The sequence below is a fragment of the Peromyscus eremicus genome, chromosome 12, assembly GCF_949786415.1.
Source record: "Peromyscus eremicus chromosome 12, PerEre_H2_v1, whole genome shotgun sequence".
Classification (NCBI taxonomy): domain Eukaryota; kingdom Metazoa; phylum Chordata; class Mammalia; order Rodentia; family Cricetidae; genus Peromyscus; species Peromyscus eremicus.
This window is the reverse complement of record NC_081428.1, coordinates 62,136,331-62,280,509: the sequence shown is the minus strand read 5'-3', so window position 1 is coordinate 62,280,509 and position 144,179 is coordinate 62,136,331. Positions and strand designations below refer to the sequence as shown.

General features: G+C 43.9%; 4 protein-coding genes across 5 annotated transcripts in view; 1 reads left to right on the top strand and 3 right to left on the bottom strand.

Annotated features, from left to right (window-relative positions):
- Senp5 (SUMO specific peptidase 5) overlaps positions 1 to 1,331 on the bottom strand; it is a 43,340-nt gene extending 42,009 nt beyond the window's left edge. The window contains exon 1 of the mRNA XM_059277506.1: positions 1,145 to 1,331. The gene's annotated coding sequence lies outside the window, so the exon portion shown is untranslated. The remainder of the gene's footprint in view (positions 1 to 1,144) is intronic.
- Positions 1,332 to 28,035: 26,704 nt separating this feature from the next.
- On the bottom strand, positions 28,036 to 95,641 carry Pak2 (p21 (RAC1) activated kinase 2). Of its 2 annotated transcripts, none has more exons than XM_059277700.1 (15): positions 95,418 to 95,641; positions 69,125 to 69,332; positions 57,176 to 57,276; positions 55,048 to 55,195; positions 54,151 to 54,182; positions 53,131 to 53,238; positions 51,027 to 51,159; positions 47,685 to 47,748; positions 45,841 to 45,889; positions 44,749 to 44,861; positions 41,774 to 41,891; positions 37,807 to 37,906; positions 35,031 to 35,227; positions 32,495 to 32,632; positions 28,036 to 30,624 (listed from the first exon to the last, which is right to left on the bottom strand). In XM_059277700.1, exons 2-15 carry the CDS (start codon positions 69,309 to 69,311, stop codon positions 30,538 to 30,540), a joined length of 1,575 nt encoding a protein of 524 aa, XP_059133683.1. In that variant the 5' UTR covers positions 69,312 to 69,332; positions 95,418 to 95,641; the 3' UTR covers positions 28,036 to 30,537. The 2 variants fall into 2 exon arrangements, with proteins under 2 accessions (XP_059133683.1, XP_059133684.1); XM_059277701.1 differs by lacking the exon at positions 95,418 to 95,641 and adding an exon at positions 94,958 to 95,061.
- A 9,465-nt stretch (positions 95,642 to 105,106) lies between these two features.
- On the bottom strand, positions 105,107 to 120,509 carry Pigx (phosphatidylinositol glycan anchor biosynthesis class X). The gene is made up of 7 exons (XM_059277025.1): positions 120,471 to 120,509; positions 119,844 to 120,300; positions 118,985 to 119,048; positions 114,511 to 114,652; positions 111,120 to 111,333; positions 108,352 to 108,452; positions 105,107 to 105,329 (listed from the first exon to the last, which is right to left on the bottom strand). The coding sequence occupies exons 1-7, from the start codon at positions 120,507 to 120,509 to the stop codon at positions 105,186 to 105,188; spliced, it is 1,161 nt and encodes a 386-aa protein (XP_059133008.1). The 3' UTR covers positions 105,107 to 105,185.
- Cep19 (centrosomal protein 19) lies at positions 120,216 to 130,297 on the top strand. Its single transcript, XM_059277181.1, has 4 exons — positions 120,216 to 120,472; positions 124,389 to 124,466; positions 125,682 to 125,845; positions 129,079 to 130,297. The coding sequence occupies exons 3-4, from the start codon at positions 125,716 to 125,718 to the stop codon at positions 129,438 to 129,440; spliced, it is 492 nt and encodes a 163-aa protein (XP_059133164.1). The 5' UTR covers positions 120,216 to 120,472; positions 124,389 to 124,466; positions 125,682 to 125,715; the 3' UTR covers positions 129,441 to 130,297.
- The last annotated feature ends 13,882 nt before the right edge of the window (positions 130,298 to 144,179 follow it).

The window sequence follows — 144,179 nt, the reverse complement described above, 5'->3', positions numbered from 1 at the left end:
AATATAAAAGATGGTGAGGTGGCAGAAATGAGAGCAAAAGAGAGAAGATGTACAAACTGGGCTTGTAATCCCAACATTAGGGAGGCTGAGACAGGGGGACCACTGCAAGTTCAAGGCCAGCATAATCCACACAGCAAACTGCTTCCCAGCCTGAGCTACACACGAAATGTTTTAGGAGCAGAGTATCGACAATTTGAGATATAGGTGCAAAGACCTCCTAAATGGGACAAAACATCAATCAATCATCTCCCGGGCCTTTTCTAAAGGCCTAGCGCACAAATGTGACAGAAACTTATGAGTTATCCTTCTAATACCAGTGTTTTATCGACAAGCACAAGGCATCTGAGTGACTAGGTTTCTTGGATGCTGCACACTCAAAGCACAGATTGCAGTTAAGTTCCAACCACACAAGATTCTGGTATCTCTCCTGGCACCCTTCTCGATACTAAGCTTATTCTGGACAAAAGGCAAAAGCATAATTAGGAATGTACCATGTGTCCTGAATATTCTTTAACGGCGTTTTAACCAGAGCCTTAAAATTTTTCATTCAATTATTCCAACTAATTTGTATAGGTATAAGAACATGCCTATGTTCAGGTGGTGAATTAAAAACAATACCAAATGGCAGGCGAGCGCTTCAATTCAGCTTCTCCAGACTCTTAAGTACAAACTCCCATGACCTTTCTGCATCCCACTTGAATGGCCCCACAGTGGAATCGGAGTTAACACTGCCCAGCACAGACAGAATAAAAAAGTAGCGTCACACCGACCTAAAGCCCAAGAGTATCATGCATAAGCACGGTAGGAAGGAACCAAAGCAAGGAGCAAGCTGAGCTGTCGGATCAACTCAACCCCCCTCGACTTCCGACTCGGCAGGAGCTGGGAGCCTGACAGCGATCTTCAGGCAAAGCTTCCCCTGGCTTCGGAAGGAGCGGCCCGAGGAGTGGGTTTTCTGGCTGTCTGGCTCTCAAGGCTCGTGCTGCGGAGGAAGGAGGAGGGCCGCGGTCCCCGGAGCCCAGCGCCCACTAGGCGGCCTGCGGCGCGGCCGTGGGGAAGCGTGCGGGCCTCGGGCGGCGCTGAGCTGGCGCGGGGAAGGGCCGGTCAGCAGCGCTGCGGACGCCTGGGCTGCCCCGCTCCGGCTTACCTACGCTCTCTGCTCCCGGCACCGACCCCGCTGCCTGGACGAGCGCCGCAGCGGCCGGGACCGCTGCCTCGCCCACGCCCACACCGGGAGAAGGCCGGCCAGAGACCCGGACTCCGGCCTGCTCACGGCCGGCGGGGCTGCCGAGCTTCCTCTCAGCCGCTGCGCGATCCGGGCGCCCGCTTTGCGCGTCACCTCCTCCTCCTCCTGCTTCCGTGCCCTTCCGCCAGAAGCTCCGCCTACGCCTGGTGCGAAGGGCGTGGCTTAGAGGCGCCTGCTCCTAGAAGCTGGGTGTGCTGCTCCCTGGATCCGCGCTGGGAGAATGGGGAGGAACTGCCATCTAAAGTTAGTCCAGGCGCCACAAGGCAGGTTTCCGACTTCCGGTTGTCAGCTCCCTTCAAGCTTTTGCCGTCAGAAAGGCTAAAACAAGCCGGGCGGTGGGTGGCGCACGCCTTCAATCCCAGCACTCAGGAGGCAGAGGCAGGCAAATCTCAGTGAGTTCGAGGCCAGCCTGGTCTGCAAAGCGAGTTCCAGGACAGCCAGAACTATTCCATAGAGAAACCCTGTCTCGAAAAAACAGAATAGAAAAAGAAAGGGGAAAAAAAGAAAGAAAGCTGAAATAGACCACAGCCGATGTATTATCCACTGAGCCCTCACACTCCTGCTCTGGACTGGCCCGGGCTGCCCCATTCTACTTTCCCATGGTGACCTTACACCCCTTAGTAATGTAACTTTAACATTTCCCCAGGAGGGCAGGGCCTCCAGCTTGATGGTAATTGGCCTACCAGAACTCAGGAAGTCTACAACAAAACTTCTCTTTCCGATAGGATGCTTCGGCATTCACCCATCACCCAAAAGACTGTTTCTTTAAAGACAGTCCCACTATGCAGCACTGACTAGCCTGGGACTTGGATCCTCCTGCCTCAAGCCTCCTAAGTGCTGGGATTAATTACCGGTGTGCACCACTACATTCAACTCAATAAAATTGTTGCGGAAATCTTTCTAGAACAAGCAGTCCAATGCTAATGAGAGAGGAAGAGAGGGAGGCGTCCCAGGAAACCTAAGCCAGGACTGCTCCAGACAGGTTCTATCTCAGGTCCAGTTTGTATATACTCTAAAACCACAAGGTGGCAAGCAAGCAAGGTTTTGCGTAATAGTACCTGGCAGTTAGGTAGTTTAGAGCAACAACAACCCACGGTTTCAGCACGTCATTCTGTTTCCTATAGCGAGTAAAGTCATGCTCGGCAAAGTAGCACTACAAATAGTAAATCACTAATAATTGGTCTTTTTACCTTGTTCTATTTCAAAACTATTTTTCATTTTTAAGTCCAGCGTGGTCTCACATAACTGTAATCCCATAGTCAAAGGGCTGAGGTAGGAGGATTGCCATGAAATTGAGGGCTAGCCTGGTTCACCAAGTGAGACTGATGATTAATTTCAATTGTGAATTTGATGGGATTAATAAACAGGTAGCCCGGCGGCAGTGGCGCACACCTTTAATCCCAGCCCTCGGGAGGCAGAGGCAGGTGGATCTCTGTAAATTCGAGGCCAGCCTGGGCTACAGAGAAAGATCCAGGACAGGCACCAAAACAACACAGAGGAAAAAAAAAAAGAAAAATAAACAGCTAGGGAGGAGTGTTGTCACATACTTTTAATCCCAGCTCTCAAGAGGAAGAGACAGATGGATCTCTTGAGTTCCTGGCCAGTCTAGTCTACATAGTGAGTTCCAGGCCAGCCTGGAAAATATTTTCAAAAGAATCATAGAAAATTTCCCAGAGTTAGGAAACACGATGCCAATCCAGATACAGGAGGTATTTAGTACACCAAACAGACAAGACCAGAATGGAACTTCTCTTCAAAGTATTACAATTAAAACATCAAATATACAGAACAAAGAAAGTGTACGGAAGTGGCAAGAGAAAACATCAATTCACGACAAAGGCTTGTCCGTCAGAATAACACAAGATTGTTTACCTGAAACTCAAATGCCAGAAGAACTTGGAATGACCTATTTCAAGTTCTGAAAGCTAGCAACTGGGGCTGGAGAGTTGGCTCAGTGGTTAATACCACATGTTGCTGTTACAGAGGATCCAGGTTCAATTTCTAGCACCCACATGAAGGCTCACAACCATCTGCAACTCCAGTTCCAGGAGACCTGGTGCCCTCTTCTGACCTCAGTTACCAGGTACTCCTGTGGTGCACACACATACATGCGGATAAAATGCTCATACACATAAAATAATGAGATAACTAAATCTAAAAAAAATTTTAATAAGGAAACTAACGACTGCTAACCTAGACTACTATACCCAGCAAAACTGTCATAACTGAAGAAAGATAACTTTTCACCATAAGAGTAGACTAAAGGGATGTATAGCATTAAACCAGTTCTACAGAAGATACTTGAGTGGATCCTTAGGACTGAAGGGAAAAAAAAACAAATCCATCCATGAAGCTACAGGAAAGAATAGCCCATATCAGAAGAACAGTTAAGGAAGCAGGGGAGAGCAAAACCCCCAAACTCTATCAGCTCAACTAAATGGCAGGAATCAATAACTGGCCTCCGCTGGGTGTGGTGGCACATGCTTTTAATCCCAGCACTCAGGAGAAAGAAGCAGGTGGATTTCTGTGAGTTCGAGGCCAGCCTGGTCTAAAGAGTGAGTTCCAGGACAGGCTCCAAAGCTACACAAAGAAATCCTGTCTAAAAAAAAAAAAAGTCCTGCTTCACAGAAGAGTCTGCCAGATGTTCTGCAGGACACAGAGGAAAGTGACTGATGAACATTGCCAACACAAGGCAGGACAGTCCTTAAAATTTCCTGCTTCACTGAAAAGTTTGCCAGGTATTCTGGGCCTGTAGGTTGAAGCATGCCCCAATGTTGCAGAGGAACTTTGGGTAACTGTCCAGGCAGTCATATGTCTCTGTCATTGCTAGAGTTTCGGAAATTGTTTACAACGCACTTTTTGTTTATTCAAATAATATCATATCCTTTTGGGGACCTTTAGTGGAGTTGAAGACTAAATAGTTATAGTTGCAGTTTTCCTTAGTTATGGTAGAGAGTAAATTAGGAGTAAAATTTTGGATTCACTAAGATAGGATAGAAAATAAATTATTTTATCTGAATATGCTAACTACAAATGGACAGAAATATTGTGAATGTAATTCTTACTTAATAATTGTTATTGTATATAGTCTTACTATGTTTAAGTTAAAACCCTTTCATTTTTATTTAAATAAAAAGAGGGAAATGTTGCAGAATATTATTTTAAGGTTTTGTTCATTTTGTTTATGTTGCATTTGTTTAACTCTCAGAAGCTATGTTAATGTGCCTGTCTAAAATACCTGACTGGTTGAATAAAGAACTGAATAGCCAATAGCAAGGTAGGAGAAAGAATAGGCAGGGCTGGCAGGCAGAAAGAAGATATGGAAGGAGAAATCTGAGAGAAAAAAAGAGGAGAGAAGTTGTAGCTGGAGTTTCCCTCTGGGTCCCTCCAAGTCCTGGCATTCCTGCAGCCCACTTATAAAATAAACACACAGATGCTTATGTTATTTAAACTGTTTGGCCTAATGGCTCAGGCTTCTAACTAGCTGTTCTTATATCTTAAATTAACCCATTTCTATTAATCTGTAAATTGCCACATGGCTTGTGGCTTACCAGTATCTTAACATCTTCTCGTGGCAGCGGCTGGCAGTACCTCTCTGCCTCAGCCTTCCACTTCCCAGACCTCTTCTCTCTTTGTCCCGCCTATACTTCCTGTCTGGCTACTGGCCAATCAACTATACAGCTAGCAATGGAGTAAGAAAGAAAGGCGCCGGGCGGTGGTGGCGCACGCCTTTAATCCCAGCACTCGGGAGGCAGAGCCAGGAGGATCTCTGTGAGTTCGAGGCCAGCCTGGGCTACCAAGTGAGTTCCAGGAGAGGCACAAAGCTACACAGAGAAACCCTGTCTCGAAAAACCAAAAAAAAAAAAAAAAAAAAAAAAAAAAAGAAAGAAAGGCATACAAAAATAGAGAAAGGTAAAAGCCCAGAGGCAAAAGACAGATGGGTTAATTTAAAGTTAAGAAAAACTGGCAATAAACAAGCCAAGCTAAGGCCGGGCATTCATAATTAGGAATAAGCCTCTGTGTGTGATCTATTTGGAAGCTGGGTGGCAGGCCCCCCAACAGAGCCAAAGAACAAACAACAACACAAGCTGAGTGAGCTACAGAGAACAGTGCAGTAAGCAGCACCCCTCCACCATCTCTGCTTCAGCTCCTGCCTTCAGGTTCCTGTCCTGACTTCCCTCCATGATGGCCTGGAAGCTGTAAGATGAAATAAACCCTTTCCTCCCCCAAGTTGCTTTTGGTCTCTATGTTTATCACAACAGCAGAAAGCTAACTAGAGCAGAGAGGGTTGATTTGAGAGACTGGTGGGGATTTTCATGGAGAAACTGAAAGAACAGTATTATCATCAGAGATAAACAAAGGCTCAGATGTCGGCAGCCTCAGCCGTTTTCCGCTGTAGAACATTTTCAGGGGCCCTTTGAATTTGGAAGCCAGATTTACCTCCTCTGAGCAGCAGTGGCCATTGGCAAGAATGTGTACTGTGGCCGTGAAGTCTTAAAGTAGAACTTGAGATAGGTTGTCACCATAGTGCCTTTTAGGCCCAGGATAGGGAAATTTGTGAGGAGACATGAAAAAGGAGAGTTCCTCGGCATACTGGAGGGATTTTGGTCTGTGGCTGTGAAGCCAGGTTAGAAAGGAAATTTTTTCCTGGCCGGGAAGTGGGCAAAAAAGCAAGGGCATTCTCACAAGTTAGACACTCTGCTCAGTGAGATGCCCATGGAGAGGAAGAGGGCAGTGTCCACTGGCCTCCACGACAGGAGCAGCATGGTCAGGGGGAGGCTCTGTCTGGCACCAAGGATTCTGGGAAGTCTACCTGGTGGATGATCAGAATGTCAGTTTACAGAGAAGAGAGAAACATCTCAAAACTCACTGGGTCTCTAGTTTATGACAGGGAGCCAGGCCCTCATTACAGAGCCTGGGAAGAAAACTACAATTGTCTCTTTTTGGCCCATGGTTGGTCGTTGCTAGGGGTATCTAGTGAAACAAGATGAGCAGCAGGTTAAAGAATGTCAAGTGATAGACAAACATCTCCCTTGGGCAACCATCACTGGGGGAAGAATCTAGACAAATGAGTTACTTTAGTTTGGGGAACTGTCATTGTTTAACCAAAATGGAGACACTACAAAATGGCATTGTCATGGTGAACATACATACATTTTTACACACACACACACACACAGAGAGAGAGAGAGAGAGACAGAGACAGAGACAGAGACAGAGAGACAGAGACAGAGACAGAGAAACAGAGACAGAAACAGAGAGACGGAGAGAGAGAGAGATTAAATTTTCTTTGTCAATGATTTCTCAGCCTGTTATACCCATTTCTCGAAACCCCCAGAGACCACTAAGGAGCCTGTTTCTGATGCAAGCACACAAGGGTCCTTTTACTCAGGTTTAACGTGGGCCACTGCCCGGCAGATGGAAGGAAATGTGGCAGCAGCCCCGAGCCTAGGTGTAGAGAGTTTTTATAAGGAAAAACCACAAGCCGGGAATTGACAACTTGGGATTGGGCAGAAGGGATGTGGGGCAAGGTGATTTTTTGAAACTATTGGTCTAGACTTTCAGCACAAAACCACATTTGAAACCATTAAGTTAGACTTTTGGCGGGGAACCACAACCCGCTGAACAGGATTATCTGGACTACTCAGCAGGATTATCTAGATATCTTCAAGGGCCTAAACTACAGACAGGATGTCTGCAGGAGGATACTGCTCTATGTCCGTTCAAGTTGTCATGGTACATTCCTGAGGTCCTTCCTGGAACTGAGTACAGCAGGTGGTCTGAGATGGTGGCCCTACCCTAAGATGGAGTCTGTAAAGTCAAGTCTAGGCCTTCACAAGCCATTTTGTCACCAATGGCAGGGTCCTGAAACAAACATTTACAAGAGGGCCGGGCGGTGGTGGCGCACGCCTTTAATCCCAGCACTTGGGAGGCAGAGCCAGGCGGATCTCTGTGAGTTCGAGGCCAGCCTGGTCTACAAAGTGAGTTCCAGGAAAGGTGCAAAACTACACAGAGAAACTCTGTCTCGAAAAACAAACAAACAAAAACAAAACAAACAAACATTTACAAGCTTTTGCCAAGCAGCATTGGTTACTCACTTGTAAGGAAAAGTTGAAGTAAAGTTTGCCATCTTCTATCTTCATTTTGGTCTGGATTCTGATGGGAAGCACACTGGTAAGTTTCTTCTCAAATCTTGAATTCCAAGAAGAACAAAACCTTACAGAACAGAGCCCACCCCACCCCTAGATGGAGACTAGGTGTTTCTCAACCTTCCCAAGGCTTCCTTCGGCCCTTTAACACAGTTCCTCATGTTGTGGTGACCCGCAGCCATAAAATGATTTTCATTGCTACTTCATAACTGCCATTTTGCTACTGTTACCAATTGTAATGTAAATATCGGTATTTTCCCTGATGGTCTTAGATGACCCCTGTGAAAGGGTCATTCGACCCACAAGGGAGTCACAACCGACAGGTTGAGAACCACTGATTTTTTTTTTTTTCAAGACAGGGTTTCTCTGTGTAGTTTTGGTGCCTGTCCTGGATCTGGCTCTGTAGACCAGGCTGGCCTCAAACTCACAGAGATCCACCTGCCTCTGCCTCCCAAGTGCTGGGATTAAAGGCGTGTGCCACCACCGCCCGGCAAGAATCACTGATTTATGTGGTTAGCACTGTCCCCTCTCAGACTGACAAGCAATTTAACAATGTATCCTAGCACCCTGCAGGCAGGAAGGCCCAGGACTAACAACAGCTCTGGGGTGGCCTGGACTCCCTCTTAACCAGGACCGTTTAATTAGGCATACCACTGGCTATTTAATTAGGCATACCACTCGATTTCTATTTAACCCTAGCCCTCATATCAGAGCCTGGAAGAAGAACACTGGACTCTCGATACAGATGTGGAACTACTGGGCTCCACTCATTCCCCTTCTCTTTGAGACCACAATGAGTAAGTCTCCTCTCTGCTTTTCACCATCACACATCTCTGGAATTGGTGTCCGAGAGACAGGAAGCGGAGCCTAGCTTCTGAGGGCTGTTCAGGCAAAATTTTGCCCTAGGAAACTCTAGCCTCTTTCATGAGATCTTTGTTTTGTAGACAAAAGATACTCAGAAGGAAACTCAGGAAGGACAATTTTATTGGAATTTAAGAAAGATGCTGGGCAGTGGGGGCACAAGCCTTTAATCCTGGCACTTGGTGGCCAAAGGTAGATGGATCTCTGAGTTCAAGGCCAGCCTGGTCTACAAAGCAAGTTCCAGGACAGCCAGGGCTACATATAGGGAAATTCTGTCTCGGAAAACCAAAAAAGAAAACAGAAGAAGAAGGAGGAGGAGGAGGAGGAGGAAGAGGAGGGGGGCGGGAAGGAACGAAGGAAGAAGACAGACTGACACACACCTTTAATCCCAGCACTCGGGGCACAGAGGCAGGCTGATCTCTGAGTTCGAGGCCAGCCTGGGCTACAGAGTGAGTTCCTGGACAGCCAGAGTTACACAGAGAAACCCTGTCTTGAAGGGGGGACAAAAAAAAAAAAAAAGAAAGAAAAAGAAAAAAGCAAGAAAACAGCCAGGCACGATGCCTGTAATCCCAGCCCTTGGGAACTATGTGGAATCAGAAAGATCTGGAGTTTAAGTCTAGCCTGGGCTACATAACACCCTCTCTAAAAAAGAAAGAGAAAGAAGGAGAGAATAAGAAAGAGTAAAGATTGAGTGTATTGGGGTCACCTTCAGGAGTGTGGGGGAGGAGTCACCTCCAGGAGTGTGGGGGAGGAGTCACCTCCAGGAGTGTGGGGGAGGGATCACCTCCAGGTGTGTGGGGGAGGAGTCACCTTCAGGAGTGTGGGTGAGGAGTCACCTCCAGGAGTGTTGGTGAGGAGTCACCTCCAGGAGTGTGGGGGAGGAGTCACCTCCAGGAGTGTGGGGGAGGAGTCACCTCCAGGAGTGTAGGTGAGAGATCACCTCCAGGAGTGTGGGTGAGGGATCACCTCCAGGAGTGTGGGGGAGGGATCACCTCCAGGTGTGTGGGGGAGGGATCACCTCCAGGTGTGTGGGGGAGGAGTCACCTTCAGGAGTGTGGGTGAGGAGTCACCTCCAGGAGTGTGGGGGAGGAGTCACCTCCAGGAGTGTGGGGGAGGAGTCACCTCCAGGAGTGTGGGTGAGGGATCACCTCCAGGAGTGTGGGGGAGGAGTCACCTCCAGGAGTGTGGGGGAGGAGTCACCTCCAGGAGTGTGGGGGAGGGATCACCTCCAGGAGTGTGGGGGAGGGATCACCTCCAGGAGTGTGGGGGAGGGATCACCTCCAGGAGTGTGGGGGAGGGATCACCTCCAGGAGTGTGGAATAGGGGTCACCTCCAGGAGTGTGGGGGAGGGGTCCCCTCCAGGAGTGTGGGTGAGGAGTCACCTCCAGGAGTGTGGGGGAGGAGTCACCTCCAGGAGTGTGGGTGAGGAGTCACCTCCAAGAGTGTGGGGGAGGGATCACCTCCAGGTGTGTGGGGGAGGGATCACCTCCAGGAGTGTGGGTGAGGAGTCACCTCCAGGAGTGTGGGTGAGGAGTCACCTCCAGGAGTGTGGGTGAGGGGTCCCCTCCAGGAGTTGGGTGAGGAGTCACCTCCAGGAGTTGGGTGAGGGGTCCCCTCCAGGAGCGTGGGGGAGGGGCCACTTACAGGAACAGAAATGACTCAGACCGCTGCATCACCGGAGTCCACCCCAGCAGGAATGGCAGCTCACAAAGCCGGGAACCTGGAGCGCACTGCACAGCCTGCAGGCAGCTGGACAGGGTGGAGAGTGTCTCTCCTCAGGCAGCTCAGTTGCTTTGAGAGGATGTCTCAGCAGTCCTCGCTGCTTATATACGCTTGGGGAGGGTGGGGCCGAACTTGGCTCGTTGAGTTAGACTTGGGTGGTACCCTTACTTTCATCTGTCCATGGTTATCTATCTGGAGGGAGTAGATGCTTGTTGACATCTCCCTGGGAATATTGTCACACAACACACACACACACACACACACACACACACTGACCTGGCTAGCATTGTTAACTTGACACAGCCTAGAGCCATTGAAGAGGAGAAGCCTCGTCTAAGGAATTGCCTTGATCAGATTCAGCTATGGGGGTTGTCTGAACTACTGATTGATGAAGGAGGGCACAATCCACTCCGAGTGGCACCATCCCTTAGCAAGCAGCCCCGGGTTGTATAAGAAAGCTAGGAGAGCATGCGTGAGCCAGCAAGCAGTGTTCCTGGATAGTTCCTATTGCACTTCCTGCATGTGAGTTCCCTGGTCAGAGGTCATGCTGAATGGAACTGCAAGAAGTCCTGCCTTCAGCCACTTGGAGTTCCTGCCCTGACTTCCTTCAGTGACAGACTGTGACCACAAGTCTAACATCAAATAAACCCTCTTCCTTCTGTAAGCTACTTTTGGTCAGAGTGTTTTATCACAGCAACAGCAAGGGAACCAGAACACACACACACACACACACACACACACACACACACACACACAATACATATGTCATGTTTTTATTTGTGAGACAGGGTTTCACTATGTAGCTCTGGTTGTTGTCCTGGAACTCACTATGTAGCTCAGACTGGTCTTGAACTCATAGAGATCTGCCTGCCTCTGCTTCTAGAGTGCTAGGATTAAAGACACGTGCCACTATGCCCGGCAATACATGTAATTTTTAAATTTTTTGTTGTTGTTTCAAGACAGGGTTTCTTTGCGTAGCTTTGGCTGTCCTGGAACTCTCTCTGGCATCAAACTCAGAGATCTGCCTGCCTTTGCCTCCCAAGTGCTGGGATTAAAGGTGCATCACCACTTCCTAGCTAATTTTTTAAAAATTAGAAGAAACGTCCTGGTCTGGGGTTCAAGAGGGACACTGAGGTGCTGAGTTATCTTTCTGCATGAGAAATGCATTAGAAGAGGTTTTTTTTTTTTTTTTTTTTTTTTTTTTTTTTTTTTTTTTGGTTTTTCGAGACAGGGTTTCTCTGTGTAGCTTTGTGCCTGTCCTGGAACTCACTTGGTAGCCCAGGCTGGCCTCAAACTCACAGAGATCCGCCTGCCTCTGCCTCCCAAGTGCTGGGATTAAAGGCATGCGCCACCACCGCCCAGCTTAGAAGAGTTTTTTTTTTTTTTTTTTTTTTTTGGTTTTTCGAGACAGGGTTTCTCTGTGTAGCTTTGCGCCTTTCCTGGAACTCACTTGGTAGCCCAGGCTGGCCTCGAACTCACAGAGATCCGCCTGGCTCTGCCTCCCGAGTGCTGGGATTAAAGGCGTGCGCCACCACCGCCCGGCTAGAAGAGTTATTTTATAACTTATTACATTTACTTATGGAGGGATCCATTCCAGAGCATGTGTGTGGTGGTCAGAGAGCTTGTGGGAGTCAGTTCTCGCCTTCCATCCTATGGGTCTTAGGAATTGAACTCAGGGAGTTAGGCTTGACAACAAAAGCCTTTGTCCGCTAAGCCATCTCACCCACCCTCTGTCTTCCAAAGACACACATTTGTAGGAAGGAACCTTCACTTACACACTGTAAGTGACATGGACACGTCTAACGGTTTGTCTGTTCTCACTGAACCCAGGTGCTGCCTCAGAAGGATGGTAAGTCTCAGCGACTGTGGGAGCAGGCAAGCTCTACGGCAGAGACCGTCATGGGAGGAAGGGTGTAGGAGATAATAATGAGAGACACCACCATCAGCAATCTCAGAGACGAGGCTAACTCCCTGACCAGAGAGGCAAAGTGAAACTTTGGAACGACAGACTGCCTTGGCTCCCATCCTTCTAAAACGCATAGCATGTTTTTGTTTGTTTTGTTTTGCAGGCAGTCTCACATAGCCCAGGTGGCCTTGAACACACTACGTAGCCGACTATAACCTTGAACTCCTGATCCTCCTGCCTCCACTTTCCAGATTCTGGGATTACATCCAGGTGTGTACCACTGCACCTGGCGTATTTGGTAGTTGCTAATGAACCAATCCAGAGCCTCATCTGTACCGTGAGAACACTCCACTCACTAAGCTACAGCCCTCGGTGAGGCGGTGGTTTAAAGACGTTAGTGTGTCACTGTCTCAAACTGCCAGCTCTCTGGAATTGAGGAACAGCTCAAGGATTCAATGCCTGTCTCTGCTCACTGTGCTGACAGGCAACACACACTCTGGTACCATGGTTACAGTTACATGACGCCATCTTTAAAGGTAACAGAATCCAGGCTTCTGTTTCCTTCTCTGCCTCAGTTGAACCTTCAGACTGGGTATAGGCAGAGTACTAAGAGGCCTGAGGAGCTGGCCAAGGAACGGTCAGACAGGCTGGGCGCGTACTTCTGCTATTGACTTCTAGATGTGTGACAGAATCGAGGCCTGACATTTTTTCTTCCATCCTTCCCTTCCTTTTTTCTTTTCTTTCTGAGCTAGGATCCCTTGTATCCCAGGCTGGTCTCAATCTATGTAGCCAAGTGTCTTAGTTTGGGTTTCTATTGCTGTGATGAAACACCGTGACCAAAAGCAAGTTGGGGAGGAAAGAGTTTATTTGGTTCACACTTCCATACCACTGTTCATCAACTAAGGAAGTCATGACAGGAACTTAAACAGGGTGAGAACCTGGAGGAGCTGGTGCAGAGGCCATGGATGCGTGTTGCTTACTGGCTTGTGTTGTACACGTTTGTTGAATCCCCCAGAGACCGCCAAGGAGCCAGTTTCTGATGCAAGCACATAAGGGTCCTTTTATTGTCAGGTTCAAACCTGGGCCACTGCAAGGCAGGTGGAGGGAAATGTGGCAGCTGTGGTGGGCCCAGGGGTAGAGAGTTTTTATAGGGAAAAACCACAAGCCAGGAATTACATGCTTTGGCAATTTGAGATTGGGTAGAAGGGATATGGGGCAAAGTGATTTTTTGAAACTATTGATCTAGACTTTTGGTGCAAAACTGTAGCAGGAATCTTAAAAGGTCTTATTAATAAAATCAAACCCAGAGCCAGGTATTGGGTTGAACGCTGAATGATCAGAGAAACAGAACAAACCACAGCTAACCTCACCTCCACAGTTCCTCAGCTGATCCTGTTTCCTCAGACTGGAAGCTTCTGAGTCCTTATCCAAATGAATCTCAGCTGAACTGCTTCTCGAAAGCCTGAATGCTTAACCAGCTAAAAGCTTCTAGTTTCTGGTCTTCACACCTTATATACCTTTCTGCCTCTGACATCACTTCCTGGGATTAAAGGTGTGAGTCACCATGACTAGCTGTTTCCAGTGTGGCTTTGAACTCACAGAGATCCATGCCTCCAGAAGGCTAGGATTTTTTTTTTTAAGATTTATTTATTTATTATGTATACAGAAGAGGGTGCGAGATCTCATTGTAGACGGTTGTGAGCCACCATGTGGGTGCTGGGAATTGAACTCAGGACCTTTGGAAGAGCATTCAGTGCTCTTAACCTCTGAGCCATCTCTCCAGCTCTGCAGAAGGCTAGAATTGAAGGTGTGAGTGCCACCATTTTCTAGCCTCTGTATCTAGTGGCTGTTCTGTTCTCTGACCCCAGATAAGTTTATTAGGGTGCACAATATGTTGGGGAACACAATACCACCACACAAAACCACATTTGAAGCTATTGGGTTGGATTTTTGGTGGAGAATCACAACTTGCCAAGCAGGATTATCTGGGCTGCTCAGCAGGATTATCTAGATATCTTCAAGGGCCATAAACCGCAGACAGAATGTCTGCAGGAGCATACTGCCCTGTGTCTGTTAGAGTTGTCATGGCACATTCCTGAGGTCCTTCCTGGAACTGAGTACAGCAGGTGGTCTGAGATGGTGGCTCTTCTCTAAGATGGCATCTGTATTGCCTCCACAGCTTGCTCCTCATGGCTTGCTCAGCCTGCTTTCTTATAGAACCCAGGACCACCAGGGATGGCATCACTCACAATGGGCTGGGTCCTCCCAGATCAATCCCTAGTTAAGAAAATGCCCTATGGGGCTGGAGAGATGGCTCTGAGGTTAAGAGCACCGACTACTCTTCCAAAGGACCCGGGGTTCAATTCCCAGCGTCCACATGGCAGCTCACAACTGTCTGTAACTCCATTTCCAGGGGACCAGACACCCTCACACAGACATACATGAGGCCAAACACTAATGTTCATAAAAAGAAAAAGGAAAAAAAAAAAAGAAAGAAAGAAAGAACAGCCCAATGTTTTTTGTTTTTGTTTTTGTTTTTCTTCTTTTTTCCGAGACAGGGTTTCTCTGTGTAGCTTTGCGCCTTTCCTGGAACTCACTCCGTAGCCCAGGCTGGCCTCCGAATGCTGGGATTAAAGGTGTGGGCCACCACCACCACCACCACCACCACCACCACCACCACCACCACCACCACCACCACCACCACCACCACCACCACCACCAGGCAGAACAGCCCAGTGTTATGGAGGTATTTTCTTAATTGAGGTTCCCTCCTCTCAGATGACTCCAGCTCGTGTCAAAATGACATAAAACTCTCCAGCACATCAAGGATGACCTTGCACATTTGATTCTCCACTGTGTAAGTGACAGAATTGTAGCCGTGCGCCACCACCACACCCCATTTACGAGGTGCGCAGAATCACGCATGCTAGAACTCTCCCCAGCTGAGTTGCATCCTTTGTCTTTCCTTCTGGTTTCCTTTCCGTTCTGTTTTGAAACTTTTGTTATTTTTAGCTTGTTAACATTTATTTCTGCGGGCCGGTGGCTGTGTATGCGGTGTGGTGCACATGTAGAGGTCAGAGAACAATTGCAGGAACTGGGTCTCTGCTGGCCCCGCCCCTTGCTGCTTACCACATAGGGCAAGCTAGCTGGGGTGGTGCTGGAGAGCTCGCACTGGTGTTGGAGATGGGGGAGAGCTGGCGAGCTGACCAACCAACCCATCAACCACCCAGGCCATGAACCAGGAGTATGAGTTCCCCACACCCACCCCATCTGTGATCTGCTGGAGCATGTGAAGGGACCGACCGGTCCTGCAGACACAAAGCTGCAGGATCTCCAGGACACAGGGCAACAACAGGATAGCCAAGAGGAGTCCCAGTGGCAATAGTGTAGCAGAAACCAGAGGCCTTGAACCAGACCAATCATCTCTGCAATGAACCCTCACAAGTAAAGCTACATGGACAAGAAGGTTTACTGCGTGACTCGCTGAGTCACACTACAGCTTCCATGATGGGAGTTTTCTTTTAATTTTTACTTTGTTTTATCTTGTGGAGGAGGTTGACCGAGGGCAGACTTGAAGGGACAGGGATATGAGTGGGATCCTGATGCATGATATGAAATCCACAAAGAATGGATAAAAAGTTAGATTAGAATAGCCGGGCGGTGGTGCTACACAAAGAAACCCTGTCTCGGGGGGGGAAAAAAAAAAAAAAGAGTTATATTAGAATAAAGCATTTATAATGTTTTAGAAAAAAATAATTGGGAGCCCAGCAGTGGTGGCGTACACCTTTGATCCCAGCACTCGGGAGGCAGAGGCAGGCAGAGCTCAGTGAGTTCGAGGCCAGCCTGGTCTACAGAGTGAATTCCAGGACAGCCAGGGTTAAACAGAGAAACCTTGTCTAAAAAAAAAAAAATTGGTTCTCTCCTACCATGTGGGTCCCAAGGATGAAACAAAACTTAGGTCAGGCTTGGTAGCTGAGCCTATACCCTTTTTTGAGACAGGGTCTCATGTGGCTCAAGCTGGTGGAGCTGAGCTTGGCCTCACATTCCTGATCCTCTCTCTGCCACAATGCTGACGTAGTGCACCACTACCTCCAGTTTAATACTTGATTTCATTATAATTTGGCAGGGAGGCTTTTTTTTATTTTTATTTATTTATTTTTTTTTATTTTTATTTTCTTTCCAGAGCTGAGGACCGAACCCAGGGCCTTGCGCTTGCTAGGCAAGCGCTCTACCACTGAGCTAAATCCCCAACCCCTATTTTTATTTTTTATATTTATTTTTATTTTATGTGCATTGGCATTTTGCCTGCATATATGTCTGTGAGGGTTTCCTGGAACTGAAGTTGGAGACAGTTGTGAGCTGCCATCTGGGTGCTGGGAAAAGAACCTGGGTCCTTTGGAAAAGCAGTCAGTGCTCTTAACTGCTGAGCCATCTCTCCAGCCCCGAGACTGTTTAATTCACAGAACCTTTTCATGAAAGAACCCAAGCACGTCTGCCTTGGTGGCACAGGCCTGTAATTCCAGCCTCTCATAAGGCTGAGGCAGCAAGATCCTGGGCTGGTCTAGGCTACAGTGAATTGAAGGCCAGCTCGGAATGTACCAAGACTGTCTCAAAAAGTGGGGGGAAAAGAAAAGGTGCTGGGAATCTAGTTTAGGGGTAGAGTACTTGCCTAGCATGTGTGAGAGCCTAGGTTCACCTCACAGTAATGGGAAGGGATCTAGGACACCTAAGCATGAACAAACTGAGTGCAAATCCGAACTTTCTTTCTGCTCCCTTCAGAGTCTACAGTCTCAAAAGTATCTGTGAGGGCCGTGACAGGGCACAGTGGGTAAAGTGTTTGTTGCTAAGCCTGAAGATCTCGGTTCAATTCCCGGAATTCACATGGTGGGAGGTGTGAACCCACTCCAGCAAGTTGTCTTACAGGAAGTTGATGTCCACATTTACAATGTGAGATGGGGAGAGAGAGAGAGAGAGAGAGAGAGAGAGAGAGAGAGAGAGAGAGAGAGGGAGGGAGGGAGGGAGGGAGGGAGGGAGGGGGGGGGGGAGGGAGGGAGGGAGAGAGAGAGAGAGAGAGAGAGAGAGAGAGAGAGAGAGAGAGAGAGAGAGAGAATAAATAATTTTAAAAAGTGAATGTGAAAGCAGCTATGGTACTCTGCAATTCTGAACAGGGCCAGTCTTCCAACTCAATTTGTGCCTTCTTTCTCTGTTGGAGAAGAGTTTCCTCTGAGATAGAAACATTGCATCCTGTAGGGAAGCTCCTTAGATTTCAGTAAGTCCCTGAAACTGACCAGCTACCTGGAAGAAGCAGAAACCAGCTGCCTGGAAGTTTCCACCAACTGAGTCACTTGGAAAGGACACTGTCCGGTCTGTTGAGCAGTCTGTAGGCTGTGCAGTGTGCTCCAGGTTCTCAGCTTTGTGAGCTGTCTGTCAGCCGTGCTGGGGTGTTGCAGATGCCTTTGAGTAATTTCTGTTCTTGTAAGTAACCCTTCACCCATAATCCTGTAAATAGCTCCAACAAAACTCATTGGTTCAGGGCTGGAGAGATAGCTTAGCGGTTAAGAACATTGGCAGTTCTTCAGAGGACCTAGGTTCAATTCCCAGCACCCACATGGCAGCTCACAACTGTCTATAACTCTGGTTCCAGGGGACCCAACACCCTCACACAGACACGCATGCAGACTGAACACAAATGAAATTAAATCATAAGAAAAAAAAAAGAAACTCATTGGTTCACAAAGTTGGACTTGGACTTCCATGGGATCCATACTTTGGTTTATCATGGGCTCCAGATATCCGGAGTGAGTAGAGGTGCGTTGTGTCTCCCCAGGGCAAGTTTTGTCACACGACATTCGCTGCCCTACAAGACAGGCTCACAATAGACCATACATGTTCACCACAGATTAATGTAATAAAAAATTAAAACTATGATAAAGAAATGGCTAGATCCCAGTTGGTGAAACACTTGGCTAATATTCACAAAGGTTTGGTCCCAGTATTGTCTAAATTGGGCATTACTGCACTTGTTTGTGATCCCTTCTTTGCAAGGTAGAGGCAGCAGAGTCAAAAGTTCAAGGTCATCTTCAGCCACACAATAAATTTCAGGTCAGCCTGGGATACACGAGCCTCTGTCTTAGAAATGAACAAAAAACAGGAGTGTGTCTTGGGGGATGGTTCTGGCTATGCAGCTTACTAGATAAAGTGCTTGACTTGCAAGGGGGGGTCTGGTCGTGAAGCTTACTAGGTAAAGTGCTTAACTAGCAAGGGGGTCTGGCTATGCAGCTTACTAGGTAAAGTGCTTGACTAGCATGCACAGTACACATGGTATTGGTGGCACATGCCTGCAATCTCAAACCTTGGGAGGTGGAAGCAGGAAGATCAGCTAGTCAAGCTCATCCTTAGCTACATACCAGGACAGCCTGGGCTAGATATACCGTAAAAACAAAAGCAAAGCCTGGCATGGTGGCACGTGCCTTTGGTCCCAGAAGGCAGGTGGATCTCTGTGAGTTTGAGGCTAGCCTGGTCTACATAACAAGCTCCAGGCCACTCAACATACAGAGACTCTGTCTCAAAATGAAACCAAAAACCAAACAGAAAACACTAGAGGGGAAAAACTGGCTAGATTAGTATGGGTAACTTTTACGGCTTTTAGGACCTTGTGTCTTCCAGGGATTATGTATCCTGACTTCAAACCAGTGTTTCAGGCCGGTTCTTTGTTTTGTGTGCAATGCTCAGGATCAAACCCAGGGCCCTGGGCAAGCTTGGCACCATCTATGTACCACCGTGTCACATGCCCAGTCCCCGGTTGTACCATACCACATTTTCTCTTCAATAAGCCCAATTTAAACTTTCCTATCCATAAGCAGTTCCCAGTACAAATTACATCTTCCAACCAAATCCTCATATTTTCTCTGTAAAGTGTCATATACTTAAATTTTATCTATCTATCTATCTATCTATCTATCTATCTATCTATCTATCTATCTAATGTGTATGAGGATTTTACCTGCATGTGTGGTACATTTGTGGTGCTTGTGGAGGCCAGAAGATGTCATCAGATCTGGTCACTTCTGAGCTGCCATTGTGGGTACTAGGAATTGAACCCTGGTCCTCTAGAAGAACAGTCAGTGCTCTTAACTGATGAGTCAATTCTCCAACCCAAGTGTTACACATTTTTTGGTTACTTATTTCTAGATGATTCATAGTTTTGGTCTGTTATAGAATTTTTTGAGACACAACTCTCCTGCCTCAGTCTCCTAAGTAACGGATATCTGCCTCCTGAGTGCTGGGATTAAGTGTACCACTGCATGTACATGACTCCAGCTCTTTCTTCCATATACCTGGGATTGAGGCCAGGACCTCACAACACTATGCACATGCTTTATTATTAAGCAATATTCTCACCCCACTTCTTACTCCTCCCCCTTTCTTTTTTGTTTTTGTTCTTTGTTTTGTTTTTGGAGACAGGGTTTCTCTGTGTAGTTTTGGTGTCTGTCCTGGATCTCACTCTGTAGCCCAGGCTGGCCTCGAACTCACAGAGATCTGCCTGGCTCTGCCTCCCAAGTGCTGGGATTAAAGGTATGCGCCACCACCACCTGGTTTACTTCTCCCCCTTTCTAAGGCAGGGTCTCACTCTAACTCATGCTAACCTAGACTCCCTCTATAGCCCAAGCTGTCATGGGATTTGCCATCCCTCTGTCTTAGCATCCCGAGTAGCAGGGATTAAGACCTGCACCACCACGATGCCTACAAATTCTTACTGTGGTTTTTGTTGTTTATAGAGTCACTTCGTCGTGTAAATGATGTTGACTCCAGTCCGCTTAAATATATATTTTAAGTTGTAATTGGTTTAAATTTTATTTTTTATGAATGAAATTATGAATTCTTTTTTCAAATGTCATGAACTTTGCACAGTCCTGCTTCACTCAAGATATTCTATACTATCTTTTAAACAAACTGCTAGAATTGGCTCATTAGTGATCAGTCGTTGGGGGCAATTGCCTCACAATTCTTCCTTGCCTGTATGGCTTTGCTCGTATCAGAATTTGGGGTGTCCCCTTTGCCCCCGCGTACTCTGAACTAGTTTGGCAGGACTGTAATGGCTTTTCCTTTGAATATTTGCACAACTTGGTAGTAAAACTGCTTTTCTCGCTCCAAATTTCATCCCAGGAATAAGAAAACACTATCCCCACAGCTGAGACAGAGCAGAGGCAAAGGAAAAGGGGCGGTAGGTATACCACTCTGTGGAGCTGCACACGGCATGCAGCTGGTCAGCGCCCAGAGGTAGGTGAGGCCCCAGTCACATGCCTCTGGGTTGTCCTCTTCTCTTGGCCAGGGTTTGTGGGTCTTTTCTAAAGACCCAACTCTTCTGTCTCGTTGGTTCTTTGTATTGTCTGGTCGCCACATCACTGACTCCTGCCCTGTGCCCTTCTCCTTTCCTCTACTCCCTTCCCTCCCCCACTGTCCTTCTGTTTCCCGAGACAGGGTTTCTCAGTGTAGCCCTGGCTGTCTGGGAACTGCTTTTGAGACAAACTCGAATGTAGCCAGGCTGGCCTCAAACTTCCTATGTACCTAATGGTGATCTTGAACTCTTAAACATTTTTATTTTTGTATGTATGGGTATCTTGCCTGCATGTATGTCTGTGCACCACATGCATGCCTGGTGCCTGAAGAAGCCAGAGAGGGTGTCAGATCCCCTGAGACTGGAGTTGGAGGCAGCTGTGAACTGCCATGTGGGTGCTGGGAATTGAACCTGGGTCCTCTGAAGAGCAGCCAGTGCTCTTAACCGCTGAGCTGTCTCTCTGGCACCAAATTAGAACTCAGAACTCTTTTCTTCTTCCTTTTCTTCTCCTTTCTTCTTCTTCTTCCTCCTCCTCCTTTTCTTTTCTGGTTTTTCAAGATAGGGTTTCTCTGTGTAGCCCTGGCTGTCCTGGAACTCCCTCTGTAGACCAGTCTGGCCTCTGCCCCCCAAGTGCTGGGATTAAAGTTATGTGCCACCACCAGACCTTCAACTCTTGACCTTCCTTTACTGCTATGATTACAGGCATGCACCACTATGCCCAGCTAGGCAACCCTTGATCTTATATAGGCCCACATGGTTTTGCTGAGATAAGGTGATCTGTCTCTCTCTGGTCTCAATCAGTAGTCCAGGCTGGCCTCAGACCTGCAGCAAAGCTCCTGTTTCAACCCCCTCAATACTGAGATTACAGGCACGAGCCACTATGCCTGGCTTTAAGCAGTTTTTGAAAAGGGTGCACTTTTGTTGTTAAATATAGGAAGAGGAAGTGAAGAAACTGAGGGGTCAGCAAGATGGCTCAGTGTGTTAAGGAGCTTGTCGCCAAGGCAAATTGAGTTTAATCCCCACAGCCTACATGATGGAAGGCGAGAATGGACTCCCAAAAGCCGTCCTGTGATCTCCACATGCATGCTGTGGCACACTCATGCCCATACTTAGTAAATAAATGTAAAAGCAAACAAGGGAACTGAGAAAGACTGCAATGTGGGTGGGGTGCTATGCCTATAATCCCAGCACTCAGGAAGGATCCCGTAACAGGATTGCTGAGAGCCTGAGACCATTTTAGATACACAGTGAGACTATGTCCAAAAAAACCAAACAAAGAGGCCAGGCATAATGGCACACGCCTTTAATCCCAGCACTCCAGAGCAGAAACAGGTGGATCTCTTGAGTTCAATGTCTGCTTGGTCTAGTTACAAGGTAGCTAGGGCTACATAGAGGCCCTGTTTCAAAACGAAAATAATAAACCCACCCCTCTTTGGCTTTTTTTTTTTTTTTTTTTTTTTTGGAGACAGCCTTTCTCTACTGGCAATGCATTTTGTTGTTGTTGACAGTGTCTCACCATGTAGCCCTGGCTGGACTGGAACTCACTGTGCAGAGCAGACTAGCTTTGGACCTCACAGAACATGTCTACCTCTGCTTTCATAATACTGCTTTCTGCAACCCCGCCCAGCTGGTAATGCATTTTTAAATGTTTTATTTAGATGTGGAAGGGAGAGAAGTGGGGGAGAGGAGGAGGTGAAACATGGGCACATGTGTGTGAGAGCAAGCAGGTGTATCTGCGCCATGGCGAACGTGGAAATCACGTCGGCTTTCTCAGGACTCTGCTCTGCTGCAGATTTAGGGAACTGGATTCAGGTCTTTAGGCTCATATGGTGTTCTAGTGTGCTTTCTCCTGCTGGGATAAACACTATGGCCAAAGCAACTTAGAGAAGAGAGGGCTTATTTCATCTCACAGTTTATAATCCATCATGAAGAGAGGCCATGGATGGATCTGATTACTGACTTGCTCCCCATGGCTTTCTCAGTTTGCTGTATACAACCCAGGACCACCTGCCCGGGAGTGGCACTGCCCCAGGAGCCTGGGCTCTCTCACACCTGCCATTAATAAAGAAAATGCCCCAGTCTTGTCTGCAGTTCTCTCTTTCCGGATGACTCTAGCAACTTGACAAAGAACAAATCAGCATCCATGGCAGTTTTTTTAACCCACGGAGCTAGATCTTGCTGGCAGAGCCATGCATTAAAAAAAAAAAAAAAAAAAAAAAAAAGACTATTTGTGTGTTGTGAGTGTGCAGGTCACACAAGAGGGCACGAATGTAATTCGACCATTCTGGAGCCAGAGGCAGGAGGCTCTTAAGTTGAAGGCAACATAGTGAGATCCTGTCTCAAAAGCAAAACCAAACCTAAGTGTGAAGATACTAAGTGTGCATGGCACTCTTCCTGTTACTTGCCATGGAACATAACCAGGCCAAGTGACAGCAGGTGACGTAACAGGCAGCTTTGGGGAACAGGTTAAGCAGCCCCAATCAGAAATCCAGAATGGCCCAATTCCAAAACTGTTGTGAGCACTGACGTGGTACCACAAATCCTCACACTTAGCTCTCACGTGACATGTCACAGACACAGGTCTTTAGACTGTATGCATGTAAGGTATATATGAAACATAAGATGTCTGAACTGGACCATGAGAGAGAGGGAGAGAAGAGAGAGTAAAAAGGAGAAGGGGCCAAGAGAGGGAGCCTTATTTATTAAGACTGTGTCTATGGATCCTTGGCTAGCACTGAATTTACACAGATCTGAGTGTCTCTGCCTTTTAAGTGTTGGGATTAAAGGCATAAGCCACCATTCCTGGTTTTACAGCTTTTGAAAGTTTTTAATGACTGAGCCATTTCTCCAGTCACTTTCTCTCCTGCTCCCCCCACCCCCACTTAAATTTTGTGCACGCTGGGCAGTCGTGCATGGCTTTACTCAGGACTTGGGTGGCAGAGGCAGGTAGTGTATACACCCAGTTCCAGGACAGCCTGGGCTATGTAGAGTCTTTGTCTCAAACAAACAATTTGCGCTTGTATACCATGTGTGTTGTGTTGAGTAGTTGTAAATGTGGGCACAGACTTTACAGTGAGCAGGTGGAGGTCGTAGGACATCATCAGGTGTTGGTCAACTTCTGCCTTCAGACAGTCTTTTTTTCAAAAGAAAACAAAAACTTCTTGCCAGGCAGTGGTGGCGTACACCTTTAGCCCCAGCACTCGGGAGGCAGAGGCTGGTGGATTTCTGTGAGTTCAAGGCCAGCCTGGGCTACAGAGCAAGTTCCAGGACAGCCAGCGTTACACAGAGAAACTCTGTCTCCAAAACAAAACCATCTTTACTTGAGACAGGGTGTCCTTTTCTGCTGTGTACACTAGATAAGCACGCCCCATTAGCTTCTGGGATTATCTTGTCTCTACCTCCCACCTGCCCATGGCATGCTGGGATTACAAATGCTCCTGCTTACACATCCAGACCCCACCCCACCCCACCCCACAGGATTTCTCTGTGTAGCCCAGGCTGTCCTGGAACTCAGAGATCTGCCTGCCTCTGCCTCCTGAGTGCTGGGATTAAAGGCGTGCACCACCACCCGGCTACACATCTGGCCTTTATGTGGGCTCTGGGTATCTGAACTCAAGCCATGCTCACAACGAGCACTTTAACCCACTGGCCCATCTCTCCCGCCCAGCAACAGCTTTAATCTTTTTCTTTCGAGTCAGTCAGCTATGCCCAATGTGACAGAAGTCACTCAGAAAGACTGAAGAGAGCTGGTGAAGGGCCAGAGAGATGGCTCGATGGTAAATGCTCTGATGCTCAAACCTCAAGACCTGAGTTCAATCTCAGAACCGGCAGTGGAAGGAGAACTGACTCCTGCAAGGTGTTGTCTACTTCCTGACGGTGCGCGCACACAAAACAACAACAACAAAGGGCTGGTAAACTTAACTAGGAGGTAACTGGTGATGCTGGCTAGTGTGGCTTCGCTGAGATAGAGGGGAAATGTCAGAGACATCACGGAGAAGCACACAGTAAGCCACAGAAATAGTTGGTATCAACCACCAAGGCACTTTTTAACCTTTCTTAGGCAAATGCTTTGAGAGCTGTAAAAAGTCAGAAGGCAGGTCTGGCAGTCTGTGCCTATGGCTCTGGCTACTTGGTAAGGGCGCTACTTAATTCTAGGAGTTTAAGGTCAGTCTGGGGAGCACAGAAAAGACCTTGCTGCAAGAAAAAAGCCATTAAAACAAAATGCATATATGCATGCACTCATGAATATATGTAAATGTCGCTTATTAGCACCCCACCTCCGGGACTTGCAGGCAGTTAATGTCTGCTGGGGGAAGAGAGACATTTTCTTCATGGTTAGTCACTGGTAAGGTGCCTATAAACAACCATACTTAAGTTCATTAGGGTCTTTTCCCCAAAATAAAACCAAACCTGAAGTAGATTAGGGACTAGTGACATGAGAGTTATGAGGTGTGTGTGACTAAGATCAAAGCCATTATATAGATTAAGGAAATATCAAACGAAATCCATTATGTATAATATATGCTAACAAAAACTTTAAAGAAACATATGCACAAATAAAGTTATAACATATGTTAAGGACATGCATTAATTCATCTAAGTCCCCCATCCCCAAAATGTATATAATGTTAGAATAGAACCAAACCCAATAGTGTAATAAATACACCGTAAGTAATCATTGCTTATACCTTGTACCCCAGCCTAAAACAATACACGTTTTCTGCTTTTTCATAGTGGACTTTTTGTGTTACAGGTGTTACACTCAAGTTATACTATCCATTACAAACAAACGACATGTCTTAAGTAATACACTCTTAGGGAGTTCTTGGTGCACAAGAGAAATTCTGGCCAGATCCTTAGTACCTCACCCAGGTAAACATTAGTTTCTAAGGTGCTCAAGCACATCAAAAATGCTTCCCCCAGCAGCCAGGACAGTGGGTTGTGTGTCCACATGTGCACCAGGAGGCCAGAGGTTGATGTAAGGTGTCTCTCTCAGCTACTCTTTACCTTGTATTTTGAGGTAGTGTGTCTAGCACTCACGGAATCTGCAGCTTACAGAACTGGCTGGCGCGGCTGCCAGAGAGCCCTAGGGACCTGCCCATCTCTACCCCATCTTCAGGGCGCCCCCCCGCAGCTCTTTTTGTGGGTGCCAGGAACTCCATCCTCATGCTTGTTTGGCAAGTGCTTTACTGACTAAAGTAAAGCACTTTACTATCTCGGCTACAACTATTTTTAAGAAGTTTATTCTGAATCAGATTTAGAACAGAGAAGGACTGTGTTTCCTGTCTAACCATAGTTTATTTTTTTAAAATTGTATGTTCATTAGGGTTTGGCTTGCATGGATGTATGTATACCATGGGCATGCCCGGTGGCCAGGGAGGTCAGAAGAAGGCATCAGATCCCCTGGGCCGTCTCTCCAGTCCCCTGCTCAAGCTCTAAAGACCCTTCCTAATTTGGAGCTTTGGTAGAGTCAAGATAGTGCCAAGTGTGGCGGTGGCACAGCCTGTAATCTCACTCTTGGAAGGTGGGGCAGGAGGATGACCAGGAGTTCAACACAAACCATGGCGATATATCAAGTTCCAGGCCAGCTCGGGCTACAAACAAACAAATATGGTACCATGACACCATTAACTGGTTTTAAACAGTTATCCTTAAAAACACTGGCATACAGGGTGGGGATCTAGTTCAGTTGGTAGAGTACTTGTCAGCACAGTACAAATTCCTTGCACTGTGTGAACTTGAATGTGGTGGTATATGCCTGTAATCTCAGCACTTGGGAACAGGAGGAAGGGGAAGTCTGTCACCCTAGGCTACACAGTAAGTTTGAAGACAGCCTGGGCGATGTGAAACTCTGCCCTCCCCCCCCCCAAATGCTAATATTTTCTCTGAAAACCTTTTTTTCTTTTTGTTTTTTTTTTGAGACAGGATTTCTCTGTGTAGCCCTGGCTGTCCTGGAACTCACTCTGTAGATCAGGCTGGCCTTTAAACTCAGAGATCTGCCTGCCTTTGCCTCCCGGGAGCTGGATTTAAAGGTGTGTGCCACCACTGCCTGGCTGGAAACCTATTAAGACTTTTAAATATTCTGTGATGCTATTCTGACAAAAAGTGGATATTTAAGAAAAGAAAAAATGGACATGAAATTTTATTTCTAGCCCTGAAAGAACAAAATTATTCAGTCATGAGATACAGCAGTTAATAGCAAAGTACAGTTAATTATGTGGGATTAAATTAAAAATAGAAGGCAATATAAAATTTGAAGATAAAATAGAAATAGGTTACTTTTTTTTTATCCAACTCAATTTCTACCTACCATAACAAGAAAACAAAAAAATAGAAAAAGTGATTATTTTCCAAACAAAAATTTGGAATTTCAATCCTTTTTTTTTTTTTTTTTTTTTTTTTGACGCAGAATGAACATGTTTGACAAGGTTCTGTGCCTTTTCTTCTGCTCTTTGGGTAACACAGAGCAGGGAAGGAGAAAAACTTGAGCTCTTTCAAGGGCAAGCCAGTGCTTGATTCTGCCCCTAACTCCAGCATCTTTGCCAGAGTGGTTGCCGAATAGACTGACACGGAGGTAAGCAAGTGTGGAGTTTCCTTACAGAGGCTACAGAAGACCATTGGAATATCTATCACAGGCACAGGGGTGGCACCGAAGACCCATCTGTTTTGTATAGTGCTATGAGATTCTGTTAGAAAAACCAAATACAAGTGTTTAACTGGATTTTAGCAATAACTAATTTTTTTTTATATTTGAAATTATGCAATAATGTCAAATAGTGGCCTAGATTCTGTTTTTCCTGGAGCTAGGGAATCAAGCCAGGAGCTTTGTGCATGGTAGGCAAGTAAGCTACCACTGAGCTACACCTCCAGTCCCATTAACTACAGTCTGAAATTACATTAGAAACAGTTTAAATATAGGACACGGTGGTGCACGCCTTTCATCCCACTACTTGGAAGGCAGAGGCAGGTGGATCTCTGTGAGTTTGAGACCAGCCTCATCTACATGAGTTCTAAGCTAGCCAGGCCCATATAGCGAGACCCTGTCTCAAAAAGGAAAGAACAATTACATTTACCCATGTGACTGTGTGTGTGTGTGTGTGTGTGTGTGTGTGTGTGTGTGTGTGTGTGTGTATGTGAGTGTATATAGAGGTCAGACGACAACTCACAGGAGTCAGTTCTCTCAAATCCTAGTGGCTAGGCTCAGCAGAAAATGCCCTTAACCACTGCTTGCTGGCCCCATAATATTGACAGTTTACTGACTACAGATCTCAGTATACTTCAAACATTCTCATATTCAAAACTAGATGTACGCTGTTTAAACACCTGCCTGCTAACTCTAACCATGGTCTGATAAGGCCTAGCAGCATTCTGGTAAGAACAGAGTGTATACACAGGAGCCCATGAAGAAATACTTCTAGGCAGCTTCAAGTTGCCTGTCAAAGGCAAAGCATGTTTAGGATACATTTCAAGCAGCTTAATATTTTATGTGGAAGGGAACAGGATTCCTCCTTTGTTCCAGGAACTCAACCCATGAAGGCAGAGCTGTGCCGGTCATGATGTGGAACACTGCAGTCACTCTTTACTGTTCTAGGTAGGACACCATGTTCTGTAAAGGCAGCAAAAGGGACAAGAGAAGACACCTTTGGGACTACCACCAAGTAAGACCACAGACAAGCGCGAAGGGAACAGTTCCTGCTGACACAGAGGACAACTACCTACTAAAGCAGGTTCAATGGGGCTTCTTCCTCTAAGAGATGACAAGAGAGGGGAGTACAGAAGGTAATTATTAAAAAAATATGAATCTCAATTCATACAATTGTCTTTCAACAAGATCTCAACATTTTAATTTAAAATTAACTAATAAATCACAATTCTCTATTGCTTTAAAGATTATTTGTTTAAAAATGACACATCTCAAATGAACCATTACTATTAACTAGTACAGGTTAGTCTGTCCAGGTCAGGAGAGAATAAACAGCAGTGCAGCTCCCTTAACCTCGGAGTCAGGTCTGAGTGACAGAGTCCGTCGCCAGCAATGGACATGCAAATAACCATCCAAGAAACTGTAACTACAAACCCCAAACTGCTTCTGTTGAGGGAAGGCCCTGTGGAGTCCCAGCATAAGGTGGGGGCATTGGCATGTGTCACAGGTGGTCTCTATGACTTAGGATGGAGTGCCTTCCTGAGCAGTCATGAGATAGACAACCAGTTCCATCATCTCCTTTGTTGGCAGCATCACCATCATAATCTATCCAGACAACTGTTTACAAACAATACTCACATCTGGAACTCAAGGGGCACCACAGCATCCCACCAGAAATCAACCAGTTTGTTTCTGTAATTTAGTGACAGTTGTAGAAGGCCAAATATAGTCCAGAAAAAATGAAATCACATGGAAAATAGGTCATTAAGTGCTCTAGATGTTGAGTTTCACTGAAAACCTTTTCGTTATGAAAACCCCAGAGACCTCTTCTTATCCCTGTTTTTTTTTTTTTTTTTTTTTTTTTTTTTTTGGGGGGGGGGGTTTCAAGACAAGGTTTCTCTGTGTAACAGTCTTGGCTGTCCTGGAACTCTCTTTGTAGACCAGGCTGGCCTTGAACTCACTGAGATCCGCCTGCCTCTGCCTCCCAAGTGCTAGGAATAAAGGCGTGCGCCACCACTGCCCAGCTTTCCCCCATATCTTAATGGGCACAACAGGAAACGAAACTCTGACCCTTTTCCCAAGTATCCCCAAGAGCAAACTTATTCAATCATGATCTATACTGTGCAGAGTGGCAAGCCTGTGTCAAGTTCTTCGAAAGGGGACGGTGGGGACAGGCACCTGAACCAACCACACTGCTTTCTCTTCTGTGGCCCCAGGAACGCAGAACAGACAATTCCTCCTCCACAGGCCAAACAACAATGCAATAAGAAGCAGAGGAAAGACAGGAGGGGAGGGCCGGCTAACAGCTAATGCTACAGGTCGCAGACCTTTCATTAAATCTTTAAAATAAAAGTAGTACTATCAATACGCACATTGCGGTTTTCTTTCTCCAGTTTTTTACGTTAATACTCTACTCATCCGGAAAGACAAAAACTCAAGTACCCCCAACACCTCAAATGACTCGCCACGTGCTTTGCTATTTCATCTCTCACAGTAAAACATTGATAATGGGTGGGGAACACTGTAAAGCAGATGAATCTTTACAGGTTACTGCCGTGAGCCTCATCTCTACAACATGAACGTTTCATTATTACAACTAGCCAGGAACTGAGCAAGGTTCAAATCGCTCTTGGTTTTTGCTACTCCCAAATACTTTTCCTTTAAATAGAAAAAAGTTCTTAGCTTTTAAATTCTGAAAATTCAATGGTTATTACTTGCCCTAGAGGGTAGAGGGGTGTATATGAAATAAGGGTTGATTCAAACAAAAGCCAACACCTAGAATCGCAACATATACAGACACTCATTTCCAAGGGAAGAGAGGGAAGGAGCGGCACCAGAGGCGTAAAGCCGGAGCGGAAGAACAACAAATCACTTTGGTTCCTAAAGCCAAATCTGGAGAAACAGGCAGAAAAGACAAAAATGGTAAGAACATACAGTCAGTGGGATTTTCTCTGTATCAATGATTTAGTTATAAATATAGATTATTAGTCCTCTTTCTATACATGTAACAAATGTCAAACTCACTACCATGAGATTTCTAAAGTTGACTCTTTCACATTTGTTAAAAAAGGTAAAAATCACATACTTTCCCCCTTTCAGTTTAAGCTCTAAACTGAACTACTACATGTACAACAGCTGGTCCTAACTTCTATAAAAAGTTAAAACATGTCAAGCTCCTTTGCCAATATAAAGAGCTACATAGTTCCTATCACAGTTGCCTTGAATTTAGGCACGAGAAAAACTCGAAGCAACAACTCCAAAGGAACGGGTCAGAGAAGGGAAGGCTGCAGCGGAGGAGAGAGAAGAGCAGCAGATGAATACTCAGACACCTCGAATCTGCCATTCAAGTATGGAAGTACCCCAAAGGAGACAACACACAGGATCTACTGTAGTGGCAGTCATCAGAACAGCACGCAAACGTCAAGCGCTGTCTGCTGGAAATGTAAGGCTAGCGATGCAGTCCACGATTCCTTTTGGACCCTACAGCAGGGGCTCATCTGAAGTCATAATTCTCTCACTGCAATTTTTTCTTGGTCATCTTTAGAAAATAGTAGTTTGCTTGTTTTCTCCATGTGATGCAGACTGTCTCTTTACACCCCTCAGAGTAACAATTTCATGTTTTAAAAAACTTCTTTTAGAAAATGGACAGAAGAATACGAGGCCTCAGTGACAGTGTTAGCGGTTGCTCTTCATTGCTTCTTTAGCTGCCAGGATCAGTGGCGTCAAGCTAGACAATGGTTTGGCCAGTTTCAGGAAGGGATGCTGCGAGAAGGAGGGGAAAAAGGAAGTGCAGAAATGTTACTCAGTTAGAAACTAAAGCCCCCCAAGTTACCTATGGGTCATTATTTAATAAACTAAACATGTACTTTGATTCCTAAAATTCTCACATTCAGTACATCACTTTTACAGCTCCAAGGAGAGTTGGTTTGTGTGTGCGCATGAGCTTGTTTGTGTCCGTCCGTTGTTTTCATATTTGTGTGTATGTGTGGAGGCCAGAGTTCAATGTCAGGAGCCCTCCTCTATCACTTTTCCTTGTGTCTTTCACTGACTCTGGTGTCCACTGATTGGCTACAAGCTCCAGGGAGCTGTCTGTTCGCCAGCACTAGAGTGTACGGACATATAAAGTGTACAGAATACACAGACATCTCCCCTGCCCTGGTTTTGATTTTTGAGCTGTAGCTTATCTTGACTTCAAACTCACAGCACTGTCTGCCGACTCCCTAAGAAGTTGCTCCCTTCCCTTCTTCTCTTTTCGGCTTTTAGAGACAAGGTTTCGGTGTAGCCCTGGCTGTCCTCTTCACTTAAAGATCCTCTGAATGCTGGGATTAAAGGTGGGAACTATCATGCCTAGCTCTCTTTTTTCTTTTAATTTTTTAAAAATTTATTTTATGTCTATGAGTGCTGTCTGCATGTATACCTTTTTGCCAGAGTAGGGCATCAGATCTCACTAGAGATGGTTGTGAGCCACCATGTGGTTGCTGGGAATTGAACTCAGGACTTCTGGAAGAGCACCAATGCTCTTAACCTCTGAGCCATCTCTCCGGCCTGTCCTTTTTTTTCCCCTTAAATTACTTTGTGTGTGTGTGTGTGTGTGTGTGTGTGTGTGTGTGTGTGTGTGTGTGTCTGTCTGTCTAGAGATAGAATTTAGGTATTCAGGCTTGATGGAAAGTACTTTCACCAAGAGAGCCATTTCATCAACCCCCAATAAGTTTTCCTAATTGCATAACATCTACGGATTTCAGGGGCCAGGAGAATAGCTCAGAAGGCAGAGTGCCTGCCTTACATGCAGAAAGCCCCAGGTTCAGTCCCTAGCACTGCACAGGAGGATGGTGGTACATCTCTGTAATCCAGCACTTGGGAGGCTCAAGATCACTCTCCATCTTCAACCACACTGGTGAGCTGTAGGCCAGCCTGGGCCATATATACATAAATGAATAAAGACATAAAATAGTTCTACAGAGTTAAGACCCATAAATATACTTATGTCAGCAATGAACAGGTCCAAGATTTGATTTAGTATAGAAAACTTACTGTTATGATTAAAACTTTATGCAATTAAAAATTGTTTTTTAAGGGCTGAAGAGATGGTTCAGCAGGTAAAGGCACTTGCTGGCAAGTCTAATGGCCTGTACCGATCCCTGAGACCTACTTGGTGGAAGGAGAGAACCAACTCTTGCAAGTTTCCTCTGACCTCCATAATGTCTGTCTACATATACAAATGTGCGCCCTCCCCCCCACGCACGCACGCACGCACGCACGCACGCACGCACGCACGCGCCACACACACACACACACACACACACACACACACACAGCACGCACGCACGCACGCACACACGCTAAATATTTTGTTTTTTTGAGACAGGGTTTCTCTGTGTAGCTCTGGCTGTCCTGAAACTCACTCTGTAGCCCAGGCTGGCCTCGAACTCATGGAGACCCACTGCCTCTGCCTCCCGAGTGTTGGGAGTAAAGGCGTGCAGCAGCACTGCCTGGCCACCACAGTTAAGTTTTTAAAAAACTTCCTTGCTAGAAATGAAAGCCTGCTGTGGGGGAAGTGCCGGACACGTAGCCAGGGAACAGGGAGACGCCACACTATGAGGTCCACCCCCAAAGTGGCCGTCACCAAGTGTACCTGTAACAGTTCTTTGGCGGATCCCCTTTTCTCCACATCCATCTCCAAACACCGATTTAGGAAATCCCGAAATATTGGGGAAAGTTTTTCTGGATTCTGAAGTTCAGGAGTTCCATTTGTTGCTATCAGGTACAAAGCCTAAAAAATAGAAGATTTTGGCATATTAAAGTCACTCACAAAATGACAGTGCATCGAGCTTCACACTCTGGCCGGTCGCCCTGTGCTCTCCAGGGGCAGCTTTCTTCTTCCCACAACTCAGGCGCTACAGGCTGAGGGCTTTTGGGTCCTCACTGCTCCGAGACCTTCACCATCCACCTCCTAACTCATGCTCTGATGGTGTATGGATCTTTGTTTCAACATCCAGGGACTCCAGGCTGCTCCTCCTCACTTCTTCACTATAGCTCTTTACACTGCAATCTCTAATGTTACTCCTAATCTGTGGTGATTTCTGTAGCTGTAGAGAAGCACATCACATTCCCTGACCCTTTCTCCCCTGATGCTTCCTCAGATGTATGTTTATGGGCACACACTCTCTTCACCAGGACTAGTAACTGTACTAACTCATTTACTCCACAGCTCGTCTTTTTCACTCTTAGTACCCCAACACCAGCAACTATTCATTCATTCATTCATTCATTCATTCATTCATCCATTCATTATCTATCTATCTATCTATCTATCTATCTATCTATCTATCTATCTATCTATCTAGGTTTTTTTGAGACAGGGTTTCTCCGTGTAGTTTTGGTGCCAGGCTGGCCTCGAACTCAGAGATCTGCCTGGCTCTGCCTCCTGTGTGCTGGGATTAAAGGTGTATACCACCGCCGCCGCCGCCCGGCCAAAGACAGCAATTCTAACCCAGGTTCCACTGATCTTCCCAGTGTCCATCATGCCCTTTTTGTGTGTAGGGGGTGCATAGTGGGGATAGAACCCAGGGCCTCGTGCTTGTTAGACAAGTGTTTTGCTGTGGGGGCCAACCTGGTCTAGAGTTCTAGGACAGCTAGGGCTGTTACACAGAGAAACATGGTTTTGAAAAACCAAAAAGAAAAGACAAAACCATTCTGGCTGACATCCCTTAAACCTGACATCTGCTTACACTAGGCATGGAATCTCAGCATTCCAGATGCAGAGGCAGGAGATTTACTTGGTCTATGCATAGCAAGTTCTAGGCCAGGCTGGACACACAAAACAACCCAAATAAAGTAAAAACACCACTTACTATCTCATATAGGTTCTTAGTGCTTCTAATCAAGAATCTTCCAAACAAGACCCCCCCCCCCACTCCATTTATTCTCCTTCCTGTTATTTATTTATTTATCTTGGGGGTTTAGGAGGAGGTTTCGAGACAGGATTTCTCTGTGTAACCCTGGCTATCCTAGAACTCACTCTGTAGACCAGGCAGACTTGAACTCAGAGAGCTACCTGCCTCTGCCTCATGGACTAAAGTAAAGGTCCTCTGCAAAAGCAGCCAGTGCTCTTCACTGTTGAGCCATCTCTCCTGACCCTCTCCTTGTCTCTTGAGACAGGATCTTGGCTTTGTAGCTCTGGCTACTCAATATATAGCTGAGACTGCCTTCAAACTTGTGGCTATCCTCCTGCCTCAGCCTCTTGGTACCACATTACAGGCCTGAGCTACTGTTAGGAAATTTAAAGGTTGGAGAGAGAGGTGGAGTCCATCCTCTCCGCTGCTGGAGCACTCAGTGCAGTCTACTCTTTTGTTTGAATATAGGCTTTAACATTACCATTTAGGCATCTTACCTCAGAGAACTAACTTTCCTCATCCTTGGGACTTAGGAGCCAAGATTCATTGGTGATAACCTTGCTATACCCAGGGTACCTAAATGTGTAGGAAAAGGCACCTAATGGGCTGGGGATGTGGCTCAATTGATAGTGTTTAGCATGCATGATGCCATGGGTTCAGTTCTCAGCATCACATAAAACTGGGTGGTAGTGGTATACATCTGCATGTCTAGTGCTTGGGAGGTAGAGGTAGGAAAATCAGAAACTCATGGTCATCTTCAGCTATAAAGCAGCCCCCCCCCCCCCCACAACACAACAAGAAGGAAAAAACCAACTATCTAGGGTACTTCAATTTCTACTCTGTAGAAAAGCAATTCCATTCACATTAACAAAACTGTATGACTCACTACCCCAAATCTACAGACTTTTGAACTCTCTACTCTGTAACTCAGAGGCAATACAAATTTTATTGTATACAGAGAAAGAGATTAGATCTCATCAACCATATTCTAAATTCTTGTCCAATGGTTGACATAAGCCAAGTACACAGTATGTTATGAAGAAAAGGACTTCTTCCTGGCCCTAAGTGATGGCTGCATATGAAGACACTCCCTGCCAAGTCTGACAGCCAACATGTATTGTGGCGCGCGCGCGCACGCACACACACACACACACACACACACACACACACACACACACACACACACATACTCAATAAAGAAAGAAATGCAAAACCTTTTTTAAAGAAAAAGCGAGGTCTTTCCTTACAATAAGGTTAGCGTCTCACTGATCTTACCCTCAGAGGATTTTCATTGAGGTATGGAGGCTCTCCCTCAACCATCTCAATAGCCATGATGCCCAGAGACCATATGTCAACTTTGGGGCCGTAGGCTTTCCGTGTAACCACCTCTGGTGCCATCCAGTATGGCGTTCCAACCATAGTACTGCGTTTGCTCTGCTCAGGGGTGATCTGGGCACAGAAGCCAAAGTCAGCTAGGGAAGAAAGCAAAGCACCAGGGTTATTGGCTTCAAGGGATACTTCCATCCTGTTCACTTCAGCAGACGTGGCTGCACCCTCATCATCCACCTTCCTCTTTGCAAAGAATTTGAAAATAAAGCAAAACAGTAAGTTTAAAATTTGAGGATGTTATTTACTAATAATTTTCACATTTACTTTTGACAACAACATACACAGTATCAGGTCTTTTTCTTCTGAATAACGAATTCTTTTCTACAGAGTTAAAATTGAAAGTGGTAAAAAAAATTATCCAAAGTGAACAATAAAACTAAATGCAGTGAGCCAGATGGTGGTGGCGCATGCATTTTAACCTAGCACTCAGGAGGCAAAGGCAGGGGGATCTGAGTTTGTGGCCAGTCTGGTCTACAGAGTGAGTTTCAGGACAGCCAGGGATACACAGAGAAATCCTGTCTCAAAAATCCAAAACAAATCCAAAAACCTAAACGCAGTGATTAAACCTGGCAATGTTCAAGACATGGAAGCTACATTTCTTTCTTTTTTTGGTTGGCTACTGTTTCTTAATACTTTCTTTTAACATTTATTTTGTGTATGTAGGGTGCATGAGTCATAGAGCACGTGGGAATTCAGAGAACAATATTCAAGAGTTCATTTTCTCTCACCATGTGGGTTCTGGGAACTGAACTCAGGTTGTCATGTTTGATAGCAAAACCTTTACTGGCTGAACCACCTGGCCAGCAGGAATTGAAATTTTAATAAAACAGCCAGAGCTAGAATCATTATGCATCCAACTCAGCAGAAGGCCTAGAAAAAGTCCACACTTAACTGTCTCATTTACGTTCAAAGAACAAGATGCCTACTGTAGTACCTGATACTACACTAGCTGGGATGAGAATTTATAAATTTGTTTCTTTCCTTCTGTTGTTAAACCCATTTAACTCCTAATTTTTTAGATTTTATTCAGACAGGGTTTCATGTAGCCTAGGCCGGCTTTGAACTCAAGATGTAGTCAGGAACGACCTTGAAGGCCAGTCAAGGTGGTGCATGCCTTTTAATCGCAGCAATCGATAGGGAGCCAGAGGCAAGTCTATCTCTGTGAGTTTGAGGCTAGCCTGTTTATATAGTGCGTGCCAGGACAGCCACAGCTAAGTGGTGAGATCCTGTCTCAAAACAACAACAACAACAACAAAAACAAATCCCCCCAAATGAATTTGTGAGACTCCTAACAGCCTTCTGAGTGCTGAGATGATAGGGATGTACTACCATGTGAGTCCTTACATAACCTGTTAGCAAGTGGCCTTGTTACCCTTAGACTTTACTGTTACTATGTATAAAAACTATCAAAGAACTGCTTGTTTTTTTAGTCTATAACTTTTTTTAAAAACAAACAAACAAACAAACAAACAAACAAACCAACCAACCAACCAACCAGGGTTTCTCTGTGTAACAGTCCAGGCTGTCCTGGAACTTGCTCTGTAGACCAGACTGGCCTTGAACTCAAGAAATCCAACTACCTCTGCCTCCCAAGTGCTGGGATTAATGCGCGTTGGGATACAGTCTTACTGTATAGACAAGACTGGCCTGGAACTCACTGGAATGAAAGGTTGTGTCATCACATCTGGCTTTATTTCTGGCTTTGTGAAGATAGGGTCTCATATTTATAAGATAAATACATATATAGCTTGAGGCCAGATGAGATACATGATACTGTCTCAAAAACACGGGGTGGGGGTGGGGGTGGGGGAGGCACAGTTTGGTACTCTGGGTTTAATCCTAAACTACATAAAACTGGGTGTGGTGGCACACTTGTGCCCTCAGCACTTGGGAGGCAAAAGGCAGGGCTTCTGCAGGCTCAGTCAGCCTGGGCTATGTAGTGACTTTACGGCCAGTCCAGGCTATAGAGCAAGCCCCAATGCAAAAGAATAACAAGTGTTTCGACCATTTGATTATCAAATAACACTTTAGAGAGTGTGGCTAAGAGAAGGGGGTGGGGAGGGGAGAAGGCCCTTTTAGCAGATGAGATTTAAAATAAAAAAGCTTTTGGTTTCTTGATTCAAGATAATGCTTTGAGTTTTGAAAATAGTCCTCCAGGGGATGTAGTTGGGACTGTGGCCCTGGAAAAAGTCTGGCTGGTTCATGACTTCCTGTGTCTGACAGATAAGGTTTTAGGAAAGGAGACTGTTCCATGTCACTCTGAGGTCAAGATCACACAGTCTTTCTCTGATTAGGCTGTCTCCAAACACTCTATGAGGGTGAAGGGGCAGGCTGAGAAAAATACGCCAACAATTACACCCAGTCACATTTCCTACAAAGCAGAATCCTATCAGGGTAGCCCAGATATCAGCCCTCTGCATATCATTTTGTTTTATTTTAATCTCCAAAAATAATTCCCAACATTAGTATTTTCCCTATTGTTCATATGAAAAAACAAAACAAAACACAAAAAACAAAGACACATCAAGTAATTTGCGCAAAATACTCATCAAGTAGTAAGATAAACACAAGTTGTCCGGTTCACAATGCACATTTAACAAGTCACCCACCCTTCACACAGTAAACCACAGATAAATTAAAACGTCACTTCATTGCTACTCACTAAGTTTTACTGAGCCTTCCATTCCCAAGAGCACGTTGTCACTTTTGATGTCTCTGTGGATCACTTGATTAGCATGTAAAAACTCCAAGGCCTGTAAACACTGAATACAGAGAACACCTATCAATAAAACAACCCAACAAGTCCAAGGGAGGTCACATACAGTGCAAGGGTCTGAGCACTGCTCTGCCCAGTAGGAGGCCCTCCAAGATTTAACATCTGGAGAGAAAAGATATTCTTTTACCTGCAAAGTCAAGAAAAACAAACAAAAGCTACAACTTTGGCCAGGCATGATGAAACATGCCTGTATTCTCAGCACTGGGAGGCTGTAGGAGAAGAATGGAGAGCTCCAGGATAGCCCAAGTTGAGTTGTACAAAGCAACACTGCTTTAAAAAAGAAGGCAGGTGGTGGTGGCGCATGCCTTAAATCAAGCACTCAGGAGGCGTAGGTAGATGGATCTCTGAATTTTGAGTCCAGCCTGGTCTACAGAGTTCCAGGACAGCTAGGGCTACACGGACAAACCCTGTCTCTGACAAATAAATAAATAGCCTAAAAAAACAAACAAACAAACAAAACAACCCAAGATATTCTTCCGTTGTCCACCCTTGAACGCTATTGTATAGCAAAAAATGATCAGAACTCCTGATCCTCCTGCCTCTACTTCCACAGTGCTGGGATTACAGGGATGGGCCATTATGTTAGGCTTATTAACGAATGCCTCATCTGTTTGCTTGGTCACTGCTTTTTTTGGGGGGAGGGTTTTTGTTCTGTACCCCATGTTGGCTTGGAGCTCCTCGTAAACCTGCTGCCTCAGTCTCACAAAGTACTAGGACTACAGGTACAAGGCACCGTACCTGGAGATTGTCTCTCCCCACTGATCTTTGATTATGTGTGGGGATAGCTGTGTACCTGGGTTCAATGCTTTTGGAGGCCAGAAGAGGGAATGGGATCCCCTGAAGCAGGAATTACAGGCAGTTGAAAGTTGCCAGACATTGGTGCTGGAAACTAAACTCCAGTTCCCTGGAAGAGCAGGAAGCATTTTTAACCACTGAGCCATCTTTCCAAGCTCCACTTCTCACTGATTTTTAAAACGTAGTTTTCAATGGATCACTTGTAAAATGAAGACTGGGCCTATATAACTTCTAGGCCTTTTCAGGTTTAAATGTCTAACGCTGCACCGCACTTGGTAAGCACACACAGATTTTTGAGAAATGATCTCAACCTTAAGTGGACCTGTGACCAGGCATAACCATGGGGGTGCACACCTTTAATCCCAGCATTTAGGAGGCAGAGGAAGGAGGATTTCTGTAAGGCTAGGCAGAGCTACATAGTAAGATCTTGTCACACACACAGAGAGTGTATTTGTGATTATTCCTACGAGAACCTGAGCTACCCCAGAGTCTTGGTTTTAACTACAGAATAAGTAGTTAGGATTTGTTCAGGGCTTCAATGTGGTCTAAGCAGACGTCCTCATACTGTCATGGTGGAGTTCCTATCAAACTGTATCCACAGCCTGATGAAAGGAGAGGGCGGTGGAGGGCTCAGTGGCACAGCACCAGCATGCACGAGGCTCTGGGGTTCAACGCCAGCACCGCAAAAACAAAAGAAAGAATCCTTAGTGTAAAAGAGTAACTTTCTGAGGCTGTAGAGACGGCTCAGCGGTTAAGAGCACTGACTGTTCTTCCAGAGGACCTAGGTTCAGTTCCCAGCACCCACAGAGCAGCTCACAAGTGTCTGTAACTCCAGGATCCAACATCCTCACACAGACATACACGCAAGCAAAAACCAATGCACATAAAAGTAAAAATAAACCAATTAAAAAAAATACCTTTCCTCTGATGCCTCATACCAGAAAGCACTGAGTATAAAGACTAAGTTTCTCCCTTCCTTAAATGGAAAATGAGATTTTCGGGGGATTAGAGAGATGGCTCAGCCACTAAAAGCACTGGCCACTTTTCCAGGAAACCTGGGTTCACAGTAGCTCACAACTCCAACTCTAGTCCCAATGCCCTCTCTTGGCCTCCTCGGGTACTGCATGCATACAGTACACAGGCAAATGTGCAGCCCAAACCCCCCCCCCCACACACACACAAAATACAATACACAAAATCTCACACAAAACTCTGGTCTAGTGTTTCTAAATAAAAAAGGAGACTAAATTGTAAAACTGAGAAAACTCAGTTGTATTTTTTATTATTCCCACCAGAGTAGATCAAAATTTGTATACCAATTTCAACAACTAAAAATCTTATTCCAAAATCTCAACTACTGCACCCCCCTTTGGCTTTTTGAGACGGGGTCTCTTGTGTAGCCCTGGCTGTCCTTGTACTTAAGAGATCCACCTGCCTCTGCCTCCCAAATGCTGGGATTAAAGGTGTATTACCATGCCTGGTTATGAACTGTTCATTTAAGTTGGGGAGATAGATCTGTGTCAGTACACCTAATCAGGTTCTTGGGAAGGATAAAGGGTAGGGAAATATTTATACAAATTTACAAATCTGTCACAGTTCTAAAATTCTGGCACAGAAAGAAAATCAAAGTGAATGGGTAACAAAACTTTATTTATTGAGTATACAGTATTCTGTCTGCATGTGTGCCTGTGGGCCAGAAGAGGGCACCACATGGTTGTGAGCCACCAAGTGGTTGCTGGGAATTGAACTCAGGACCTGTGGAAGAGCAGCCAGGTGCTCTTAACTAACTGCTGAGCCATTTCTCCAGGTAGATAACAGAACTTCTAAAACTGTTAGATCAACTGAGCAGAACTGCTAGAAAACACAAATTTGTAAATTTTAGCCAGCTTTTAAGTGACCCAATGTACTCGTTAAAGGATGTGTGCTATTTGGAACTATTAAAGAGCTCTGTGTGACACTAGGCACAGCGGTGTAATTCCTGTAATTCCAGCACCTAGGAGTACCACAATGAAGTCATCCTCCTGCATATTGCTTGAGGCCAGCCAGGACCACAGGAGGCCCTATCTCACAGTGTAGCAGTTGATATTTTCTAAGAATTGGGTTTTAAATACCTTTGGTAAAAGCCAAAAAAGAAAGACTCCCTATATGCAATCTTTCCAGTTCACATTTGTATCACTGTACACTGCTGAAGGCTAAAGACAAACCACAGAGAACACAAAATAATCCTATGAACTTAGCACAAACCTCCACAAGTTGTCCTCTGACTTCCATGTATGTGTCATGGTATGCACATGCCCACCCCTATGCATACACATACAAGTAAAAATGTAATAAAAATTTAAAATATATGTATATAAGAAAATAACTAGGTTCATCACCTTCAGTGGTCTTACTAAAGCCAAGGGCATCGCACAGATACTTAAGCATATACATCTTGTTTGTCACACTGGTTCTAGTTTCTACTACTGACTCACACATTTTTGTTTGTTTTTGTGTTTGGAGATAGGGTTTCTCTGTGTAGTTTTGGTGTCTGTCCTGGATCTCACTCTGTAGACCAGGCTGGCCTCGAACTCACAGAGATCCGCCTGGCTCTGCCTCCCGAGTGCTGGGATTAAAGGCGTGTGCCACCACCGCCCAACTTTGATTCACACACTTTTAATGGTATTCCATTTTCCTATCTAGATGATGATCACACGGCTAAAGTCTGCCTGTGACTTCTATATCTCACAGGACCATGTTTTGTCCCCAAATTATGTTCCACAGGAAGGAAAGGGCTAAAGTTCTTTTTTTTTTTTTTTTTCCCTTTTTGTTTTTATTGGAGACAGGGTCTCACTATGCAGTCCTGGCTGGCCTCACATTTATAGAGCTCTCCCTATGCATTCCTACGCCCAGCAGGATTAAACCTCTTATCTGGGGTGAAATAATAGAGGAAAAACTAGCAAAAAAAAGAACACATAAAAAGTATACAGAGAAAAAGTCTCTGCATATACACAAAAAAATCCTTCTTTCTTCATCCTTGCTAAGTACGCGCTCTAACATCCAAAGGACGCAGACCCACCTCTCTGCACACAGCTGCAATCTGTGCTTCGTCCATGCAGGTTTCTGTTACAACATCAGTGAGGGACCCACCAGCAAGGTACTCCATTACCACAAACAACTCATCTCCTACCAGGTAACTGAAAACAGAACATACAAAATACACGTGGGTTTTTATTTTTTCTAAGAACATGGCTCTCTGCACTGAGGAATTAAAATGCGAAGCATATTAACAATAAAAGCAAAGAGCCAACAGTTTGAGAACTAGGAAGAGCACTAGATAGGTACAACAGCACAGATTTAGATGTTCTCAGCTAGGCGGAGTGGTGCACACCTTTAGTCCCAGCACTGGATCTCTGTGAGTTTGACCAGCGTGGTCTACATAGTGAGTTTCTGAACAGCCAGAGCTATATAATGAGACCCCGTATAAAAAAACAAAACAATCAAACAAACAAAAATTTAAGATGTCCTTAGCTTGTAGCAATCTACAATCCTAACACTCAAGAAGCAGATAGGAAGATGGCCCTGAATTGGAGGCCACAAGAGCTATAGATAAGACACTGTCTCAAACAAAACAAATGAAAGCCAGAAAACAAAAATGTTTCAGAATCATTTTAAAGTTATAGTTTTTCCACATTGTTAGAGTGTATAAATATGTTATTGCAATTAGAATAATCCAATATAATTGCTTTAAAAAAAAAGAATCATTTGATTGGGGCAAGCTAGGCATGGTAGCCACTGAGGTAGGGAGCTGCAAGTTCAAAAACCCTGTCTCAAAAAAACAAAAAACAAACAAACAAAAAAGAAAAAACGAGACCCCCCAACCCCCGTATGTGTGTGAGAGGGGGAATGAACAAGTGGGAGATCTGGAAATGTTCAGTAACTCATCCGAGGTCACACATATAGAAATTGACATATCCTCAGCCAAGCCAACCAGTAACCCCAAAGCCTAGGCTTGGTCTAAGCTTTCATGTTGTGCTGATGGGGAACAATATTTTATTTTTAAAAAATTTTAAATTAATTTATGCATATGGGTGTTTTGTCTGTGTATGTGTGTGAGTACCAATCAACATGCCTAGAGGCAAGGAGAGGGTGCTGGAGCCCGAGACTGGCATTAGAGACACGTGAGCTGCCATGTGGGTGCTGAGAACTGAACCCAGGTCCTCTGGAAGAGCAGTCAGTGCTCCTAACCACTGAGCCACCTCTCCAGCTCTGTGAAATTGATAGTTCAAAAAAGCAAAAATGGGTGGCTGGAGTGTTAAGAGAAGCTGTCTTTGCAGAGGACTCACACCTGGAGGCTCCAAACCACTCTACCCAGTTCTAAGCTCTGCCCCTCCCTCTTCTGGCCTCTCTAGACACCATCATCCGAAGCAGTGCACACAGACAAGCAGGCAAGCGCACTCACATAATTAAAAAATTCTTAAAAGGAGAAGGCAGAGGTAATATCAGAATTTCAAAAAACAAAAAAGATTTCAAAAAGCAAGCAAGGAAATGGATCTGAAAATTTTGTTTCTTTGAATAAAGTCCTTATAAATAAGGGTTAAAGTCTCCTATTCTAAGCAAATTTAAATATAGAACAAAATCATCTGCAATCTATTATATCTAATGCAACCTATGCTATCATTCACTAAATATTATATCTAATACAATCTGTTATCATTCACTAAAGTCTTACTATCTAATACAACCTAGGTGGTCATTCACTAAAGTAAATGAGATTCTTTAAAAAAAAAAAAAAAAAAAAAAAAAAAATCAGTTGTAGGGCCAAAGAGATGGCTCAGTGGTTAAGAGCACTGGCTGCTCTTCCAGAGGACCCAGGTTCAATTCCCTGCATCCGAATGGCAGCTGTCTTTAACTCCAGTTCCAGGGGATCTGGCACCCTCACAGACATATATGTAGGCAAAACACCAATGCACATAAAAATAAATAAATCTGTAAAGAAAACCAGTTGTAACACACACAATTTTATATTTTGCCCTTTATTTGTTGTTTAGCACAACAGCTAAGCTCAGAGATCTTTTGACAGCAACTTGAAATGGAAACATGAAAAGTAACACCTGTAATAAAAACTGTCTGGCCATGGTGACACATGCCCTGACCCCAGCTTCCTGAGAGGCCAAAGCAGGCCCACCACAGGCTTGCAGCTTTCCTCCTGGGTTACATAAAATAAAAACTAATCTCACAGTTGAAAACCTGTGGCTAATCATCTCTGAGATAGATCACAGCACGAATCCCAGCCAGCCATTTCCTAATGCTTCTGCTCTGCTCATTTCAGTGACGACAAGCTCCACCAGCAGCCCTTCACTGAGATGTCCTCTCCCCTGCCCAGTGAGATGCTTTCAGAAAAGGCCCTCTGCAGTGTGCGGGTCTTCACCTTTCTGCCCCTCCCTCTCTGGCTTCCTTTTCAGCATTGGTATTTCAATCTCAAATGCTGTATGTCTACAGAGACTGGAAGAGGGAGCTGAGTGCCTTAGACCAGAGTCACGGTGGGTATGAGCCATTATGTGGGTGCTGGGATCCAACCCTGGGTCCTCTAGAAGGCAGCAAGAGCTCTTAATTGCTCGGCCCTCTCTCCAGCCCTAAATGTCCACACTTTTATCCCAGTGCATGTTTGTTTCTTTGCTCATTAATTTTTTGTTTTAAGATTTATCTATGTAATTTACCTGTGTATGTTTGCCACAGTGAGTTTATGTGCACTATGTGTTAGCAGAGGCCAAAACAGGGCATGGATCCTCTGAAGTGGAGTTACAGGCAGCTCTAAGTTACCATGTGGGTGCTGGGTCCTCCCCAAGAGCAGTAAGTGCTCAGCAAGAGCACAAATCATTTCTCCAGCCTCTTTTTCTCATTTCTTTCCTTCATTCTCCTTTTTAAGACAGGGCCTAATTAGGCTTGCCCTGAACTCTTCCATCCTCCTGTCTCAGCTCTCCAATGTTGGAATTACAGTCATGAATCACTACCTAAGTTGATCTCAATTTTAAAGAACATATTCGTATTTACCTGTCCAAGAAGTTAACTATGTTGGGATTCTTTAATTCTTTCATCACCAGAATTTCATTAATGATCAATTCCTTCTTTGGTTGTTTCTGTAAATTAATCTGCTTAATAGCAACCTATAATAAAAACATATTTGAAACATCAAAACAGCATTCCTAATTCTCTGACAAAGTTACAAGCACCAATTGGCTAGTTATTTAAATATGTATACCTCACACAGTGAGACTGTAACTTACTCATACATGATGTTTTTACATGTATGCTGCCTATGCACAATGTTTTGTGATACAGATTCTAAATTATATTTGAATTTGTTTTTAAAATGGTATTTTGTTTGTTTTATGTGTGTAGTTATGCATGTGCCATGTTGCACATGCTGAAACCAGAGGGAACGAACTCAAGGTGGTGAGTGACTTTACCTGCTGAGCTATCTCACTGACCCTAGATTTATCTTCAAGTTTACTAACCAACTAAGGTCAGTCTATACCAGGAATTATTGTTTAAAATTCTAAACTGGCCGGGTGGTGGTGGCACACGCCTTTAAATCCCAGCACTCGGGAGGCAGAGCCAGGCGGATCTCTGTGAGTTCGAGGCCAGCCTGGACTACCAAGTGAGTTCCAGGAAAGGCGCAAAGCTACACAGAGAAACCCTGTCTCGAAAAACCAAAAAAAAAAAAAAAAAAAAAAAAAAAAAAAAAAATCTAAACTGGCAAATATTTTAAAAACATTTCCTTATTTATGACAGTGAATAAATACATTCTTCATTCCCCTAACATGACTGACGACAGATCAACTCTTACAATACATTCTAGGGCTGAGACGATAGCTCAGCCGCTAACGCACTTCCCAGGACAAAGATCTGCGTTCCTGTCCCCAAACCTGCTGTGGGGGCACGGATTTATAAATCCAGTGCTTGGGAAGTCCATAGAGGCAGACCCCCTAGGTCCTTGGTCAGCCAGCCTCACTTATTTGGTGAGGACAGCCTCTGGCTGCTACACATTTATGCACACGAAAGCACACAAGCCCCGTGTACCCACAGCACGGTTCCACCCTGACCCCTTCTCCCTACACAGAGAGCCGATGGAACAGTAGCTACCTCTTGTCCCAGTGCCACATCAGTCGCAGTAAAAACGGTGCCAGAAGCCCTGGAGGAGAAAAGACAGAGCAGAATTAAGTTCTTGAGTTACACCATTCACACTATTCCAACACTGTGAACAACTGAAAAATTATTTAACATCTTAAGACTCAAGACTTCTAAAACAAAAAGAGGGGAAAGACAAAGAGACAATCCTTGTGGCCAAAACTTACCTAGGAAATATTTCAGAACTATAAAATATAAGGGAAGAAAAAGAAGAGAACAGCATACACTCACAAATCTACTTTTATGCTTAAGAAACAAAGAAGTGGCAGGGCATGGTGGCCCACACCTTCAATCCCAGCACTCAGGAGGCAGAGACAGGCAGATCTCAGTGAGTTTGAGGCCAGCCTGGTCTACATAATGAGTTCCAGGACAGCCAGGGCTAGGTAGAGAGATCCTGTCATACAAAAAAAAAAAAAAAAAAAAAAAAAAAAAAAAAAAAAAAAAACAATAACAAAAAACCAAAATAACAACAAAAACCAACCAACCAACTAAACAAACAAAAACCCCCAAGTGAAAAACAACAAACACCACTCCTATGATTAAGTAAGCCAGGGTGTATATGTCTATGAGCCCCTACCTCAGGAGTTTAAGGCAAGAGGGTGATGCTGGCTCAGTGCTAGTTTGGGCTTTAGAGAGTTTGTCTCAAGAAAGCAAAATTCAAACCAAACAACAAAATCAAACAATAAACTATGACAAAACTTGAAGGCTGCCTCTCTACCCTTTGTAACAGGACCTACTGGCCTGCGTTCTATGTGTATTCTGGGTTTGATATGTACCATTCCTAAACACGTTTCTGAACTTCTAATCGCAAAAAGACATGGATATGTTTCTGAAGAAAATATACTTGACTTCATTTTTAAACTTCACAAACTTCTGTTTCAAGAATTTCTCTTCAATTTCAACACTGGATTTGTGATTGTCATTCATATGCATAAGTATTATTCTTATTCATTCATCATCATTACTATGTAATTAATTAATTATTATTATGCAAAAGTACAAACATAAAAAAGGCTGGAGATAGAGCTCAGTAGTAGAACCCTTGCCTGGCAGGCACAAGGCTCTACGTTTAATCTCCAGCACTGAAAACAGTGACTTTCAATTTTTTTGTTATTAAAATCCGTGTTAAATTAAGATTGGAAGAGGAAACAAAACGAAAAACCAAAAACTCAATACTTGATTTAAAGATTTTTTTCTTTTACTGCAAATAGCCTGCAATAAATATTTTAATTATCTTTAAAATACATTATATATGTAATCTTTCTACCTATCTGATCCCTCATGACCTACGGGAAAAAGCAATGAAAGCCACTTAACCCTAGCACCAGGGAAGCTAAGGATGGAGGATCACTAAGACTTGGATTACACAGTGAGTGTGGGGCCAGCCTGGGCTACATATACATAGTTCCCTATTGAAGACGATGATGGAGGAAGTGAAGGGGAGGAGAACAAGTTGAGAGGAAGAGTAGGAGGGAGGAGGGAGGACAGACAACATAAAGTTACTATTAACCAGTGCTGGATTACTTTTATTTTTTGAGACAGGGTCTTATTATGGGCTCAGGCTGGCCTCCAATCTGTAGCAATCCTGCCCCAGCGTCTCAAGTGATAGGGTTACAAGTATGTATCATTATACCCAACTCGGAAGTACAGTTCTGCTGTAACAGTCTCTACACACAACTGTGTTATGTATTTACACAAGCTCCCAAGGTAACACCCAGAATAGTTAAGTACTCAGTGTCTGAGGGAAGATTCTGTATACCTAGGAGGACTGGATATGAAATCAACAGACTCAAACTTACCCTTGTCCAATTTTTTCATATCTTGTGTATTTTTTCTTAGGATCACCTATGCTCACAATAGTTCCTATTTTAAACAAACAAAAATTAGAAGCCAGTCAAGCAAACTAAATGTAAATAAAATTTGGTAATTATTCCTTTTAATAATCTGCACTGATTATAAAGGTGTTTTTCCATACACGAAGTTTCAAAAATAATTTGCTTTAACAATCAATACTGAAGAAAAATAAGCAGGGGCTGGAGAAATGTCTCAACAGTTAAAACCATGGGACCTGGGTTCAGTTTCCAGCACCCGCATAATAGCTTACATACACCAATATCCACTCCTGACCTCTGCTGGCACTAGGCATACACATGATGCACATAACATACATATAGGCAAAACACTTAATACACATAAAATTTTAAAGTTGAAAAGAAACCAAGAAAAATAAGCAATAAAAGGTGGTGACACTCTTCTCCATTGGGTTAGACCCCCCCCCCCCCCCCACACACACACACACAAGGTTTCTCTGTGTAGCTCTGGCCGTCCTGGAACTCACTTCTGTAGACCAGGCTGGCCTCGGATTCAGAGATCCACCTGCCTCTGCCTCCTGAGTGCTGGGATTAAAGATGTTTGCCTCCACTGGTTAGACCAGGTTAGACATTTTAATCACTTTCTTAAAAATCACGACATTTAGCCAGGTGGTGGTGGTGGCGTACGCCTTTAATCCCAGCACTCGGGAGGCAGAGCCAGGCGGATCTCTGTGAGTTCGAGGCCAGCCTGGTCTGCAAGGCAAGTTCCAGGACAGACTCCAAAGCTATATAAAGAAACCCTGTTTCAACCCCCCACTCCCCCCAAAAAATCATGACATTTGCCAGGCAGTGGTGGTACACGCCTTTAAACCCAGCACTCAGGAGGCAGAGGCAGGCAAATCTCTGAGATCAGCCTGGTCTACAGACTGAGTGCCAGAACAGCCAGGACTACACGGAGAAATCCTATCTCAAAAAACAAAAACAAACACACAAAAAAGACATTTTAGTATAACCAACTATCTCAGTCAGCCTGAAACTCATGGGGTTCTCAGGATGCAGGGGGTATAGTGTGTGTGTGTGTGTGTGTGTGTGTGTGTGTGTGTGTGTGTGTGTGTAAAAACAAAAACAAAACCCAGGCTCCTGTATCACAGGCTAGTCTTGAACTCACTAAGTAGTTGAGGATGATCTTAAACTTTTGACCCTCTTTTTTTTTTTTTTAGATTTATTTTTATTTATTATGTATACAGTGTTCTGTCTGCATATACACCTGCAGGCCAGAAGAGGGCGCCAGATTTCATTACGGATGGTAGTGAGCCACCATGTGGTTGCTGGGAATTGAACTCAGGACCTCTGGAAGAACAGGCTGTGCTCTTAACTGCTGAGCCATCTCTCCAGCCCCAACTTTTGACCCTCTTGCTTCTACCTCACAGATGCTGGGATGCAAGTATGCACCATCCTGTCCCATGTATGTAGTGCTGGAGATCAAACATCTTAGGGCATTGATGGGAGAATTCCCACAAAGCTATAACCAGTTTGAAACTGGAATGTTAGTACCTGGCTTTGCTCTGCCTTTTGTGATTGCACCCCGGCTCCATACCTTCTGTTTGAAGTCTTATCTGAGAATTTTCCTATGCAAACTTACTAACAACCCAGAAAACTGTGGTACTGTTACTGAGAATTTGCATTTGGCATTATCCCTCTGGGGGGCTTAGATCAAAGACTTTGGTATATGGAAATTGACTTTTTAAAGGTGTGATTTGTGTAACAATAAAAGGGCCCTTTGCTGAGCAAGGGTGATTCAGTCCTTAGGGGTGAATTCACCCTGCAGCTGGAAAGGATTCTTTCCATGGATCCATGTGAACCCATTATACAACAGGGCATGCTAGGTAAGCACTCTACCAGCTCAGCTCCACCCCTAGCCCTTTTCTTAATTGATTGAGATAGCCTTGGCTAACCCAGAACCTAATATGTGGTCCAGGCTAGCTTTGAACTCACACCAATACTCCTGGCTCAACTTCCTAAATGCTGAGATTACAGGTAAAAGCCACCATGACCATCTATGACTTTGATAAGCTGTGAATGACTTACTATCAGAAATAATAAATGAGTAAAAAGCTAACTGAAGGACCCTTAAATGCCTTTCAAACTCTTCCAGTCCATCTTTCACCTTTTGTTTTGTTTTGTTTTAAGACAGGGTTTCTCTGTGTAGCCCTGGCTGTCCTGGAACTCATTCTGTAGACCAGGCTGGTTGATCCCCCTGCCTCTGCCTCCCGAGTGCTGGGATTAAAGGCTTGCACCACCACTGCCCAGAAAAACTAAGTATTTTGAAAAAACTTCAATATACTAAGAAATAAATATTAAATTCAAGAAATTGGAAAAAATCTTAATTTAAACTCATATTTACTATTAAGTCAAAACAGGAGAAAATGACTCAGCATTGTCAGCTGCTTAAGGCAAGACATGACTAGATGAAGCAAAGTTATAATCCACCTAAGTACTGCACCGCTCCAAGCTATAAACACAAAGCCAAGGCCCCAGTGAGATACTGAAAAAAGAACTGCGGCACAAGGGGGCGAGGTAACTAGAGGTCACGACTAAATGGTGGCAGCCACTGTCCTGGTCTAGTGTTTGAAAGGAGCAGCTTGCCAAAGAGAAGGATATTATGTATTTCCACAAACTGCCGGGGTAAAAGCAGGTTTGTACTTGAAAGTGTTGAGGAATAAAATCAGTAACTAGAGCACACCCATGATTTAAACGCTAGCTACAGGGAATCTTTCCTTGACTCCTAGGTCAGTGCTCTGTGAAGCTGCTGTAGATTTGTCAACAGATACTATTGTTACCTTTTAATGCTTGACCTAAGCCAACAATGGTGGACTATAAGGAAAGAAAAAGAACCCCCTACATACTGTATGCTGATACATATTACAGAAAGTCACATTCTTTAGGAACACTTTATGTTTCTTTTTTGTTTAGTATGTATGTATATGTGTGGGTGCATGCATATGTCTGCATACATAGAAGTCAGAAAATTGGGAGGGAGGGTCGGTTCTCTCCTTCCTCCACGTGGATGCTAGGGATCGAACTCAGTCATCAGGCTTGGTTGCAAGTGTCCTTTCCCACTGAGCCATCTCACCAGCACACAAGGGACATTTTTATAGGTTTGTATTGAGAAGCTGCATACAAGTCCCTTTGACAGGGTTTTAAACTATGTCCTTTGGATGTGGCTGGCAGGGACCAAGGGTTTTACACACACTAAGCAAATGCTTCCCCTGGGCAGCAATTATCACCAGCTTTGGGCCAAATGTTTTTAGGAAAATATAGACTGCATACTTAATTTCTCCATAATCTCTTCATCTGTCATCTTGGCTTTCTTTTTCTGTTTGTCTGAAGACTTGGCACCACCATCAACATTAGAATCACCAACTGGAGCAGGAATAGGGTCGATAACAGACCGTGTGTAAATCTGTAGAAATATAGTTCACTGTTGAGACTTGAGAAAAAAAACATTTTCAGATGGTCTTAGTAGCAGAAAATGTATTTTTTTTTTTTTTAAATAGCAAAACTAAGTTATCTTTCCCACTGTTTTGAAGAATGGCACAGTATATTCACACAACAAACACATAACTGCCAGGCATAGTGACGCATGTCTGTAAGCCTAGCACTCAGGAGGTATACAGGAAGTCAAAGGACAGACACTTTGGGCTACTGTAAGACCCTTTTACCTCCCCACAACAAGTAACCAGGAAAACAATGTTTAACTTTTTTTGGTCACAGCATGTATGTGTGTTTTTTTTTTTTTTTTTTTTGGTTTTTCGAGACAGGGTTTCTCTGTGTAGCTTTGCGCCTTTTCCTGGAACTCACTTGGTAGCCCAGGCTGGCCTCGAACTCACAGAGATCCGCCTGGCTCTGCCTCCCGAGTGCTGGGATTAAAGGCGTGCGCCACCACCGCCCGGCCATGTATGTGTTTTGAAAGTATCTAGCAAAATAGGTCTATGAAATTCCAGTGTGACTATATCTAAAGTACTGAGAACAATGTAATGGAAAGAAGCACACTTGTGGGGATAGAGAGATGGCTGAGTGATTAAGAGCACTAGTTACTTCTCCAAAGGACCCAGTTTTAATTCCCAGCACACACATGGCTGCTCATAACCATCTGTAACTCAGTTCCAGAGGATTTGATGCCCTTATCAATACCTCCATAGGCAACAGGTACAAAGTGGTGCACAGATATATACCCAGGCAAAATATCCACACACATAAAAAAAATAATAAATAAAAAGCACACCTTAGTAACAGGAAAGAATAAGTCTTGGTGTTGAAATAACTAGAGCCACACCCTCTCGGTGAGTTTTACACAAACTCGACATTGATCATTTCCTCTCAGCCAGCCAGTCCTGACTCATAAAGAAAACAGTCCTCTACCACTGCATCAGTCTCAGCTCTGTCTGCTGAGTTGAGTGGAGTCCTGGGGCAGCATAAACACCATACTGCATTCTACCTCATCACAGCAGGAAGGACAGTACGGGATCGGGTTCTCACTGCTGGCACCACTAAGGCTCCTACTCTTAAAATTCTCTTAGTCAGTAAGTAATTTCACTCCTAAATGCCTCTTGAACAAACATACAGTCTTTGAGAACAAGGTCAAATACATAACCCAGGGAACAGCAATGATTTAGTTTTAGATATAATAGCTATCTATATTGAGAAAGCTAAAGAAATAGATCTTTAGAACAGAGGAAAAAATATAGGAAAACCCAGTGAGCTAAGTACTTTAACTTTTAAAGAAGCTGTTAATTGTCTTTTTTGTTTGCTTTTAGAGATGAGGTTCAGGGCCTTAGTATGTAGCTCTAGTTGGCCTGGAACTCACTAAAATGTGGCCTCCAGCTCCCAGAGATCCACCTATCATGCTGGGATTAGGATGGGCACCACCATGCCTACTCAAGACATTACTTTTCTAAGTAGTTTTTATTAGTTTTAATTTACTTATTGTGTGTATATGCACATGCATCATAATGTGCAGCAGGCGGTCAGAGGACAACTGGTAGGAGTTACTTCTCCCTCTACCATTTGGGTCCTGGGGATTGAATGTACACTGTCAGGCTTGGTGGTAAACACCTTTATCTGCCAAGTCATTCCATCAGCTCCAAAAAGTATGTTTTGATAAATAACCAAGTTTTCTCCACACTAATATATATATATTTTTGAGACAGGGTTTCTATGTATAGTTTTGGTGCCTGTCCTGGTACTCACTCTGTAGACCAGGCTGGCCTCGAACTCACAGAGATCCACGTGGCTCTGCCTCCCAAATGCAGGGATTAAAGGCGTGCGCCACCACTGCCCGGCCCGTACTACTATATTTTAAGCTTGAGGGCCTTTAAGCATCTTGACTACGTTTTTAAAAACACACAGTGCAGGTCGTCAGTCAGTCACTCACTGATTTCGTATGATCTGGCCGAGGGGCAATGACAGGAGGAGCAGCATCTTCATCATCATCGTCTTCCTCTGTCACTGCTGCTGATGTTTCTGATCCCTTGGTATTCAGCTGCACTCATCACAGGAGCAAAAAAGGAGGATAAGCCAAAAAAATTAAAAGGTTAAAATGTGACGCCCCTTTAAAAGTATTTTTAAAACTTTCTTTCTTCAACAGTTCATTTAAAAACATGAATTTCACTGGATCTGATACAACCAATCACAAAGTAAATGAATACATACAGTCAGTATCATTTTTAGTGGAGAGGCGGCTCTGCTAAGGCTTGAACCCAAGGCCCGTGTATGGTGTAACTGCTCTACCACTGAGCTACATCCATGGCTCTCAAGTATACTGGAGTACTATTCCTGCCCTTTACATAAGCACACACAGTGCTCTGTAAGGAAGCAAACTACTCACAGGACAAAAGCAAAGGTCCTCGAATGCTGTAGACACAAACCTCACTTTGAGGCATTAAAGATCCAGGTTAATAAAGCAAGAAAAGGAGCGGGCATGTTTTAGCTACTTAGAATGTGCCACAGTTTACCATACTCAGGAGGGTACTGATAGGAGGTTTGGGGAGAAGAGAGTAAGCCACCCAGTTCACCATACTTAAGTTCGATACTGCAGCACTGGAGAAGTAGCTAAATTGCTCTGGAGGGCTTTATAAAGTTTAGTTGCTTTAAAGTGCCCGCCCAAATCCTACTTATTTAATATTTAATAAAGCTTCTTTCCTTCAACTAATCAAGTAGCTAACTTAAAACAAAAACAAAAACTACACAGATATTTATCTGATGGCTAATTTTATGTCTTTTGAGACACGGTCCTTCAAACTCACAGTGAGTTCACCACCTTGGCTTCTTGAGTGATGAGGTTAGAGACATGGGCTATCACATCTAACTGTTTTATATTTTAGCAAGCAAAATAAGAAGACTTGTTTCAGGTAACCTACATTAGAACATAAACTATAATAAATTATTAACTTACTGCTGGTGTTCCAGAAGGAAAGCCATCTTTCTCTAAATGTGAAACAGAAAAGATATTACCAGTTTGAAAGAGAAAACCAGAATACGACCAGCAAAAAGCCCAAAAAACAAACAAACAAACAAACAAACAACAAAACAAAACAAAAAGCAGAGAGGGTTTTGCTATGTAGCTCTGGCTGGCCTGGTATTTGCTATATAGTCCCTGCTAGTCGTTCTTTCTTTCTCTCCCACCCCAAATGTAGATTTTATTTATTTTGTGTACACCAGTGTTTTGCCTTCATGCATCTATGTGCATCACATCTGTCTGGTGCCCCAGAGGTCAAAAGAAGGCACTGGATTTCTTGGAACTGGAGTTAGGAATGGTTTGAGCCACTGTGTGGGTGCTGAGAACTGAACCTGGGTCTTCTAAGAACAACAAGTGCTCTTAATCCCTGAGCCATTTTTCCAGTCCATTTTTTTTTTTTTTGGGGGGGGGAACGACAGGATCTTAGGGTGGTGTGGAACTCAAAATGTAGACCAGAGTGGCCTTGAACTCACAGAGATCTGCCTATCTCTGCCACCCAGATGGGATTAAGGGTGTTTTTCAGCACACCCAGCTGAGTAGAAAAACACTTTTCATTTCAAAGCCTGCCATTTATTTATATAAAAAACTTCCATTTTATCCCACTAACAATAACCATCTCCAGCATGAGCTTGTCTATAAATTCAGACCTTTTGCGCCTTCTATCACTGGCAGTCATTTAAAAGCACCAAAGAGGAAAAGACTGAATAAACAGAGCCAAAACATCCCCTACTCCATTTCTGGAAACGATGAGACCCCTGTCGTCACTCTCTGAAGGCAGATGTATGCAGGAGGAGGACAGCAGCTGGCCCCGTCTCTTCCTCCCAGCCGTCTTACCGGGCGGAGTGAAGCTCAGGTACTTCTGCTTCACAGTGTTCGAGTCGTAGAACTTCAGGACGTCCAGCACAGCCTGAGGGTTCTTTTTCTGCTCTAGTTTGGTGATGTTGGAGGTCTGCAGCAGCCTTGCCCACTGTTCTGGCATGCCCTAGCGAGAAGTAATCCATAGGTCAGTTATGATGTGAACTGCTCTAACAAAGAACATTTTCATAGACCAATGACAACCAACCAATACACATACATTTTAGGCTTTGCTAAAAAAAGTTTTCTAAAAAATGTATTATTCTTTTTTTGGATTTATGTATGAATGTTTTGCCCACATCTATGTCTGTCTATAAAGCACATGTCATGGATGGTTGTGAACTTCGATGTGAGTGTAGGAATTGTCCTCTGCAAGAACAAGTGCTCTTAACTACTGAGCAGTTCTACAGGCCCTATTTAGTTTTTTTTTGGTTTTTCGAGACAGGGTTTCTTTGTGTAGCTTTGCGCCTTTCCTGGAACTCACTTTGGAGACCAGGCTGGCCTCGAACTCACAGAGATCCGCCTGCCTCTGCCTCCCGAGTGCTGGGATTACAGGCGTGCGCCACCACCGCTCGACTCCTATTTAGTTTTTAAACAAAGTTTTAACTATATAGCTCAGCCTAATACTTCCCTTAGGTGCTTTGGTATTGGAATTACAGATATATAGTTTTTTTGAGATAAGATTTCTCTATGTAGCTCTGGCTGTCCTGGAACTCACTCTGTACACTAGGCTGGCCTCCAATTCAGAGATAGGACTGCCTCTGCCTCCTAAGTGCTGGGATTAAAGATGTACACCACCACATCCTGCCAAAAGTATAGTTTGTTTGTTTGTTTTTTTTTTAAAGGACTATGTGGTCAAAGAAAAGACTCTAGTGTGGTCATCAGGTGGCTCTCACTTTTGTTTGACCTAGGTCTTCCACTGACCTAGAATGTTACAAGTAGGTTGGGAGTGCAGGATCACAGTATAACATCTGGCTTTTGAGTTCTAGGGACCTGAACTCAGGTCAACTGAGTCAATTGAGCCATTACTCAGCCCTAAAAGTCCATTCCTCTGTATCTGTTTTTTTTTTTTTTTTTTTTTTTTTTTTTTTTTTTTGTACCTATAATTGATAGGTTCAGCTCTCTAGAGAAAAAGGTCATCCGACTACTAATTTATTTAAAGGTTATTATTATTTTTTTTTAATCCGAGATAGGGTTTCTCCATGTAGTTTTGGTGCCTGTCCTGGATCTCACTCTGTAGACCAAGCTGGCCTCAAACTCACAGAGATCCACTAGGCTCTGCCTCCTGAGTGCTGGGATTAAAGGCGTGCACCGCCACCACACAGCTAACGGTTATTTTATATATATGAATGTTTTGCCTGCATTTATGTAGTTCTGAGCCACCTCTCCAGCCCCAATTACTAATATTTTTATGACAAACATAAAACAGTAAGAACTGACAACTAATGCTAGTTATAATAGTCAGCATGTAACCCCACACTCTTAGGAGGATTCAGAGTTCCAGGTTCTACTGGGATCATAGTGAGAATTTGCTTTAAACAAACAATAACAAAGGAAAAAAACCTAATCATCACATGGGATAGAAAAGCTTAACACCAGTCATGTTAGCCCATAGCTATCACCCCAGCACATGGAAGGCAGAAACAGGAGGACTGAGTTCAAGACCAGACTCAAAAACAAAATGAGTTCACAGGAGGCCAGCCTGGGCTACATAAAAATCCTGCCTCAAAAAACCAGAGAGAAAAACTGATTTCAAACTTAAATACTAAAAATGCTCAAGTACCCTTTTCAGTTTCTTGCGTGTGTGCACATTTGCAGGGGTCACAGGGTCATCTCAGACATCACTGTCTTCCACCTGGAGACAAGGTCTCTTGTTTTTACGACTTATATACCACGCTAGCTGCCCTGTGAGCCTTCAGATTCTCTAGTCTCCCATCATACTGTAGGAGTACTACAATTACTTCTGTATTCTGTGTTGTGTGCATTCTGGGGATTTAAACTTGGGTCCTCACACTTGTACAGTAAGTGCTTCTCTTCACTGAACAATCCCTACAACCCTTCAGCACTGTTTTACTGTCAAAAACAAACCTCGCTCAGGTAAACTTACAGTGAACTCTCCAGTAACAGCGTCAAAGCCAACATGGATGGTGTGTTCAAAATCAGATGGAGGAGAAATCTCTGGCCGTTCTTTTTCTTTCTTTTTACTTCCTAGAGGGCATGGGGGTAGGGAGAGAAAATAATCTCTTTAAACAAAGCTAATTACGGCATTTGTTATTGTGTTTGTATTTTTCCTGAAACTGATGAGGAATGAAGTTATTGCAGAAGAATCTTCCACTGGGAACAGTGGCTGATAGGAAACTGGCACACACAGCCTGCACCCTGCTGGAGGTGTCTCCACAGACACATTTATAGAGGCCACTTGAGCAAGCTGAAGTCCTCCTTCTCTCCCTCCTCCTCCTCCTCCAACTTGCTTTTCTGAGACAGGGCCTTATTCTCCAGTCTACACTGGCCTCAAATTCACGATAATTCTTCTGTATCAACCTATAGATATTAAGGTTGAACGCATGAGCCACCACACATGGCTTACACTTTCCTTTTCATTATAGTTTGTAAATGTAACATCTTTATATTACCCAACTTTCCTATGGTTCCACTGCAAAATTTTTTTTTCAACACTCTTGCTACATCACTATAACATCCTTTGCAAATTCAAACACACCAATGCTTCTCCTCCCCAGTCCTCCTTCTCTAACCTGTAGCTCCTAAACCTGTGGGTCTATTTCTGGATGCTTTGCTCTCCTCAAATCATGTCTATCATTATGCCAACCCTGGTACCTTGATTACTGCCATCTTTATATAAACACTGAAAGTACAGTCTAAGTCCTTTTTTTGTTTTTTTACTTTTTTCAAATCTGCTGGGATTATTTCAGGTTCTCTACATTACTCTATGAAATGAAGAATATTTTAAATTTCTACAAAGCCTTCTAGGGCTGTGACAGGAACTGTATTTAATTTATAAATCTATTTAGAGTTTATTGACACCTTGCCTTCTGATCCTTGAGCAACAGCAAATCTCAATAAATTAGGTCTTTAATTTCTCTCAGCAATGTTTGCTGGTATAGGGAGACAGAATACAGATCCTGCCACTACTTTATCATACTTCTGCACAAGAAGACTTATTAATTTTTGATGCTACTAAAAATGGTAGTTTTGGGGTTTGGGATGCAGCTCAGAGGTTGCTTGTGCTCATTTAGCATGCTTGCAGTTTGGGGTCAGCCCCACCAGGAAATACAAAATAAAACTCATTCTTCAAGACTGATCTTTTCTACTTACTTTTAACCCCGCCCCTGGGGTTTCTCTGTGAAAGTCCTGGCTGTCCTGGAACTCACTCTGTAGACCAGGCTGGCCTCGAATTCACAGAGATCCCCCTGCCACTGCATCCCTAGTTCTAGGATTTAAGGTGTGCGCCACCACCACCCGGCTATTTTTAAAATTTTTGAGGCATCACAGAATTTTCTATAAAGTAATGTTCTGTGGTAAGCTAAGGAAAGGCTTGCATGTCCTTCCTAATTTGGATAATTTTATTTTATTTTTTTTCCTTCCATTTCTTTAAGAGAATTTTTTATTTTCTCTTTAAGGGAGTTTTTCATTTCCTCTGTAAGCCATCATCTTCTTAAAGTCATTTTTAGGATTGATTCCTTCTGCTTCTTCTGCCTTGGTATGTTCAGGTCTTGCAGGTGTAGAATCACTGATGTTCTGATGTTGTCACATAGGTCTTTATGTTGTTGCCTGTATTTTTGCACTGGCGTCTGTCTACTCATCTCTTCCTCTGCTTGGTGTAGGCAGTGTCTGTGTCTGAAGGTGCCTCTCTTGTTCTAATTGTTAGTCTTGGTCCACTAGGAATTCTTGGTTAAATCGGTGCGTTAGGCTGTTTCTCCCGGAGCAGCTTAGTCCAATCAGTGTTAGTGGTTCTGTCTCAGGGAGCAGTTGTTCCCAACTGGTGCAGGTGGGCTTATGGCTCCAGTGGTTGTTAGGTTCGTATGGGTAGGTTTTCTGTTTTTTTTTGTTTTTGATGGGGGAGCAGGGAAAGGTAGCTGTCTGGTCCCTGGGACTCCGATGGGTAGGACCTAGGGGCTAGAGACCTGATCTGCCAGTCCGAAGATGGGGGCTTACCTGTTCCCAGTAGGTGTAGGGTGGGCTTATGATTCTGGTGATCTGGTTCGGTGGCTGGGCGGCACCTTCTTTTGTGTTCTCAGGTCACGTTTTGCTCATTCATCAACTCCTCAGCTGATCTTGTTTCCTCAGACTGCAGATTGTAGGATTCTGAAACCTCTCCCGAACGGATCTCAGCCGAGCAGGTTGTTCAGTAGGGCAATCTCACCAACACCTCCAAGTTGTTGGGTTTTGAAAGATCAGCAGCTGGGACCTGGGTTGGCCTCAGGACGAATGTTCGGATCTGTTCTGAGATGGCTCCTGCCCCGGGTGCTGGGATTAAAGGTGTCCCTGTTCCAAGCTCTTAATCTCCATGTTTTCACTAACTCCTCAGCGGGTAAAAGCTCAGTTTCTGTTCTTTATTATGACCGTGTCTCTGCCTGCCTCTGCTGCCGCTCTGGCTAATTTTTTTTAATTTTACTTGCTTAACCTATTGAACTGGCTAGTCCCTACTCTACAACATGGTTCAATAAAGGTGGTAATAGGAACTTTTGTGTTTTACTGATCCAGGGAGTGAAAACAGTCACTGTTTTTCAATTTAATATCAACAGTCAATGTTTCTAACATGCCCTTATCAAATTTAGTACATTTCCTTCAAATTCAAGTTTGCTCAACACTTACCTCATAAATGAATATTGGATTATGTCAAATGTCTTTTCTGCATCTACTTAAATGATCATATGGCTTATCCTAAGTTACACCAATTTTCAAATGTTTAGGCTTGCAGTCCTGGGATCTATTGCCTTTTTATACACTGTTGGATTACCACTGTTAAGAATTTGCCAAGGGGGCTGGAGAGATGGCTCAGAGGTTAAGAGCACTGACTGCTCTTCCAGAGGTCCTGAGTTCCATTCCCAGCACCCACATGGTGACTCACAACCATCTGTAATGAGATCTGGTGCCCTCTTCTGGCCTGCTGTCATATATGCTGTATACATAATAAAAAAAAAATTAAATTAAAAAAAAAAAACAGTAAAAAAAAAAAAAAAAAGATGAGCTTACATAAAAAAAAAAAAAAAAAAAAAAAGACTTTGCCAAGACTGTCTATGTTCAAGAAATGTATAGCTCTTTCTCTTTTTTGGTTTTTTGAGACAAGGCTTCTCTGTGTAGCTTTGGAGCCTTTTCTAGAACTCATTCGGTAGCCCGGGCTGGCCTCAAACTCACAGAGATCTGCCTGCCTCTGCCTCCCGAGTACTGGGATTAAAGGCATGTGCCACCACTGCCCGGCTAACCTTTTTTTTTTTTTTTAAAGTAAGCTTTGGAAATCTATCTTAAGGAAAGAAATTTCTGTGGGGTGGTAGTGGCTCACGCCTTTAATCCCAGCAAGTGGGAGGCAGAGGCAGGTGGATCTCTGTGAGTTCTAGGCCAGCCTGGTCTACAGACTCCAGAGAGTTTTCCAGGACAGCCAGGACTACACAGAGAAACTTTGTCAGTATATACCTGTACACAACATTACCTCTGTCTTCTCAGTGGAGAATGAACCTAAACTCATACATTCTACCCTGACTTTTACCCCCTACCCCAGCAAACCTTTGAATCTAACCTAACATGCAAGTTCATACAGAAACGAAGTGGATTTCCTAGAGGATGTAGTTTCGGCTGCTTTACTGATCGTTTTTTTTGCAATCATTTGAATCAAGTTTTATTATTCTCTTCCATCTCCTGTGTTACGTTTACCTGTTTAAATTGTACAATCCAATGACTTTTAGTATATTCAGAATCCCATAAACATTATCACCATGTAACTAGCATAGTTTCATCATCCCTTAAAGAAACCTTGTATCCATTAGTAATTACTCCTTATTCTACTCCTGCTTTACTGTAACCTCTCATCAAATAATAATCTTCTCAGTATCGTATTTATTTTTATGTGTATGTGTGCAGGTACCCTCAAGGCCAAAAGAAGACATTAGAGTTACAGGTAGATGTGATGCTGGTAACCAAACCTAGGTCCTCTGCAAGAACAGCAGTGTCCAGTGCTCTCAACTGCTGACTCATCTCTTCAGCCTTCCTTAGTGCGAACTAGTGTTTTACACATGCAGGCTAAGTGCACCACTTATGTGAAGTGTCCACGGGGTCAGAAAATAGCACTGGATCCCTAGAACTGGAGTTTCAGATGGTTGGGAAGCATCCTGTGGGTAGGAACCAAAAAGAACCAATCCCAGGTCTTCGCAGGAGGAGCAAGTGCTCTTAAACACTAAGCCACCTCTCCAGCCCCTGGGTCTTTTTTCTCATTATTTCTTTATTTCCTGAATTCTATTTAATTTGTCCATTATTTGCAACATTGTAATTGTTTTCGTTTATATTTCCTATCTGAGGTTTTTTTTTTTAAAAAAAAAAAAAAAAACTCTGGGAGAATGTTCTTGATTATCCTTTCACCCTTCTATTGATATCACATTTATTCTGTTAATTTTAAACAGTGATTTTCCAAGAATTATTTCTCATCATTCTTTGATCATTTTTTTCCCTCTGAAAATCAACATTTTTTTCCTCTGAAAATTCTTTTATTTCATGAATTTGTCTTCTTTCCTCAAAGATTATGCTGTATATACATGTTTGCTGGCAGATGGATTTTCTGGTTTGTTGATTTTCTCCTGAAGTGGAATGCTTCTTCTAAATTTATTTAATAAAATTACCTGATTCTTGGAGGCAGGGTCTTGCTATCTGGCTACAGCTAGCCTTGATTTCACTTAGTTATCCAGGTAGGCCTCATAGGCATGTGTCATCTGGTACTTCCCGTTGTTCTGGGCTCTAATGTCTAAGTGTTTTCTTCACATGTCTGGTGACCCTTTGCTGTTCATTCTTACAGAAAAACATTACACAACTAACTGAGAGACAAGCTAGATCAAAGATGAGGATAAGGCTCAGGGCATCTAAAGTATTTTCCCCCCAGAACATTCTGTTTATCCAGAGGAAAGCCTCCCAGTGTCTGGTCTGAGGGCCAGGACAGGCAAAAAGTACTCTGCACGTTCACAAGGTAGAAGAAAGGAGTTCTGTGTGATGATTTGGACCAAATCTGCATTTTTTATTCTGATGCTTCAACTTTTCGGGATCTGCAATGAAAATATCTGTATGGCTGCCTTTATGGAGTGAAACAGTGTAATCGCTGGATAACTTCCTATGCAGACTTAAGTGATCCCCCTCGTTTACCCTGGCTATCCCATTCTCCCCTCCCTACAGTCTCTAATCCTGAGTCACCGAGACTCCGAGAGAAAAGGGGATCCCTTCTCTCATACACCCCACTCTGCAATCACGGTCTCTCTGTCCACTTAGGCAGGCATGTTCCTTCCTTTCCACTGCAATCCTCTAAGCGCCTGTTAACAACTCCTGGACACGGCCACCGCTTCTCCTTTCCTTTCTCCTCACAGGGACTTTAAAAACAAATGACTTTTCAACTGACACTTTAGTTGGATCTTGAGGTTCGGCATATGCACGTAGACACAATGCAAATCTTTTAAAATAAAAAAATAAAATATTGCAGTATCTTAAAACCCAAATCTGTTTGACTCCACTTGTTTCTCACAAGTACTTGCTGTATTTTAGTAGTCTCAGGGGGAAGAGCAAAGTATTTTTTTTTAAAGAATCTGAGTAATTAAAAATGTGGTTAATATGCCATGTTTAACCAAAAAGATCCTACTGCACTGCTGTTTGATAAATCTGTACATACACACTAGCACATGCTTTTCTTTGCTCATAAAGACATTACTAATCTAGCACTCACAGGAAACAATACCATTTTTTGACTAATATTGACACATTTCTGCAAAATGTCCATGCTTCCTCTAGATTCTCCAGGTGCACATATTTACCAACAAGGTTGTGGCAAGAAGGCAGGTCACACCCATTGTGGGAAGGAGCAGAAGGAAAGGCAATTATTAAGCTCACATAAAATTGTGTTGTCTTTACTACAACACATAATTACATCTATCATAAGCAACCTTTCATTTTCCACCAGACTGACTTGAGTAATCTGAGGTCAGGACCTCTAGTTCTCTTTATGTCCCTGGGCTTCTAACTCATTATACTGCAAACGGGAGAAAGCATTTGTTGGCTATGAACTAATAGTTTACTTTGTATATCATCTTTGTAAAGATGACAGAGAAACAAACCCCTGTGTATTATGAGAATATCTGCTGCTTCATTTTAAAAAGTCAGTTGCAGAGGCTTTTTTCCTGTTACCTGATGAATTTCTTCACTATTTCCCAATGTGTATTGTATGACCGGAAAAAATGCCATTTCCTTAGATGACCTAAGATGACAGATGCCTAATCCAAGGTGGGCATCAACTTCAGGCCACATTAGCCCCAGTCCCCCATCTAACATTCCGGCTAACTGCGTCACAGAGTGACTGAGCTATGCCAGACTTACAGAAAATCAACGTGAGTCCAGTGACCAGATTATAAGGAAGGCCAGCTGGTGTTGAAAGCTCCCTTTCCTAACACAAGGAAAAAGTCCAGTCTAAATCAGCAAAGGACAGCAAACAAGTACGGGGAAGAGGAAAGAAGAGAGTGTAAGCAAAAACATTCCTGGGTCTTGTTGTATCTAAGGTCCAGCCAGTTTTGGGATTTGAAGAATAAAAAAATATATAAAAGAACATTTCATAAATGTTAGTGATGTAGAACAAAAAGTTATAGGAAGACATGAACATAAGTAAGCAGCTAAGAGATGCACCTAGATATATTAGTCCACTCAAAGGAAAATGGTGGGAGCCAGGTGGCTCAGTGGGTAAAGATGCCTGCTGCCAGGCCTGACAACTGAGCTCAATCTCCACACATCGTGGAAGGAGACAGACAACTCTCACAAAGTGTCCTCTGACCCCTACATATGTACCATAGTTTGCAGGTACATGCATACAGACACCCACAATAAATATAAATCTTTGTTTGTTTTTTGAGGCAGGGTCTCTCTCTATATAGCCATGGCTGTCGTCAAACTCAAGAGATCTGCTGGCCTCTACCTCCTAAGTGCAAGATTTAGAGACATGTGTCACCTGGTTTAATTATAACAATTTTTTTTTTTTTTTTTTGAGAAAGTATTTCTCTGTGTAGTTCTGGCCGTCCCAGAACTCACTATGTAGAACAGGCTGGCCTCAAACTCACAGAGAGATCCACTTGCCTCTGCCTCCTGAGTGCTGGGATTAAAGCGTGGGCCACTACACCCTTTTGTTTGTGTTTATTTTTTTAATTAAAAAGAGAATGACATGATACCCTAAAACTAAAATCTGTTTAATCGACTTGTTTTTTCACAAGTACTGGCCATATTTTAGTAGCACCTGGGTGAGGATCGAAGTTTTAGAAACAGCATCTGAAACATATGAAAGCAAGCCTCAGAATGAACATGCACTAGACAAACCTGCTCTACAGATTGGATGCAACTCTAGATGCCAACACTGGGAAGAAATTAATAATTATGCAAGACACCCTAGCTTTGGAGAAGAAATCTGCTCATGTTTAAAAAATAAGTCAACTTCCCACTCTTGCTTGTCAAACATAATAATCTATAAGATGTCTACAGACAGCAGATCACTTGATGGGAAATAATGGACCACGGAAACTTCTTTGAATCACTTCTGAAACCTATTAAATAACAAAACAGTAGCAGCAGGAAGGAGGGAAGTAAAATTCTGAGCCACATGCTGACATGGAATCTTAGGGCCACTGCCTTTTTCTACATTTGACCTAGCTGGAGTCACAATTAAGAACAGCCTCATGTGAAACTGGGCCTGGGGGCTCATGCCTACGACCCCAGCACTTGGCAGAATGAGGCCCAAGACTTCTGTGCATTCCAGAACAGAAAAGAGGAAGAAAGAACAATTATCTACTTAAATGGAAGACTCCTCAGTTTCTAGTCTAACAACCAGTGATGGAATCTCCAAATCAGTGAAACTAAACTTGTTCCATCACACAGAAGCGTCTTTATTCTCAAGTATTAATATTAATACTGGACTTCTGGACAAGAAAGGATGTTTACATACCATCTTCATAACCCATCGGATATGAAAAGTGCACACAGGCTGAATTATTGGGTGTAAACTGACTCCACTGATGAACACTCTATCAACTCAACATTAGCTATCTGACTAGAGCCTATAATAAGCCATTTTCATTATTAAAACTACTAAATTGGCTAAAGGCTCCTGCAAAAGCCTGACAGTTTCCAAGGTAGTCTCAGACCTCCAACAAAACCTGACTTCTTTTTTTTTTTTTTTTGGTTTTTCGAGAGAGTTTCTCTGTGTAGTTTTGGTGTCTGTCCTGGATCTCACTCTGTAGACCAGGCTGGCCTTGAACTCACAGATCCTCCCGACTCTGCCTCCCCAGTGCTGGGATTAAAGGCGTGTGCTACCACCGCCAGGCTAAATTTGAGTTCTATAGCACAGAATACAAGGCCCTTTGTGACCAGATCTTTTCCCACTTTTTCAGTTTCTGCTGTGTGCAGTTCCATGTGAACATCACACTTGCCTGTAATTATCATGTGCCCTCTCTGTTTTTAACTCACATTGGCCTGCATTCAGTCCCGTGAGTATACCATGACCCTGTGGCTGGGCCACTGACGATTCTTTTCTAGGCATAGACTACACTTTAACCATTGCTTCATTCTAACCTTTTAGTTTTAAGCTCTGTTTTCATGTCCTTAGAAAGCCTTCCTAGGGGGCTGGAGAAATGGCTCAGCGGTTAAGAACACTGGTTGCTCTTCCAGAGGTCCAGAGTTCAATTCCCAGCAATCACACGGTAATAGGATCCGATTCCCTCTTCTGGTGTGCATGAAGACAAGTCATTCATATACATAAAATAAATATTAAAAAAAAAAGAAAGCCTTCCTAAACACTCTAAATTAGTCAGACATCTTACACTACCACTGTGTCAGCTTTCACAATTCAACTACATGCTATGGGACACTCCATCCATCACCCAAAATGAACCTAGGGCCTCACAACATGCTAGGCAAGTGCAGTACCCACAAGTTCCAGTCCCAGCTCCACTAGCTTTTGGACTAGTGTTGTAAGGGTAGGGACACCATCTGCTTTGCTTATCATTTAATTCCTGGTGATTCACACAGAGCAAACATTAATAGGCAAGAAAAAAGGATCCCTTCAGTGAATTTGTTATAAAAGGTACAATTCCAGGGGATTATATCAAACTGACAAGCTTTTCCAACACAAAGAAAACAGTCAACAGAATGAGGAAACAACCTGCTGAATGGGAGAAAATATTCAAACTATTTAATCAACAAGGGATCAATATTCAGAGTATATGAGGAACTCAACAATCAAAAAAAACAAAACAAAACAACAACAACAACAACAACAACAACAAAAAACCCTACCAAAAAAAAACTGACTAAAGATGGACAGGCGATCTGAACAAACTGTTTGGGATTGTGTTTGTTTGTTTTGCTTTGGCTGGCCTGGAACTCAGAGACCTGCCTGTCTCTGCCCCTCAGTGCTGGCACTGTGAGACTAAAGGGGTGTGCCACTACTTTCAGCCCTGACAGACATTTCTTAAAAGACATGTGGAAACTGCATCAGTTCCTTCTAACCAGACAGAACATAGGACAAAATGGTACATTACCACTGAAAAATAAGAAACATTCTTAATTTCAAATCATAGCTGAGTAAAGATTTCAGAAGACTGTGACCGCCTATATTGTCCATCTTTTTTATGTGTATGTGAGCATAGCTTGGAGGCCAGAGGTCTACACACTGTGCTCATCACCCTCTGCCTCATTTTCTGAGACACTGTCTCTCACTGAACCTGAGGCTCATCAGCCAGCTAGACTGACTGGACTGCCTGACCCTCCCTCCCCCACCCTCCCAATGTTGGGGTTACAGGCACACACTGCACATCTGGCCTTTTATGTGGTGCTGAGGACAGAGCTCAGACCTTCATGCTTGCCCAACAAGGACTTTACCTACTGATTCCATCCCACACTGCCTCTTTGTTTTCTTTTAACGTACATGTGCATGTGGTATGCGAGTTTGTTCTCTTCATTAGGTGGGTGCTGGGACTTGAACTCAGGCTTCTATATTGCCATTCTTCTTCTTTTTTTTTTTTTTTTAAAGATTTATTTATTTATTTTGTACATAGCATGTATGACCAGAAGAGGGCACCAGATCTCATTACAGATGGTTGTGAGCCACCATGTGGTTGCTGGGAGTTGAACTCAGGTCCTCTGGAAGAGCAGTCAGTGCTCTTAACCTCTGAGCCATCTCTCCAGCCCCTATATTGCCATTCTTATACCAACACTGTCTCAGTTTCATTTTGTTTTACTCTCATGTTGTAACTACAACCAGAAACCAAAAAAAGATGAACGCTTCCTTCGGCTCAGCTCCCTTTTCCCACTGAGACAGTCCAGGATCTCAGCCAGGGAAGAGTGCAGCCCACAGTGGGCAGGTGTTTCCATCTCGGTTCTAGATGAAGCTGACAACTGAGATTAACCATCATGAGCATGGGACCTCAAAAATATCACTGCTATGGTTTAGATATGGCTTGTTCTCTAATGGTTCATGTCTTGGAGGCTTGATCCCCAGTGAGCAGTATAGAAAAGAGCAGGGCATGGTTCTGCATGCCTGTAATCATTCATGTTCTTTAGGAGGTGGAGGCAGGAGGATTAGCAGTCAGAAGGCCTGTCTCTCCATGAGTTTGAGGCCATCCTCAGCTATAAGAGAATGTCTAAACAAAACGAAAAACAAAAAATCAACCAAACAACGACAATAAAAATAGTATAGAAAAGTAGTTGGAACTTTAAGATGGACCTTATAGGAGGTAATGACAACCTTCACAATAGATTAATGCTGTCAGAGAGTACAATGATTTCTGAGGAAGCAGGTTCCCACAAAGGGTGACTGGCCCCTCCTGACTCTTCTGCTTCTGAATCTTGAACATTCCCATAAGCAGCTGGCTCCTCTTCTGAATCTTCACCATCTGTGACACTGACCTCATCAGACACCAGGGTTGTGCTGTTTGGAGTTTCTAGCCACCAGAAGCATAGACAAAATAAACCTTTTCAGGGAGTGGGGTGAGAACTGAGACAGTTCACTATATAGCCTTAGATCACTGGAGCTTAATATATAGAGCAGGCTGGCCTCAAACTCACGGAGAGCCACCTGCCTCTGCCTCCTGAGTGCTGGGATTATAGGCCTACATAAAGTACCCAGTCTCAGGTACTTTGTTAAAGCCACACAAAAGAGACTAGGGCAGTCACAAATCTCACTCTGTCAGGAAGCTGTATAAAGGTCTCAGGAAATGAAGACACGAACAGAAACGCACTGTCTGTAGCGAGCGTACTGAACCAACCATCGCACTTACCAGGTAGTTTGCTAGGCACGACAGCACACCCTGCAGGCAGAAGGACCAAAAGCTCGGGCTACACAGTAAGATGCTGCATGAATGAGTAAGTATTGCTTGTTTGTGTCCTCTAGGCTGGCTTTGAATTCCTGAGTTCAAGTGATCCTCCTGTACTAAGTAAGGATTTGTGCCAGCAAGCCCATGAGAGTCTGTTTAATAGTTCCTATTATCAGCATTTTTTAAAAAAAGGTTTATTTATTTTTATTTTATGTGCATGGGTGTTTGCCTGTGTGTACGTATGTGCACCAGATGTATGCCTGGTGTAGGCGGAGGCTGGAGTCCAGAAAAGGGTGTTGGATCCCCTGGGAAACTGCCATGGCTGTTGGGAATCAAACCTGGGTCATCCTCTACAAGAGCAGCAAGTGATCCTTACTACTGGGCCATCTCTCCAGCTCGAAACTGTTTTCATAGATCTGTTTATTATTCACCATAGAGGATATCAAGATGGGAAACATATCACAAGCAAATGTGAAGCTTCTGAAATTATAGCAGCTGCTTACCTTTTTCTGTGCCTGAGAATATGGAGATGATTTTGTTCCTGGGTTTCTTTTCCTCTGGAACAGAAGGCAAAGGTTTCAAACTGTGATTGGCCGATAAAGGATCTTTTCCTCCAGTGCTAAAAATGGTACTGCTCATTCGCACAGGAGGTGCTGGGGGCTTGTCTTCTAGTTCTCCGTTATCAGACATGATTCAGAATTATGAAATGGCCTGCAAGAGAGCAACCCCCAAACATTCAATTAATAACAAGGTTAAAGACAACACAGAGCCGGGCGATGGTGGCGCACGCCTTTAATCCCAGCACTCTGGAGGCAGAGGGCTGCTGTGGGATGGTCTGTATGTCAAGTGTGTTGCTGATTGGTCAGTAAATAAATCACTGATTGGCCATTGGCTAGGCAGGAAGTAACCAATATAAGTCTCTGTGTTTACTTGGTCGGGTCTGAGCGGCTGTGGGTCTGGCGGCGGGTAAGAGAGATTTGTCCTGAGGTGGGCCAGACAGGAAAACTCTAGCTACAAATGGCGTCCAACGTGGTGGCAAGAGTTTCCACCTAAAAACTGAGAAAAAAGATTCTAAAACGGAGCTAAAAACAGCTCCTAGTTGTCTCTTTCAAGCTAGCGGCAGCCTGCATGTTTGAGCTACTGCTGGCCGGTTCCTAGCGTGCGCGCTCGACCTGCAGTATGGCGGGAATGAGGCCTCTGCAAGTGGCACATTAAGCTATGTGGTGGATTTAGCCTTTGCTAGTACAAAAAAAAAAAAAAAAAAAAAAAAAAGAGGTTTCTGGGCTACATGTTGCTTTGATAGAAGCATAGACCCACTATTTCTGAGAGTTGATGGCTCCCAGAGCTGGTGGAAAACATACTACAGCCATGTTGGGAAGCTGAAGTGGGCGGAACCAGCAGCCACAGCGCCAGCGCCGTTTCAGGCTTAGAAGGCTGCAGTTTAAAGCAATAGGCTCAAGCTAATATAAAAAAATAAGCCACGTAAAGATGGCTACCACACAGAGAATCTGGATTATGTTCTCTTTGATATTCGTAACTGAAGAAAAACATTTGATTACAAAAGCTGTTGAGTTATGCCAAAATGTATATTTTAAAGGTACCTTGACTTCAAAATTTGGATGTAAAGATATGTTGCTTTGGAAAGGAGGCTCTGCTTTTGTTTTCACAGAAAGCCAGAGGCTATGGATTTGTTCCAGATTAAGATACATCAGGTTTGACCAGCCAAGACCACCTGAAAGGTCTCCGATGACACCATGGCCCAGATGATCCAACATCCAGAATGGTTTGAAGGCAACTGGCTCAGACAATACAGCCTCATGGACTATTCCATAATCCTAAAATATTCTTTGTGTCCCCATAAGATACAGCGCCCCCCTCCAGCAGGAAGTAGTAAGAGAAGCTACGCCCAAATTCCCAAATATACCAAGCTGACTTTGGAGATATGCAAAGGTTAAAACCTTCCTTTTTAAGAAAAGAAAAGGGGAAGTGCTGTGGGATGGTCTGTATGTCAAGTGTGTTGCTGATTGGTCAGTAAATAAATCACTGATTGGCCATTGGCTAGGCAGGAAGTATAGGCGGGACAAGGAGAAGAATTCTGGGAAGTGGAAGGCTGAGAGGGAGACACTGCCAGCCGCCACCATGACAAGCCGCATATGAAGATGCCGGTAAGCCACGAGCCATGTGGCAAGTCAAGATTAATAGAAATGGGCTAAATATAAGAGTAAGAGCTAGACAATGATAGGCCTGAGTTAATGGCCAAGCAGTTTAAATAATGTAAGAGTCTGTATGTTTATTTTATAAGTGGGCTCTGGGACTGGCGGGACTTGGTGGCGGGAGCTGGAGAGAAATTCTCCAGCTACAGAGGGCAGGTGGATCTCTGTGAGTTCGAGGCCAGCCTGGGCTACAGAGTGAGTTCCAGGAAAGGCACCAAAACTACACAGAGAAACTCTGTCTCGAAAAACAAACAAAAAAAAAAAAAAAAAAAAAAAAAGACAACACAGACAGTAATTACCCCCACCACAGCTGCAAATTAGAAAATGTGACCCCGCCAGGGACATTAGCAAAATTTGGATAAATAAATGATAAAAGATAAAACAAATCTGTCTCAATAAAATCAATCTCCACTAAATAGACACAGAAATGCTTGAAGAACATGTTCACACTAACACATCAGAAGCGATTTAACTAACCAATGGTTCTGAGATGATTCCAAAATAAAAACGGACATGTTTGTGTGTTGCCTCATTTTGGAGTCACCTGGGAAGAGGAAAGTAAGTGAAGAACTGCCTCCATCAGACTGGCCTGTGGGCAGGTCTGTGGGTGGCTCCTTAGCTGATGACTAAGGTGGGAGGGCCCAACCCACTGTGGCAGTTCCTCCCTGGGTAGATCCTGGGTCAGAGGAAAGCAAGCTTCTCAAGCCACAGGGAACAAGTCAACAAGCAGCATTCCACATGGTTAAGCTCCTGCCTCGACTTTCCTTGATAATGGACTGCAATATAAATATAATTTATATTATATTATAAAAATGGCCACCTTACCAAAAGCAATCTACTGATTCAAGGCAATCATTAAAATTCTAATGCCACTTTTCACAAAAATAGGAAAAATAAACTAGGTGGTGGTGGCACACACCTTTTTTTGTTTGTTTGTTTTTTGGTTTTTCGAGACAGGGTTTCTCTGTGTAGCTTTGCGTCTTTCCTGGAACTCACTTGGTAGACCAGGCTGGCCTCGAACTCACAGAGATCCGCCTGGCTCTGCCTCCCGAGTGCTGGGATTAAAGGCGTGTGCCACCAACGCCTGGTGGCACACACCTTTTATCCCAACACTCGGGAGGCAGAGGCAGGCGGATCTCTGTGAGGCCAACCTGGTCTACAGAGTGAGTTCCAGGACACCCAGGGATCGACACACACACACCCCTCATAATATGTGAACTAAGTTTTAATACTTTTGTTTTAGGTCTCTTTCTACCCATGTGGCCCATGAACTGCAGGTTGGACATGCCTGACAAACTATACAAACAACTAAAAAACAAAACAAAACAAACCTAAATAACAAGAAATCAAACAGCCTGATCAATAAGTGGGCTAATGAAATTAACAGTTCTCAAAAAGCAAAATCCAGGAGCAGTGGGGTGGCTCAGTAGGTGGAGGTGCTTGCATCCAGGTCTGACAACATTTTGATAGAACCCTACAAGGTGACAGGAAGCAAACTGAATTCCAAACATGTCCTTTGACACTGTTACATTCACAAACGCACACAAAATAAATCTGAAATACAAACAGCAATAAACATATAAAGAATAACCAACCTCAATAAACCATCAGGGAAATGCAAATTAAAGCTAAGCTGAGATTCCAATATCAGTAATTAGAATGGAAGTCATTAAGAAAACAACAATAAATGCTATCAAAGAGTCCAAAAGGAGCCCTTGAGATTATTACTGGTGGGAGTGTGAACTGGTCCAGCCATTAGGAAAGTAACCGTGGAGGTTTCTCCCAAAACCAGCACATGAACTTCTGTTAAGACCCAGTGACATCACTGATGGTTTTACCAACAGACTCCAAGTCAGGATGTCACAGAGGCACTTGAAGGCCAGTGCTCACTACAGCACTATTCCGGAGCTACACGATGGCACAGACATAGGCATCCAAGAAGATGATAAAGAAAATATGGACTGCATGTGACGCATACAAGTGTCTGAAGGGACAGAGGGAACTAATGAGATAGGCAAGGAAAAGGGAGCACAGGACATTCTGGGGAGTCAAGGGCTCAAATACAATATCTACTTGCACTACAACTTGTGTGCTATGGACGCAAGAGTCAGCCTCTGAAAATCTGACACATGGGACCTGAATGATCCAAGTACAGTGATAAAGTTAAATGTATAGCATGCCCAAGAATCAGTGTGGCTGTAATGCCAAGACTCCATCTGTCACTTTGTAACGCCCTGCTCAGATACACAGGTAAAGGTGTGAGGAGACAGGAACTAAAGTCTTTTGGCTGAGGAAAGCTTTTCAGGCTGAGGAGCCCTAGAGGTAAGAGGTGGCTTGTTCCTTTGTCTCTCTGATCTTTGAGCATTCAACCCCAATATTAGGCTCTAGGTTATTTATAAAAAGACCATTTAGCAATTTGTGTTACACACAGATGACATATCATAGCTAACTTGGTGAAAATTTTAGCCTCATTTACATACAAGTATAGATATTTAGTATGTCTTTTAAATTTAAAAGTAGTTATGTGTGAGTGTATTCTGTGTGTGGGTGCCTGAGGAGGCCAAAAGTAGGTGTCAGATCCCCTTGCACTGAAGAACCTGGAGTCTGAACTTTATCCTCTTGAAGACAGCTGCTGAAGCTGCCTCTCCAGTCTCCTCGTCTTTGTTAATCTTCCTGAGAGTGTGCATATGTGTGCGTGTGGAGGTCACAGGGCAACTTCAGGTATGAGCCTCGCTTTCCGCCATCTTTGGAGCAGTCAGTGTCCCACTTACTGCTGTGCATGCAGGCTATCTGGCTCCCGAGCTTCTGGGGAATTCTCCTGTCTGTCTCCCATCTTGTTGCAGGAAGACCAGGAATGTGTGCACCATGCCTGACTCTACATGGGTTCTGGGGATCCAAACTCAGGTCCTAACATTAGTTTGGCAAGTGCTGCACCTACAGAACCATCTCTCCGGCCCTACTTTGTTTTCAAATTATTTATTTATTTTGTGTGCACATGAGGGAGGGTGTTTGTGTAGGTCCGAGAACATCTCGAGTGAGTGAATTTGCTCCTTTCAATGTGTGGGTCCTGAGGATCAGACTCGGATCTTGGAGGTTTGGAGGCAGCTGAGCCATCTCACTGGCTCTCTTTTATCTTATTAAAACAGTAGGTTACAGCAGGAAAAGATCCCTACCTTACATAAATTCTGATCTAAAAGTATGTATGTTAGGAAACCAAAGAACTCCTCAGTAAACAAGATTTTGAATGGTAATTAGATATTGATCTTTTGTGAGGAAACCTTTGTTTATCTACAATAAAAAGCCAACTGCATCCACATAAAATTTAAAATAATCTTTACTTCTTCAATTTAGCTCAAATTCTAGGACTTGGAGAAAAGCAGCTCTAATTTGAGAATAACTGAGATGCAGACATTATTATTTCCCTCTGAATCTTACAGCTTTCATTTCTTTCAGAGTATGTCACAAATGTACTTGCTCTGGTGCACTACTCTGACATACATCATCTGCCACATTTGATTAGTGAAAGAAATAACCCACCAAAAATCAAGAGCCTTACCTAAAACCTGCACACAGATCGAATACTAGGACCAGAATCCAAATATCCTCGCTCCTTCCTCGTGCTTTTCTCTTTGCTAATACAGAACTAGATGACTTTTGGCACTGAATTACAACTGTGACAATTAGTCATGATTTATGTCCTTTTCTTCCCCGACACTTCACTCAGTCCAAAGGGCAAGGGCTTTGCATATCTTAGACAGGAATGCTGACTGACTACGTCAACCATTCTATTCCTGATGAAGTCTATCTTTCCTGAATGTAGTGGTCATTTTCTCACACAGCAGTTCACTAGACACAGAGAAAGCATGCCATATTAGCAGGATTATCTCTGAAAAGCTTTGTGCTTACCCCTCACAGCTGACTTATGACCTGAGACTCTTTCCTACAAAGCAGCTGTCTGTGCACTGTTTCTATTGACAGAGGTAAGTGCCTGCAAGTGCCTAATAAGGTCCGGGTAAAATTCTTCCATCTTGTATTTTAGACAAGAACAACAGACACAAAAACAATTCATTGGATTGGAGACGTAGTTGGTAGAGTGCTTGCTTAGTGTGCATGAAGCCCTGGCTGGGTACAACCCCCAGTGCTGTATAAAACAGACAAAGGGGTGCATGCATCCTACCACAGGGAGGTTGGAGGCAAGAAGTTCAAAGTCATCCTTGACTGCATAAGGAGTCGAAGCTAGTCTGAGAAACATGAGACTGTCCCAAAATCAAACCAAGCCAAACAAACTTTACGATAAAATGATAATAAGCCGGGCGGTGGTGGCGCACACCACCAGCACTCAGGAGGCAGAGCCAGGTGGATCTCTGTGAGTTCAAGGCCAGCCTAGGCTACAGAGCAAGATCCAGGACAGGCACCAAAACCACACAGAGAAACCCTGTCTCGAAAACCAGATATAGATAGATAGATAGATAGATAGATAGATAGATAGATAGATAGAGACAGACAAAATGATAATGTACCCTATATTCTGTTCTACCACTACTCAAAAAATGACTTATGAAAAAAAAAGCAAATAAGTAGTGCCACTTTCCAATCTGTTCACTTTTTGCTACTTTTCAGTGACAAACAAGTAGGCAAAACAGAAAGTGTGCCCCAAACACACTGTACTCTTTAACAGGCCCATTGTTTAACTGTGACGAGCCTCAAACACAAACAATTACTCAATTGTGTACTGAAGAAGACCAGGGGTAGTTAAATACACAGCAGAAATAAAGAAGTGGTGTCTGGAACCAGTCAGTCCAACTAGTGGAAATGAATTTATCATAATCTACTGCGGCTGACCATGGCACAGCAAGTGAAAAATGCATTACTGGAAAACATGGTAAAGTGGAATTCTGATTCAAACTTCTACTTATATTTTATATATTTTCAGTAACTTATTAATGTAGTAACACTGACCAGAACTCTAACAATTTCCCCACACGCTGATACCGTTGCACCCCAACCGTTAAGAACCTCTGTGAGCATAAGTATAGATGGAGACACACCCAAACTACCTGCAGGTGCTGCCACACACAGACGGAGGCCTCCAACCTGGAGAGGAAGCAGTGCATCCCCCCCCCCCCCCCATGAGAACAGCAGTCAGATCATCAGGCCGACATGGCAAAGCTCCAAAGCCAAGAGGGGAGAACAAAGGGAAATGAGACCACATTGGTTCAGAGCAATACAAGTCTGCGTGACTGATCAAAGATCTCAAGTCACGGGGCCTGTGGGACGGCTCAGTGGGCAAGATACTTTCTGCCAAGCCTGAACGCCTGATTCTATCTCAGAATCCACAGGGTGAAAGGGGCATCTACACTCCCAAGTGTTGTCCTCTGACCCCCACACACATGCATACACAAATTAAATGAGTGTAAAAACCAAAGTTTTTAAAGTTTAGTGCACAAATGATACCAGTAAATAAAATGAGAGAGAATTCTAGTGAGTTCACAAACAAGGTGAAAAGTTACTTGGAGTAAGCCATTTGTTAACCCACTTATTCTCAATGATGTTTAACTAAACCACTAAGCTACTTTGATGGGAGCCAGAAGGGACAGGAAACAAAACCAGTCTGCCTGAGTTTGAAAACTCTAATAGAAGTCCCTTTCACATAAAGCTAGGAGCTAAAAGGCTGTAGTCTACAGGGACAAATCAAAATAAATCTCACTGGGCAGAAAAGAATGAAAAGACCTTAACCAATGAGTCTCAGCATAGAGAAAGGGAGCAAACAAAACCACTGAGAAATCCCAACACTTCACCATGCTTGTGCCTTTGCTTGCTCTGTAGCCAAAACTGGTCTTGAACTTGTGACCCTCCTGCACACTGAGGTTACAGGAATGAACCACCACACCCAGCTCTAAATGCATTGTATTGATCTACACTCACCCCATGGAACATAGCTTCATTTGTTAGTGTTCTCTGGTGAGTAAAAAAAATAACAATACAAAGCCTTTTCAGGAGAAATGAGCCCTAACAACTATCAACTAATACCCAAGGACATATACATTCGGCAACAGGTCTGATGTAGCCCAGGCTGGCCTCAAACTTGCTATTTATGGAGGATGATCTTAGCTTTTTTGAGACATTGAGTCTCACCATGCAGCTTCCGAAGTCAGGTGCTGGGATTAAAGGCATATGCCATCATGCTGGCAACTGTGAACTTCTATCTTCCAAATGCTGGGATTACAGGTGTGCTTGACCACAGCTACTTTTTAAGATTTCTTTTCTGTGTTCGAGTGTTTGCCTGCATGTATGTATGTGTACCACACACATGCCTGGTGCTTGGAGGTCAGAGGAAGGCATCAGATCCCCCAGTCTGAAGTTGCAGACAGTTAGTTGTGAGCTGCCATGTGGGTACTGAACTGAAATGTGTGTGGCTCAACAAAACTGTGAGCAGTGACTGCTAACGCTCATCTTTACACAGTCAGACAATAACACCTACAATAGGAACTTTCTGCATCGTGTATTAAACATACTGACGAGATTATGACACTGCTACTATCATTACCTAATATGATGTATCTTATTTCCTCTCCTGAACTCTATTCTTTGTGCGAAGACACTAACTTTATAGGTTTGTAGGGGAAGGACAAAGAGGCTCCCTACATAGTCCAGGGTGGACTTGACCTTTCCACCTGCCTGCCTCAGCCTACAGAGTGTTGGGATTACACACATGTGTAACACCATGCCTGGCATATCTTCTTTGAATTAACTAAAAGAACCTAGCAAGGTGTTACACAGGCAATAAAACCTGAAAATGTTTTTCAAATAAATGCTAGCCAATTTAAACAAACTGGTGCCATTCAAGTGGGATCTTGAAAACGAAGATCCGACTTTCAGACTCTTCGTTCAATCACTAAGTAAATTGAATAACACTCTGTATTGCGTATTCTTTCACATAGTAGGGTGGGGAGATGGCAAATGTGGAAAGTATTTTGGAGTTTCATCAGCTACTTTTCTTGCTGCTGTAATAAAATACGTAACAAAAACAACTCAGAAGAAGAGCTTATTCTGGCTCACAGTTTGAGAGCACAGTCCATCATGGTGGGGAAGGCATGGTGACGGGAACATGAGGCTGCTGGCCACACTGCAGCTACATTCAGGAGGCAGGGAAGTAAAATGCTAGTTTCCAGCTTCTTTCTACTTTTTATTCAGTCTGGGATCCCAGCCCATGGAATGGTGGTGTCTAGAGTTAGGGTAGCTCTTCCCACAATACACCTAATCTAGACACCTCACAGACATGCCCAGAGGTTTGTTGTCATGGTTATTCTAAATCTGTCAGGGTCACAATCAATGTTAACCATCACATCATTTAAAATTCTTATCACCCAATTCTTTTGTCTCCAATGTTTTGTTAAATTGTAATAAAAAAGTATTATTGATCACAAATGATTGTCTATAAAATGCAAGTAAAGTTAAAAGAGATGATCATCATAACAGCATTAAAAACAGAAAGTTCCTAGGCCACACATTCTCATTTCAAAGTGTCCCTTTTATCTTGGATTAATTACTTGAAGGTGCCCAGAGGCCAAAAGAAATGTCCAGTCACTTAATCTCTTTAGTGAACTGGTTAAAACAATTTCATTGGCATTCATGTCTTTAAAAGGTAGTACCTAGGTAAGTGGTGGTGGCACACAACTTTAATCCCAGCACTCAGGAGGCAGAAGCAGGTCTGTGAGTTTGAGGCCAGCCTGGTCTACAGAGTGAGTTGCTGGACAGTCAGGGCAGTTATACAGAGAAATCCTGCCTCAAAAACAAAACAAAAAAGGCAGTACTTACTTGAACAAGCATTACATGTAAGGCGAAAAAAAGACCAAAATGTTGTTTTATTCTGAGTTACAAGTATTTCTGAACGGGTAACACGTTTAGTGGGCACTGGCACAGTTTCTGACACCCTCACTTTCTCACTCCACACTGACTACCATCCTTCCATCTCAACAGCTACTTCACTACGTGGACATCAACTAGATCACGACCCAATGTTGAAGCTAGTCTTCCTAGAACAAGAAACCTGCTGAGTCCAATAGAGTTGTTCACTAACTCTAAAGTCTAAAAATACTCCATGGTACCAATGAACTTAGTGGGGTGCCAGAGTCTTGGCATGGCTTGGAAACTGTGGACTTACACCATGTATAAATGGGGGGAAATGTACTGAAAGACAGGAAAGCCCTAAGTGGAGAAAGATATTGATGTTTATGAATTTACTCAAAATTGTAAAGATGCAGACTTTCCTCAAACTGATCTATAAATTCATTACAATCATCATCAATTCCAAGAAGCCTTTGTAAAACAATAGAACATCAATTCTAAAATTTATATGGAAGACCAAAAGCCCAGGGAACAGTAAGGACACTTTGGAAGAATAATTATATGGATATATAATTATACATTTAGCTCATCCTAATAGGAAAACATTTTACATTGCAAAATTAGTTTCTGATATTGCATTACTTGAAGCTTTTCAGATCCTCTGGGCACATCTTCTCACACTACTACTGTAGTGGGTAGCCATTCCAGCTTTGATCTGGAAGTTCCAACCCCCAGTGAGACTTCGGCAACTGTCACGCCTACAAGGCGGGCCAAGGGAGGCGCCTGGAGACCTGAGATCTGGATCTGCCTGTGCTCTCACTCGGTTCCGGGACCCTGGACGGTGGAGGTGGGCCAAGCAGAGCTCCAGAGAACACCGCTGGACTGCGATACACCTTCCCCAGACCCCGCAACCTACCTATCCCTTAATTTGTAAGTTATGCCATTAAACAAATCTCCTTTTAACTACGTGGAGTGGCCTTAATATTTACACCAATATACTACTGCCTCAGCAAACAGCTTTTTGTTGAGGTCAACTTTTTCATTCAGGTACAACATGATAACACTTCACAACACTGTCACGTTATGTGGTACCCATACATACGCAATCTGGTGGCACGGGGGATTAATTGTGGGTGGGTCATTCCTCTTTCTCACCCTGTGTTGGATGAGACAGTGCAATGAGCCAATGGTTACACTTCCCTTTGGCTACTTACTATTCCTTCCAGGCTTCACTTCCCTTTCCTCACACTTCTGTTCTCTGGGAATGTACTTCCTAATAAGGTATAGTCATATAAGCCCTTGGCCTCACCTTCTGCCTAGAGGGATCCAGGCAAAGAAACAGCCCTACTTTATTTTATAGACATAACATCAAAAATACTTCAAACTAAAGACTGAAAATGAAAGTCAAAATTCTTTAAATGATTACAGAACACCTTCACACAGGAGACTGTATTAAGACACAGAGAGCATGTCCTAGTAAAGAGGTCTACAGTCTACACAAGAGAACCAAAGCAGGAAACTGGCTGATATTTAAAAGAACGACTTTTAAATATACTTTGGATAAAGAAATGAAAAGACAAAGAAACCCAATAAACAGGGCTGTAGAGACGGCTCAGCAGTTAAGAACACTTGCAGGAAATTGGGTTTGACTGCCAGCACCCACCTGGCAGCTCAGGACTACCTGTGACTGCAGTTCTGGGAATCCAATACCTCTTCTGACCTTCTGAGTCATCAGGGACACACATGGTACTCACACATACATGCAGGAACTCATGCAGACATATGAAACATGTAATAATAGGGGCCAGAAAACTACCCCATAACAGGAGGGTGGTGGTATATATCATCCTTTCTGAAACAGTGATTATTATAATAAATCTTAATGAGAATCTAATAAATAATAATCAAATAGCATGTGACTATGGCCAACCTCAGATACTGCAGCAATGTAAACAAGGCCATCAGCAGATACCACTTTATCCTGGCAATAATTAAAAAGACTAACCAAGCCAGTAGTGGTGGCACACGCCTGGAATTCTGGCATTTGGGGAGTGGAGGCAGGGCGATCAGAATTCAAGGCCAATCTCAGCTACACAAGTTTGAAAGATAACAAGAGGCAAAACAGTGGTAGGAGTCTTCTAGTACCCTGCTCCTGGAACTCACTACATAAACCAGGCTGGCCTCACACTCATAGAGACCCACCTGCTTCTGCCTTCCAACTGCTGGGATTAAAATGTGCACCATCATGCCCGATTTATTTTAGTATTTTATGTGCATGAGTGTTTTGTCTACATGTATGTCTGTGTACCACGTATGTGCCTGGGTGCCTTCAGAAGTTAGAAGAGGGTATTGGATCCTCTGGGGCTTAAGGTTGTAAGCTACCACGTGAGTGCTGGGAATTGAACCCCAGTCCTCTGCAAGAGTAATAAGTGCTTTTAACTGCTGAGCCAACTCTCTAGCCCCACGGTGTTGGGTTTTGTTTTGTTTTGTTTTTTTCTCAATATGGTCATTCTGCTGATTCTGAAATGGTATTACACTGTTTAATTGGATAGAATATCGCCAAATGGTGGGTGTAATAGGAAAGGGCAGCTTTATGTAATGATGCTGCCACAGCTCTTATAATTTTGTTTATAGAAAAAAAATTAGCCAGGTATGGTAGTGCATGTCTTTAATCCCAGCACTTCAAGGCAGAGGCAGGCATATCTCTCTGAGTTCAAGGCCAGTCTAGTATACAGAGTGAGTTCCAGGACAGTCATGGCTACACAGAGAAACCCTGTCTCAAAAAAACCACCCCCCCCCCCCACACACACAAGTGCTAGAGATGGCTCAGAGGATCAGAACACTGGTTGCTGTCCCAGAGCAGCTGGTTCAAGTCCCAGCATCCATATGAATAACTCCACTTCGAGGGGACCACATGCCCCCTCTTCTGACCTCCATGGGCACAGCAATACACATACATAGTGCACAGACATCCATGCAGTCACAACACCCATACACATAAAATAAAAATTCTTTTTAATTTATGAAAAAATAACTAGGCTCTGCAGAACATATCAGGTGTTTCTAGAACAATTTAAAAAGTTCTAAAAGTGGCCGGGTGGTGGTGGTGGTGGCGGCGGCGGCGGCGGCGGCGGCGGCGGCGGCGGCGGCGGCGGCGGCGGCGGCGGCGGCGGCGGCGGCGGCGCACGCCTTTAATCCCAGCACTCGGAGGCAGAGCCAGGCGGATCTCTGTGAGTTCGAAGCCAGCCTGGGCTACCAAGTGAGTTCCAGGAGAGGCGCAAAGCTACACAGAGAAACCCTGTCTCGAAAAACCAAAAAAAAAAAAAAAAAAAAAAAAAAGTTCTAAAAGTGATTTGAATAATTGAATAATAAAATGGTAGCACCAGTGGTGTATCACACAGCTCTTGAGTACATCTACTTTAGAAATTGACAATACCATTTACAGATTCTGTTATGTTCTGGGAAAGTCATTTTCATGATTTTATCCTTCTGTATTTTATGTCATTGTTGCTTTGTTTTTGTTTTTTGAGACAAGCTCTCACGTTGTACCTCTGGCTGTCCTTGAACTCACAGAGATTCACCTGCCTCTGCTTCCTAAGTGCTAAGATTAAAGTAATGACTACCATGCCAGGCTGTCAAAGTTCTTTGTACATTGTCTGTGGGGGGGGGGGGGGCGGCAGACATTGTTTATCTAGATTTATTCTTCTAGTAAAAATTCCACTTTAGCCGGCAGTGGTGGCGCACGCCTTTAATCCCAGCACTCGGGAGGCAGAGGCAGGCGGATCTCTGTGAGTTCGAGGCCAGCCTGGTCTACAGCGCGAGCTCCAGGAAAGGCACCAAAGCTACACAGAGAAACCCTGTCTTGGGGGAAAAAAAAAAAAAAAAAAAAAAAAAGGAAAAAAAAACTTCACTTAGTGACAAAAGTAATTAAAGTAAAAATATTTAGGGGGTGGAGAGATGGGTCAGCAGTGAAGAGCACTGGCTGCTCTTCTAGAGATCCCAGGTTCAATTCCCAGAGCCCACATGACAGCTCACAACTGTCTGTAACTCCAGTTCCAGGGGATCTGACGCCTTCACACCAATGCACATAAAATAAAGTTTAAAAATTTTTAGGTTTTTCCATTTTTAAGAAATTAACATTTTAGAAGATGATTTTTAAAAATCATTAAGTTTTCATATCTTGCTCTAATGTTCAATTCCCAAACTCTCCACATTTTCCGAAACAGATTTCTCAAATCACTCTAGCCTATGATTTAATCATTACTCCAAGATTACTTTTCACTCTCAGATTCCCAGAGTCTATCCTTCACAAGGCAGTTAGTAACTTTAGAAATATCACAAGGTATTGGTTCACTGTATAAAATTTGCCTTTCAAAGGGGTTTGGGATAAAGCCCAATGATACCTTCAGGACCAGGCCACTTTATCCAGACGCACATCATTTCAGTTGCTCTCTTTGAGCTTTTTTGTATATCCACTGTAGTTTTTCTACCAGCCACCTCAAACAATTACCCATGACCTCCTCAAAAAGGCTTTCTGCTTGGTGACTAACCATTCCCTCTCCCCAGAACCAAGGGGGTTCCTGGGTCGTAGGACTTTTCAGTGCTCAGGGCAAACCGGATCACCTATTTTCTCTACCTCGGTGCTATCCGGTAAGCACCCACTCTAAGAACTGGCCTGTCACTATGCCCATGGCATTAATTTTCCTCTAACTTAATACTCACTACAGTGAATGAATGTTTCTTCCCTACCCACTTATACAGCCCTCAAGCAGCAATGCAGTGAGTCCTCTGCTTACCAGGATTCTTCACTCAGACTGAACACTGTTCCTGGCCCACAGTAGTAATGGACAGTATCTGCTGGGCTGGCCGGATGGCTCAAGCCAGTGAAAGCACCTGTTTATCAAGTTTGACAACCTGAGTTCAACTTCCAAGACCCACGTGGTAGGACAGCACTGACTCCCACTGACATTTATGAGCACCATGGCATGTGTACCCTCAAGCACACATACATACACACACAAAAAAAATTTAATTAGCTGTGCAGTGAATATGGATGAAAGGATTTTTCTGTTCAATGGTTGAATAATGGGCTTTTTTGGTCTTTAAGATGATAAAGATCCTGATATTAGAAGATATATTACTATTCTTTAAGGTCATGTTCTAGAAAACCAAGACAATAAAACTTTTCATTTATCTTGACCCTAATAATTAACCAAACAAGTCCAGGAGCCTCACACTTTCACCACTTCATGTTCAAGACAAAGCCAGGGCCTTAGCCAGGGCTCTGAACTTACTCATCCAAGCAGCACTCAGCAGAAGGTGGATTTGGGCAAGAGGCACAGGAGTGACCTAACTCCCGAGACAGGAGGTCGGAGGGCACACCGCAGGTGGTAGGAAATACAGCTACATCTGCAGTTCCTGGGCAACAGGAAACCACTACCAATTTGTGAGGGGTTAGTTTTAGTAGTGTTTTATTCTCAAAATAAAAGCAGTATATGGCCAGTCATTACAAAATCCCCAACCCTACAATGCTCTTAGAGACCACACACATGTCCTGAGGCAAGTCTTCCTGAGGACCCCTCCCTTAATTGTCTCTTAAGCCTATTTTAAAATATCTTAATAACCTGTCCAAAAATAACCCTTCTCAACCCAGGATAGAGTCTGAAATAAAGAATACTCATTATCCTACTTTCCAGAAATAACCTATTTTTTATATTTTTGCACTAGAAGTTAAATGACACTACTGGAGAATAAAGATTCCTATTGATTCTCCATTCATTCATTCGTTCATTCATTCAAATATTTACTTAAGCTGGTCATAGTGGCTTATGTCTTTAATACTAGCACAGAGGCAGGTGGATCTTAGAGAGTTCAAGGCCAGTTCCCAGTCTAAGAGTTCCAGACTAGACAGAGGTACATGGTGAGACTGTGTTTTAAAAACAAACAAAACAGCTGGGTGGTGGCATAGGCAGGTGGATCTCTGAGTTCCAGGACAGCCAGAGCTACAAAGAAAAACCCTGTGTCAAAAAAAAAACAAAATAAATAAACAAATACAGAACAAAACACTAAAATATTCATTTAGTGTACAACATTTGCCAGATCCTAGAAGGCAAAGATTCAGTCCTGGTTTTGACGCCAGTCCATGGGAAAAGAGCATCCTGTTGCAACAAGGCAAGGCTACCAGGGGCCAGTGAGACGTGTGGGAAAAAGCCTCCTGATTCTACGCACTATTAGCCACAAGTCACACCGCACTATTAGCCAGAAGTCACACCGTCTTTTGAAACTAAAGAAGGAACAGCAAGTGTAAAAAAATTCTGTAATCCACAGTGATACCTTCTTTTTTCCTTGGCCTCCCCCTAAGCACCACACTTAAGAGACTAAAACATGAACAACAAGGAAGTGCTGTGCTCAAAAAATGCTCTGAAAGAGAACAGGCAAGCAACACAGATTACTAAAAACTAAACAATGGACTGAATACTAGAAATCTAGTTTTCCTTAAGTCTGGTCACAAACTCTAAATGGCAAAGGAAACAACAACACACACACAAAGCAGAGGGCAAAAGGGCAGTAAATACATGAGAAGCATAGCTTCACTCAATAGCAAAGAGGTGCAAACTGGGACAACATGCTTCCTTCCTATCAAAGTAATGCCACACAGTCTAAAACAAAGTGCTTTTTCACTGAAGGATGAAGGTCAAGGCTGAGCTGACTAAGTATCAATATGTCTTCCCTTTCCTCTTTCTTTTCAGACTGGAACTGCCCATCTCTCCTTCAGTCTTGCGAGTGCTGAAATTGCAGGGTTGTGCTACCGAACCTGGAGTGTAATATGTCTTAAAAATCCAGAATAAGCCGGCCGGTGGTGGCGCACACCTTTAATCCCAGCACTCGGGAGGCAGAGCCAGGCGGATCTCTGTGAGTTCGAGGCCAGCCTGGGCTACCAAGTGAGTTCCAGGAAAGGCTCAAAGCTACACAGAGAAACCCTGTCTCAAACCCCCCCCCCCAAAAAAAAAATCCAGAATAAGGCTGGAGAGATGGCTCAGTGGTTCAAGTGGTATGCAAGCGTAAGGACCAGAGTCCACATCCCTAGAACTCACACAAATGCCAGATGGAGCTGCTGGCCTGTTGGGAATCCCAGCTCACAAGCAGGTAGACACACTGGGAGACCCCAGGAACAAGCTAGTTTACAGAGCAAGCTATTACTACTGGCTAGCTGTGAATTTAGCTGTGACTCTGACTTAATGGGTAAGGCAGAGAGGGACCAAGAAGATACCCCATGTCAGCCTGCAGCCTCCACACATACGTAAAGCGCACACGAGCCCATGGTACTCTCTCTCTCTCTCTCTGACACACACATACACACAGGGATGTGAAGATGAGTTGCGTTCTTTTTGTTGCATTTGTCTAACTCTGTGAAGCTGTGTTACTGTGCCTGTCTAAAACATCTGATTGGTCTAATAAAGAGCTGAACAGTTAATAGCAAGGCAGGAGAAAGGATAGGTGGGGTTGCCAGGCAGAGAGAATAAATAGAGGGAGAAAAAGAGAAAAGAGACCAAGGAACGAGAAAAGGAGGAGAGGAAGACTCCAGGGGCCAGCCACCTAGCAACAGGTCTAGACACAAAATAAGAAAGGAAAGAAAAGGGACTGGAGAGATGGCTCAGTGTTAAGAGCACTGGCTGCCCTTCCAGAGGACCCAGGTTCAATTTCCAGCACCCACATGGCAGCTCACAACTGTCTGTCTGTAACTACAGTTCCAGGGGATCTGACACCCTCACATCAAAGCATATAAAATTAAGTTAATTATTTTTTAAAAAAATTAAAGGAGGAGGAGGAGGAAAGAAAAGCTGGGCAGTGGTAGTGTACACCTTTAATTGGGAGGCAGGTGCAGGTGGATCTCTGTGAGTTCGAGGCCAGCCTGGTCTACAGAGTGAGTACCAGGACAGGCTCCAAAGCTACACAGAGAAACTGTCTTGAAAAACCAAATAAATATAAATAAATAAATAAATAAACAAATAAAAAAGAAAGAAAGAAAAGGTATACAGAAATAGAGTAAGTAAGGTAAAAGCCCAGAGGCAAAAGGTAGATGGGATAATTTAAAGTTAAAAAAAAAGCTGGCAAGAAACAAGCCAAGCTAAGGCCCGGCATTTATAAGAAATAAGCCTCCATGTGTGATTTATTAGGGAGCTGGGTGGTGGGTCTCTCAAAAGAGCAAAGGGTAAAAACAGATGGCACCATGGTTCACACACTGAGGGTGCTCCTTTCCTCCTTACTCCCAGAACTGGGGAACCAGAACAGCACCTCCACCACCACCACCACCACCCACACACCAATTCTAACAGGAAAAGAAGGATAGAGGAGTCTGGAGTTAGCACAGGTGACAATGTAAATTATTAGATGTTTTGGTTGCATTTACTTTGCAACGTTTTTCTTTTAGATAGGGTATACTATGTAGCCCTGGCTGATATGGAACCCATAGGCCTGGATGGTCTCAAACTCACAGAGATCCTCCTGCCTCAGTCTCCCAAGTGCTGGAATTAGAAGCATGAGCCACCACACACACCTTGTAATAAACTATTTTTGTATCATAAAAAATGAAAGCAAAAAATGTTAAGATAGTCACTTCATAGTACAAGGCAATCATTAAGTAAAATGAACATCAGAAAGCAATCATTCATTATTACCTATACAATAGAACATAAAACTTTTAAACACCCATTTTCGAGTAAAGTAAGAATAAACTGTACACAGGTATTTCTTATGAGTATGTAACTAGGTTCCAACTTTCCATCCTCTTGCCTCAGCCTCCCAAGTACTGGCATTACAGGCCTGTGTGCTACCACACCAGACTACAGGTAAGTTAAAAGAGAGAACAAAACCAAACTGGAAATAAAGACAAAGCTTAATAAAAAAGACACAGACAATATATTAAGACAAAACCTAAGATAACCAGGCAGAACAGCACACACTTATAACGCCAGTTGTCCCAGCACTTAGGGAGGTGTAAGGAGTTAGGCAGGAGGATCAGAGTTCTAGCTCATCCTCAGCTACAGGGAGTTCTAGATCAGCTTGGGCTGCATGAGACTCCTTCTCAAACAGAAAACAGGGAGACTGGTGAGATGGGTAAGGCCCCTGCTGCCAAGCCTGACAACCTGAGTCCATCCATTGAACCTGCATGGGAAGATCTCTGCAAGAAGTCTGTCCTCTGATGCACCTGTGCCCCATCACAGAAATACCAAAATGAAATATTTCGTGCAAAAATACTGAATAGGACAATTATTTTACTGATAACACAATCTGTAAAAAAGATCAACCAGTGCAGAACTCAGTCACCAAACAATCTGACATCAGAACACAAAGTCATTAGTTAGGAGAATGAGAAGCCAAGCTACAGACGAGGAGAGACACTCACAAAAAACGTTCCTGATATAAAAGACTACTACATGAAATACATACAAAGAACTCATAACCCAGCAACAGGAAAATGAACGACTCTATTAAGAACTGACAAAATAGCCAGGTGGTGGTGGCACACACCTTTAATCCCAGCACTCGGGAGGCAGAGGCAGGTGGATCTCTGTGAGTTTGAGGCCAGCTTGGTCTACAGAGTGAGATCCAGGACAGGCACCAAAACTACATGGAGAAACCCTGTTTCAAAAAACCAAAAAAAAAAATTTTTTTTAGAAAAACAGTACTGAAGTTTCTCATGCAACTAAATATATCACTGTCACAACACAGCTCCTTAAATTAACCCCATCACCATAAAAGTTATGTCCTCAGAAAAACTGACTTGTAGCCAGGCGGTGGTGACGCACGCCTTTAATCCCAGCACTGGGAGGCAGAGCCAGGTGGATCTCTGAGTTCGAGGCCAGCCTGGGCTACCAAGTGAGTTCCAGGAAAGGTGCAAAGCTACACAGAGAAACCCTGTCTTGAAAAACAAAACAAAACAAAACAAAAAAAAAAAAAAAAAAAAAAGAATCTTAGCTGACATTATCATAAGATATATAAATGGCAACACACAAAAAGACGTTCAATGTCGCTAATAATTACAAAAATGTAAATCAAAACAACAATGAGATACTTCATACAAGTAAGATGGCTGCTGTTAAAACAAAACAAAAAACATAAAATGAAGACCTGGCAAGGATGTGGAGAAACTGAAGACTCTGCGCTGCTGGTAGAAATGTAAAACAACACAGCCACATGGAAAACAATTTAGTGGCTCCTCAGAAAAGCAAAAGTAGTCGCTACACAAGCCCGCAGTTTCAGTTCTGGAGAAAAGGACGTTTTGAAGAAAAAGCTGTCCATATATTGATATCCAGACTGCACCATTCAGTCTTTGGCTCTTTTGGCTAAGCAAAATGTAGTGCATACACAGAATAAAGTATTTGACCATAAAAGGAAGGGTACATTAACATATGCTACAACATGGATGAACACTGAGCGTTATCAGGCTAGGTGAAATAAGCCAAAGGTAAAATGAACTTATATAAGCAGTCAAGATCATGGAGACTGAAAGTAAAGCAAGGAATGCCTAGTTAGCAGGCAGACTTTCAGTTTCGTAAGATGAAAAGAACTATAGTGGTGTGACCATGGTGCTATAATGCATGGCACTGTAAACCTAGAGACCGTTACAGATGGTAAGCATCCTCAGGTGTATTTTATACCACAATGACAAAATGGAAAAGAAAGTCCTGGGCTGAGAAGACAGCTCAGTATATAAAAGCACTTGCCATGCAAACCTGATGATGTCCTGGGTTTGATTCCCAGAACCACCAAAGCTAGATGCTGTGTGTGGCATGCACCGCTCAGGGGGTGGGGAAGCAGGGACAGATAGGAGGGCCATCTGGACACACGGCAGACAGAACCAAGAGAGTGGCGACTCAGTAGTAGGGCTACGTAGTTTCTCAGAGGGCCCAAGTTCAGTTCCCTGTTACTGGCTCAGGGAAAGAGGAGTGAATAGAAAGAAGAGACAATGTTTTTTGGTTTGTTTTATAATTTTTGAAAAAGGGTCACTCTGTGTACCCCTGGCTACATTGGAACTCACTGTGTAGACCAGGCCTACCTCTGCCTCCCAAGTGCCAGGATTAAAGACCTACACCACCACATCTGGCCAGCACAAAATTTTGATTATGTATAAAATGATTTTGTTGCTGTGGGATGGTCTGTATGTCAAGTGTGTTGCTGATTGGTCAATAAATAAATCAGTGATTGGCCAGTGGCCAGGCAGGAAGTATAGGTGGGACAAAGAGGAGAATAAAGCTGGGAAGTGGAAGGCTGAGTCAGAGACACTGCCAGCCGCCACGATGACAAACAGCATGTGAAGATGCCGGTAAGCCACGAGCCACGTGGCAAGGTATAGATTAATAGAAATGGATTAATTTAAGCTGTAAGAACAGTTAGCAAGAAGCCTGGTAGGGACATACAGTTTGTAACCAATATAAGTCTCTGTGTTTACTTGGTCGGGTCTGAGCGGCTGTGGGACTGGCAGGTGAGAGAGATTTGTCCTGACTGTGGGCCAGGCAGGAAAACTCTAGCTACAGTGTGTATTTTTTCAACACATTATTATACATTTGCAAAAACCCATACAACATATAACAAGTAAACTCTAACATAAGCTTGGACTCTGGGCAGTACTAACATGTCACTGCTGGTCCATCCTAAGTATATCAAAGACCTACTTACGAGCACAGTTACTGATGGTGGAGAAACTTTGAGAACTCTATACTTTCTGCTCTATTTTGCTATGCACCTAAAATTGCTATATAAAGTCTACTAAATTAAATTTTAAAATAATTAAAAATATATAAGAAATTGACATTTACTTAACGAACACATACTTATTGCCTATCTACTTGTTTGAAGATCTGGGTCAAAGAAATAAAGAGAAAAAAAAGCATTCAAACATGGAGGGGCATTTTCATTCAAAGCACACACATATACATGCATACACATATGTAAATAATTATTACTAAAAGTTCAAAATAAAATATGGATTTTTTTTTGTAAAAGTGTAATAGGCAAGATTTTACAACAGAGGTAAAATGAATACCCATTCAATAAAGGAGGACAGATAAGGAAACTTACATGGGTGAGAGCTTTTTAGAGGTCAGTTTACCAGCTATCAAAATGTAGACCGAGGTGGGCAAGACGGCTCATAGGTAAAGGCAACCAAACTTAAACTACCTTAGAGTTTAATCCCCAGGACCTAACAACCCACCCCAAACCCCCTTGCAATGCACTCAAGTGTGGTAACAGCATAGGTCTGGAAACCCAGCACCAAGAGAGGCTGATGCATTCTAAGCCAGTGTGAGCACCACAGCAAAAGAAAGACATCTGAGAGCATCTCCCCCATTACCTCACTGCCACAAAACAGAAACAAACACCATAAAATGCACATTTAAAATCAAGCCAGGCAGTGATGGCACACACCTTTAATCCCAGTAGGTAGAGGCAGGTGGATCTCTGTGAGTTTGAGGTCAGCCTGGTCTACAGAGTGAGTTCCAGAGAAACCCCGCCTGGAAAAACCAAACCAAACAAACAAACAAACAAAAAACCCTCGTGGTTGGGAAAATGGTGCCTGCTGCCAGGACTGATGGTCTAAGTTCAATACAACCCACTGTAAGGAGAGAGCCAGCTCCCACAGGGTGCCCTCTGACCTTCACATGTCCCTCCCCACAACACACACAAAACAAAATAAAATTAAAAATGTTTATTATTTTGATGTTTATTTATTTAAAAAGAAATTCGGTCCTCTTAGAGAAAGCACATGAACATGCACATGTGCAAAAATATCTGATAGGGACTCTGGTTAAGCTCTACCACTCAGATCTAGAAAACCACAGTGAGCACAGGTAGTAAGAGGACCACATAATGAAGTAACTCCTCACTGTTAAGGAGACAGGTACCACTGTGTGTACTGATATGGAAATCAACACACAAGAGTCCTCCCCCACCCTGCCCCATTTAAAAATCAAGGTAGCCGGGCGGTGGTGGCGCACGCCTTTAATCCCAGCACTCGGGAGGCAGAGCCAGGCGGATCTCTGTGAGTTCGAGGCCAGCCTGGACTACCAAGTGAGTCCCAGGAAAGGCGCAAAGCTACACAGAGAAACCCTGTCTCGAAAAACCAAAAAAAAAAATAAATAAATAAATAAAAATCAAGGTAAACAGGTCATGGTAGCTCAACATATAATCCAAGCACCTGGATGGCTCAGAAAGAGGATCGATCACCATGAGTTCAAGGCCAGCCACACTACATATGGAGACCCTGTCCCAGAAGTACTAAACAAAATAATTTAAATCAACTAAAAAACACACCCTGAATAGTTGCTTCCTTCGAGCTTCTTATTAAATAAAACTGTCAGCAATGGGGGACTGGAGAGATGGCTCAGCAGTTAAAAGCACAGAGTGCTGCTCTCCCAGAGGACTGGTGTTCAATTATCACCCACATGGCAGCTCCCAACTGTCTGTAATTCCAGTTCCAGGAGTCTGATGCTCTCTAATGGCCTTCATTGGTGTCCATGTGCTGCATATACACACATGCAGGCAAAACACACATACACATCAAAAACAATTCTTAAAAAATAAAAGGAGGCCCGGGTGGTGGTGTCCCCGACTTTAATCCCAGCACTCAGGAGGCAGAGGCCAGCCTAGTCTACAGAGTGAGTTCCAGGACAGCCAGAGCTGTAACACAGAGAAATCCTGTCTTGAAAAACCAAATAAAGGGGGCTGAAGAGATGGCTCAGGGGTTAAGAGCACTGATTGTTCTTCCGGAGGTCCTGAGTTCAATTCCCAGCACCCACATGGTGGCTCACACCCATCTGTAATGAGATCTGGTGCTCTCTTCTGGTCTGCAGTCATACATGCTGTATACATAATAAATAGATAAATCTTTAAAAAAATAAAAAATAAAAAAAAGGAGGGCTGGAGAGATGGTTCAGCTTAAGAGCACTGGCTGCTCTTCCAGAAGACCCAGGTTCAATTCCCACCACCCACATGGCAGTTCACCTGTAACTACAGTTCCAGGACTTCTGACACACTCATACAGACATATATATAGACAAAACATCAATGAATATTTAAAAAAAAATACAAGAAGAACTCAGAAGCACAATTTGCAAGTAATAACCTCCTTCTCACTAGACAAGAATCAGTTAATACTGTAACTAGAAGCACTTGAGTGGCCGTTGTGTGTGGGGGAACCTGATCTAGTCAAGACTTGAACCACAGTCCAATTTAAACCAAAAACAGAAATCTCAGAAAGCCAAAAGAAATGCATACTGAACATTATTACTGTAATAATCAATAATAATAATGATAGTAAGGATTCAACCATACCTACTTGCTATATACTTGGCTACCTATACAAGCTCTTGAGATCTGTGAAAGTATAATTCAAAGTTTATTCTTAACTAACCAGAACAAGTTCTAAGTTCCCTCATTTAAAACATGTAATTGAACTGAAATATAAACTACCCCTCATCATGTCTACTTGGAAACCTGCCTATGATAAAGATCAAAGAAATATGAGAAGCCCCACTCCTTTAGCAGACATAAACTATACTTCATGAATTTAGGTTTGCAGCGTTGGTACCATGTAACACAAGGTCCAGAAGAATTAATCTCTTTTTCTCTGATGGTAAACTTGGAATCATGACCCCAAGAGAAGTGAAATATCCAAGAATACTTTTTTTTTTTTAATGTCTGCTTGCCGACCACAATGGTGCACACCTGTAATCTCAGCTATTAGAAGCCTAATGCAAGACAAACGTTTGAGTCCAAGAGTTTGCAACAAGCCTGGGTAACACGGAAAGAGCCGATCTCCAAAGAAAAATAAACAGACACCTGCTTTTGGAAAGAAGTGAGCCCTTCTGCTGGTGCACCAGAATCTAGGGAGGCTGAGACAGGAGAACACACAGAGTTTAAGACTGTCTCAAAAGTTAAAGAGGGCTGGGGTTGTAGCTCAGTGATAGAGTGCTGACCTAGCATCATAGGGAGGGCTTTGGTTCAATCCAGTACAAGGGGTTAAAAAAGAGAAAAAAACAGAAGCTGACCTCAAGGCACTTTTTCATTCCCCCCTACACTTCTACATCTAAACCCCTCATGCCAAGACATCTCATTAACGTAAGAACAATTGACAGTACCAATGGATGACAGTACCCAGTACTAAGCCATGTTTTTCCCCACAGCCTAGTAGAGGGGAAGGTAATGATAGACCATTTAGTGAAAACAACAAAACATTTTGAATTTAGGTCAACCTCTTTTACCGAAATCCAAAAGTTACTTTAAAATGATTATCTACCTACCTACCTAGCTACCTAAGCAACAGGAAATTCAGTTTCCATGATGTAAATGTACAATAATGTTCCTGGCTAATTAATCTCTAGAACGGTTTAAAAGCACAGGCTGCCAAATAGATGAGCTCACACGTGTGAGCCCAGCACCTAAGGCTGAGCCTCCTAGGAAGTGTCAGGCCGGCCTGAGCAGGAATGAGGCAGCCTTGTCTAGAAAAAAGGCAGAGGATGCATGTAAAAGCACATGAAAAGGGCCTTCCCTTTTACACACACACCGACTGAAGAGCTGGGGTAGAGATGGGCAAGAATGTTCTACAAATGCCACGGAGCTGCTTCTGGCAGAGTTGACATGTCCTAACCTGCTTTAAAAATTACTATTCACTGCCTTCATCCCAACCTAATTTTATTCATACTATTCTTTTGGATAACTCTACCAAAAAGAAAAAAGAAAAAGAAATCCCCAGAGCAAATTCTTGTGTATTTATTTCAATATCCTGCCTACTTATATGGGCGGAAGAGTCAAACAGCAGGGGAAAAACGTGACGTGCACAACCTTCATCCAAAACACAGTTCGTCTAATTTTGGGCCTAACCGGTTTGGTTGACTTTAAATGGTTAGAAATGAAAAGACAGAAAATCGGCAGGTCACTTGTAGAGAAGAACCTGGCTGCTATCAATGGGAGTTGGTTGTTTTGTTTTTTGATTTTTTTTTTTTAATCAAAGAGAAAACAAATCTCTCCCACTCTACCTATTCCTATTAAATTAAGATAAAGGATAAGGGAGAACCTCCCATCAAGCCACAACAGCCATTATTTCACACACTTCTGTCTTGGATGACTCGATCTCTAAAGAACTAATCAAAAGGTTGAGTCCACTAAGTTATTTGCGGCAACGTTTTTGTGAGTGAGGAGGGCGCGCGTGTTTCAGACAGCCAAACATGGTGAAAAGCCAACCTCAACCCAAGTTAACCTTAAGAAGCAAATAGTCACCTCCTGGCTGAAGATCAAGCAAAAACTGTGAGAAGATCCTTAAGTTCTCTTCTTAAGCGGAGGGTCCCGGAGCCCGGCAAAACTTTCTCCTGATGTGGAGAATGAGGAAGAGCTTACAGACGGAACCTAAGGGGCTCGCGACAGGATTCTGGAGCCACAAGGCTGCAGCGAACGCAGCTGGTAAAGGAGGGACCATCCAGGAACAAACCCGAGCTGTCCGGTGCAGCGCCGCGGCAGAGAGGGGCGAGAGCGGCCGGGCTGGGGCCGGGCAGAGAAGGGTCCCCGCAGCCCGGCAAGCTTCCTCTCGGCCCAAGCCGAGGAGAGCCCGGGCGCAGACAATGAGCCACCGCCCGGAGCCGGAGGCCCGCTCGCAGGTGCCTGCGTCCCGGCCCGCTGGGCCCAGGCCGCGGAGGCGGGAGGAGGGCGGCGGCCGGGCCCGGGCGAGAGCGTCCGCACTTACCAGAGAGGGAAGGAAGGTCTCCGCCCGACCCGGGGCGGGCTGCCGGGCCGACGCGGGCGAGCGCTGCGCTGGGCAGCAGAGAGGCAGGAGGGCAGGGCAGAGGGGAGCGGCTCGGGGCGCGGCCGTCGCTACCGAGGCCGTGAGGCGCGGGGCCCCGCGGGCCAGGGAGGGGAGGGCAGGAGCCTTCGGCAATGGCGACGGCCCGGGCCGGAGGGGAAGCGGAACAACCGCTGCCGCTGCGCGTGGCCACAACCCTGGGGGAGGGCGGTGGCAGGGCGAGGGGCGGGGCCGGAGTACGGACCCGCCCCACCCGTGGCGTCACTCCCGAGGGGCGGGCCCACACAGGGCTGCTGGGAAACGTAGTCCAGTCATTTGCTGGAGCGGGCGGGCGGGAGGCAGTTTTGAGATTAAAGAAAGCTTCTCCCTCATTTAATTCAGCATTCTGCATTGTCTGCAGTAACGTTTTACCTACTGAAGATGCTGACGGAGAACATCTGATACATACATGTTTGTGTAATACAGGATCTTTGTTTCTGAGAATTTATCCATTCACTACTTAACTTTTTTTAACCTACAAAGTAAATCAGATTATGCTGCTAAATAAGGTCTTCCCTATTTGCAAACAAATACCTCTATATTTTATCAACGGAGGAGTTAATCTATATATTCTTATTCTACAATTATGTCAGTGTCTAATGCCTATAAAAGACACCTTTACGTACCAGGGATTCAAGGATGGACACGCTTTCCCTAGTCTTTGTAAAGTTAATAAATAATGAAAACAATAATCAAAGCATTGATATGTTACAAGGAAAAAACTGAGGGAGATTACTTTGGACAGAAAAGGTGATATTTAAAGTGAAAACAGAGAGAGAGAGAGAGCCAGAAACACATAGAGGAAAGGATTCCAGGTAGGAGGGAAAAGGAATGCCAAGGTCAATTAGGAAGACCCATATAGGGTTGGGGATTGAGCTCAGTGGTAGAGCACTTGTCTAGCAAGCGCAAGGCCCTGGGTTCAGGCCTCAGCTCCATGTAGGGATGGAGAGATGATTCAGCCATTAAAAGTTAGGCTCACAAACAAAAATATAAGAAGATCTGTGTAGCTGCAGTTTGGTGCAAGATGGGTATATTATGGTGCACTGGAGTACAACAGATATGATGGAGAAAACCTGCAATTCCACACTTGGGGGGCTGAGGTAAGATGAGGAATTTGAGTTTGGGGCTGACTACAAACCAAGACCCCATCTCAAAAAACAAACAAAACCAAGCCAAACAAACTTCACAGCAGACAGGATTGATATGGTAAGAAGTGTGCACTTTACTTCAAGAAGCCATTAAACAAGGAGTAATGTTACCTGGTTTACCCTTTAAGCTCATTAGATTGTCAGATTCGATGGTGCATGCCTGCAATCCCAGCATTTGGGAGGCTAAGGCAGAAATGTTCAATACCAGCCTGGATCACATATAATAATTCAGTTTTTTGTTTTTTTTTTTTTTTTTAAAAAAAAGAAGAGGGGGGGGCAGGGCAGTGTTAGTTGAAAGCCCAACAAGCCGTGGCTCCTCTCCCCAGAGCTGCTCAAGACCAAGCCTACAGGGTATTTAAGCTCTGGTCCATAGACCTGCCATGTGATTCCACCCCCCTCACTTCTGGGGGGCTTGAGAGTCACCTGAGAGAGTGCTTAGCTCATTAACCCTGGACTTTTAATTCAGCTTGATATGGTTTATTGCATCAGCAGAGAAACCTAGAACCAAGGATACAAAAATACTGATCAGGCAGCTAGACAGCTAGATAGCTCAGCAGGTAATGAATGGTACTTACCACCAAGACTAACCACCTGAGTTGCATTCCCCAGGATCCACATGGTAGAAGAGAACCCTAACCTCCACACCTGCACCCTGCCCCACCCCCCAAAAAATAATGAGAGGGAAATGAACTAGGGAGAGTGATTCCAAGAGGATTCCAGAAAATGCTGTTTCGAGAAAAACTGCTATGAAGAGCAGAGAAAGACTCAAGATAACTTGAAGTACTCTCACTGTCAAACATATGAGCACTTGCTGGAATGTGACACCCTTGTAGAAACATAGGTAAGTGGTCACTAGAGAAGAATGCCCCTCTGGTAGTTCTCCAAACCCCAGGCTCAGCCCCAAAAACAAAGAGAAAAGCAGAGTGAATGAAGCCATGTTTGTTGAGGTTAAAATACCAGCTTTCCTTGAAAATCTCTAGGGTTTTATTGCTACTCTGGAGAGGGCAGTGAGGCTATAGACTACCAAAGATAAAGCGACCAGGAAAAACAAACAGTTCTCTACCAATGAGCAACTACTAAATTCACACCAATTTCTTAGCTGGACACAGTGACTCACATCTGTGAATCTGAGGGCAGCCTGGGCTATAACATGAGACCCTGTTACAAAGAGGCAATAAGTCTTCTATCTCCAAAGCAACCATGGGTGCCAGTCTGTAACGGAATAAAAACCTGAAAGTACTGAGGGAAATAACTAAACTTAGAAATGTACATGTAGCCAAATCATCACACTAAAACAGAAACATTACCAACAGAGATCTAGAAAGATATAATTCATGCCAGGCATGGTGGTGCAAGCTGGAAATCCCAGCACCTAGGAGGCAGAGGAAGGGTAAGGGGTCCAGGAGTTACACAGTGAGTTGGAGGCCAGATGAGCCATATGACACCCAAGGGGGGGGGATATTAAGGTAAAACAGCTGAGAATAAGATGAATAACTACAACTATCACTGCTTAGGTCAATTCTGAAGTGAACACTTGGTGCATAGCATTTACTCTCTTGTAGTTTATCAAATCCTACTTCAGCCACCTGCTAGGAACCTGCTAGGATGTATGTCTGAGGGATATGGATGCTGGTCACTTTACTCTAATTCCATTTCTAAATAATAGCATTGAACATTTAAGTAGCTTCCCTAGAATAATCCTGAAATTCATTATATCCCAACACATTAGAGCTGCAAAAGCTCATTCTAGTTCCTAAAGCATGTAGCATTCTCCAAAATAGTTAAACAACTAAGATACACACTAATACACATCCCTACCACCACACCTATTGAGATGAGCTGTTTTTCTGTTTTCTGCATCCAAAAGAATCTAACACAATTCTTTAAGATAAATAAATCATAAAGGTGGAACAAATACTAGGACATAATGAACAGGACAGCAGTATCCATTCTCTTGGCCTGAAACAAAAAGGACCACACATGGAATTACAAAACTGACTGAAAATATAAAACACCTACTTGTATCTATCAAAGGAAGATAATTTAAGGAGGCCAAACACAGACATGTGCTTATATCAAATTTAGCATCATTTACTGATCAGGCAATGAGAGTCACATCAAAGTTTGTGTTGTCATTCACATGTTTTTCTTGTACTTCTTGAAACCGTATAAATGAATACAAGACTCAATTATATAATAAGACAATCTTAAATATTAACTTTATGCCTAAAGACTGATAAAATTTGGTTCAACTGAAGAAAACAAATATTTTACTTAAATACACACACATATATGCACACACATGCATACTTGCATACACAGCTACATTCATGAGCATGCACACACATGCATAACCATATTTAAGCAAAGGTGAAGTTTATTAAATAAAGGTTTTAGAAAGGCTAGAGAGATAGCTCAGCAACTAAAAACACTAGCTGCTGCTCTTCCAGAGGACCTGTTCGTCTCCCAGCACCCAAATGGCAGTTCACAACCATCGGTAACTCCAGTTTCAGGGGATCTGATGCCTTCATCTGGCCTCTGTGGGTACCGAACACATGTGGTACACATACATTCATGCAGGCAAAATACTCAGACATATAAACAAAATAAAATAGAAACAGTTTTAATACAGTTTGACTCTCCATAGGATAAAGGAGTAAGTAGTAGGATCTAGGTTTTTATCTGACTAGTTTTCTCTCTGCTTTGTTTTTACCTTTAAATCTTCCTTCCAGGGGCAGGAGAGAGGGCTCAGCAGTTAAAAGCACTGGCTGTTCTTCCAGAGGACCTGAGTTCAATTCCCAGCACCCACACGATGGCTCACAACCATCTATAATAGGATCTGATGCACTCTTGTCATATAGGCATACATGCAAGTAGAGCACTCACATACATAAATAAATCTTCCTTTCTTGTGTGTATATTCTCTCATTCTCTCTCTCTCTCTCTCTCTCTCTCTCTCTCTCTCTCTCTCTCTCTCTCAGGAGTCAGTTCTCTTCTGCCACTTTGGCGATCCTGGGATTCAACTCAGGCAGAGTTAGGCCTGTGCCCAAGTGACTCTACTTATAATCCATCTCACAAGCCCCATACCCTGCTTCTTTTAAGCTTCAATTCCAAAAGAAATAGTGGTAAGGCATGGTAAGACTCTAGAGCAGTAGACTCAACCTTTCTAATGCTCTGACCCTCTAATACAGTTCCTCTTCGTTGCTACTTCAGAGCTGTAATTTTGCTACTGTTATGAATCTAATGATGTAAATATCTGTGTTTTCCGATGGTCTTTGGGGGTCAAGGCCCATAGGTTGAAAACCACTGCTCTAAGGCTGAGTGTTGATGGTGCACACCTTTAATCCCAGCACTTGGGAGGCAGAGCCAGGTGGATCTCTGTGAGTTCGAAGCCAGCCTGGTCTACAGAGTGAGATCCAGGACAGGCACCAAAGCTACACAGAGAAACCCTGTCTTGAAAAACAAAAAACAAAACAAAAACAAACAAAACAAAACAAAAAAACAACACTGCTCTAGAAAGACCAGGACAAAAACGATTTCCCACTCAGAGCAAGCCAGCTTGCAATTCCTTCCATTCACCTACCCCTGAAATTTAGGATGACCATCTGTGGACAGGATCAGCTGCTGCTGAGAACAGTGCAGTCGTCCTGGAGTACCTCACTGCAGAGTTAGCAGAAGTGGCAGGAAATGTACCAAAAGACTGAAACGTAAGGCATATCACCCCACATCACTCACAACTTGTTACTGGTGGAGATGAAGAACCAGACTCTGATGGAGGCCACCACTGCTAGTGGTGGTACCATGCTACACCTTCACAAATCTGTAACTGGGAAGAAAGGACAACAGAAGAAATGTCTTGGATGCTTGGTAAGTATTATCTCAGGACACTAAATTCTCTCTCTCTTTTTTTAAGGAGTGAGTAGGTTTCATGTAGTCCAGGCTGACCTTGAATTGGCTATGTAGTGAAGGCTAGTCTTGAAAGCCTGATTATCTTTCTCTACTATTAAGTGCTGAGATTACAGGTGGGAGCTATCAACCCCAACACCATTCCCACTCTAAATAGCCTGGTTTTGTTTGATTTTTGGGACAGGGTCTCACTAAACACAAACACACAACATAACAAAACAGGATCTCACTAAACACAAACTCACTAAACAAAAACATAAAACTCTGGCTGTCCTGGAACTCATTATGCCGACCAAGCTGGCCTTTAATTCATAGAGATTCACCTGCCTTTGCCTCCTAAGTGCTGGAACTAGAGGCATGAGCCACTACGCCTAGCTCTAAAAATGCCTGATGGCTGTCCAATGTTGGTGAATCTAGTGGACTCTGCCTCTTCAAAGCCACGATTGTGACTTTTTGTGATTTTATTTGAGCAAGCTGGAAGTTTAATCAGCTTTCCAACCAACCAACCAATGAAATTTCTGCGTTCAATTCTTAAATCCTATTTAAGTATTATTGTGAATTAAAAGAAACTATTGATTCTGAAGTAATGAGTTTTGATTGAGTTTACTATTTTTTTTTTTTTTTGTTTTGTTTTGTTTTGTTTTTTCGAGACAGGGTTTCTCTGTGTAGCTTTGTGCCTCTCCTGGAACTCACTTGGTAGCCCAGGCTGGCCTCGAACTCACAGAGATCCGCCTGGCTCTGCCTCCCGAGTGCTGGGATTAAAGGCATGCGCCACCACCGCCCGGCTGAGTTTACTATTTTTTAAAAACCACTTGTGCCGGGCGGTGGTGGCGCATGCCTTTAATCCCAGCACTCAAGAGGCACAGCCAGGTGGATCTCTGTGAGTCAAGGCCAGCCTGGGCTACAGAGTGAGTTCCAGGAAAGGCGAAAAGTTACACAGAGAAACCCTGTCTCCAAAAACAAAAAACAAAACAACACTTGGATGCCATCCCCAGTCAAGAGTCTCTGTGTACTCCTGGCTGTCCTTGAACTCACAGACATCCATCTGCCTCTGCCTCCAGAGTGCTGGGACTAAAGGAGTGTGCCACCACCACCCGGCAGAAAACACCTGGATTTTAATTGTGTTACGGAAATATAGTAACAAACATTTGGAAGTTTACAGACATTATTTCCATTCTAGCAGATAAACTCAATAAATGTCATATCCCACTCCAAAAAAAAAAAAAAAAAAAAGGTAATCCCATTTCAATGTCACATTATTAATCCCATAGTTCACATTTGTAAAACATAGGCTGAGAGGGCTGGAGAGATGGCTCAGCAGTGAAGAGCACTGGCTGCTCTTCCAGAGGACCTGGGTTCAATTCCCAGCATCCACATGGCAGATCACAACTGTCTGTAATTCCGGTTCCAGGGTACCTGACACCCTCAAACAGACATACATGGAGGCAAAACACCAATGCACATAAATACAAATTAAAAAAAAAAAGGAAAGAACCACTATTTAAAAAATACTTTTCTTCATATCATATATATTAATATCAAATATATATTTGCATTTCAAATACATATGAAATACATATATACACGAAACAGAGTGTTGCTATGTAGTCCAAACTAACCCTCAAAGTCCTGCTTCTTCTTGTTTTTTTTTTTTTTTTGGTTTTTTGAGACAGGGTTTCTCTGTGTAGTTTTGGTGTCTGTCCTGGATCTCGCTCTGTAGACCAGGTTGGCCTTGAACTCACAGAGATCCACCTGCCTCTGCCTCCCGAGTGCCGGGATTAAAGGCGGGCGTCACCACTTTCCTCCTGCTTTTTTTCTTTTTCTTTTTTTTTTCCTGCTCTTTATTTAGACTTAGAACCCTAGCACAAAACTACAGTTAGGTGCTACCACACCCAGCTTGGAATTCTTATACAAAAACACAAAACAGGTATGGAACTAGATTGGGTTGAAACTTTATAGATTTCTGGTGGTGGCACATGCCTTTTATCCCAGCACTTGCGAGGCAGAGGCAGGGGTAGGAGAAACCAAAATTTAAAAAAAAATAGTTCTAATTTTCTAACTTTATAGCACTGGGTTGCTTCTTCTAATATTTAAATCCAAATATGACTTCAATAATGGTTGTTGTGACAAATCAAATCATAAGCGTAAAATTATAAAAGATTTATTCTCATAAAAACTCCAAAATACTTTGGAAAAGTAAGTAATTATATGTATATAAACACTTAATCATCTTCCATTACTCAATATAAAAATAATCCCAGCCTCTCAATCTTGGGTGGATACTCCCCAGAAGCCATGCACCTAGTGTTTTAGTTTTTGTTTTTGAGCCAAATTTCTTCTCTGGGACCTGGGGTTCAACAATCAGTCTGGGCCGGCGTGGGATCTCCGCCCTCAGACCTGAAACGATAAGCACTCACCACACAGTGTTTTATAGGGGTGCTGGGGAACGAACTCAGTCTTCACGCGTGCGTGCGTGGTGCGTGCGTGCGTGCGTGCGTGCGTGCGTGCGTGCGTGCTGAGCACTTCACTGACCAGACCATCTCCCTTAGCTGTAAAGTGTGTTCGTTAATTAGCCTGTAGCATTTATGTTCTTATTTTGTTTTCACCAAGTGTAACACTAAATCAAAACTTAAAAAGAAAATCACCCTTAAAAAAAAAATCACCTGAAGATTTCTTTTTTGTAAATACGTAAGTTCATGAAAACACATTTACTTATTTTTATTTTATGTGCATTGGTGTTCTGCCTGCCTGCACGCATGTCTGTGTGAGGGTGTCAGATCTTGGAGTTACAGACAGTTGTGAGCTGCCATGTGGGTGCTGGGAATTGAACCCTGGTCCTCTGGAAGAACAGTCAGTGCTCTTAACTGCTGAGCCATCTCTCCAGCCAAAATATATTTCTTCAAATGACAATCTGAGCCAGAGGTGGTGGCAACATGTGTAATTACAACATTTGAGAGACAAAGGCAGGAGGGTCAGGAGTTCCAGACCATTTTCATATACTTAGCCAGTTTCAGGCCAGTCTGGAACACAGGAGCTCTTGTCTCAAAAAACTAAAACTGAGTTAACAGATGAGGCGTCTGACAAACTCATCGGTAAGTCCTAGTGCTCACTTTCCCCAAACTCTTTGCTAATCTGTATAGTCAAAGGAAATACAGTGACTCTCAGCTTAAGAAATGGCTCAGTGGGTGAGAGCCCTGGACCGGTGCTGTAGACCAGGCTGGCCTCAAACTTAAGATATTTGCCTGCCTCTACCTCCCAGTGCTGGGATCGGCACGTGCCACCTAGCCCGACTTATATTAATAACTGCTTAACTGCCAACTTTATTTTTTCTGAAACTCTATATAAGTAGCTTTAGTATTCTCATGAAATTGAAATTTATTTATTTATTTATTTATTTATTTATTTTTTATTTTTTTTTTTTGGGTTTTTCGAGACAGGGTTTCTCTGTGTAGCTTTGCGCCTTTCTGGGAACTCGCTTTGGAGACCAGGCTGGCCTCGAACTCACAGAGATCCGCCTGCCTCTGCCTCCCGAGTGCTGGGATTAAAGGCGTGCGCCACCACCGCCCGGCCTTAATTTTTGTTTTAATTTGATGACTGTGGGTGTTCTGTCCCCAGTTCTGTGTACCACCTGTGTGCCTGGTGTCTGAGGAAGCCAGAAGAGGGTACTGGGTCCTCTGGGACTGGAGTTGAAGACGGCTGTGAGCCACCAAGTGAGTACAGGAATTTAATCCCAGGTACTCTGCAAGATCAGTAAATGCTTTTGTTTTTCTTTTTGTCTTTTGAGACAGGGTTTCTCTGTGTAGCCCTGGCTATCCTAGAACTCACTCTGTAGACCAGGCTGGACTTGAATTCAGAGATCTGCCTGTCTCTACCTCCCGAGTGTTGAGACTGAAGGCGTGTGCCACCACCACCCAGCCAACAAATGCTCTTAACAACTGTAAATTACTTTAATTTTCATCCAAATTATTTTATTCTGAATTGTAACGGTGTCTCTGTGTTTAGTGTAAATTAAAAGATTCTATTCACAAAATGAGAACAATTTGACACTAATAATGAACTCGGGGCTGGAGAGATGGCTCAGCAGTTAAGAGCACTGACTGCTCTTGCAGAGGACCCAGGTTCATTACCAGCACGTGGATAGCAGCTCACAACTGTCTGGAGCTTCTGTTCGTGGGGATCCAACACCCTCACACAGACACACACACACACACATAAACATCAGTGCACATAAAATATAAGTAACTAGCTTAACAATGAACTCATTCTGTACCAAATGAAGACAGCCACTTCTAAGTATTATCTAACATGAGGAAGCCTCCTCCACTAGACCACCCAAGAGCACTTGAGGGTCACATCACAGAACACTATATTTTGCAATTAGCTAGCAATGACCCAAAATTTCCTGTGTGAAACATAATTTTTTGTTGCTGTTTGTTTTATAGACAGGGTCTAACATGTAGACCAGGCTGGCCATGAACTGACAGAGACCTGCCTGGAAACATAATTTTACCCATAAACGAAGACAAAATAGCCAGTTAATTCTGAAAAGAACACTTGTTGTAACAAAGGAATAGATCTCATTTATTAGGTTCCTAGAAAACATCTAACCATATAAAACTTACAGGGAAAAATGGCCATATTTGAAAACAGCTAAAAGGATCAAAGTAGAACACAGGATGGTAATAAGCAGAGTCACAGAACACACTAAAGTGGTGTGTATAGTCAGTCCCACGGGAACTTGCAGGGTCAAATTCTTAAGTATCTGTGGAGAGGGAGAAACAGAAAATCAGAGACATTTAATAATTCTGCATGCTCAACCATGGATGGGTCATCTACATCAAGCTCCTACCATTCAAGGCTCTAGGAACTTCTCATAAGAAGGGCAGAAAGAATGTAAGAGCCAGAATATGTGGAAGACAGCTTTGAATGCATACTTCTGGACATGACTGTTGCCTGTATCAGTTCACAGCAGCTGTAATTACATGCACAAGACATGTGCAAGATCAAGCCAGTCAAATCTGCAGCACAGCTGGGGGAGGGGACTCTGAGGCCCCACTGCTAGTGGAGGAGCTATAGGCAGTTTATGGCTGCTAAGGGAGGAAGAGTCACTCTCCTTTGGGAACATGTCACTGGCAGGTTGCTCATGCCCCTGTGGATGGCCACACAGCCACACATCCATGTGTACATGGACAGCACTGACTAGATTCATCAGGTTATAAATATTTTTTTAAAAAGAGGACATGAAAGCCAGGCGGCTGTGGTGCACGCCTTTAATCCCAGCACTCGGGAGGCAGAGGCAGGGGGATCTCTGTGAGTTTGAGGCCAGCCTGGGCTACAGAATGAGTTCCAGGAAAGGCTCAAACCTACACACAGAAACCCTGTCTCAGAAAAAGAAAAAAAAAAAAAGAGGACATGAACTTGGGAGGGTGTGTGGCATTAGGGGGAGCTGGAGGGGCATAGTGGTAGATAGATAGATATTATCTATATACATTGTGTAAAGAAATGTGTGTGTGTGTGTGTGTGTGTGTGTGTGTGTCTGTCTGTCTGTCTGTCTGTGTGTGTTTCAAGACAGGATTTCTCTGTGTAACAGCCCTGGCTGTCCAAGAACTGGCTCTGCACACCAGGTGGGCCTCAAACTCCAAAGATCCACTTGCTTCTGAGTACTGAGATTAAAGGCATGTGCCACCACCACCCAGCTTTGTTTTCTTTTTTAAAAGAATACTTTTTAATCTTAAAAGTTTTCTTAGTCAGGTGTGGTGGCTCCTACCTTTGATCTCAACACTTGGGAGACAGAGTCAGGCAGATCTCTTAGTTTGAGACCAGTCTGATCTACAGAACTAGTTCCAGGACAGCCAGGGCTACATAGAGAAACCCTGTCTCAAAAAAAAAAAAAAAAAAAAAAAAACAAGAAAAATTAGATTCACTTAAATGCATATCTCATGGTGAGACTATTTCTTTAATTCTCATAACTCAAAAGTTTACATTAATTCTAACTTTTTTTCCTTTTTTTTCTTAAAAGACAGGGTCTTGCTGACAGGATAGCTCAGTGGGTAAAAGCACGTATTGCTATCCAAGTCTGATATCCTGAGTTTGAGCTCCAAACCCACAGTGAAAGGAACCCTTGCTGTGTGGTGGTGGCTATGCCAGGCCATGTTAGTGCATGCCTTTAACCCAGCACTTAGGAGCAGAGGCAGGCGGATCTGAGATCAAGGCCAGCCTGGTCTACAGAGCAAGTTCTAGGACAGCCAGGGATACACAGAGAAACCCTGTCTCAGAAAGAAAAAAAAAAACACAAGAAGAGAAAGAAACCCTGGGTAGAAGGAGATAACTAACTCCTAAAAGTGTCTTCTGACCTACACACACACACACACACAAAAAAAAAAAAAAAAAATAATAATAATAATAATAATAAATAACAAGGAAAATTAAAAAGAAAGAGACAGAGTTGTTGGAACCCAATAGGTTTCCTAGTGGCTGTACCCAGGACTATATGGGAGGTTGATTGGACCACGGGCCTGGGTACCAGGTGTTTGTAAGGGTCTAACTAGCAAGAGGGAGGTCTTTTGCTCCACCCCTTGGCATTGTTATAAACAGACCTTTGGAATAAAGTTCTGGGTGGGTGGGTAAGGATCCAGGCCCACCTGAGTCTATCCTGTGTTTTTTATCTCTCTCTATTTCTAACTAAGTCTCTTATCCCTCATTCCTCAAGAGTTCCTGGGGTAGCCGGGCGGTGGTGGCGCACGCCTTTAATCCCAGCACTCGGGAGGCAGAGCCAGGCGGATCTCTGTGAGTTCGAGGCCAGCCTGGGCTACCAAGTGAGTTCCAGGAAAGGCGCAAAGCTACACAGAGAAACCCTGTCTCGAAAAAACCAAAAAAAAAAAAAAAAAAAAAAAAAAAAAAAAAAAACCAAAAAAAAAAAAGAGTTCCTGGGGTAAATAAGTGTGAGGGCTGGTCCCCTACACAGGGTCTAACCTTGAACTCCCTATGTAGTCCAGGCTGGCCTGGGACTCACATTCCTTATGCTATAACCTCCTGAGTGCTGGGATTATAGACATGTTATATCATATTTGGCCTTTTCTCCATTTTAAATTTTTAATTTATATATATATATATATATATATATATATATATTTTTTTTTTTTTTCTTTTTCTTTTTCGAGACAGGGTTTCTCTGTGTAGCTTTGCGCCTTTTCCTGGAACTCACTTGGTAGCCCAGGCTGGCCTCGAACTCACAGAGATCCGCCTGGCTCTGCCTCCCGAGTGCTGGGATTAAAGGCGTGCGCCACCACCGCCCGGCCAATTTTTATATTTTGAGGTACAAACCCAGTGTCTTTCACATGCTATCAAGCACTCTACCAGTAACCTACATCCTGGGACCTCCTTTTCTAAAAACAGTACGTTCTTTTTTTGGTTTTGTGTTATTTTGACACATGTTTTCATACAGCCCAGAGTGGCCTTAAACTCACTATATAGCTGAGGGTGGCCTTAAATTTCTGATCTTCCTGCTGAAGGAAAACTGAATGACTCTGCACTGTTTTTCTTTGCCATTTCGCACCTTTACAAAGTATACCAGCTACACGGACACTCTGAACCAATGAGGCCTGGACTCACTCACCACCAGCTCCCAATTCAAAGAATACTGACTTTACCCACTGTAGCCACCAGTAGCAAAGAAACAATATTAAAACAACAAAAGTGTCTGTATGGACTGCAACATGCTGACCCTTTACAGAAAGACTTGGAAGCGAGGCAGTGCCATTTTAGAGTGGCATAAAGCATCTTACTGATTTATACTGCATGCTGTTCCACTGGCAGATCTCCTCACTTTTCAAAGCACAGGGAGCTGCCACTTTTGACTGAGCCCAGCACTTCAAAACAGGGAACTCTGAAAAAAGGGAGAAAACAAGATATCAGAAAACCCGTATTTGGATTCAAGGCTGTAGCTTGTCTTGCACTTCACCAGGAATCATGCATGCTAAGATATGAGAATTCAAACATTTCAACACACAGCACAGATGATTTGAACCCACATCCATCATATGATGGTACGCTGATGTCCTTTCTTATGTGGATGCCCAAGCAATATGGAATTGCAGTCGTGATCACAGAAATGAAACATATTTTGTTAACAGATTTCATTAAAAATGTAATGTTACCTTTTTTTGAAGCATCACTTCAGGAAAAAAAAAAAGACATTGTTTCAAAAACCTCTTCTGAAGGATATGAATTATATTCAGAAAAACGAATACATCTTCAGTACACAGCCTGATAAATTTTCATATCAAACATTAATACAAAGAGCACTCAGATCAAAACAAACTATCAGAATTCTTTGTGTTCTCTCAGGAGAAACACTTCTTCAAAGCTTATTTAGGACAAGTAATGGTGTCATTAACAGGAACAGAAAACATGACTGGATAAAGAAAGTGAATAGAACGAAAAAGCCTTGAATATTCTCATAAGGAAAGGCTTCCCAGTGACAACATAAGATTAAAAATTCCCTCTACTGGTTATCAGTAACAATGCTGTTAGCTTTCCTAAGTAACCCACATTTAAAGACTAGGAAGAATCAAAATTTGAAAGAGCTTCTCAAACTACAAAAAAGACCTTGACTCTGAGATATTGTGAAGAAACAGTCAAAGAACAGGACTTTTAGCCTTGTTTCACAACAATTTCCAGTAGCCTAAACTGGCCTTGAACACACTGCATGGGTGAGGATGGTCTTCAACTCCTGATCCTCCTGTCTCCACATTCTCTTGTACTTTTGAGACAGGGGCTCACTGCCCAGTCCAAATGCCTTCAAAGTCTTTATCCTTCTATCTTAGCCACCAGAGGACTGGGATTACAGGTATGTACCACCAAACCCAGCAAGAATAGTTTTGTAAGTTACCCAAATCTCCACATAAAAACAGAACTGCACAGAGTGAGTCTCAAAGCTCATGAACTAAGTCTGCAACCAGTGTAAGTGATCAAGTATCCCCACCAGCACAGGACAGAAGAAACAAAGCACAAACCCCTCTAAGTCCTATAAGCCAGTTTTAAAAACAGGAAGCAGGGACTGGTCTCTGCAGTTCAAGAGCATTTGCTCGTCTTACAGAGGACCCAAGTCTAGTGCCCAGCTCCCATAGGGTAGCTCACAAACACCCATAGGGACATATGTGGTGCATATACATACATGCAGGCAAACACTCATACATAAAGTAAGTCTAAAAACAAAACAGAAAGCAGCAAAGGGGAGGTAGATCACTACAAAAAGGAGACAACACTCAGGAATATGGGGCAAGAGGATCAAGACTTTCAAGGCTGGGCTGTGAGCTACAAAGAAAGTTTAAGACAAGAGTGGCCTACACAGGAAGATCCTCTCTCATTCCCTTCCCTGAAAAGAGAAATGACCAGATATTACATGTCTACTCATAAAAGGACTTAGTATTACCTGTGGTCTTACCAAAGGAAGCAAACATGAATGAATCTGATCCTATCTCTGGAGTCATTAGCCATTTCCAGAAAATAAGAGTTTTACGTGAGTGCAATCACAAAGGCCCAAACCGTAAGAAAGAAACCTTCAGGTCAATGGGCCTTCCAAAAGAATTTCAAAGAAAAGAGAGAGATACAAGGGAAACAAAACTAAAGAGACTTATTAGAAACAACATTTTGTTGTTGTTCTTATGGACAAGACTAAAATTATAGTATTTAAGAATCATGCTCACTGCCAGGCGGTGGTGGAGCACACCTTTAATCTCAGCACTCGGCATGAGTTGGAAGCCAGCCTGGTCTACAGAATGAGTTCCAGGACAGCCAAGGATACACAGAGAAACCCTGTCTCGAAATCGCCTGCCCCCAAAAAGAATCACGCCCATTAAGGAAGTGAGGGTTGGGGATGGAAAGAAGAGATTACGAGCACCTCTCGCTCTTCCACAGAACCTGAGACCCTGGTTCCCAGCATGCATGGTGGGTGACTCACAACTGCCTTTAATTCTGGTTCTAGATATGACTCCTGCTTCTGGCTCCTGGGCACTGTTCTCACAGGTTCACATACCCACACAGAGACACACAAACATACACAGAATGTTAAAAACCTTCAGAGAGGAAGCAAGTGTTCAAGCAGGAAACTCAGTCAGTCTTACAGAGGAAAGAGGAGACTGTCATAGAGACAGAACACATGGGCTAGCTGCCAGAGTAGGTGGAAAAGTTGTTTTTCTTTTAAAATGTTTGGTTACAATTGTGTGTGTGTGTGTGTGTGTGTGTGTGTGTGTGTGTGTGTACACATGTGCACCTTGCATACATATAGAGGTCAGAGAACATCATGCAGGAGCTGGGCTCTCCCTCCACCATGTGGGTCTATGGATCATGCATGCAGCCCGTCAGGCCTAGCAAGCATTTCCACTGCCGAGCCATCTTACAGGCCAGTAAAGTTTCATTTCCTGACCTCGGTGGTACTTAGAGGTATCTGTCTTACAACAATTCCCTACAAGTTAACAAAGGAAGACATTTGCCATTCTTGTCCTTGACTAAGGCCCGCCACCACACCTTTACTCTTCTTTTCAACCCTCACCTTGGTCACAGTACATCAGTAACTCTGGGTTGTTGACCACAATCAGGGTGTCTCCATCTTTCTTATGTGGCCGATGATAGCGATAGTGCACAGGCAAAAAGGCCTGGAAGCAATCGATGCACTGTGCATCTTGTCGTGCATAGATGAGGACTTCGGATTCTTTGGACAAATAGTTGGGGGCTTCTATATTAAAACTTTCTGATACCATCACTGCCTGTTGAAGAGAAAACAAATATTAACCAAGAAGAAAATACTAATGAAGAAAAATAAAAAAGAAATAAAATACAAAAGTAAAACCCCAAAACTGCTGTACAGATAGGCAGAGACATCAAATGTATTCCTGTTATAGGCCATTTCCATTCCCTTTTCATCCTCACTTGTATGCAGAAAACACAAGATATGATCCACAAATAATAAAAGTAAACTAGGGAACAACCAGGACAGAATCCATTTGGCTTGTGTTAGGTTAAAATGACTGGTATCATCCTGGCCATTTCCTGTTCTCTGGTGAAGTAAAATGGTAGTGAGTAAGACAGAGCACAGCAGGCAGGAAGCCGAACAAAGGTCAGCAACTTTAGTCTAGAGTGGGGATATGACGGAGAGGTGAAAAACAACTTCATTCTTGTGGTGCTGGGGCTCAAAACCAGGCTTTATACACTCTAGGCGAGGGATCTACCACTGAACAACACCTAACCACTTCAAACAAATCACACACACACACACACACAGTGTCTCACTGTTTAGCTAAGGATGGATTTGAACTTACTCTACAGCTCAGGCTGGTCACAAACTTGAAAATCTGCCTCGCCCTACCAAGTGCTAAAATTATAGGTATGTACCATCCACCATCATTCCCAACCAGCAAATTACATCCATCCCCCACCCCCACCCCCCACCCCCGAGACAGGGTTGCTCTGTGTAGTTTTGGAGGCTGTCCTGGAACTCGCTCTGTAGACCAGGCTGGCCTTGAACTCACAGAGATCCGCCTAGCTCTGCCTCCCAAGTGCTGGGATCAAAGGCATGCACCACCGCCCTACGCAAATCACATTTTTTTTTTAAACCTCCGAGAGATGGCTCCATAGATAGGAGGACTTGCCATGCAAGTCTTCAAACTCTGGAACACACAGTGGAAGGAGAGAGCTGACTCCCAGAGGTTTTCCACCAGCCTGAAGAGATGGCTCAGTGGTTAAGAGTACGTGTTTCTCCATCTTCTAGACCAATGCTGGAATCCAAGTGTCCACACTGGATAGCTCAAAAATGCCTGTGAACCCTAGTTCCAAAAGATCTGACAACACCCTCTTCTTGACTCTGTGGACACCCACACACATACACTCACACAGACACATATATAATTATCAATAATAAAAATATAAACAAATCTTAAAAAAAAAATGTCCTCTGCTCTCTCCATGTGTGCCATGGCATGCACACCTGCACACAACACTAAATAAAATAGGGGCTGGAGAGAGAGACAGAGAGAGAGAGAGAGAGAGAGAGAGAGAGAGAGAGAGAGAGAGAGAGAGAGAGAGACGGCTCAGTGAGGGGTTAAAAGCTCTTATGGAGGACCTGAGTTTGGTTCACAGTACCCATGTCGGTCAGCTCATAACTGCCTATAACTCCAGCTCCAAAAGATCTAATTCCTCTTTTGGTCTCCACAGGCACCCACACATACATCCACATATCCACACAACACACACACACATATGTATACACAACTAAAAATAAAATAAAAGTTTTAGAAAATAAAATAAAAATTATGTGTTTTTTAAAAAGTGCTAAGAGCTCAGCATGGTGGTGTATGCCTTTAATTCCAGCACTTGAGAGGTAGAAGCAGGTGGACTTCTATGAGTTCAAGGCTAGCCGGGGCTACATAGTCAGACTCTGTCTCAAAAAACGAAAACAAACAAAAATTAAATGTGTTAGAACTAAAACCAGACATGGTGACACATACGTATAATCCCAGCATTTAGGAAGCCGAGGTCTTTTTTGTCTGTGGGGTGTGTGTGTGTGTGTGTGTGTGTGTGTGTGTGATCAGTCCCTTGCCTTCCAACTTATTTGGGACACTGCTATGGTGGCTTCGCTGGCTTATGAGCTCCCGGCACCCCTCCGATGCTCCTCTCTCTGCCTCCCCTTCCCCCATAGAAGCACTGGATCACAGATGCTTGCTATCAGCACCTGGATCAATGGGTTGTGGGACTTGAATTCAGGCCCTCATGCTTGTATAGCAAGTGCTCTTACCCACTGAGCCTTCTCTCCAGACCCTTAGTTGTTGTTGTTGTTGTTGTTGTTGTTATTATTTTCGTTTTGTTTTGGAGACAGGGTTTCTCTATGTAACAGTCCTGGTTGTCCTGGAACTCACTTTGTAGACCAGGCTGACCTTGAACTCACAGAGACTGGCCTGCCTCTGCCTCCCGAGTGCTGGGATAAAAGGCGTGTACAACCACTGCCAAGCTCAGATCCTTAATTATTTATTTCAGATCTTTCTACTTTCTTAGTCATTTAGGGCTATGAACTTCTTCCTAAGTAGTTTTAGCAGCCTACTAATTGTGAGGGTGTATTTTCATTTTTCTTTAATTTGCTATTTTTTTACTTCCTTTAGAAATATGTTGTTATGCTGAGCGTGGTGGTACACGCCTGGGGACAGTTGGTGGCTATCTGGGAAGGGTTAGGAGGTGTGCCCCTATTGGAGGTGTGTCCCTGGTGTAGGCGTTTCGGTTTCAAAAGCTTCCACCCAATCCCAGCATTGTGCCTCTGCCTTCTGCTTATGGATGAGTTCTCAGCTACTGCTACAGCAGCCGCCACAGACTCTAACATCTGGGACCAGAATCCCAATTAAAATCTCTTTTATAAGTTGTCTTGGTCTGGTATTTTATCACAGCATTAGGAAAGTAACTAATACAGACCCAGCCACAAAAAAATAAGATGAGGAGAGAGAGAGGGAACACATCCTATGTCAACCTGTGGCCTTCACATGTACATGTATAGGTATATACACAAATGCAAGCATACATACACACTAAAAAGTAAAGCAAAAAGCCAGTATGTCTTTCCTGTTAACAAAGCTGAGCACTATTTATCAATCCTTAATCTTCTTAGATGCAGACACACACACACACACACACACACACACACACACACACACACACACTTCCTTAGTCACTGAACTATGAACTATACCAATGAAAAGCATTCAACTACCTCAGGTTAGTTGGCTTAATCCTGACAATCGTCGCTCATTTGTTGAAGAATTCACCTATGCTATTGTAAAAAAAAGGACTTAGAAACTTTAACAAAATTTAAACTACAATGTTGTCTTATCCACCATTTTACCTTAATCTAATCACAGCACTCCTGTATTAATTTCTCTTTAAAAATCCCCCAATAGCTGTACCTCTGTTACGTTTCTCTCTCGTAATGAAGCCAGCTCATACGGATCCACAAAAAATCCTGTTGGGATGTAATGTCTAATTAAGAGCCGGCAAGTCTGTAAGTCCTCAATGCTTTCTCCAAATTTCACTTTTATTACAAGGTCTCTGTAAGATAAGGGCATTCAAAGTAAATCTCTCCACTCAGTTATTAAATAAGATAGATTAACATTACATCCAGAATAGCACAGATACTATATTTCAAATTCATTGTCCAAAAGTAGATTATCATGTCAAATGAAATACTTATACCATAAGAGATCACCCATTAGATGTCTCATAATTCATGTCAGGAGTCATAGCACAGCATTAATGTAAAAACAGATAAAGGCCAGGCGGCGGTGGCGCATGACTTTAATCCCAGCACTCGGGAGGCAGAGCCAGGGGTATTCCTGTGAATTCAAGGCTAGTCTGGTCTACAGAGTTCCAGGACAGGCATCAAAACTACACAGAGAAACCCCGTCTCAGAACCCCCCCCCAAAAAAAAAACCACCACAGATGAGATCAATAGAAAGGAATAAAACCCAAAAGTAGTCACATATGCATTAACATTTCCAAGAAAAGAATTAATATGATTTGACAGGAAACCAATGTCTTTTCAACAATGGTACTGACACTGTAGAAAAAGAGCAATTACTTCATAACCATCTACAAAAATTAACTTAGGTCTGAGGATGGTTCCATGGTTAAGAGAGTGCTACTGCTCTTCAGAGGACCTGAGTTCAGTTTCCAGTGCCCATGCCAGGTGGTTTACAACAGTCTGTAACTCCAGCTAGAGGGGATCATATGTCTCTCTTCGAGTACCTGCATTCATTCACATATACATATCACAGGTACACACACTTGCATTCACATATACATATCACAGGTACACACAACTATATTCACATACACATACCCACAGGTACATACACAACTGCATTCATATACACATACCACAGGTACACACACCTGCATTCACATACACATGCCCACAGGTACACACACCTGCATTCACATACACATGCCCACAGGTACACACATGTGCATTCACATACACATGCCCACAGGTACACACACCTGCAATGATGTACACACATTTTAAAACAGATTATAAACTTGGAGAACTAGTACACACTTACAATCTCAGCACTCAGGCCAATGCAGAAGGATCTCTCCAAGTTCAAAGCCAGCCCAGGCTATTTGGTGAGATCTTATCTCAAAACAAACAAAACAATGATATGAAATGAGATGTGTAACTGCCCCAGCTCTGTCCAGAGGCAAACTCTGGACCACAGTGCAGAGAGGACCCAAGCACAGCATGATGCTTTTGCTTAGGGAAACAGCAAGACGGGCTGCCAGAGACTGAAGGAGCTGGGAAGTCACAGAACTAAATCCAGAAAGGAGCTTATATTAAAAATAAATGGAAGGGGGAGGGGGACTGCTGTTGTGATGTATGGTATGAGAGAAAAATAAATAAAATCATTTTTTTAAGTTCAAAAAAAAAATCCAACTAGAAATTTCTTGTTTTTGCCAAATGCTAACTGTAAATAAGAAGTCCAGAATATTGAACAAAAAAGCGACCAAGGAGCTGAAAAGTAAAACATTCCAAAATCTCATGCATGATCAGAAAGCATTCGAGTTCTGACCAATCAAAACATAAACAGAAGCATCAGGGGAGTCCCCAGTAGGGTGACGCCTTAGACAAATTAGCCCCACAGCGAAGACCACTGTAAGTTTAGAACTCAACAAACACCAAGTTGACAGGATCAAGCTGATCAATGAAAACCTTAACAGGCAGCAGGAGGAGCCCAACAGTCTTGAAAGGAAGAAAACAAAGTCGACAAACGTCAGGGCTTTGTCCGGGTTCAGCGATCAATCAAATACGACTACACATGTCAAGAGCCAAGAAAATATGAGCAACCACTAGAAAACGTCGGCAGGAAGAGGCCAGCGTGGGCCTGCTGCTTTCTGCCTTGTCGTGTGATGTCCTGTGCTACCTTTAGATTTGGTCAGCAGGAAAGCCACTACCAGGTGCGGCCTTCAGGGCTGGTTAGGGTTTTCTGGGGTTTGTTGTTGTTGTTTTTGTCAAATGAACACAAGCTAAGGTCAGATGGGAGGAGGAAACTTCGACTGAGACAATGCCTACATGAGACTGGCCTGCAGGCCAAGTCTATGGGGGAGTGTTTTTTAACAGTACAAGAGAGCAAACTGAGCAAGCCATGTGGAGCAAGCCTGTAAGCAGCACTCCTCTATGGTTTCTGCTTCAGTTTCTGCCTCCAGGTTCCTGCCTGAGTTCCCTGGGTGATGGAGCGGGACCTGAGAGTTGTTGAGATGAATCAACCCTTTCCTCCCTATGTTGCTTTTGGTTCAAGTGTTTAATCACAGCACTAGAAACCCTAACTTAAAACCTTATACCGCCGGGCGGTGGTGGCGCACGCCTTTAATCCCAGCACTCGGGAGGCAGAGCCAGGCGGATCTCTGTGAGTTCGAGGCCAGCCTGGGCTACCAAGTGAGTTCCAGGAAAGGCACAAAGCTACACAGAGAAACCCTGTCTCGAAAAACCAAAAAAAAAAAACCAAAAAAACAAAACAAAAAAAAACCCTTATACCTTCAGAATAAGGAGCCTAAAGAAACCTTTTTTCTTTATGATGTTAAGAAAGAAATGGAATGGCAGATGACCACTGAAAGTCTTTATATGGGACAGGAGAGATGGCTCAGAGATTAAGAGCACTTGTTGCTCCTGCAGAGGACCGGGGTTTGATTCCCAGCACCCACATGGTGGGTCACAACAGTTCCAGGAGATCCAATGCCACACATACATACATGCAGGCAAAAGATCATAAAATAAAATGAATAAATCTAATGAAAAAATTTAATGTGTTTATAAAGCACTTGCCATGGCTCACATGTGAGTGTCAGAAGACACCTTGTGGGAGTCAGCTCGCGCCTTCCACCATGTTAGTCTCGGGGCTCCCACTCAGGTCTCAGGCTTGGTGGCAAGCACCTTTACCCACTGAGCCATTTAACAGCCCAACTTCATTTTTAATTTTTAAAGATTTGACTGTAACTTCAAAATACGTAAAAATAAAAAATTTAAATGTGTGATTAAAAGCAATTAAACACTGAGTAATAAAAGACCGATGACTTGGAGACAGCCACAGAAAACCATGAAAACTGGAGTATAAAAAGAAGAAAAATAGTGTAAAAACGAATGAAAAAAATTTCTTAATAAAAAAAAAAAGAAGAAAAATAAACAGAAAGAAAAAAGACTGGCAGGTGGGGGCTGGAGAGAGCCAGTGGTTAAGAGCACTGGCTGTTCTTCCAAAGGACCTGAGTTCCGTTCCCAGCACCCACATGGCAACTCACAGCTGTCTGTAACTCCAGTTCCAGAGGATCCAACATCCTCACACAGACATACATACAGGCAAAACACCAATGTGCATGAAATAAAAATTTAAAAAAAAAAAAAGGACTTGGCAGGGAAGAAGGAACTGAAGCAGTGATCTCGAAATAAAGGGTGCAATCTAGGAACTGCTTCAGTGGCACCCAGGAAAGACGGAGAAGGACGCAGAGGGGGCATACGGCCCCACGTTGTCCAGATCTGATGAGAACTATGATTCCATAAATCCAAGCAGCTCAGCAAACCTCAAGCAGGAAACACACACACACAACCACACCAAGGCATGTTACATACAGTCACTGGAGACAAAGGCCATCAGAGCAAAAGGTCACACAACAAAGTCAAGAACAAGCCAGAAGGGAAAGGACTTATCCGTCCGGAATTAGCTTTCCGGGAGCAAAATTCTACAAAAAGAAAAAAAAAATGCAAAATATATTTGATCATAAACAAAATGCTGAGAAGTGATTTTTTTCAAAGACAAGACAATTAATTAATAATAATAAAAGCAAAATAAGCCAGGAATCATAGTATACACCTACAATTCCAGCAAGTTGGAAGGCTGAGTCAGTAGGATCATCTTAAGTTCCAAGCCACCCTGAGCCATACAGCAATACTTTGTCTCAAGCAGTGGTGGCGCACACCTTTGATCCCGGCACTCGGGAGGCAGAGGCAAGCAGATCTCTGAGTTTTGAGGCCAGCCTGGTCTACAGAGTGAGTTCCAGGACATCCCGGGCTACACAGTGAAACCCTGTCTCAAAAAAATAAAAACAGAGAGAGAGAGAGAGAGAGAGAGAGAGAGAGAAGGAGGGGCGCAACAGCCAGGCTTGATGGCACACACCTGTAATCCCAGCACTTGAATGAGCAGGAGGATCAAGGAAGTCAAGGTTATTCCAAACTACATAACAAATTTGAGGCTAGACTGGACTATATGAGACCCCTTCTCAAAACAAACAAAAATGGAAACAATTTTTCAATTTATCCATATTTCAACTATCAATTACTTGTTGTAAATTATGAGCCAGTATTTTAATATAAGTAGAAATCAATGGGCAACTTACCTGTGGAAACCATCTTTCAAAAATTCTTGCCTCAAAATTATTTCAGAACAAGTGGCCCTTATACCTACAAAAAAAATCAAGATGTTAAAATAACTACTAGAATATGCTTTACTTGCTAGACAAATCTAACCATCTAACAGCAAGGTAAAATTTTTCAATGTAAGTAGTTTGAGCTACATATAAATCTATTTCCAGTAGTACATCACGGAGGTTGAGAATATCGTCACTGGAGTTGGCTTGTCTGGATCCAGGTCCTAGTTCATCACTTAACAGCTGTGTACAAAGGCTACCTTTCTGGAGTGAGTAGACGGGTGTGTGTGTGTGTGTGTGTGTGTGTGTGTGTGTGTGTGTTGCATCTCCCTTAGAAGTCTGTCACTCAACACACCAGCTCACCCCTTCGACGGTGTGTGTGTGTGTGTGTGTGTGTATTGCATCTCCCTTAGAAGTCTGTCACTCAACACACCAGCTCACCGCTTCACCTTTACACGCTGTTTGGGCATTCTCACACCTCCTAGGACGCGAAGGGTTCCCTGGCCTCTCAGCCAGCACAAAGCAGCTTCTGGGGTACCCTAAGCATCCCAAGACGCTTCGTGGCTGGACTTGTTTAGTACTTTTGTCACCGTGTGGCCAGTCCCGCCTCGGAAGGACAAAAGCCCGGCTCCGACGTCCGGGATGGAATCCCGAGCAAAGATCACAGGGAGGGGAGCGACGCACGCGGCCTTTGTGGCTACCCTCCTCCCGCCCCTGGGACCCGTAACACCTCGGCAAACCGCGGGGCTGAGGCGCCACGGGTGCTCCCCACCTCCGTTCCACCTCCGCTCCAGCTCCGCGAGCTCCCTCAGCCCCCGTGGCCCTTTACCAGAGCTGAAGGGGGCATCGCTGAGGTCCGCGGCGAGCCTGCCGACCAGCCCAGCCGCCCAGAGGAGCAGCCAGGCCAGGGCGCGGGCAGCCAGGACGCCGGAGCGCCGACGCCCGGGAGGGGCGCGCGGGACAAGCTGCGGTGGCCGCAGGCGTCTGCGCACGCCGCAGCGCGCACTCCCGCCGGCCCGGTGCCTGGGACGGAGCGCTCCGCTCGCAAGTCCCCTAAAGGACCCACCGTGCGCTCGCACCGGGTACCGCCAGGTCCCCGTGAAGCCCGCCCTCGGCCCCGCCCCTTGCCGTCCCCAGCCGGGGCGGGGCGAGAAGCTGCGCAAGCGCAGTCCGCGCGCCCGCGCTGTTGCTGTGGAAACCAAGCGCGCACTCTTGGGCCCGCACTCGCCTCGTTCAGGCCCGCTTCCGGTCCACAGCCGGATGCGTGCGGACTGTGCCCGCTGCCTCTGAGTTCACCCCATGGTGTTACCCCTGTAGAGAATGGCTGTCGCCTCTTCCTGCAGCGTCAGGCCCCACTCCGCCTCAAAGTCGATATAAGCGCTCCTCTGTGCAATGCGGTTGGATGGAAACAACCCTTTCACCGCTGTTCAGATGTGCACTTCCTGTACTTCCTCACGGGTAAGAAGGGTCGGTCGCCTTGCACTAGTGAGCACATCGGTAAGGAAAAGTCGGGTCTGTGCTCGGGGGAATCCGTACCCCTTTAGATGCTGTGGAGAACAGTCATTGACCCCCGGAAAGAAAACGTGCCTCCCAGGCGGCGGAGGCACACGCCTTTAATCCCAGCACTCGGGAGGCAGAGCTAGGCGGATCTCTGTGAGTTCGAGGCCAGCCTGGGCTACAGAGCGAGATCCAGGACAGCTAGGACTGTCACACAGAAAAACCCTGTCTCCAAAAACCTGAAAGAGAGAGATATAAAAATATACTGTGGTGTGCGTATGTATGTGTGTATCCATATAGCTAGAAAAAAAGAAGTTAGGTGAATAGTTCATGTTTTCTTCCTCCTTTGTCCCCATTTTTCCGTAATGAACAAATATAAATGCTGTCAATTTCTTAAACAGTATGCCTGTAGTTGTTCTCCAACAGAACTAAGTCACAGCTCTTGGGGGCCTTGAGATTCTCCATTCCTACAATGGTTCATATTATCGTTGTTGGGCCTAGGGTAGGAGAACCCCAAGCCCTTAGGCCTGAAACCCCCTGAAACTCTTCAGCACCTAGGCCTCAGAGCTTCTGCTGTCTCTACTCTCTAGGGTTTCTGCTTTAGCTGTTGTCTTAGTTAGAGTTTCTATTGCTGTGAAGAGACACCATGACCACAACAACTCTTTTTTTTTTTTTTTAATACTCTCAGAGACTCATACATTTATTTTATCAACAGAGATTTTAACAAAAATGTTCTGGTTGACAAATACATACAGATTGATTCAATTATCAGAATTTTTTTTCTTTTTTTTTTTCCTTTATTAAGAGATTTTCTATTCATTCTACATAACAACCACAGATTCCCCTGTCCTCCCTCCTCCCGACCATGGCAACTCTTATAAAGAAAACATTTAATTGGGGCTGGCTTACAGTTCAGAGGTTTAGTCCATTATCGTCATGGCATTAAGCATGGTGGCATGCAGGCAGACATGGTGCTGGAGAAGGAGCTGAGAGTTCTACACCGTGATGTGCAGGCAGCAGGAAGAGATCTGTGACACTTCTTCCAACAGTGACACACCTACTCCAACAAGACCACACCTCCTAAAAGTGCTACTACTCCCTGTCCTGGCCCCCACAGGCTTGTAGCCATAACGTAATGCAAAATACATTTAGTCCAACCTCAAAAGTCCCCATAGTTTATCACAGTTTGAACAGTGTTTAAAAGTCCAAAGTTCAAAGTCTCTTCCGAGATTCATGCAGTCTCTTAACTATAATCCCGTATGAAATCAAAATAAAAAAACAGATCACATACTTCCAACCTATAATGGCACAAGATATACATTACCATTCCAAAATGGAGGAAAGGGAGATTAGGGAAGAAATACTGGACCAAAGCAAGACCAAAAACCAGCTGGGCAAACTCCAAACTCTGCATCTCAATATTTGATGACAAAACACTGTTCAGATCTCCAACTCCTTTCAGCTTTGTTGACTGCAGTACACTCTTCCTCTTGGGCTGGTTCCACTCCCTGCTAGCAGCTCTCCTTGGCAGGTGTCCCACAGCTCTGGCATCTCCAGCATCTTGGGGTCTCGAAGGCAATCCAGGCTTCTCCTTCACAGCTTCGTGCAATGGCCTCTGTAGGTCCTCCATGTAAGGAAACCCCTCACACATGCCTGGCCTCAGCAGCTTTCCTTAGTCATGTGGGGGTGGGGGAATTCTATAACCTCTTTCTTCTTTCCTTGACCCAGAACCACATGGCTGAAGCTGCCAAGCTCTGCTGCTTTCTGGGACTGGAACATGACCTTGTTCAAATACATCTTCACCAGCCTTCTGGTTTTGGTGAAGGCTGCCTGCACTTCGCTGTCCTGGAACTCACTCTGTAGACTAGAAGGATCTCAAACTCAAGAGATTGGCCTGCCTCTGCCTCTGGAGTGCTTCACCACCACACTGGCTCTGAGATTTTCTTTAATTCCTTTTCACAAGTTGGAAGTTTAACTGGGTAGCATCTTGCCCTGAGGTCACTACTTCCTTTATTCCATTTAACATCAGGATTTTCTTTAATTTGTTTATCTCCTTGAACACAGGACTTAGCTCCATTCCACTTTCTGGTGCCCTTTTCTCCGTGAACTGTACATTTTGTATTTTTCCTTGCTCAGCTTGCTTCTTTTCATTATAAATCTTCTTAAGAGTGAACACTAATAACCACACAACAGGTTCAATACTAGGCTGTTTTGATATTTCCTCTGTGTGTAGGGCCATCCCACCCCCACTTTTTCCCACGGTACCCTTGAGTAGGAACAGCAGGAAATATTAGTTAGAAGGATAGAGGGGAGAGAAACAGAAAACACAGGATAGCCTCAGGAGGGTCTGGATCCTAATCCATCAGGCCCAACTGTCTCTGCCCTAGGGTATTTATAGAATGCCAAGGGGTGGAGCAAAGGACCTCCTCCCAGAACAGCCAAGTGCAGACATCTCAGATACCTGGTACTCAGGCCCATGGTCCAGTCAGTCATCATCTCTATGTGGATCTGCTGGGTAAAGCCACTAGGAAACCTAAATGAGCACCAACACCTCTGCTAATACAAATAATCCAAAACTCTTCAATTTAGCCTCAGGCAGATTTTTTTCTGGACAAGGGCAAAAAGCTGTCACATTCATCACCAGAACACCACAAGAACAGTCTCTAGGCCACTTACTAGCATTCTTCTCCTCTGAAACCTCTTGAGTCAGTCCCCACAGTTCAAATCACTCTCAGCACCACTGTCTTCCATGTTCCTACTAGAATGGCCCATTAAGCCCCACTTAAAGACTTCACCTGCTTTTCTAATCTGGAGTCCACATTCCTCCAAACAAAAGCATTGGTCAGGCCGATCACAGTAATACTCCACTCCTGGTACCAACTTCTGTATTAATTAGGGTTTCTATTGCGGTGAAGAGACACCATGACCATGGCAACTCTTATAAAGGAAAACATTTCATTGGGGCTGGTTTACAGTTCAGAGGTTTAGTCCATTATCATCATGGCAGGAAGCATGGCAGCATGCAGGAAGACATGGTGCTGGAGAAGGAGCTGAGAGTTCAACATCTTGATCCACAGGCAACAGGAAGACATCTGTGACATACTTCCTCCAACAAAGCCACACCTACTCCAACAAGGCCACATTTCCTAATAGTGCCGCTCCCTATGGACCTTTGGGGGCCATTTTTATTCAGACCACCACAGTTACCTACTCTCTGGAACCTTCCATTGTCTTCTTGGGGCTGTGACTACTACTGCCAAGATGGAGGCTGCTATGAGTGTGCCAATTTTACCATGTCTTCTTTGTGTTGATAGCTCAGTCTGGTGTGCTAATACTAAAGATCAAAAGCAGGATGGAAAAGGCCGTTTGAAAAGCCTTTTAATGACCTGCTGCTGAGCCACCAGGGTTACTGCCCCTCTGGCTTGGGTGAACATAGGATTACCAACACTCACTGAGGCTTGGGCCTGGTGTGCCCTTGCTTTCCAAAGCCTGTGCAGGCTGGCTGGAGTGCTCATGATGGCGCTCTTCAGCTGTGGTTCTTCTACAGTATCCTCAGAGTAACAGTAAAGAGAGGAAGGGAGTCTGAGTCTGTCCAGTTACAAGGAAAGGGGCTGCTTAGCTTACAGTTCCCTACGCCAGGCTGCGAGGTGTAAGAGAAGGGCCTGCTAAACCACTGCCTGCCTGGTCTCCATCATTCACAGAAAGCAGCCGCAACACAAACTAATAATTCTAGTAACGGCTCACAGTGCTTCATATTATTTCACAGTGTGTAACAAGCAGCACTTAACTCCTGCCCCAGTGCCCCAGGATAATGTATAAGAACCTTAGTTATATTAATACACAGCATTAAACAAGTATTACCCTTATTGTGTTCCAGATATGTGCTAAGAGCTTAACGAAAATGGACACACTTCTTGACTTCCTAGAGCAAGTAGACTAACAGGAAAGATAGATGGTAAGTAATGATTTTAAAAATAACCTCTTGATGAAGAAAAGAATTAAGACAGTACGGGGATGGGGGGGCGGTAGATCTGGTCTAGTGAACTGTCGTGGGGAATATTATTTTAAGGTGTGTTACTTTTGTTTATGTTGCATTTGTTTAACTCTGTGAAGCTGTGTTACTTTGCCTGTCTAAAACACCTGATGGTCTAATAAAGAACTGAATGGCCAATAGCAAGGCAGGAGAAAGGATAGGCAGGGCTGGCAGGCAGAGAGAATAAATAGAAGGAGAAATCTGGGAGAGAAGAGCACGAGAGGAGGAGGAGAACTCAGGGGCCAGCCACCCAGCTACACAGCAAGCCACGGAGTAAGAAACAAAGAAAGGTATGCAGAAATAGAAAAGGAAAAGCTCCGAAGCCAAAGGTAGATGGGATAATTTAAGTAAAGCTGGCTAGAAACAAGCCAAGCTAAGGCCAGACATTCATAATTAAGAATAAGTCTCCGTGTGTGATTTATTTGGGAGCTGGGTGGCGGCCCCCTCAAAAGAGCAAAAACAACCAACAATAGTGAACCTCTCAGTATAAAGTGTTTATCTAAAAGAAGAAAGTGCTGGGGATGTAGCCTAGCTGGCAGAGTGCTTGCCTGGTGTGCATGAAGCCCTGGGCTCCATTTGTAGCACCCCAGAAACCAGGCTCAGTAGCACATGCCTATAATTCCAACACTGGGAAAGTCGAGACAGGAAGATCAGAAGTTCAAGATCATCCTCCACTACATAACAAGTTCAAGGCCAGTCAGCTAGATGAGACACTGACTCAAAAAAAGAGAAAGTGTGAAGGACCATAATACCTTGCTATTGACAGAGGTGATTCAGATGTCCTTTAACTGAAAATCCAAATGGTTCTGTAAGTCAACTGTTGGGCTCAGGTTCCTGTGTAACCTCTGGTAAGAATGCAGTACACTAAGGGGTCCAGACCGAATGGCATTGCCTAGCTCATGTGGGAACGAACTGCATCCCAACCAAGCAGAGACTCAGAGATCCAACAAACGAGGCTAGCCTGGGCCAAACTGAACTTCCCAGGTGGCCCTCAAAGTCTTGAACTTGTTAGCTGAGCCAACAGTTCTGGGGCTAAGATCCACTAAGGAGAAGGAGAAGGCAGATTTATTCAATACCCGGCTCCATTCGGCCTACCTTTTTCTGGAACTTGTTATACAGCTATCCCATTTTTATCAGATTTCCTTCAGTTTACCCTGAATTTTATGTGAAAATGAAATGTGTTGCCAAGAAATGCGGAATTAGGTTCCAGCCCCCAGCCATCATCTTAATATATGACAACGAGACCCAGGGAAAGAGTCGCCAGCGCATCATGCCAGTCCGCAACTTCTCCAAGTTCTCAGGTACCCCTGTCTTATCTTGCCACCTATCTTTTAAATTTTATTTTTATTTATTTATGTATATGTGTCTGTGTGAGTGTTTGCCATGCACATGGTGTCTACAGGGACTAGAAGAGAACATGAGATCCCTGAAGCTGGAGCTACAAGCCTGTGAGTTGCCTGATTGGGCCACTGAACTTGGGAAACCTGTAAGAACAGCAAGTGCACATAACCATTGAGCCATCTCTCCAGCCCTTGCCTCCTGTCTTAAATATTCTTAAATCACTTAATAAAAATAGCCTGACGGGGCTGGAGGATGGCTCAGTGGTTAAGAGCACTGGCTGCTCTTCCAGAGGTCCTGAGTTCAATTCCCAGCAACCACATGGTGGCTCACAACCATCTGTAATGAGATCCGGCGCCCTCTTCTGGCCTGCAGGGATACATGCAGGCAGAACACTGTATACATACTAAATAAATAAATCTTAAAAAAAAAAAAAAAATAGCCTGACATAATCAGGTGTAGTGGCATATACCTATAATCCAAACACTTTAAAGAGGCTGAGACAGGAAAATTGAAAATTCAAGCCTGGTTAACTTGAGATAATCTGTCTCAAAAAAAAAAGTTCTGTTGGGGAGGGAATGTAAAGCTCTTACCTAGCATGTGCAGGGTCCTGGAGGCAGTCCCCACTGAGAGAGAAAAGGAGAGGGAGGGGACAGAGGGGAGGGAGGGGAGGGAGGGAGGGAAGGAGGGAGGGAGGGAGGGAGGGAGGGGAGGGAGGGAGGGAGAGAGGAGAGAAAGGTATTTAGTTTCATGCAATGGAATGAGAGGTTCTTCAGAGTTAAACTTAGGTTTAAATCATGACTTTATCAGGGACTAGATTGTTACCTTGATGAAACCACTTATTGTTTATAAACTTCAGTTCCTGTGCTGGTATTTTTATGTCAGCCTGACACAAGCTAGAGTCGTTTAGGAAGAGGGACTGTCAATTGAGAAAACGTCCCCAACAGATTGGCCTGTAGACAAACCAGTGGGTCATTGCCTTGGTTAGTGATTGATGGAGGAGGACCCAGCCCATGGGGGGGGGTGCCACCCCTGGGCAGGAGGTCCTGGGTGGAATAAGAAAGGCTGAGCAAGCCAGGGGGAGCAAGCCAGTAAGCAGCAACCTCCATGGCCTCTGCACCAGCTCCTGCCCCCAGGTTCCTGCTCTGTTTAAGTTTCTGTCCTGACTCCTTCAATCATGGACTATGTCATGGAAGTGTAAGCCAAATAAACCTTTTCTCTCCAACTTGCTTTTGGTCATGGTGTTTTATCATAGTCATAGAAGCCCTAACTAAGAGTTTCCTAATCTATTCTTTTTAACAGTTAAAGAATTGGTGATTTAATATTTTAGAATAGTTATGAATTGAATGATATACTACTGTTTAATAATACTAAATTTCCTTCTCTCTTTCTCCAAATGTTTTTTACTTGTAGACAGCATTTTATTAGTGTCACACGGCTGCCTTTTAAAAACTATGCCATTTTTTTTGCCAGGCATGCGTGCCTTTAATCCCAGCACTCAGGAGGCAGAGGCAGGTGGATCTCTGTTAGTTCAAGGCCAAACCTGGTCTACAGAGTGATCTCTAGGCCAGAAAAGGCTACATAGTGAGTCTCTAAAATAAATAAAAATTATGGCATTTTTCATCCTTTGACATTTTCTTCAGTTGAAAGTTTTTAACATCCCCCAAAGTAATTTTTAGTTAAGAAAGTAAAAAAGAAAAGAAAAAAAAATCCATATTTCTCTCTCCACACCAAAGCTAAGTTTATTTACTTATTTAAAATGTTTTATTTAGGGTTTAGAGAGATGGTTCAGCAGTTACAAGCACTTGCTGCTCTTGCTGAGGACCTGGGTTCAGTTCCCAGCACCCACCTGGTGGCTCACAGCTATCCTCTAATTCCAGTTCCATGTGATCTGACACCTCCCTTGTGGCCTTTGCTGGTACTGCACACACGGTACACATACATTTAGGCAAACATACATATAAAATTAAAGGCATGGGATTAAAAGCATGTGATACCACCAGCCAACTACTTTGGGTAATTTTTGAGGCAGGATCTCTCTGTCACCTCTGCTGGCATGAACTCATGAATATCCTCCTGCTTCAGCCACCCTAATGCTGGGATGAGAAGCAATTTTAAACATGCACCTCCATATCATCCAGTTGTGTTTTTTGTTTATAAGTCAGGATCTAGTTAAGCAGTCCAGGCTAGCCTAAGACAGTCTGTCTTCCCAATTCTTCCAAATGCTAGGATTACAGGCATGTGTGTGCTGTGTGACAAACGTTTCCTAGGAAGACACAACATATTTATGTGTATTTATCTCAGATAGGGAGCCCATGACAGACCAAAGTGTAAATACCACTGAAGTTCAGTCTGATGAATCAGTGAGCTTTAGAGGGTTCCTTACAGGAATATGGGTGAGGGGTTGCTCACAGGAGCAGAAATGACTCAAAGACAGCTGTGTCACTCACACCCGGCATGAGTGACAGCCCACAAAGCTGGAGCACACTGCACAGCCTGCAGGCAGCTCACAGGTGGGAGAGTGTCCCTTCCAGGTGTCTCAGTTGGCCTGAGCCTCTTTTAGGTGGCTGTACTTGTTTTTGTTTCTTTTAGGTGGTTTGGCTGGTCTCAAGGGTCTTTTGTGCAGCTTGGCTTCTCTGAGAGTGGCCCTGGGCAGTCTTGTTTATTCTAAGGAAGGAAGGATGTAGTGAATCTGGTCAGTTTTAGGGATTTCCTGGAGTTGTTCTGAATCATTTTCTTTTTGTCTGAAGGAGCTTCCCTATAGGATGGAATGCTTGTTTTGTTTTTTGTTGTTGATTTGTTTTTTTAAGCTTTCTTTCTTTGTTTATCTATCTATTTATGTATTTATGTATGTATGTATTTATCTATCTATCTATCTATCTATTTATTTATTTTACATCCCAGCCACAGTTTCCCCTCCTTCCTCTTCCCTTCCCCTCCCCCCACACCAGGTTGTTATGTTTTAATCTCAGAAAAAAATAAATAAACTGCTACATAACAACATGATTATATCCCACGAAACTCAATTTACTGTAAAAGAATAGTTCTAAAGAGTAATAATTGATTTCCATAAACCTCTTTAGCTAGTTGGCTACCTTGGAGCTAGTGATCTCAGGGTTTTGGTCTGTCTTAGTCCTTACAGTGGTTTGTGGTAGGTATGATCTGTGTGCTGTATGTATGCTTTTCTTCCTCCTAGATTGCACCCGAGCTGCTGAACAATTAAAGAATAATCCACGGCACAAGAGTTACCTAGAACAAGTGTCCCTGAAACAGCTGGAAAAGCTGTTCCTCTTTTTACGTGGTTACTTGCAGGGGCAGAGCTTGGCAGAAACCATGGAGCAGATTCAACGGGAAACAACCATTGACCCCGAGGAAGACCTGAACAAACTGGATGACAAGGAGCTGGCCAAAAGGAAGAGCATCATGGATGAACTGTTTGAGAAAAATCAGAAGAGAAAGGATGACCCCAGCTTTGTGTATGACGTGGAAGTTGAGTTCCCTCAGGATGAACAGCTGCTGTCCTGCAGCTGGGACACAGAGTCAGCGGATGAGTTCTGAAACCTCCTGTTCCATGTCTCCACAAAGAACAAAGATCGGTCCTAGCAAATGTGTAAACACTAATGTACGTATAAAACCAAAACACTTGCGTGTGTTGTGTGGGTCTGTGAGAAACACAGAAAAACAGTATGGGAATGCTCTTTAAGGAGCTGGCAATCTAAAGGGAAGGTAACTCAGAAACGTGTAAACAGATATTTTAATAATATTACTCAGGAAAGAGACTAGAGCCAGGTTTTCAATGAAGGCTGAAGAGGGTGAGAACCTGGATTACGGCAGCTGGAATAGCAAGACTTTCTCTCAGCAGAAAGGGGCCTGTGCATGGCCCTGGAATGCTACAGATGTTTTTGTAGAAATCTGAATGAAGTAAAGGGGAAGGGTGTAGTAAAGAGTCACAACATAGAAGATTTTGAGAAAGAGTGAATAATTACATTCTTGTCAAATTATAGTTTGACAAGATTGGAATTAACCTGTGTTCATTATGTCTCCGTGTGTGTTTAACTCTGGGGTAGACAAAAAAACACCTGCAAAATGCCTCACAGCTACAAGTGTAGGCAGTGTGACAGACAAAGGCAATTCTGTCCCCCACGATCAGGAAATGTACACTAAAGTTACTCTGAAACCCAGAACCACTTCCTGTGAGAGGCTGGTTTATACGGTGGGAAGTTCACCCACAATGAGTGAGCAATAGGTTCTCCTGTTCAGACCTGCACAGAAGTTAGATGTACACTGATCTGTTTAGCACGGCCACTGTGTGCGGATGTGTTTGTTCTTACTAGACTATTATCTGATTGATAGAAATCATAGGTTTTCTACAAGGAAACTCTTACTCTTTGAATAAAGCTGGAGCTGAGTGTTAACTTACTAGTTTTTCTTTTCCTCCCTTTTTTCTTTCCTTCGGTCTGGTGTTTTTTTTGCCAGGGGTTGCTGATTTGTGTAAGTTAGACAAAAGGGCGTGCTTTATTATGGCATCTTCAGGGGTACAACAATAACCTCTCTTCCTATCCCCCCACCTCTGTCCCCTTGTCTTCTTGCTGATCCCCTTCTTCCCAGTCACCCCCTTCTGCTTTCATGTCCCCTGTGTTCTGTTGCCTTCTGTACCCCTTAAAGTTCCTTCTTCCCTTCTCATAGTGCCCTTTTAGTGCCCCACCCCAGCACATCCATACCCATATAAAAACCTAGATTTTGGCCAGGTAGTAATGGTGCACATCTTTAATCCCAGCACTGGGGAGGCAGAGGCAGGTGGATCACTGAGTATGAGGCCAGCCTGGTCTACAGAGTGAGTTTCAGGACAGCCAGGGATATACAAAGAAACCCTGTCTCAAAAACAACAACAACAACAAAAAAAAAAAACATAGATTTTTGTTGTTGTTGTATAAGAGAGAAAATGTTGTATTTGTCTTTTTTAACTTTTATACAGCATGATGATGTCCCTTTCTCTCCGTTTCCTGTAAATATCATAATTTCATTTATTTAAGGCTAAATAAAATTGCATTGTTTATATGTATACATTTCCTTTACTGTTTTCTCTATTAATGGATATCTAGGCTGGTTGCATTTCCTAGCTGTTGTGAATACAACAGCTGTAAACATGGATGTTTGAGTATGTCAGTAGTTGTTGACTTAGAATCACTTGACTCTTCAAGGTCTTTTGTGCTGTCATATGAATTTTAGTACTGTTTTTTCCTACATCAGTAAAAATCGTCACTGGAATTTTGATAGGGACCACATTAAATCTTTAAATTTCTCTCAGTAATACAAACATTTTTCCAATATTTTTCTAATCCATAAGCCTGGGCAGTCTAATGTTTTATTTTATTTTTTCAGTGTTCAGTGTTCATTATAGAGTTCTTTTACCTCCTTAGTTAGGTTTATTCCTAGGTTTATTTCTTTGTTTCACACATGAATACAATGTGTTTAGATCATCTCCACTGCCCACTCCAACTCCTTGACAGTACCTCCCAAAATCTCCTTCCCACCTTCATGGCTTCTGTTTGTATACCACAGAGTCCAGTTTGTGCTTTCTATGTGCCCATGGGTATAGGGTGCCATCCACTGGTGCATGGACAGCCTACCCCGGGCCACACCACTAAAGAAAGTGGACTCTCCCTCCCCCAGTGGCTGTCAGCTGCCAATAGCTCCTCGGCTGAGGGTGGGGCTTGATTTTTATGTATTTCTTTCTAGGCAAGTTTGTTATTTGTATGTAGGAAGACTAGTTATTTTGTGTGTTGATGCTTGGTATAAGGGTTTTCTGGTAAAGTCTTGGGGTCTTTAGGAATCTTTAGGGTCATGTCATGGGGACGAATTGACTTCTTTGTCTCGTTTCTGTCCTAATGAGCTCTCTATTGCTGTGATGAACACCAGGACCAAGAGCTTGGGGAGGAGAGGGCAATTTCATCTTACAGAGTTAGTCAATCATTGAGGAAGTCAGGGCAGGAACTTGAGGCAGGAACTGAAGCAGAGAGCATGGAGGATCTTCACAACTTGCTCAGCTTCCTGTCTTTTTCTTTTTTGTTTTTGTTTTTGTTTTTTGGGGATAGGGTTTCTCTGTGTAGCCCTGGTTATCCTGGAATTCACTTTGTAGACGAGGCTGGCCTTGAACTCAGAGATCCGCCTGCCTCTGCCTCCTGAGTGCTGGGATTAAAGGTGTGCACCACCACTGCCCGGCTCAGCTTCATTTTTTATACAACCCAGGACACCTGCCCAGGGGTGGCACCACCCACACTGGGAGGGGCCCTCCCACATCTATCATTAATCAAGAATGCTCCACAGACTTGCCTACAGGTCAGTCTAATGGAGGCATTTTCTCAGTTGAGGTTCCCTGTTCACAGCTCATCCTAGCTTGGGTCAAGTTGACAAAAACCTAACCAGCACACTCTCCCCTCTGTTCCCCTTTTCTGTCGTCTTTTCTCACAGCTTTACTGAAATCTCAAGCAGAGTAGGTTCCTGTTGTAGACTATTAGTTGAAGATGTGTTACATTTGTTTATTCTGTTGAACATTTATTTAATGATGCAAAGATATGTTGCATTCTTTTATGTTGCATTTGTTTAACTCTGTGAAGCTGTGCTACTGTGCCTGTCTAAAACACCTGATTGGTCTAATAAAGAGCTGAATGGCCAATAGTGAGGCAGAAGAGAGAAATAGGCGGGGCTGGCAGGCAGAGGGAATATATACGAGAAATCTGGGAGGAAAAGGAGGAAAGGAGCAAGAAAAGGAGAGAAGGACATCAGGAGCCAGCCACCCCACTACATAACCAGACATGGAGTAAGAAGTAAAGAAAGGTAGACAGAAATAGAGAAAGGAAAAAGCCCAGAGGCTAAAGGTAGACAGGATAATTTAAATTAAGAAAAGCTGGCAAGAAACAAGCCAAGCTAAGGCCAGGTATTCATAAGTAAGAACACATCTCGGTGTGATTTATTTGTGAGTTAGATGGCAGGCCCCCCAAATAACCAAAGAGAAAAAAAAATCCAACTACAGGTACCATTGTCTCATTCCTGATTTAGAAGAAATGCTTTAACATTTCCCCCACTTAGAATTATGTTGACTATAGGCTTGTCATATGTACCTTTATTTTATTTTTATTTTTTTCTTATCTGAGCAAATAGCCAGTATTTACTCCAGCAGGTGAAAAGCCAAAGGCAGACAGTACGCACACTATTTATTGCAAGTGGCAAGGGCGATATGTGTCATTGTTGTGTTGTGATATTTTCCTTTATTTCTAGGCTCTTTGGGGCTTAATCATGAAGGAATGTTACTGAACTGGTCATGTGACTTCTATCCATTTATGTATTATATTACATTTATTGATCAGCATGTACTAAATCAATTGCATCCCTGGGATGAAGCCAACTTGATTATGTTAGGTGGTCTTTCTTAATGAGTTTTGAGGTATTTTATTGAAATTTTCTACATGTATGTTCATGGAAATCCGTCTGTAGTTTTTTTTTTTTTTTTTAAGTTTTATTATATATACAGTGTTCTGTCTGTATGCATGCCTGCAGGCCAGAAGATGGCACCAGATCTCACTACAGATGGTTGGGAGCCACCATGTGGTTGCTGGGAATTGAACTCAGGACCCCTGGAAGAACAGCCAGTGCTCTTAACCTCTGAGCCATCTCTCCAGCCCCAACTCTATAGTTTTGTTGTTGTTGTGTCCTTATCCAGTTTTGGTATCAGGGTGCAGGGTGAGGCTGGCTTTATAAAATGGTTCTGATGCTATCCCTTCCCTTTCTGTGTTTTGGGGGAGTTTGAAAGATTCTGGCATTAGATCCTTAAAGGTTCAGGAGAATTCAGCAGTGAGTCCGTCAGGTCCTGAGTTTTTGTTGTTTGTGGGTATACCTTGTTGGTTGATCTCATTGCTTGTTATGGATGTGTTTGTGTTGTTTATGTCTGCTTGATTTAATTTTGCTGTACCTTGTGTATCTAAGAATTTATCTATTTTCTCTACATTTTCTGAGTGCTTTGTTTGTTTGTTTGTTTGTTTGTTTTTATATGAGTTTCAGGATTCTGTAATGGTCCTCCTTGATAGTACATGTTTGGGACAGAAAAGAATGTTCTTCAGATCAAATGAATGCTCTTTATTTCCTGGACACCTGACCTCGGAAACTTTCAGTTTAGTACGTTTGGCTGAGGCTGCTTCCTCATTGCTCATGACCTTGTTAGTTGTAGCCAAATATAGTTTGGTTCTAAGCCTCTCATCTTAGAACCAGAGCCAAAAAATCTATGATTGCTACTATTAAATATTTCTTAATTACATTGTCCTCTTCCCAGTTCTATGTAGGTGCTAGAGAATCTTCATAGTTACACTAGATTCTCTACTCCCCCAGCATTAGTTTTAGTGTGGTGGCACATGCCTGTACCCAAGTGCCCTGCACTAAGGCAGGGAGGATCATGAGTTCAAGACTAGCCTACCCTACACATTGAAATCCTGTCCTCAAAAACAAAAGTATCTTTTATTTATGATAATGAAGTACATCAATAGAGTAGATGAATTAAAATTTCTAAAATAATACCACACTGATATGTACAATTTGTGTGTGTCTATGTATCAGTTATTTAAAAAAATTGAACTGATGATTTTTGGCAAACATGGTGATACCTGTAGTCCCAGCACTTGGGAGGCAGAGGCAGGCGGATCTCTGTGAGTTCAAGGCCAGCCTGGTCTACAGAGTGAGTTCCAGGACAGCCAAGGCTGTTATACAGAGGAACTGTGTCTTGAAAAAAATGAGAGCAAGTTAGGGAAGGAAATAAAAAATGAAATTTTAATATAATTCTCAAGGTTCATTTTCTCCCAGACCTCTAATCTCTTCTCCCCACTCTCCTCTTTTCTCATCACTCTCCACAAATCCACGTCACCGTAAAGATGGGGTTACCAGCTAATAACAAGAGTAAATGTATCAACTTATAGTGATTGCCCACGTTTTAAATTTTATGAATGAGGTGAAAGGTAAGACTGCGTGTCTTCTCAACTATTCTAGAGCTTTGCTTAGAAGCTTCACTAGGGATTTTTCCCTGGAGCTTAAGACTGAACCCAGCACTCTACCACTGACCTGAACCCCAACACTAATCTTCTATGAAATGACTGCTTAACTTTGCTATTTACATTTTTATTAGAGCCTAGGTACTGTGCATTTATATGTTAACTTGAAGATCTCTGTCCAATAAAGAAGATAACCATGGAGAACATGGTTTATTTTCCTATAGCCATTAACCACTCTATATCTAACCTAAAAATCATTTTAACAACTTTCTGTGAATGCCTGTAAATTCTCAGTTCTTCAACATTATCTGAATCAAAACAGAAAGGAAAAGACCACATAAAGTTGGGAGAGAAAATGGTGGAGGGAATAGGGAAGGAATAGAACACACACAAACAGGAATATTAAAGTATTTAAGCCAGACTTGCCTCTTTTTCTCTTCGTTAACTAATTAATACATTTTTTTTTCAAGACAGGTTTCTCTGTGGAACCACCCTGGCTGTCCTGGAACTTGAGTAATCTGTAGACCAGGCTGACCTCGAACTCACAGAGATAAACCTGCCTCTGCCTCTGCCTCTGCCTCCTGAGTGCTGGTTTTAAAGGCGCGTGCCATGACCTCCTGGCCCAAGTTATTACATCTTCATATGTATTCATTTTATATTTATATGAGTTCTTTATTTTTTAATTGCATTTGTGTGTGTGCACATGTGTATGTGCATGTGTATGTTCGAGCGCAAACATGCTTGTATAGAAGTCACAGGACAACTTGGAGGAATCCTTTCCTGTTACCATGTAAGTCTTGGATCAAACTCTGGTCATTGGGCTTGGTGGCAAGCGTCCTTTCTCACTAATCCATCTCACTGGCACACATACACACACACACACACACACACACACACACACACACACACACACACACACACACACAGTGGGTCTACCTGTGTTGTCCAGGCTGGTTTGGAACTGCTGGGCTTAAACAACCCTTCTTCAGTCTCCTAAGGATCTGACATTACTGTAGTCAACCTGAGTGTTAACCTTGTTCTTTTGTGACATAGTCTCATGTAGCCCAGGCTGGCCTCAAACTCACTGTGTAGTCAAGGCTGGCCCTGAATTTCTGCTCCTCTTACCTCAACTTCCTGAATACTGGGATTACGGGCATGCACTGCCATACCTAGCTTGCGTTTCTTTCATGTGTGGAGACCAGAGGGCAGCCACTGGCAGCCAGTTCTCTCCTGCCACGATGTGCATCTTGGACCTTGAGCTCAGGTCATAGAGATTGATGTGAGGTTCCTTTACCCACTAAGTCATCTCACACACCCCTTTCTATTTGCAATTTTAAATTTATTTATTTATTTATTGGTTTTTCAAGACAGGGTTTCTCTGTGTAGCCCTGGCTTTCCTGGAACTTGCTCTGTAGACCAAGCCGGCCTCGAACTCACAGAGATCCGCCTGCCTCTGCCTCTGCCTCCTGAGTGCCAAGATTAAAGGTGTGTGCCAACACTGCCTGGCAAATTTTATTTATTTTATTATTTAATGTGCACGAGTGTTTTGCCTACATGTACACATGTGCACCACATGTGTCTTGTGCCCTTGAAGATCTAAGGCCTTGGATCCCCGGGACTAGAATTACAGAAGATTGTGAGCCACCATATGGGTGCTGGGAATTGAACCCAAGTCGCATAAGAATAGATTCTCTTAACCACTGAGCCAAACCTCCAGCCCTACCACACTTTTTCTAAGATACTCATCTCAGGCTGTCCTCAATAGTCCTCATGTCTCAGCTTCCAAAGTGCTGGAAACCACAACACCCAGTACACCACCACCACCACCACCACCCCCGCAAGACAGGGTTTCTCTGTATAGCTCTGGCTTATCTGCAACTGGCTCTGTAGACCAGGCTAGCCTCGAACTCACAGAGATCCACCTGCCTCTGCCTCCAGAGTGCTGGGATTAAAGATGTGCGCCACCACACCTAGCCTGCATGCAGCACATTTTCATCATAAGAAAAGCAGGATGTTTATTGCTGCTAAAACGAAAAGTGGGGGGGAAAAACTACCATCAGAGGGCAGTATTTGTTTTTTAACTTATCAAAAGACACCTTCCACTTGGCAGCAGAAGGATGTAAGCAGTATGTTTTATAACTTATGCCTTGGTTAACATCCGTGGTGAGCCTTTCTCGGCCATTGTCACCTTTTAATAACCTTCTTATGGTGCCAGGATATCTGGTTAGAGTCATTCTTTATTCATCTGATTTATTTCAAGCACTGACAAGATGCCAAGTGCTGTCCCCAGTAATGGAACACAGAGGACAAACAGCTCACATTTCAGTAAGGAGAAATGTCAATAAAAATATCATATGGCCATAAGTGCCGTGTAGGTTAAGTGCGGTGACATGAGGTCAGTCTCCACTGCCATCATTCCCTGCTGCAGAACCTGAAAGGTCAAGGAGGGGAAGGTTCAGGCCTGACAGAGCCACTGTTTGCAAATTATGGTTTCACACAGGAAGGACACTGCACGGCCGAGTCACACTTTATGGGAATTTATGCTCAATCACTTCATGCTTAAATCCAAGTTGATCCTTGTAGTTAGGAGTTCTTTCCCTCTGACTTCATTCAAGGCTGAAAACCTGTCACCCCATGTGGAAGGGACCAGCAGTTCTTTCTGTCCTTCCAAATCAGAGGGCTTCATCTGGTGACCGCTGAGCCTGGCACCTCCTCCTGTGGTTGGTTGTGTTTTGTATTTTGTTTTTTTAAACTCTTTTGCTCTTTAGTTCTTTTAGCTCCAAATAAATACATATGGAGGCTTATTATTTCTTATAAATATCCAGCCTTGGCTTGTTTCTAACCAGCTTTTCTTAAATTATCCCATCCACCTTTGGCCTCTAGGCTTTTTCTTTTTCTTACTTCTGTGTATCTTACTTTCACTCTTACTCTGTGGCTGGCTGTGTGGCTGTGTGGCTGGGTGGCTGGGTGGCTGTGTGGCTGTATGACTGTGTGGCTGGGTGGCTGTGTGGCTGTATGACTGTGTGGCTGTGTGGCTGTGTGGCTGGGTGGCTGGGTGGCTGTGTGGCTGTATGACTGTGTGGCTGTGTGGCTGTGTGGCTGTGTGGCTGGGTGGCTGTGTGGCTGTATGACTGTGTGGCTGTGTGGCTGTGTGGCTGGGTGGCTGGGTGGCTGGGTGGCTGGGTGGCTGGCCCCTAACGTCCTCCTCTCCTTGTTCTCTGGCTCCTTCATCTCCTCATATATTCTTCTCCTTCTATATATTCTCTCTGCCCTCCAGCCCAGCCCATCCTTTCTCCTGCTTTGCTATTGGCTGTTCAGCTCTTTATTAGACCAATCAGGTGTTTTAGACAGGCAAAGTGACACACCTTCACAGAGTTAAACACATGCAACATAAAAGAATGCAACACATCTTTGCATCATTAAACAAATATTTCACAGCATAAACAAATGTAACACATCTTAAAATAATATTCTACAACATTCTCCTGTGAGATTGTAGATTGTCCATCATCTGCATAGACAGTGGCAGCTGTATACTTGGTCATTCCTGAATCTGGTGCCCCCCCCCAAAAAAAAAACCCTCAATGCAGAGAATACTCCTCAGTTCTTGCCAGGGTACCAGTTTTATTTTGAATTAATGCTTACTAATTGTGGGATGGAGCTTAGCATGTGCCAGGTGTGCTGCTGGAAGTCGGAGGACAGCTCCCAGGAGTCAGTTCTCCTTCCACCACGTGGAGCTCATGGGTCAAACTCGCTTCAGCTTGGCGGTGCGTCCCTTACCACTGAGCCATCTCACTGGCACCCAGTTGTACAGAAATGGGATAGCAGTAGCTGTTTTCAACTTGCTTCACATCTCCTGGGGCTTTTGAGTACAAAACTCGCTACTTTATCAAGACATGACCTTCGAGCCTCTAACTCAAGCTAGTGGTTTTCAGTCTTCAGGATGGGCAACGCAGATCACTGGCCCGGGGATTCTGATCCCACAAGCCTGGGTAGGACTGAGAACCAGCACCCTGACAGTCCCTCAGACCATACTTTGAGAACCACCAGGCTAGGCTTTTGTGCTTGAGTTTTGGAAATCCACAATTCTCCTGTGTTCCTGATAACTCCACCACTGTGGCTCTGTTTATGGAACACTCATAATAATTCTATTAGATCCAAGTTTACATACCTTCCCGCAGCCACGCATGTGGCTCACGGGTTCGCCCTCACACTGGCACTATGCCGAGGAAGGGTTGATGTAGGCTGAAACAACCGGGACATATTAAAAAGTGGACTAGGTTCAAGTTCGTCCTCGAGGGACATTTATCTGTTCAGGAGGAAAGGGCATGCTGACACAGGAATCATGTTGTTGGTGACCCGGAAAGCAGGAGCATGTTCTGGGACAGAACTGAGGCAGTACGTTATTCCACGGGAGGGGCCTGTCTACGGCCGGAACCAATGCGACCTGTAAGTACAGCCAACTGCACTGAGAATTCCTGACTTTTGTGCCAGCAGATGATTGAGCTCTTGGGGAGCCTCTGGGCGCGGAGGTGTGCAACCACCCGGGGAACGGATGTGTTTCCTCAGGCCCAGGGCCCATCCTTCTACTTCTTCTTTCTGTGGAAAAAGGGCTCGCCCCTGCAGGGTGTGGCAAGAACCGACCTGAGGAGGAAGCTTTGCTCAATAGGAAATGAGCTACAGCGGTAAAATGGAGAAGCAACGCTGCCCTCGGCTCCCCGGTTTTGAAAAGAGTGAGAAGTGAACATGAACGGCAGGGGCCCCTGGAAACAACCCACGTATCCATCAGGCAGACATCTGTGAAATTAATTGGAGCATCTACACTGTGGCAATCTGAATGAGCTTCATTTCGGCTCCTGCGATGAAGTGTCCTTACAAAAGCAATTTGGGGCGGAGGCCGAGGGGGGTAGCCTAGCTCACACTCCCAGGCTGCAGTCCTCGACAACAGGGGGGTCCCAGTGGCAGGGGCTTGGAAGAGCTGGTCACAAGACAGCCTGAGCAGAGAGAACTAGTGCATGCACACTTCTCAGCTCCATCTTTTTACTGTCTAGCTCCCAGCCAATGAAATGGTGTTGCCCATAGTCAAGAGGAGTCTTCCCACCTCAATTAAGAAAAATCCCTCACAGAGGCCTGAGGGCCAACCTAATCTGGGTAACTCCTTGAGACCCCCCCCCCCCCACCTTCCTAGGTAATTGTAGACTGGTTCAAACTGATGGTTAAGACTAACCATCCGCCGGGCGGTGGTGGCGCACGCCTTTAATCCCAGCACTCGGGAGGCAGAGCCAGGTGGATCTCTGTGAGTTCAAGGCCAGCCTGGTCTACCAAGTGAGTTCCAGGAAAGGCGCAAAGCTACACAGAGAAACCCTGTCTCGAAAAACCAAAAAAAAAAAAAAAAAAAAAAAAAAGACTAACCATCCCTCGGGAGGGTGGTGGCACACCCCTTTAATCCCAGCACTCAGGAAGCAGAGGCTAGCCTGGTCTACAGAGTGAGTTCAGGACAGCCAGGGCTACACAGAGAAGCCCTGTCTCGAGAAGGGAAAACAAAAATAAAACAAATCTAACCATCACGTATGTACCGGAGACGCTAGCAAAAGCAGGGAATGCCAGAGCGGTGGCCTGGAAAGAGATTTGGCTCCATGACAGATGAGAAAAGCAAGTTGCCAAACAGCAAGCAGCTTCTAAATCCCTCCCAACCCCCACCCACCACCTGAGAAGCCCCAGCAGGGCAGCGGCTGCAGAGGGACAGAGCCAGAGCTGGGGGCAGCATTTGAAGGCAAAGACTTGGTTTCCGCCTCTTCTTTTACCCAAATCCCATCTCCTCTCTCTCTCTCTCTCTCTCTCTCTCTCTCTCTCTCTCTCTCTCTCTCTCTCTCTCTCTCTCTCTCCTTCCCTCCCTCCCTCCCTTTCCCTCAGTAGTTTGCTTCCCTCTCCCTCTCCAACTCCACACGCACACATATGAATCAGATACTAGACTTTTTAAAGAAGAGAAGCGCCCTGCCACAGGGCTGGAGTTGGAATCCCCTTCCCTTGAGTGCCACTGAAAGCCTAACTGACTTCAGGCTCCTTTCCACTGCAGCACCTGCTATGGTTGGCGGAACTTCCACAACCCAACTGCTTTTCCCCTTAATTAAACCCAATTAAACAATTTGCTGCTTCGTTCAGTCTTGAATTCTTTCTCTGTTCTTCCACCTGCCCATGCCTCCGTAGGCCTACTCATTTAAATTGCTGTTGGTTGGATTTTGTGTCTGTCCCGAGGCTTGGACTCTGATCATATCCCCTAATGACAGGAAGACAGGAACAGATCCAAGTTCACTAAAGGAGAATTAAAAATAAAAAGGAAAGATGCAGAACTTCAATTCCTGTGAGTAGGTGGACGGCTTCTGAAACTTCCTGCAGGGTGTAATGGACACTAACGTAAGGACAGGAAGCGCCGGGGAGGCAAGGAAGGTAGCCAGTCATTCGCGGTTTTGGTTTCATGGTTTCCACATTTTACACACACAGCGCGGACACACACACACACACACACACACACACACACACACACACACACACACTCGCCTCCTGCCCTGTCCACGCAGTTGTAAACATTGCCACCAGGGGGCAGGAGTGTTCTGTTGGCTCAACGTCTCTAACCTGCTGGGGTTGGGCTTTCTGTGAGATCCTTGGGAGGAATTGGGAAGTTACAGACGTTCCTTAGGAGTGGGTGAAGTGAACAGGAGGTGACCTAGCATTTGGTGAATGGCAGAGGCAGGGCTTAATGCGTGGTTTAGGATCTGTGGAGCTCACTGGAAGTTATAACTGATTTCTGCAAATCCCCTTCCCCTTACTAAAGGCAAGAATGCATTAAAGAGAACATCGGACCCACTGGGTGGTGATGGCACAAGCCTTTGATCCCAACACCGGAAAGACAGAGCCAGACGGCTCTCTGAGAGTTCGAGGCCAGCCTGGTCTATACAGCGAGTTCCAGGACAGCCAGGGCTGTTACACAGAGAAACTTTGTCTCAAAAAAACTAAAAAGAAAAACAAAAAATAAAAAATCAGACAATGTCACTAATTTTTCCTGTTTTTTTCCCCATTTACTTTTATTTATGTGTTTGTATTTGTGTATGTGAGGTACCTCCAGAGGCCAAAAGAGGACATCAGATCACCTGGAACTGGAGTTACTGACAGATGTGGGTGCTGGGAACTGAACCCAGTCCTCTCCAGGAGCAGCAAGTACTTTGAACCACTGAACCATCTCCCTAGCTCTCCATGCCCCCCCCCCTTTAGAGAGAGCCCTATGTACCCCAGGCTGGACCCACGCTCACTGTGTAACTGAAAATAACCTCAGCCTTCTGATCTTCCTGCGTCCCCCTTAGGTGAAGGGATTACAAGTGTGCAGCACCTGTGATAATACTTTCGTTTGGTGCTTCATGCATGCTAGGCAAGTACCCTACCAAAGGAGCCAAATCCTAGCCAAGGTTTTATCCTTTCAGTCCTTCCTGCCCTGGACTGAATATCAAAGAGAGAGGCGTGGCCACATCCACTAACCTTGCCATTATGTCTGCCATTGAGAAACCCTGCCATTGCCAAGCAGGGCCACAAGCCTATGACCCACATGACTGAAGGGCATTCAAGCCTGTTCTAAATGGTCCTGCAATTCACTGCTGACTTAGAAAGACTTTTGTCTTGGCCCTTAGTACTTGACAAGATGGCAGCCACCTCCTTGTGGGAAAACGGGGGTGCCCAGAAGGACAGAGACCTAAGGGTTCATAAATCCACAAAACATGTTTTATGATGATTTCTTTATGTATCTTACAATAAGCATTGTACACATGTGGTCAAATTGGGGCTATTTACTTTCCTTGTGGCACTGAGGTGGTGGGTCGGGAACCCCTAATGGTTGTTAGCAGCCAGTTTGCCTTGGGCTGTTTCACAATATCTTGTTCACACCTGTTTCACAAAAGTCTCCCTGACAAATACATCTTCAATGAGAGAAAGGTCTTTATGTCCTAGTAGAGGAAGCGTCTCTCCCCTTTCTGCTACTTGAAGGACTTTTTTTTTTTTAAAGACAGGGTTTCTTTGTGTAGCCCTGGCTGTCCTGACACACATGCTGAGACCAGGCTGGCCTTGAACTCACAGAGATCCTCCTGTCTCTGCCTCCTGAATACTTGGGATTAAAGGCATGCACCACCACCACCTGACTGAAGGACCATTATCTACTGCTTTACACACAAGGTACTTTCAGTAATGAACAAGCCCTTTGGCAAATTTTCTGAAAGTAGATTGTAACACTTACGTGATTCTTTCTTTGTTTCTTTCTTTTTTTCTGTTTTTTGTTGTTGGTGGTTTTTGTTTGTTTGGTTGGTTGGTTGGTTTTTCAAGACAGAGTTTCTCTGTGTAGCTTTGGTGCCTTTCCTGTAACTCACTCTGTAGCCCAGGCTGGCCTTGAACTCACAGAAATCCACCTGCCTCTGCCTCCCAAGTGCTGGGATTAAAGCGTACGGCACCACTGCCCAGTGCTGTTTTGTTTTTGACAGAAGGTATCACTATGTAGCCCTAGCTGATCTAAAAATTGCTACATTCTGGGCCTTTTGTTTTTGTTTTTTGAAACAGGGTTTTATTGTGTAGCCCTGGCTACCCTGGTAGATCTAACTATGTAGGCTGGCCATTAGCTCACAGCACCCTCTGGCAGTGATTCACTTTCTGAAAAATGTTTCTATCAAATATTTAAGGAATTAGTGTCCTTTAAAATATAAAATCGCAAAGAAAATACATGTATATGTTCATCACAGGATGCCTAATGTTAGCCCTTTCTTTTTTCTAGGGAGATGTCCTTGTTGTTTCTCCCAAGTCCCCAGGCATCAGTCTCACGAACTGTGACTCCCTCCCTCATGAAATGTCCACATTTGCTTTCCTTGTCTGTTGTCCACTCTCCAGTTTCCCACCATTGTTATCCCACAGTTATCTTCATCTTATAAATACAAGGCACACCTGCTTTACATGTCCTGCCCAATAAATGTACGCCTGTGTGGTCACCCCCAGGATGCAGGTACAACACATCTGCACGTGACAGGTCCCTCACCTCCTCCCCAGTCAAAGCCCAGTGCCCAAAGGAAACAGCTGTTCTAAATTCTGCCCACACTGTTTCCATCTTAAACATCACTGGATCTTGCAGTGAATACTCTGGCAGTTGATTTTTTTGCTCAACACAGGACAATGAGGTCACTGCAGTGACGTCACTGTCCTGCAGTGAGGTCACTGTCCTGCAGTGACAGTTTAC

Coding starts and splice junctions, on each gene's coding strand:
- Pak2 (XM_059277700.1), bottom strand. CDS start 69,311: ATGTCTGATAACGGAGAACTAGAAGACAAGCCCCCAGCACCTCCTGTG. Junction 54,183..55,047: donor CCTGAGCTTCACTCCGCCCG/GTAAGACGGCTG, acceptor TTTCACATTTAG/AGAAAGATGGCTTTCCTTCT. Junction 41,892..44,748: donor ATAGTTAACTTCTTGGACAG/GTAAATACGAAT, acceptor TTCTGTTTTCAG/TTACCTGGTAGGAGATGAGT.
- Pigx (XM_059277025.1), bottom strand. CDS start 120,509: ATGTGCTCACTAGTGCAAGGCGACCGACCCTTCTTACCC. Junction 119,049..119,843: donor CGATGCCCCCTTCAGCTCTG/GTAAAGGGCCAC, acceptor TTTTTTTTGTAG/GTATAAGGGCCACTTGTTCT. Junction 105,330..108,351: donor ACAGCATGCAGTATAAATCA/GTAAGATGCTTT, acceptor CCCTCTCCACAG/ATACTTAAGAATTTGACCCT.
- Cep19 (XM_059277181.1), top strand. CDS start 125,716: ATGAAATGTGTTGCCAAGAAATGCGGAATTAGGTTCCAGCCCCCAGCC. Junction 125,846..129,078: donor CAACTTCTCCAAGTTCTCAG/GTACCCCTGTCT, acceptor TCTTCCTCCTAG/ATTGCACCCGAGCTGCTGAA.